This window comes from Melanerpes formicivorus, unplaced genomic scaffold, assembly GCF_026170545.1.
Source record: "Melanerpes formicivorus ecotype bairdi unplaced genomic scaffold, bMelFor1.0.p_v2 SCAF_14, whole genome shotgun sequence".
Taxonomy (NCBI): domain Eukaryota; kingdom Metazoa; phylum Chordata; class Aves; order Piciformes; family Picidae; genus Melanerpes; species Melanerpes formicivorus.
The window spans coordinates 5,280,732-5,385,420 of record NW_027142366.1 but is presented as its reverse complement, the minus strand read 5'-3'; the positions used below and the strand labels follow the sequence as shown (position 1 = coordinate 5,385,420).

Sequence of the window (104,689 nt, the reverse complement as noted above, 5' to 3'; positions counted from 1 at the left end):
TTGGCATTATCACTTAAATTTATCCTGGTTCCCATATGCCCCAGCTTTCACTTTCCCATTAGCAGAGAAAAATCTTAAACATATCACTAGGTCTACTCTAAACCCCAAAGAAAAACAACCAGAGTTTGTTAGCTTGAGGACCTGAGGCAGGGGGGGAAGGGTTGATTCCTTGTATCAGACAATGTGTGGCCTCATGAAGCTGAGAATCAAGTGATGCAGGTTTTATTCATAAGAGAGCATAACATCATAGAAAAATCACATCCTTTAACTATTGTGGGAAATCAGCTGATCAAATGAAGCTACTTCATCATTTTGCTGCAGGCTGTATGCAGAGCTGCTCACTCCCAACAATAGGAAGTGTGTTTCTTAGCCAAGAGCTCTCACACATTCTTGTGCCAACAGTTCATATTAAATTGAGGGATTCAAAACAAGAAGGAAAAACTGTCTCATCAGTAACATGCCTCATCAGCTCTCTTCCCAGAAGGCAGCCAGGCTGACTCCACAGATATGGAAAGACCCAAGCCAGGGAAAAGAAAGCCCCAACAATTTCACAGCTACTCACACAGAAATGCATCCACGTGATACCCTCCTCTCCTCACAATCTGGATAGCTTGACCTGCAAAGTAGCAGGGAAAAAATTATTGCAGAATTCAAGTCTGAGCATGAATTTCCACTGAAAGAAGACAAAAGTGAGATGTGAAGTTACAGAAAGAGGCACTTGGCTCAATCTCTCCATGACATGTGCCTCTGAGAAGCTCAGAAGTGGTAAATCCACTACCCTGAAATCTCAGAGGACCAAAACCAGCGAGCATCAAAGTCTGCCCTGTCACCCAGGTATCACACAATGTCACATCAAGGAAGGAGCAAGTCTCCCTCCCTTGCTCTCCCTCCTGCCCACCATCAAGATGGCCTGCTGGTTTTCCTGCCCCCTCAAGCAGTGAGGTGGGGCACAGGTTAGAGTTCAGTGTCAGAAAGTCATTTCCAGGTATACGGGTGAGCGACTGCCCACAAGCCACCTCCTACACACCAGGTGAGAAGGAAAACGTGAAGAGGCCATAAATAGCTGCTTGGTGAGTCACCAGAGTCCCAGGGAGCTAACAGCAGCTCTCCAGGGAATCGGGGATGATGTTTCTTTCAGAAGGTAACCTCCACTCCTGTTCTGAGGAAGCTGAAACCAGCAGTGGTGATCCCTGATCATGGCACTGCTGCGGCAGAACATTCCCTCCACTCATCCAGGAGCTGCAAACTTCCCTGCTCTTATCAGAAAGTGAAAGTAAAGGTGTGCTTTGCAAACCAGAACCTGCCTGGATCACAAGGCTGAGTGAGCTGACCCATAGCCAAGATGTCATCACCATGGGAGCAAGACCCACCCTGGAGCAGGTAGGAGCTGGCTTGGTTCATTTGAAATGCTGTGTCTTATCAGCAGAGCAGAGTTTAAAGCCTGGAAAACAAATAGTGTTTGTTAGTCATTAACAATGTTAACATGCTGAAGCAAAGGAACACTTGGCCTCTTCTAAGCTTGTTGTGGACATGAATATGTGAGGTCTCCTTTTCCTGGCAGCCGGGATAAACAAGGTCTTACTTTATAGGAACAGAAAGCCACTTGTTCACCACTTGGTTTATTGCTGACTTCCAAGATCCAGAGGGAACCTCACAGAATCACACAGAATCAACCAGGTTGAATGAGACCTCCAAGATCATCAAGTCCAACCCTATCTAATCAACTAAACCATGGCACCAAGTGCCTCATCCAGGCTTTTCTTAAACACCTCCAGGGATGGTGACCCCACCACCTCCCTGGGCAGCCCATTCCAATGGGCAATCTCTCTCTCTGTGAAGAGCTTCCTTCTAAGATCAAGCCTAAACTTCCCCCTGCACAGCTTGAGACTGTGTCCTCTTGTTCTGGTGCTGGTTGCCTGGTATAAGAGACCAGCCCCCACCTGGCTACAACCTCCTTTCAGGTAGTTGTAGATGGCAAGAAGGTCTCCCCTGAGCCTCCTCTTCTCCAGGCTAAACACTCCCAGCTCCCTCAACCACTCCTCACAGGGCTGTGCTCCAGACCCCTCCCCAGCTTTGTTGCCCTTCTCTGGACACTTTTGAGCAACCCAACATCTTTCTTGAATTGAGGGCCAGCCCTTACCTCAGGTTACTGCTAAGTTGACAGTAACAGAAGTCAGCCAGTATAACTCTAAAGGCCAGAACTTTCCATGTGTGCACTGAATTGATGTGAAAAACTACAACTTGCTTTGTTTTCACTTGACCAAGGCTGAAGCACCACATGCTCTGTTCAGGGGAGAATGGGGGCTGCCATTGGATGTCTATGATAAGACAAAATTCCAACTCTCTCTGTGTAGTCCTGGCCTAGCAGCATGACCACTGCATGACCCTCCACAAAGCCACAGGCACCTGCATGTCCCTCTGTTGCTTCCTGGGTGGCTGTAGGGGGTGCAGAAAGGGGGAACAGCCTTGTGCTGGGGCACTACAGGCTCTGCAAGTGGTAGATGTGGTGCAGGATGTCCTGCTCTCCCTGTGCTGAGTGCCCACAGAGGCCTTGCTCCTCTCCAGAGATGTTCCAAATAAACTCTGGAAAGCAAAACCATAAACATCACTTAAGATTTTAAATGTCATTGCTGGTTTCAAATAAAAAGAGAGAGAGGGAGGGAGAGAGAGAGAGAGAGGGAGAGAGGGAGGCAATTTTATTACTCTTATGGTATGTTTTCCATTATTTGCATAATTGGTTAATGCTAATAAGACAATTAGCAATTCTTACAGCTTAATGACCCAACAATGAGTGGCCTATTGGAGCTTAATGAATTTTTCAATTGTTGCTGGGGGGGCCTTGATGGGTTTTGCCCAGTGTCTTCTTGTGCTAGAGATGCTGTTCACACAAACAGGGTGACACCAAAGGCAAGACACAGGACAGGCAGATCTCTCATTCTAGGGGTCTCTTGAATTTAAAAGGAGGGGAGAATGCAGGCTCTGCATTCTGCTGCTTTAGGGCCAAAGCATCTAAACACACAGAGAGGCAATGCAGAGGTTTAAAAGTCAGTTCACCTTAGGCAACTGCTGCCCTTGCAGAAACCACAGCGCTGAGCTGGTGTGGGGCTGGCTTTAACACACCCAAAGCTACCAACAATCTTACTGTTAGTAGCTTTTAGTGATGAACTCCTCAAGTGTGAATCATACCATCCTGGACTGTGGCATGGCCAGAGGAATTTAACTGAGGGCAGCCAGGGCCAGGACTGGGTTTGTCACTGCTGAGGTCACAGGTGAAGCTGGCTGGAGGAAAGGGATAACAGAGCCCTGTGGGGCAGTCACAGGAACAGATTCCACCACCCACATTAACACAGAGATGATAGAGGGAGTTTTCCTCTCCCTTTTTTTCCCCCACAAGATTTCTTGCACGCTGCTCCTTGCAAAGCAAGGTCTCTCTCTTTCTCTACTTTTCCTCCTTCCTAATGGCTGACAAAACATCAGGGCCTTTAAGCATGAGGTTCCATGTGGTGGCTGCTACCTGCATATCTCTCCCTGCCTTTCCACTGTTGACGTAGTGGGTTGGGCAGATTTGTCTCTGAGCTCAGCGCTGGGATGTTTCCGGTTCCCCAACATTAGGCATGCCCCACAGGCAGCTGCCACTGAGTCAAGAGCATGCAGGCACCTCACTGGTTAGTCATGCCCTGCTCATTGCCAAACTCATGTGGTGCTCCAGGACACCCTTCATGGTTCCTGGGCACCCTTCATGGTTCCTAGGATGTACACTCCTGCCCAGAGCTGGGTCAAACAGCCACAGTCCTGCTCTGGGGCACTGGTGCAGATGTGGGGCCATGCTGACAGCCACATCAGGCCTGGCAGGAGCAAGGCATGGTCAGGTTGGAGACGCCCACCTGTGCCCAGCTAAGGCAGCAAAGACCCACCGTGCATGTTGGGCAAGGGCCTGTCTCCCTCTTGAAGCTGCCACATTGGGGGTCATAAAATCCTGATGTTTTGATCACAGGTCATAGAAACATTTGATCTTTACAGCAGAGATAAATCATGATGTCTGGTGTCTGCAGGGTATGGAGGTAGGCCCTGGTGTCCTCTATGGAGCAGCAGCTGAGCTTTGAGAGGACCCAATGCGAATGCCATCACAACATGGGTGAGGAGATGTCCTGACCCCTTCTTCCAAGTCTAGTCTCTCCACTGCAGCCTGCCTGCACCATGTCAACTTCTCCACCCCAGCATGCTGGGACCTGTTCCCAGCCTGGATTCAGTTATTCCTGCATTCCTGCCACATCCTTGCCAACCAGTGCAACCCCTCAGCTGCTCCAGAATTGCCCAGCTCCTGGGCTCCAGTCCTCTATCACCTCTGCCCAGTGCCAGCCCTGTAGGCACCAAAGCAGTGCCAGCTGAGGCACAAGGGTTGTCCAACCCCTGCCATGAGCTGAACTGAGTGCAGCCACAGGATGCTGAACAATCCTGTGGACAGTTTTCCCTTCCCCATTGTGCCTCACCTAGAGCTGGGAAGGGAGTCTGAGGAGACCAAAAGCCTTCCCATCAGCCAGTGTTGAGTATGTTGCCCAGCCTCCAGTGGAGCCACCAGCCCTGGCACCCTATGGCTTTCCTAGAGAGCTCTCAACTACAGAATATTGTGGTAGAGAAGTGTCTAAGCAGGAATTTTGGGGTATGTTGTCTGGAAGGCAGATGGGAGCAGTGATTTCCACTGGGCAAGCTCTAGGGACCCCATGAGGAACAACCACACAGACCTCCAATTTGCTCTTCTTCTAAGCAAGGCACCAGCTCTCCTTGTAGGCAGAGATGATGGCCCCAGCCCACAGGAGGAGCTCAGGAATCATGTGAAGAATAACAGTGTCAGCTCAGCAGGGATGGAAGGAGAGAAGGTGCTCAGCCAGGCAGAGATGAAAGTTGCAGAGCGCTGATGAAAAGGCAGCCAAGAGTCAGGGGCTAGAGTCAGGGCTTCAGCACCGCCGACGCTGCTCAGAGCTGTCACGGCTGCTGCAGGCAGAAGGGACCAGCTCCTGCCATCAGCTGTCTCTGCACAGCCAGTTGCCTTTTGACAGCCCCATTCTCAGCCCTGATCTGGTTTCAGTGACATGCCCCAAGCCAGGAGAAACTCCTCAGCTCCACTGGGTCCAAGCAGAGGGAGGTAGAGGAACAAATGCTTTGTGGGAACCTTCACTACAGCAAAAAAGAGAGCTCAGCACATCCAGGTGATGGGTTTTGTATTGGGAGATCTGTGGGAAGGCCTAGCTCTGCAGAGTAAACTTCCACCCACGGTCCCTCCCTTTTGAGTCTGCTTCCTGATCTCCCAAAAGATGATTTCTGTGGCTGCTGCTAAAGAGATGCTCCTTCCACCTTCTCAGACACATCTCTTTCCACACTGCTCTGCAAAGCCTGGTCATCCTGGTCTAAAGGACCAGTAAGTAGTTCTGCCAACATCTAAGCATTCCCAGCTCCTAGAAACCAGGCATCCTGGAGCTGGTCTGCTCACAGCAGGCATCCCCAAACAGACAGAATTCTGGGGCCAACCAAGCAATTTGGTTTTGCCTGTAAATGTTTCCAGTTGCAGCCCTGCAGCAGGATGTCTGGAAAGCCCCATCTCCAGGCAGGATCTTCACCAAGAGCATCACTACTTTGACTCACTGTCTTTGTGTGGTAACAGTCTTGAGACACTTTCCCTGCTCCTTGATTTAAAGCCCTGTGAAAAGCCCTTTTCCAGCCAGTCCCACAGGCTCCCAGCTGCTCTAGGCCCACAGCAGCACCATAAGAACTACCTCCATGTTCTGATAAACTGAGCAGTGCTTTAATGATGTCTGATAAGGGACTAAGGTAAGAGGAGTCAGTAATCTCACTGGGAACCCTTTAGACAGGCATTAATCCTGCTGTCACTGAGCCCCTCAGGAAAACCATTTCACTGACTTGATCTTCTTCAGCTGTTCCTCCACATAATTTATATGTAGCTAATTGCCACAGTGGTGACTCCAGATACAAAGCAGATGCTGCTGAGGAAAAGAGCATGTTGCATCCTTAAGTGATGGCTCTTTATTTACAGGAAAGGCTACTTACAGTTGATGGAAGGTTCAGATCTCTTTTCTCCATCTCTTTGCAGAGGCAGCCAGACATTCATTCATACTGTGGCCCATCAGTAAAAGTGCTCAGCTATGGCAAGAATGGGCAGTATTTCTCCACCTGGCCACCCATGAGGTCAAAACTGTCCCTGCCACCAGCAAGGACATGCAGACTTATTTACAGCCATCAGTGAAATTCCTCTAGGATCTTTGCTTTTAGAACACGTCAGAGATTCTCTACTAATAAGTAGAGTGCCAGAGGAATAAAGACAAACAAGGTGAAAGCAACCTGGTGACTAGAATTAAGCAAGAACAACAGTTCTTGCTCTGGAGTAGAGGGAAGAAAACCACCTCCTTTTCTGTCCTCAAACAACAGCTGGCAAATAAGCCATGACCCTTATCAGCAGGTTAGGACCAGAGAGCAGCCATCAGGAGAGTCACAGGGAGGAACTGATAGATCCCAAAGAGGAAACCACTTGTTTGTTCCAAGACTCCACTGTGACAGTGGCCAGCTGCTGGATGTTTGCAGATACAGCACGAAGTCTGCTTTATTTGTTGTTTAAAGAAAGGTTTTCTAAGGAACCTCTTAAAAGCTGTCCTGTCAGCAGCTGGCCCTGACCAAATTCATCCATGATACCCCAATGACCCTTCTAAACTGCCTCCATTTCCTGCACATCCTGTGAAAGGCTCTGGGAGCACTTGGCCACGGAGACAGATTTGTCTAAACCTAACAAGAGGCTGAAGAGCAGGGAGAGAGGGATGTCAAGCTGCAACCCAGGCAGCACAAAGCAGAGAAAGGCACAATAGAAACAAAGAGAATTTTAATTAAAAAAGGGGGGAAAAAACCCCAAACACCCACCCCCAGAAAACAAAAGTGGTCTCTCTCTCTCCCCCTGCACAGACCTGCATGTTCACTCCCACACAGAGTGCAGACTTCAAGTGCAAGGGCACTTCTGCTCTCCCAGCAGCTCTGTCTTCTTGGAGAGACAAAAAAACTAAACAACAAACTGACAGCCACTGCCCCAAGACCCCAGGAAGGAAGTGGTCCCTGTTTGGCACAATGGTCAGGAGATTTTTCTCCCACAACAATGGTGTCTTAGCCAGACAGATTGATCCTTGCCCCCTTCTGATCTTCAGCCAGCACAGCCTCCTTCTCCAGCACAGTCTGGCTGGCCACACCACCTCTTTGATCCTCCAGCACGTGGGTTGAAGTACACCATCTTCTTACAGGGCTTCACTGCAGCTGATGAGTTCAATTCCATTAATAAATATGAATCATGTTCATATCATGGCCTCCATGTGCAGAATCTTCAAGGCCTCTGAAATCTGCGAGCTGGTGTCGATCTGGCCGTACATCCCCACCAGGAAGGCCCTGTGCAGCAGCACTGCTGCGTGCTCTGTGAAAGGGAAGGGAAAGACAGCATGAGGACTGCCCCAAGAGCTCCAACATGCAGGCAGGAACAATCCACCAACAAACACTGGGCAGAACATCTGCAGCTGTGCAAAGAATTCTCTCCTTCCAAAACCTACTTCAAGAAAGCCTTCCCTGACTCTCTGACAAGTCTGCCCTGTGATCCTCACACCAAAGCTACTACTCAGATCCACCTGCATGTTTGATGGCTGGTCTAGGCAACACTGACCCGTGGGAACTTCCCAGGGAAGCACAAGAACCCAGCTTTGACCTTTGTGAGGCCAAGCATGCACCAAAGGTGGTAGAGATCAGCTCACCTTGGCAAAGGAGGGTGTATTCAGGCAGGTTCCTCAGTGCCGTCTGCACCACCTCAAAGTCGCGGCTGCCAAGGCAGTACATGAAGGTGGGAAGGAAGTCTGCAGCAATGCTGGGAGTAAAAAGATGATAGTGTCAGTACAGTCCAGATCACCATCAACAGGCATGCAAGATGGACAGCCTGTGCCCATCACTGACTCAGGACAGCCTAAGTTGCAGGGGTCCTGACCTGGGGTTGTTCTGAATGGAGCGCAAAGCCAGGCTGAAAGCCAGATTTCGGCAGGACTCCTCTGAAGAACTCATCAGCTTCTGTAGGTTGGTCTGAAGGAAGATGTACAAACTAGAATCACAGACCCATCCAGGGAGCACAAACTGTTCAGACCTGCATTACTGCCCTTCCAGCACCATTCAAGCCCAGCACACACCCAGCAGGCACTGGCTGAGCCCAGAAATCCCTCTTTGTAAGGATTATCCTGGTTTTGAATAGTTTAGAGCACCCTTCTGTAATCTTATTCCACGTGGGACAGCTGAGTCTGCCCTAGGCTCCAGTGTTTTCAACAGAGCTGTTCTGCTCTTTCTTTGGCCCAATACTGGGAAGAGGACAGAGGGCTAATTCTTCCTCTGCCATAAAGAGCAGTTAAAGTAAGTGACGGCAGAATCCGCACGCAGCACTGAGATGGTGACAAGGATTAACTGCCCCCTGCCAGAAGGCCTAACTGAAGATAGATTTGCTGACAGGCTGCAACAACCACACATAAAAAGCAAAGGGGAGTACTTGAGCTGGCTGGACAACACTGGTGAAAACAATCTCACCCTTACAGTGGCAGTTTGAGACACTCATACTCACAGCAAAAAAGGAGAGAATTTCTGGCCTCCTCCTGGACATCTCATCGATGTCTGTCAGCACCTCCAGGATGTCTGGTGGGAGACACATGTTGAAAGGAAAGGAGTGACTGAAGTTCACTGATCCAGCAAGGGATCTTCTTTTCTTTCCCTACAGATCTAATCTCCCAAGCAGTCTTTTCCCAGCTGCACACAGAGCTAGAGTAACAGAAGCAGTTCTTCAAAACAGGATGTGAACAGGTAGGTCATGTAACAGGAACAGCACATCCCAGCCTGCCCAGACACAGGTCACCAGCACTGTCCTTGTTATAATTTATGATTGTAATATTCCTGGCACATCAATTTTCATAAACTACAACAGTCCTGCCACAGGCAGGAGCTGGAGTGGAGTGGGGTGTGAGGTTTCAATTCCAGAACACTTTCTTCTGTACCTAAACCATCTTCACAGGAAGCCTCTTCTAAAAATAAGTGTCCAGGCAGGATTTTCCCCCTGTGTTGCTAGTGTGGAAGGAAAACTGTCACCCCAATACCAGAACTTGGGTGTGAACAGTGGGCTCCTGTGCTTTCAGGAGATCTCTGGAGAGGCAGCATGTTGCTCCCACAGGCAGGGTTAACAAGATTTTTCTTCCCCGAAGGCCGTTGGGGCATTTCTAACAACACCCTGCCTCTTGTCAGGTTGCTGTTTTGCCATCATTAAAAAAGGCATTGCTATCAGCACTCCAGGCCTGGCTCAGCATGAACTGCAGCTCTCCCTGAATTACTCATACTATCTCCCAGAGCACTTAGGCGACCCTTGAAGAGCCCCAAAGCAGAGGCATTTGCAGCCCCGCTGAGCTAAGCGATAAGAGCATCATAGGAAGCCTCTGTCACCGAATCACAGAAGGTTGTGGACAAGTTCATCCAAAACAAAGCCACATCCTCACTGCTGGAGACTTCCAAACACAAAACTGAAACAGGAAACTGGCCTGTAGCTAACAGATAAGTTGGCATATGTCTGCATTTGCCCTGTGTCTCTGTGCGGCTCTGCAGGTCCTCGCTTACCCTCAACCGTTTGGCCTCTGGAGAGCCTCCTCATGTACGGAGCCATTTCAGCAGGAGTGAGAGGAGTGAAGAGAGACACACTGACGAGGGGCAGAGAGCCAGCTGCTGCTTCATCTGGGGAGAGAGAGGGAAAGGTCACTTCTGGCAGTCTCTGTGGTTCTAACAGGGAGACAGGCCCAGCATTCTCTACCACAGTGGTGTATCCTGAGCTGACCAGCAATCTCGTACAATACTCTAACACAGTGCCTGGCTCTTCTCTTGTCTCTGGCCTCCACTGCACCCTCTGCTACCCCTCACTGACACAAAGAGAAGGAACCTTCCCAAGATGCTGCAATACCCAATGGATCCCAGCTAGAGGAGGGCAGATTTAGATTAGATGTTGGAAAGAAGTTCTTTGCCACAAGGGTGGTGAGGCACTGGAACAAGTTGCCCAAGGAGGTGGTGGAGTCCCCATCCCTGGAAGTTTTTAAGGCCAGGCCGGATGTGGCTCTGGGCAACCTGGTCTAGTAGAAAGTGTCCCTGCCCATGGCAGTGGGGCTGGGAGTAGATGATCCCTGAGGTCCCTTCCAGCCCTGACAATTCTATGATTCTATGATTCTCCCATGTAAACAGCAGAGAAGTGGATGTAACCTCAGGGACTCCTGAGAGTTCAATCCTTAAGTGTGGCTGAGGAAGGCAAAATCCACAACAATGAAACTCTCCCTTGTGAAGAGCTGTTCTTCTGCTCCAGTAGTGATACCAGTGACAGGAAACAGATTAACCCACCCCAGGTACTGAGGAGGGCACGAGAGCCATTCTCCACTTTAAATACACTTTCACTGGGCTGCTACAAGAAGCAAGCACAGCACACAGCCCATAAAAGCACCTGGGTTCCAAAACATACTGCAGCTTCACCAGCTGGAATAACCCTTCCCCACAGTCAGACTCACCATCCTTCTCCTCATCAGAGCCCCTGTCCAAGTTGCCACTCTTACTAGGGAGACTCAGCCCAGCCAGGAGGGACTTCAGCATTGCTAGATCACTGTTATCTGATGATAAATCACTGGGGGAAGAGATGGTGAGCTTAGCTTTCAGTAGCAATGAAGGCATGAGGACAAAACACAGCAAATGTATCTACACTAAAGCAAAGAATTCCTTGGAAGCAGAAACAAGACTTTTCCTTTCATTGTAACTGGAACTCAAACACATTTTCCCCCATTATCTGCAGGTGGGACCCAGCAGCCACTACAGAGGGAAAAGACCCTCCTGCTGGCCCTCTGGAAATGACTGCAGGGCACTAGAATGCCTCAACAGGACGGTTAGGCCGTTACATGAGTAGGTTTTCACCTATGAAAGAGAGCCTTGAGGGAGCTAGGGGTGGAAAAGTGCAGTATTAATAACTACTTTGTCACATCCTGTTGCTGTCTTCTGTCTGCTGAGCTCCTGGCAGCCTGACTGTGCAAGCTCTCTGTGAGCTAACCATGGGCTAACTGGAGAAAGGAAGCTTACTGGAGTGGATCTGAGTGCTTCTGCAAGAAGGAGACAGCTGCCTGGGCATTGCAGGTGATGTACTTGTGGATGAACTGGACAAACTTGCTGATGAAGGCAGCCAGGTGCCGCGAGGATTTCCTGTAGTTCTGAGCAAGGATGGAGAAGATGAGTTAACAACAAAGCGCAGTCATGCACTGCCCTGTCCTACACCCTTGGCACAAGGGAGCAGTTTCCTGATCTCCTGCCTTCTCTTTAAGCTCTCCAAGGTACTTGACACACTTTTTTTTGTTTCTAGGTATGAGAAAGCCTTCCCTTCCAATGGGCTGGCCCTGTTCTACAGGAGCTTCTCCACCTAGCGGCGGGCAGCCTGCACACGGAGAGGGAGGGGGCACTTTCCTACCAGCAGCAGACGGATGAAAGACAGGAGACAATCCCATAGTGCCGCCTGGTGCTCGTTCTGGAAGACCTGCGGCTGCAGAAGCTCCAAGATCCCCAGGACGTGGATGAAGAAGGTCAAGTGGTTCTGTTGCCTGAACTCCTGGAAATTGAGGTGAACGCGGCCGTGCAGCAGTGCAGCAATCATCGGCAGGTGCCTGAAACACCGAACAGAAGGAACCCCAGCTCTAGAAACAGCTGCCTAGAAACAGTCACATGTTGTTACACCTCAGTCCCTGGGAGGAAACATCCCTTATCCTCTCTTCTGGATTTGATCCCTGTTGCCCATATAGAATCAGCAAGCCCCATTTTTCACCCAGGTTCAGATCTCTGGTCTCCAAATCCCAGGTGACTGTTTCTGGAGAGACACAGAGCCAGAAGAGATGCTGCCTGACTGCAAGAGAGATCACCACAATTCTCTGACTTTATGACTTTGCTGCCCTTTCTCTTGGCTTTTTTACACAAACATGGGAAGTTTAGGCTCGAGGTGAGGGGGAAGTTCTTCACAGAGAGAGTTGTTAGCCATTGGAATGTGCTGCCCAGGGAGGTGGTGGAATACCCATCCAAGCGGGGATTTGATGTGGCACTTGGTGCCATGGTTTAGTAGTCATGAGGTGCTGGGTGACAGGTTGGACTTGATGATCTTTGAGGTCTTTTCCAACCTTATTGATTCTATGATTCTGTGGATTCTGCCATCATCATGACTGGTGCAAGTTTGTTCCCCTTCTAGGACAAGGGTGGATGCTTGTCAATGAACTCCAGCAACACAGCATGTGAAAGGAGGGAGGGATACCTAAGGAGCAGGATGGGATGAGCCACAGCTAGCTTCCTGCAGGCCATGTTGGCATCCCACACACGGCTTTCTGATGACTTGGAGTCACTGGTGTCTGCGAGGAGGTTAATGAATCTGTGAACCAGGGCATCGAGCTGGAAGAAAGGTAATGAGTAAACAGTTAAGAAGTTCAAAGCATAATGAAGCTTCTGTCACTTCAGCAGTGCTTCCCAGTTCCTTTCCAGCTATAGAGGGGGTTAACAAATTACTTTCAGGTAGAATCTGTGAGCAGATCCAGCAGCTGGCACAGGATCTGAAGTCCACAGTCCCTACAGACATCAAAGCAGGATCAGACACCTGCACGCTTGTGCTTTACAGAAGGCTTTGCAGCTTGTGCTATTTTACAGAAGGACACTGCAAAATAAACTACACCTGAACTCTGTTCCTGAGAGTGCAGGCAGTAAAAGGGCCACAGATGAACAAGGTGAAGAAACCAAAGCAACCCAGGTAGCTTTGGCCAATCCTCTCCTTTCAGCCTGAGTACCAAGGTAGCATCCACTCAGGGTAACATCTGGAAAAGGGCTTTTCTATGCCTTAAAATTTACCTTGCAAGTGCTGCTGTCTCTGGCTCCTTCACTGGTGAGAAGCATCTCAGGCAAAGGCACAAGGAGCTCGGGAAGCTGCAGGTATATCTGAAGCAGAAGGTCCTGAGAGCATTTGCCCACAGAGCTGAAGACAAAAGAGAGAGATCAGCCACTGGTTACTACCTCAGTTCAACCAGCAAACATCCCACAGCAGTTACAGCCTTCTTGCATATGGCAAACAGACCATGTAGAAGCCATCAGTAGCTTTGTTTAGTCTTTGCTTCTTTTGGACTACTCAAATCCTAAGTCTGCAGGGATCTATCCACAGTCTGTGGGGATCCACTGTTAGGCCATGTGGAGTTAGAAAACCACAGTTAGAGAGTGCCACAGGAGAATAAAGCTCTTACATCTCCAGTGAAGCGCTCCTGCACATGCTATTGTCATCCCCATCCCAACTGGAAGAGCAGTCAGAAGCATGACTGTTCAGACCAGCCAGCCTGTTCTCTATACACCTTGCCCTCCACAGGTCCCTGATAGAGTCTGTACTGGGAAGCAGCACAATGCAATGGCAGCTGAGGTTACTGTTTTCTAATAGCACCACAAGCAAGCTTAGAAATGGGTCAGTTTATTTCACTGCCACAACTATACCATCTTCCTGTTCTTCCCACTGTGCTAGCATGACTGTAGGAATCAATCTAAAGTTTCATTCAGCTCTGAGAGGAATCACAAGGGTCAGAAGCAGGAATCATTATGAGCAGTGATTCAAGGGATGAGCAGACAAGAAACCCCATGTTAGGAGTTAGTAATTAAAAATAACCATTGCCTTGAAGGATTAAAAAAACAACCAAACAAAAAAAAAAACCCATGGCAAGCATTTCATCTTGAAGCCCTAAAAGCAAAAGGGTCCTTAAAGTTCACTTTTCAAGTCACCCTCCCAGTCCAAGTACCACTTAAAATCACAGAATCAACCAGGTTGGAAAATACTTCAGAGATCATCAAGTCCAACCTATTACTGGCCTGCATCAGGAATAGTGTGGCCAGCAGGAGCAGGGAAGTCATTGTGCCCCTGTACTCTGCATTGGTTAGGCCGCACCTTGAGTCCTGTGTCCAGTTCTGGGCCCCTCAGTTTAAGAAGGACATCGAAACACTTGAACGTGTCCAGAGAAGGGCAACAAGGCTGGGGAGAGGCCTTGAGCACAGCCCTGTGAGGAGAGGCTGAGGGAGCTGGGATTGTTTAGCCTGGAGAAGAGGAGGCTCAGGGGAGACCTCATTGCTCTCTACAACTACCTGAAAGGTGGTTGCAGCCAGGAAGGGGTTGGTCTCTTCGCCCAGGCAAGCAGCACCAGAACAAGAGGACACAGTCTCAAGCTGCGCCAGGGGAGGTTTAGACTCAAGGTGAGGAGAAAGTTCTTCACAGAGAGAGTCATTCATCATTGGAATGGGCTGCCCAGGGAGGTGGTGGAGTCACCGTCCCTGGAGGTGTTCAAGAGGAGATTGGACATGGCACTTGGTGCCATGGTCTAGTCATGGGGTCTGTGTTGATAGGTTGGACTCGATGACCCTCGAGGTCTCTTCCACCTTTAGTTATACTGTGATACTGTTATTACCTAACACCTCATGCCAACTAAACCCTGGCTCACAATCACTTCCTACTCCCCTAAACCCCTGGGCAAATAGTGTGCACTTTTCACACAGGCTCTGCAACACAATACTCTTAATGAAGACATGGTGGCAAATGCCATGGCTACCTGGTCGCCCAGGCACAAGTAACTACCATTAGGGTAGACAGTGCTCCCTGTGTGCAGCCCCACCTGCTCCCCCACTGCTGGATGCAGCTGGTCAGATACTCTGTGACTTTTTTTATGCTTTCCAGGTCCCCATGAGAGCAACTGAGCAACAAAGGCAGCCGAGACTGGATGAGTGTGCAGGAGGCCTCGTCGGTGCTCTGGTATCTGGTTTCTGCTTCAGCCAGGATCAGCTCCACCATGCTGATCAATTCTGATGCTTTTAGGTGAAGCACAAATTCCTCACGGCGCTTCTGTAAGGCAAGAAAACATCCAGAACGAATCCACACCAAATCCCTACAGCCTTAGTTCCTTCCAGTCACACCACTCCCAGCTGGAATGGACATCTCCTAGAATTAGACTTAAGAACTGCCCCGAATAGAATAGAATAGAAAAGAACAAGAACAAGAACAAGAACAAGAACAAGAACAAGAACAAGAACAAGAACAAGAACAAGAACAAGAACAAGAACAAGAACAAGAACAAGAACAAGAACAAGAACAAGAACAAGAACAGAATAGAACAGAACAGAACAGAATAGAATAGAATAGAACAGAACAGAACAGGACAGGACAGGACACAGGACAGGACAGGACACAGGACCCGACAGGACAGAATAGAACAGGACAGGACAGGACCAGGTTGGAAGAGACCTTTGAGATCACTGAGTCCAACCTATCATCCAGCACTATCTAATCAACTAAACCATGGCACCAAGCACCCCCTCCAGTCCCATCCAGAGCTCTGGAAGCATGCATTACAGGCCCAAATCAAACCTCTCTACCTCTTCACTTCTGAACTCATTTACTCCCATCCCAGCCTGTGTAATGGGTCAGAAACTGTGGTTCAGTCACCAAATCAAACAAATTCTTCTGTGGAGAAGAGGTGCAACCCCTTTTCTTTGTAAGTTTTAGCTTGCTCACCACTGTAGCCTTGTGCTTGGATCTTTTAGCAGATACTGTGGCAACTGCTGCAGAGGAAATGCCAAGTGGGCAAACTTATGTGTGTCATATCAGCTTTTTGGACTGGTAATTGCCACTGTAATATGTAACATAGCAAAGCAGCTAAGTACCAGCTGAGGTACAGGCAGCAGACTTGGCATGCTGCATCTGCATCACTTCAGCCACCTCTTGGCTGTGGAAAAAAATAAAATCAGGCATTGTGAAAGCATTGCCTCTGACTCCACCCAGAGAGGAATCTTGGAAGAACTGAACCACTACCTGAGGAGTTCTTTGGTCCCTTCCCTGCCAGATCCGAGGAATGTGAATGCAGGCCCACAAGAAATCCAGGGATGCAGTTGGGTCAAACCTGCCAGAAGACAAAAGAAGACAGATTTGCAATTAGAGTCAACACAGCCCTCAGGCAGCACACAAACACATGGAAACGTCTCTAAACATCCTGAGCACTGTGAATAAAGAAACATCTGCCAATGTAAAAATAGGATCCATTAAGTCCCAAGAAGGGCTTTGGTTCTGTTCCCAGATCATGACTAAATATTTGTTGCAGCGAGCACAGCGCAGGGTAGGGAGCTGAACAAATGGCTTTCAGCAAGAGTGTGGCAGCTACACAGAGTCTTGCACTGCAAAACCAGAAGTTGGTCATCAGCACAAGCAACTGGTACCATCAGACCAGTGTCCTTACTGTCCCAGTGACAGGACCATGTCCAGACACGTGAAGGTCTGTCTGGGTTTATGCTGGGGCCTGTACACAACACCCAGTGTACAGAACATCCTACCCTGCTTGTTATTAAATCGTTAGTGAGCAAGAGACCAACAACAAAAAAGCAAGCAAACTGAAATACCACCAGCTTCAGAAGTACTGCTAGTTCAGTTATGTCCTCAATTACTACCATTAGGTGTTAGCATTTCCTGGTCCTTAGGTGGCACTTTGGTATATGGGACCAAAGCACAGAAACTGAGAGCTAGGGCTGCTTCTGGGAGCCACATGCAAGGGATTGGGTTAGGGAAAGACTGGTAATGGAGTTTAATACAACCAAATGATCCAGCAGAGCCTGCCCAGGTACAGAGACTGCTGTCAGTTCGCTATCCAAGCCATCTTGCAAAGCCCATGTTCACAAAGATTATCAACAAGGGCAATGCTGGCTGGATTATTCAGCCATTAGCACTTCCTGGTTAGAACACAGCCAAAGCTTTATGTGCTGCTTCCATCAAGCAGCAGGTAGTATTTGCATCAAGGTACACAAATCAGCATGACTGAAATCAGCAGCCTTCTCACAAAGCCTTATTTTGGCTGGCTTACATCTGGCAGAAGCACTGCGAAATGTGGCAGCTCTTGTTCTCAGCTTCTGCTTGTTCTCTCTCAGACACAGCGAGTCATCCAACCCAAAACTCCTTGCTGGGCCTGAAAAACCAAGACTCACCTTTGCTCCTGGTTTCTGCACAGCAGAAGCCTGATGCACTGGTGCAGCGTGGTCCAGCTGGACTGGTGAGTCAGAAGAGCCAAGAGATACGGGCGGAAGGAGGGCACCTGGGACCCTGCCTGCAAGGGCCAGACACGGAATAGATGTAATAAGCAGAGGAAGATGTAGGAGACACTGTGTACATTACACAAAGATGATGATCCAGGCAGGCAGACAGCACAGAAAACAACCCATGGATTCAGCATTTGAACTGCAATACTTTATAACAACATGGCATCAGCTGTGAAGTTCAGTTTTAGTCTCAGCTTTGGCATTACACTGCTGGGCAAACTCTATCTGGCCACAAAAATACCAATGAAAACACAGCTGGCTGGGAGGTTGTGGGACTTTGTTGTGTCTCTAATGCACAGCTAAGGAAATGTAAAGAGAAGATGAACTACTTGCACTGAGAAAGACCCAGAGGACCCTATTCTAATCAGCTCCTTTGGAACATGTGGCAAAACATAAAACTACCCCTGGCCCTCTTTCCAGGTGCAGGTCAGTTCCCCTGTGCTTTCAGCAGAGCAGTTCTCTGCCCAACAGTTCTTACTTTGTTCCAGGAGAACAGTAGCTTCTGCTGGAGATCAGGGCAGCTGCTGATCACCTCTGGGTCCAACATCTCCAGCCAGTCATTAAGAAGACCAGAGGAAGGCCCTAGCCAAGCTGCTTCGGTACTGAGGAGAAAACAAAGCCAGTGTCAATGGTGACATCATGAACCCAGATCTGCCAGTGAATTCCCATCACTGCCTAGGCTCACCTGCAACTGTCCAGCTCCTTCTTCACAGGTGTTTCTTCTTTGTCCTGGAGCAACAAGGAGCTCACCACAGCAATTGGTTTCATGGCAGGAAACCTGGCAGTGGTCTCAAAAGTAGCCGAGAAGAGGACAGTCAAGAGTTCCTCCAAGTACGGAGACTGAGTTTCAATCAGACCTTGAAGGACTAGCAGAGGGATAAAGGTGACACTTGTTAACTCCAGGAGGCAGTGAAAACCATGCAACATTGTGAGAGTGTCATGAAGGCAATCAGTCCAGAATTCCTGTGAGCCTGGCTCAGTAAGGAATAAGGAAGCCATTTCCTACCTGGGATAGCAGGCTTCTGCTTCCCATTTTGTTGGTGGAAGCCAACAGTTTGCTGAGAGACTTAATCCCAGCCCCAGATCCCAATTTATAAACCCACATCCCAGTGCAGGAGAAGGAGGTGACACAAGATAGGACCAAGTTTAGATCAGTTCATATTTTCCGATCCAGACAGAAAGCAGCTTCCTACAGCCTGCACAGCAGGCAGTCCCTTGCTGGGCTGGAAGTTCAGCCTGCTGCTGCAAGAGGGAAGGACAGCAGAAGGACAGCCATACCTTTGGTGATGATCTCTGGCTCCACATTACACTTCTCTCCTGATTTCAGGGTTGCAATGATGGCACGAACCGTGGAGCTGATCAAGTCAGGCTCACGACGGAAGGTCAGAGCTTCCGTGAGGTGCAAGAAGCCTCCTCGAACTGCAAAGAAATCACAGGGCCAAGTCAGTCCCCACAGACTTCTCTTCTGCAGGTGTCCCATGTGACTCCAGGCCACAACTACACAAACACACAAACACACTACTCTCCAGTGCCATTTTACTCCCATCAAAACTCAACAGCAACTCTGCATGGGACACATAGCTAAGAGAAAACTCTATAAGCACAGACCCACTTCCATGCCTCATCTCTTGGTTATAGATTCCTCTTCCCAATGGATGGCAGAGGATAAAGAACTCTACAAGCTATGATGTGACCTTGTTCCAGAGGCATTCTCCCATTGTCATCTTTCAGGACTACTGCTAGCATAGAATTTCTGGTCTGAGCAATTGGAATCTTCCCCTGAAAGATCTTCTCTGCTGGGCGAGATGCTACCAGGTGTCTACTGCAAATCCCCAGAGCCAAGCCACTTGTCTGCGTCCTCATGGAGTTGATGCAGCACAGCACAAAACCTCTCTTCACTACTCCTAAGCATTACATCTCCAAAAAGCAGCCCACCACACTTCCTGCTGTGGGTGCAGTTCTGTTTCTGTCCCTTTCTTGTCCCACTTTGTCCACAAGCTGCACAATGCCAGTACCGTCATTGATCCTGTGTCTCGAGGAGTACTGCACAGCAAAGGCCTTCAGCTGAGCACGCAGAGGACCATCTTCCACTGCAGGGTTCTCCAACCACTGCAGCATCTGCATGAGGACTTTGAAGAAGAGTGAGGAGAAGGCAGTGTCTTGTGGCACGCAGCGCTGGGGAGTGCAGCAAGAGACTTGTTCACACACACTTCAGGAACACAACAGAGCAGGACAGATGCAGATAGTGGCACATGCTGCCCATACCCACAGCCCACCTACTCTGTTAGGCCATGGCTCACTGAAGTGAAGGCAGTGGGGTCTAGTGTACAAATGCAAAGCAAAACTTAGTCATCCACAAAATACCTCCCAGTGTAACTAAGGGTAACATGATGAAAGGAACAAGGGATTTCACTGGAGAAATCTCAGCCTGCTCTGAAGATTTCCTTAAGGAATTACAACCCTCAGCTCCTGACTTTTCTGCAGATGCCTTGGCAGGCAAGCCATGTCCATGCTACACAACAGCACAGGCTAGGATCCCAAATCCAACAGAGACTCACAGACTCAAATCCACACTGCTGCAGTTACCCACCGATGTAAGGTTCACCACACCAAACCCCACACACAGTTCCCATATACCTGGATACCTATGTCCATGCTACCCGAGTCCCTCTGTGCTGTGCTCCTCAGGCTCCATCTCCAGCAGCACACAGGTGGAAGGTGTGCAGGTAGCAGATCAGATACACCAGAGGCTTCCTCCCTTACCCCTCTGTTCAGTGCTACAGCACTCACCTGGTACTGGTGGAGCTGGCGCATCAGCGGGCAGGAGATGAAGTGGTGGCGGTGCATGGCCATCACCAGGGCGCCGCTGTGTGGGGAGTTCAGCAGCGCCGCCAGGGCCTGCAGGAGCCGCGCGGTGATGCCGCCGGCCTGGCTGCTCCCCTGGCGCACACGAGCCAGCTCCTGCCCCAGGGCCTGCTGCAGCGCCAGGGCGAGCGGGCGCAGGTTGGAGTTCTGCCATCGTGGGTCTGGGTTCAGTGGGAAAAGCTGGTAGGAAATAAGTTCATGAGGGCAAATCAAACCTGATCTAGTGTGAGGGCCCATGGCAGGGGGGGTGGAATTGGATGATCCTTGAGGTCCCTTCCAACCCTAACAGTTCTATGATTCTGTGACTTGCTATACCATAAACACCCTGAGGCAGAGGACTGATTTACCTTGTGCAACCATACTGGGCTAACTGGAACTTCCCACTAAGGCTTTTTCAAGATTTGAATCATAGAATCATAGAATTGTTAGGGTTGGAAAGGACCTCAAGGATCATCCAGTTCCAACCCCCCTGCCATAGGCAGGGACACCTCACACTACATCAGCTTGCTCAGAGCTACATCCAGCCTGACCTTAAAATCCTCCAGGGATGAGGCTTCTACCACCTCCTTGGGCAACCTGTGCCAGTGTCTCACCACCCTCATGGTGTAGATTTCTTCCTAACATCCAATCTGAATCTACTCATTTCTAATTTTTTTTCCATTCCCCCTAGTCCTATCATTCCCTGACACCGTAAAAAGTCCCTCCCCAGCTTTCTTGTAGGGCCCCTTCAGATACTGGAAGGCCACAATAAGGTCTCCTTGGAGCCTTCTCTTCTCCAGACTGAATAGTCCTAACTCTCTGAGACTGGTAATGCCTGGTACAGGAACACACACAGCACCTATGCAACCCCACCATGACTATCAACACTGACTCTGTTGGGGAATCACTGTACTATCCAAACACAGGCATCCAACTTGGCCAATTAATTCTCTATGGGCTCCTTCTGGAGTCAATGGAGAGAGGGAGGCCCTGCAAGTAGACAAGCCAGAGTACAAATGCTGTTTGCACACAGTTTTGCTGCCAAGGCCCTGCAAAGCACTTCACAAAACCTCCCTCTACTGCTGAAAGGTAAGGGACTACACACAGAACAAACAAGGTGCAGAGACAGTAACATGCTAGAGTAGGTGCTGACAGCATTAGGCATGACCAAAAGCCACAGCATGTTCAACCTACAAGAAAAAATGCCCTTCCAGTATCAATCCCACCAGGCTGTAATGGCACAGCCTCACTGCATGCAGGACTTCTGCACTTGTTGCCTGCAAACCCTGCAGGAGGAAGGGGTCAGAAGAGGTAAATAAGAGAAATGGATTTTGTAAAGCTGCTACAGGGAAGCAGCTCTCAGCTAGAGGTTATACCAGTACCTGCAGCAAGATGCCTGCCAGATCATCTTCTGGGCCCAGAACTCGGACCTGGCTTAAGGCCCGGATCCGGTTCTGGCCTTGAGAGTTCTCAGGACTAGATTTTGACCTTGCAGTCTCAGCACTGTCTGCAAGAGGAATAAAAGAAAGAAAAAATATCATTATGGTAGCTAGGATCTGAAGCCCCAACACTGGATCACCTTCAGCTTTACAGCCTCTAACTACTGAGGAATTCAGTAGCTCTTCTCCCGAGGCCAAGAACAATTTTCCACATCACTCAGAACAACTTATTGTAATAAACTCCAAAAACACTGGAATTTCTCCCTTTGCTAGGAACCAAAAACTCAGGGACTGGTGTCTAACTGCAGCTTACTGATATTTTTGCAGCACAACCCATTTTGAAGGCAGCTCTTCCTTTCCCTCTTAAATAGCAACAGAGGAAGTAAGTTTGGAAGATCTGATACTCAAAGTTGAGGCTATGCCAGGCAATACCTCGTCGGGCTGGTAAGGAGGCAGTGAGCAGGGAGTGGAAAGTCTGGCCTCCTGTTGCTCCTCTCTCATGCTGAACTTCCACAAGGTGAGCCATGTAGTCTGAGAAGGGAAAAGATAAGAAGACATCACCATCTCACCCTCTTCAGTAAAGCAGGACAGAACTGGCTGCTGTCTGTACAGCTCCCACACCAAGAGAATTTGCTGCTCCTTTGGACTTGGTGAACACGATGCTTTCAAGCTTTGTTTTTACAAAGGAGCCTCAAAATTACATTTTACTCTACATTCAACCCACAACACCTTTATCCACTTCAGGAAATGCAGCCAAGGCCCATCCTGACAAGTTCCAGGGTGGTGCCTACGGCAGCAACAGGCTGCCAAAGCAGCCTGAGCACAGTGTGCTGATCTAGCTTGGATTTTTCCAAGGAGGTCACAGGAGGTACTCATGAGAACTGCTCAAGACAAAGTAAAATGCCTTGTCAGCCTCATCTGAAGCTCTTACTCTTGTCCATGATGTTCTGCTCCAGTGTCTGTGGGTCATGAGATACTGCCTGGTCCAGGTACTGCAAAAGTTTGCTCATACTGGAAACTGGGATTCCAAAGGACTGGACAAAGAGAAGCAGCTGCTGTGGTTCCAGGTCCTGCAGGGCTGAAATAGACAAACACTGAGTCTGAGGACCTCTGAGTTGCCCACAGAGGGTCATCTTTATTACCTGATCCTTGTGCTTTTGGCTGGACCAACAGTGACATGTCAATGACAGGGCCATAGAGAGCCCAAAGCCAGAGGTCTGTCAGCTGCCTGTATGTTTTCTTTCCTCTGCAAATCACTGCCTTCTTATTGCATCTCCCAGCTAATTCACTCACTGGATAATTTGATCTTCTGTTTAATTTGATCAAAACCTCAAGAACCCAATCACTCCTATTAAAAAATAACTTCCACCCTACCTGTTGATGGCTGCAGGCAGGAATTACTCAATAATTCAATCACTGGCTATAGAGAGCTGTCATTTAATTAGTAAGAATGGAATGAAAGCTCTGAATACTGAGAAGAAAGAGCACTGACAAGCTGTGCATGGATAGCTAATTACAGGTGTAACTTGGATCCTTCAGGCACTGCTTCCCACATTGCAAGCACAGCATACCCCATGGAAGCAGTGCTGTGCCTGTTGTCTGGTGACTGCACAGCTTAGTTCAGTCTGAACTGCTGTAACAAAGATGGGGCTCCAGGTGAGAGCCCCCATTAGCCTTTGAAACACACAGAAAGTGCAGTGTCCATACAGACTCACTCCCCTGTTTTTAAAGGAATAGATGCTGCATATAAAAGCCAGCAAGACTCAGCACTTGGATCAGAATGGAAGGAAATGCCTTCCATGCTGCAGTCAGGAGCCCTGTCAAAGGCAATGACCCCCTTTTCAGTCTCAGCTTTCACTTGTTTCTGCTCTTAGTGCTGTGGAGATTAACTTGTGGGGTCTGACAGTTAGTGAGGTCCTATCAGTTCTCAAACCCCTGGCAGACAAACTACACATCATGGCTGAGTGGGGAATAACCCTAGAACATACCATAACATTCCCTGCCTGGAACCAGCTCATACTCTCAACATCTGTTTTACAGCCCTAAGGGACGTGGCAGAGAAGCTACTGTATGATTAGATTACAACTGTCACAAAACCCAGGCATGCTGCTCTCTAAATCCAAGCTCAGCTGCAGCATCTGCAGTGATGGACAGCTCCACTCAAAGGCACTCAAGTGGGATGGCTGGACTTGGGCAGGGAAGCTCCTCTACTTCCTTTCAGGAGGGTCTGAAACAGGAACAAACATCCCCCGGGCTCACCTGCATCCACGAGACGCGGAACCTCCGAGCGGATCATCCGCAGCTTCAGCCAGTCAGGGAGCAGCAGAGCCTCCTCTGAGGTGTCAACCAGAAAAGCAGTAGGAAGAGGCTTTTTCTCCGGGAACCAGATATCCAGCAAGGTATAAAAATCACCATCCCCTGCTTAAGAGTGGACACAAAATTATCTCCAGTGCTCATAAGCACTTACAAGACCCTGCCCTTCTCTATACAAACCCTACACCAGGACACAGCCACAAACAGCTTGCGAACAAACACTGTCAAGTGGGAATATCAACTATCTATCTATCTCAGTGCCTGATTCTCACACTGCTGGAGGTCTCTGAGACCTTCTTGTTGAGCAGGCGAACACCACTATCATTTTAATATTTCCTCCTGTCTGCAGAAGGCAAAAAAATAAGCCTGCAAATACTTCACTCTCTGCAGCACTAAACTCATGGATGCTACAGCTACAGACAAGTACTGCAGGGGACAACCCTATGAGTAGAAAGATTAACGTCAGTCTAACCCCTTAGGAGGTGGAAGACAGAGGAAAGGCTCACTGTATTGTCCATGACCCCTTGAATAAATCTGAGCACACTTCACTAACCTTGGGGTGGCCCTAGTGTCAGGAGAATAACCATGGCATGAACCACGAGGATGTGCATGGTGGCTGTTTCCCCACTGGTCCAACGAAGGAACACCTGATCCTGGGACTCTGACTGGAAAAAGGCACAAAAAGATCCAAGATGAACAAAGGCAGGGAGAGAAAGGAGGATGTGTGAGAGACAGAAGAAAGGAGAAGATAAGAATGGACAAATTTAGTCAGACCCAACTTCCATCAAGACAAATACCTCCAACAGCATCTACAAAACACACCCAAGGAGTTAAAAAGAAGCTGTTTACATATGCACACATCTGCCTGGATGCCAACATCCAGCTGTTTTCAGATCAGGGAATTCTTGAACCAGACATGGTTTGTACACACTCAGTAGCCCATAAAGGGCCTCTTGTCCAGCTGTTTTGTTACTTGCTTAAGAGAGGCAGGGAGGCACTCACCCAGCTGTACACCTCCTCGCCCTCCTTACTCTGGCGCATGCGTTTGATGTAGCGAGAGAAGATGGAGAGAAGAGCAACAAGCACTGCATCTGATTCAGCAGAGTAGGAGAGCTTGGAGAAGAGGTGAGACATGATGGTGGAGCGCTCCACTATCAGCCGGGCCACATCCTGCAAGGGGAAGAGACTGGTGAGGTCTTTCCTGAATAACACAGCCAGGTCCTCCCGTTTCACTGCACCTCATTCCCCAGTTTCCAGGAGAAAAGTCTCCTGAGGTCTTTCCTGATTAAACACAGCCAGGTCCTCCTGTTTCACTGCATCTCATTCCCCAGTTTCCAGGAGAAAAGTCTCCTGAAGTCTTTCCTGAATAACACAGCCAGGTCCTCCTGTTTCACTGCATCTCATTCCCCAGTTTCCAGGAGAAAAGTCTCCTGAGGTCTTTCCTGAGTAACACAGCCAGGTCCTCCTGTTTCACTGCATCTCATTCCCCAGTTTCCTGGACAAAAGTCTCCTGAGGTCTTTCCTGATTAAACACAGCCAGGTCCTCCTGGTTCACTGCATCTCTCAAGCTGTGCCAGGGGAGGTTTAGGCTGGATATTAGGAAGAAGTTCTTCACAGAAAGAGTGATTTGCCATTGGCATGTGCTGCCCAGGGAGGTGGTGGAGTCACCATCCCTGAAGGTGTTTAAGAAGAGACTTGATGGGGTGCTTGGTGCCATGGTTTAGTTTATTAGATAGTGTTGGATGATAGGTTGGACTTGATGATCTCAAAGGTCTTTTCCAACCTGGTTAATTCTATTCTATTCTATTCTATTCTATTCTATTCTATTCTATTCTATTCTATTCTATTCTACTCTATTCCATTCCATTCCATCCCATCCCATCCCATCCTCCAGTTTCCATCATCAGCCTAGTTAACAGCACTCTGGAGATCAAGGTGTAGAGTCAAGAGAACTGCCACAACAGGACAACCACCACAGTGCTGTGCATGCATCTTGTGATACCTTTCAGCATCCCCACTCACAGCACAGCTGTGTTCTGATGCATCCCTTTACAAAGTGAGCTTTTACCTAGCAAAAATCTGCATTTCTCTGAAGAGAAACAAATCTGCTGACTTATCAATGAACCTTCTCCACATATCTAAACAGATCTATGGAGCTAGAAAGAGCACATGAGCATAAAAGCAATAAAAGAAGCACCCAGAGATGGAACCCTAAAAAGACAGAATGGGGGCATGAAACCTTCCAACACATGTGCAGAAACACAGAGTTATCAGATTCACATGCTTCCATAAAAACTCATCCTGCTGGTACAGCAGGTCCCATGTCACCACTGGCCTGAGACATGCTAGGTCTCCCCCCATGCCATCCCTCTGCCCTAGCAACCCAGCCTCTCACCAGAGCAAGGTCATTGTGCTGTCCCTGCTCCTCCACTGGAGCATGCTGGGACAGGTACACCAGGTAAGCACTGATGGTCTGGGGATCTGTCTCCATGTGGATGGCCTAGAATGAGAATTCCTCTCATCAGAAATCAGAATTTAATAAACAAGCACCATAATAATTCTTCTGCAAGCATTCCAGGCATTAGAATATGTTGCCCAGAGAGGTGGTGGAGTCGCTGTCCTTGGAGGTGTCCAAGAAACCTGTGGACATGGAACTTCAGGACATGGTTTAATGGCCATGGTGGTCTTAGGTGGACAGCTGGATTTGTGGCAAATCACCTCTCTTGGCAACCTGGTCCAGACTGGTTTTAGCACAAGCAGGACAAAGAATACGCTGTCCACTGATCCCCTCCAGCTACTCAGACTTACCTGTTGCAAAGCAAGAGCTGTTGTTGCTCTGACACTGTCAAACAGTGGCAGCTTTGGGAGATCTCTCAGCAGCCACTGATATCCTTGCAGCAGTTCAGAATCACCAGAGTCTTCTTCCATGGGGTGATCTTTCTCCTCTCCATCACGCAGTCCCCCTTCTGACAGCACTAAGGACAGGCCCTGCAGGAGTCACAGGAACACAGCTGGTGCCTTTGAAGCCACAGCTCATCTGCCAGCTTCATACCAGTGAATGCAATAAAACTAAGCTTCAAACATCATGGAATGATCCAAATGACCGACTGGACAGATGGGCAGAGTCCAATGGGATGGCATTCAACAAGTCCAAGTGCCAGGGGCTGCACTTTGGCTACGGCAATCCCATGCAGAGCTATAGGCTGGGGTCAGAGTGGCTGAGAGCTCCCAAACAGAGAGGGACCTGGGGGTGCTGATCGACAGCCACCTGAATATGAGTCAGCAGTGTGCCCAGGTGGCCAGGAGGGCCAATGGCATCCTGGCCTGCATTAGGAATAGTGTGGCCAGCAGGAGCAGGGAGGTCATTGCGCCCTGTACTCTGCTTTGGTTAGGCTGCACCTTGAGTCCTGTGTCCAGTTCTGGGCCCCTCAGTTTAAGAAGGACATCGAAACACTTGAACATGTCCAGAGAAGGGCAACAAGGCTGGGGAGAGGCCTTGAACACAAGCCCTATGAGGAGAGGCTGAGGGAGCTGGGATTGTTTAGCCTGGAGAAGAGGAGGCTCAGGGGTGACCTCATTGCCCTCTACAACTACCTGAAAGGTGGTTGTAGCCAGGAAGGGGTTGGCCTCTTCTCCCAGGCAAGCAGCACCGGAACAAGAGGACACAGTCTCAAGCTGTGCCAGGGGAGGTTTAGACTCGAGGTGAGGAGGAAATTCTTCACCGAGCGAGTCATTCATCATTGGAACGGGTTGCCCAGGGAGGTGGTTGAGTCATCGACCCTGGAGGTGTTGAAGAGGGGACTGGACGTGGCACTTGGTGCCATGGTCTAGTCATGGGGTCTGTGCTGATAGGTTGGACGCGATGATCCTCGAGGTCCTTTCCAACCTAAGTGATACTGTGATACTGTGATACTGTGAAATGCAGCACACAATGGAGTTCAGATCTCATGAAATGTGTTTGCTTGACAGCTGCCCTGCTTGAAGTTGCAGTCTTCCCTAAGCAAAATGTTTTTGAGCTCTCTGCAATTCTGCTTGCCTTGACTATGCTCTAGAGCACCAGGCACACTCATTTACATTCCCCCCAGACAGCAGCTGCTGCCAATTACTCTGTGCAGTACATGATCTGCTGAGTCTGCACCTGAACTTCACAGGAAAGAGCAAAACCCAGCTCTATCTTAAGAAAAATACTACTTGGCTGTTGAACAGAAAAAGGCTTCTGAGCAACAGGGAGTAGAAGTGCATTTGATAGCGTTTGGAGATGGAGACAAGTTACCAAAGAAGGGTGACACGAAACAATTTTACTGCACTGGCTCTGGGCTCCTAAGAATGGAGGACTCGCCTTCAGCTTCTGACAAATCCTAGTCATGATTGTCATTTTGCTCACCTTCATGGCCAGGACCCGTGAGGCCACCTGGGAGGAACTCAGGCGTCGTAGGAAATAGTCAAGCACCTCGCAGGTCGTCTGTTCGTCTGCTTTGGGACCCAGCAGCAAGTCTTGCAGCCGCCCGAGCAACTGTCGCTGTTTCTGTTGTCTCTGTGGAGTGAGAAGTTGGCCTTTCCAGTGAAATCAAGTCCAGGATGCACAGGAAGTAGGTAAGGGAAGTGATCCTCAAGAGATTCCTCACCTGGCGTTTCTTGGCACGCTGCTCCTTACTCTCGCCCTCCTCCTCTTCTTCACCTGACGTTGACTCATCGGCAGCGTCATGAAGCAGGAACTCACAAAGGCACTGCACAGGTAGGACATCCAAGGAGCCCTCACTGGACTGAACCAGATCTGCCAGCCAAGGCATTGACTGAGACGAGGCCTAGGAAACAGAATAGCAATACACCATCAGCAGAACAGATGTGCAGGACACTGCTCACACAACTCCTCAGCAGTAAACCACCTTCCACTGTATCTTTCTTAGCTTCCTTTTGCCTCTCGCTCTGCTGAAATTCCAGAGACAAGGGATCAGACCCCAACACAGCCAAGCCACCAGGAGAGCCCACCTGTCTTTGAATGATGTTGAGAAGAAAGTCGGGATGACGACTGCGACACAGGAGGTGGCCCAAGCGGAGCGACTGGTTCAGGCTTTTCACCTGCTCCAGGACATGTGGCGGAGGTCTGCGAGGGGGGCCCCTGCCAGAGAAACAAGAAGTCATCCACAGGCAGACAAACTTTTACTCTGCTGGTGACGAGCATCAGTCAGTTCAGTAGTGCATGAGGGCCACGTGCAGGTGGAAACAGGACAAGTACCATATGTGACACGTAGTCCACAAGCTCTTCTTGTCCACACCAACCCCTCTGTGAGCAGCAGGCTTTCGGACTTGCATTAACTGGGATTTCATGATGGCAACGGGCTGTAGAAAGCTACTTACTGAGGGTCCAGACTTGTCAGCTGGGACAGCAAAAGGCTGCTGCTCTCTGTGATTGTTTGTTTGGTAGATGCAGCAGCCAGATGACCCTCAAATGCCAGAATCTCCTGTTTTTCTCTCTGGGAGATTTGGAGCTCCCGGTTAATCATCTCTGTGCGGGTCTCCTCATCCGTCAAGGTGCACTGAGGATAGGAGTAATTACTGCAAAAATAAGTCAGTGATTCAAGATGGTTACCTTGGCCTATTCCAAACTCACAAACAACAGTCAGAAAGCAACAGTCAGAAAGCTCCCAGGACCTCAGCTCCATTACACGACACAGGAAAAAGGAGGCAGCTTCCCCACAGGGCCAAGGAGATTAAGACCTTTTCAGCAAGGCACATCACAGTCATCCCTCCCTTTTCCTCAGCTTGACTCCCTTGCTTGTAAAATTTCTCTTGGGGAAAACCAAACTGCCAGCCAGTTTATTTTACACTAGTCCCACTGCAAAGGAAGGAGCCAGCTGGCACAATCTTCATTCAGAAATGTGTGCCCTCAGTGGTCTATTTGACTTCTGTAGGGCTTTAAGCATACTCACTTGGTCATGACCATTTCCATGAGCATCTTTAGAGAGGGGTACTCCTCCCATGCAGCCAGACCTGCAGCAGGGAAGAAAACAGCCATCAGGAAAAAGTAAGGAGCTTTATATACATGTCAACACGTTCCAGGGTGAGGAGACACACCACAAACTCTCTTTGGAACAGCTCACCACATTTAAGAGAGCAGGCAACATGATACCAGTCACATGCTGGTCCAAACACCCACACTCTGCATTTTAACTGCAGTTGTCTCATTAACCCAGCACACACCTTGAACACAGGGAAGCAGGCTTCAGCAGAAAGCACCCTAAGTCAATTTCTGCAACAGAACTAGTGCCCTGAGAAATATCCACACTCACCAATGTTTTCAGGATTGAATGCAGCTACTACAAGCAGGAGAGGCCAGGCTTTCCAGTAGAGGGTAGAAATAGCTAGATTTGGAGGCTGGTACCTGCAAAAGCCATCAACAGATACAAGTGGTCAGATTTGGTTATTTAAGCTCACCTCAAGACTGCTTTTCTCTTTAATCATGCATTGTTTATATTGAGTCATACCAGTTAAGTGATGAAAAAAAAAAAGTCCATTGCATGATTCAGGTCTTAATTGCTACTGAGAAATTCTGACCTGAAAATGACATTGAAAAGTTCTCCTCTTATTACAAATTGTAATAGGGAAAACCACCTTAAAATCTGTGAGCTGGGATAGCTGTGACAAGGTGAAAATGAGCCAGATCACAAGAAGATTGTCTGTGTGATAAGCCTTACCCTGGGGGTAGCTGAATATTCTCTGGATGGTGGTAAGTGCACAGATTTAAAACTGCATCAATCAGCTGGATTCTTTCTACCCTCAGGACCTCAACATCTGGAGAAGGAGAAGAAAAGAGAAAACAAGTTATTGACCTCTCTGTCTGGCTGAAAGTCCTTTAAGAAAAGCATCACAGTGCAAGAAGGATTTTACTTCAAGCAACTGTGGTATTGTGGGCTTGTTCTCATGATATTACAGAACAAAACCCCACCACTTCTAAAGCAGCAACATTTGAAAGAGCTACAAGTCAATATGTAAGGATATTGAGCTTTTCAGCTCCAATTTGGTTTAAATTCTTAAGGGCAGTTTTTTTCCTCAAAGGCATCCAATATGAGACCTGTATCTTTTTCACAACTCAGACACACTTCACAGTATCACAGTATCACCAAGGTTGGAAGAGACCTCAAAGATCATCGAGTCCAACCTGTCAACACAGACCTCATGACTAAACCATGGCACCAAGTGCCACGTCCAATCCCCTCTTGAACACCTCCAGGGATGGTGACTCCACCACCTTCCTGGGCAGCACATTCCAACGACGAACGACTCGCTCGGTGAAGAACTTCCTCCTCACCTTGAGCCTAAACTTCCCCTGGCACAGCTTGAGACTGTGTCCTCTTGTTCTGGTGCTGGTTGCCTGGGAGAAGAGACCAACCCCTTCCTGGCTACAACCACCTTTCAGGTAGTTGTAGACAGCAATGAGGTCACCCCTGAGCCTCCTCTTCTCCAGGCTAAACAATCCCAGCTCCCTCAGCGTCTTCTCACAGGGCTGTGCTCGAGGCCTCTCCCCAGCCTCGTTGCCCTTCTCTGGACACCTTCAAGTGTCTCAATGTCCTTCTTAAATTGAGGGGCCCAGAACTGGACACAGCACTCAAGGTGTGACCTAACCAGTGCTGAGAATCAAACTCTGACAACCCCTTCAACACATACAGCTCAGCTGAACAGGCACGTTCTCCAAGGACGCAGGAATTCAGACAAACACTGAATGAATTGATAAAAGGGGTAAGAGTTAAGGCTGCTTTTCTCTCTGTTTGAATAATGGAGTTGGGAGGAGCACACAACACATGGGTTAATTACTTTCACTGCCAACACTTTCATTTTTGCATGTCTGTCAATTTTACAGTATGTAAAAAGGATTGAAATGAATTTTAAGAAGCTAGCTTGCAACTTTAGGAGGGTATTCACAGTTCAGCATCCTTGAAACAACCAATGAAGCCACAAACACTCCCTCACAGAAAATTGGAATGGAATGGAATGGAATGGAATGGAATGGAATGGAATGGAATGGAATAAACCAGGTTGGAAAAGACCTTTGATATCATCAAGTCCAACCTGTCATCCAGCACCATCTAATCAACTAAACCATGGCACCAAGCACCCCACCCAGTCTCTTCCTAAACACCTCCAGTGATGGTGACTTCACCACCTCCCTGGGCAGCACATTCCAATGGCCAATCAGGCTTCTCACAAATACCTGCAGGGATGTCAACCCCATCACCTTGTCAATAAATTATCTAATATCCAAGAGGAGTGGAACACCCTGAAGCCAGCCATGTTAAGCATCTAGCAATCATTAGAAGTCCATAATTCATATGTGCATATTATTTTAATCTCAATTTTTTCTCAATAACACTGGTTTCACAGCCTGCCCCTTTTCCAGCCCACCTGCTCCATTTTCCCCCTTTTTGCCCTCAAACCCAGGGCACCTGGGCTCTGTAGGAGTCTCCTCCCACCCCAGGTGTGGCCACTTGGCCCTCCCCACCCACTCCCCTATTTAATGCCTCCCAGGAAAGGCAGAAACCTTAAGCTGAGCCCATTTGGGCTGGAGGATCCTCCTCTCATCACTGGTGAGTGCCCCTGGTGCACACTGGGTGATGGTGGTGGTGACAACAAAGGCCGGGGGGCCTGGTGGCCCCCCGGTTGTTAGGAAAAGTATTGATGGTAAATGTGACATCACACAGTCACAGAATCACAGAATGGCTCTGGTTGGAAGGGACACCTCTCAACTAGATTTAGTTGCTCAAGGCCTCATCCAGTCTGGTCTGGAACAGGGAGAAACAGTGGGAGAAAAGAAGCAGCTTCTCTAGTAAGAAAGCAACAGCAATCAGTGTCTGGCTTTGAGCCCAATGCTTAGGCATCACAACTAAACATGCCTCAAGTGATGCAAAGGCTCTTTGGCACATGGTAGGAGCCACCTCAGCCCTGGGTAGCCATAAGAGGATAGGCAGAGGGAACCACTCGCTGGCTGGGGTTTTGTGTGCTCACCGTCTGCTTGCACAGCCGCAGCCCTCTTCACCAAGTGGTCAGCAAGCTCCATGGCATCCGCAGGGCCGAGGGGAAGGTCCCGCGACAAACCAATCACGAGGATCCGCATCAGCGTGTCTTCAAGGATGGGCACCTCGGAGCAGAGGCGGAGGAAGAAGCTGCAGGAGATGCGAGACATCGATCACACAGCTTTTTGAGAGTGACATGAGGGTGCCTGAAACCCTCCACAGACCCCAGAACTCATCTGAGCAGAGGATAAGTCCCAGCCTAGTTTACCACCCCTTCCCTGGTCTCCAGCTCCAGATGTAACTACTTGAAACAAAAGGTTAATGGAGTATTGCTAGGTTTCCATGTACCTCTACACCTCAGGCTGTTTGGGTTTGAGCTCCCCAGTGTTACCCCAGTAAACCATGCAGTGCAGGGCTGCCCTCTCACAATTACAACATCAACATGTAGAACAGCCTGGCACAGGGAACAGGACCGAAGTAAGAAGGGGAACAGATGAAGAATGAAACAATGCCCCTCAGTTTTAAGGCAAGGTAACCAATGAAGAAAAAATCTAAGCAGGGTTCCAAGCCTTTCCAACACAGAGCTATGTAAGGGTTTAGGCTGGATGTTAGGAAGAAGCTTCTTCATAGAAAGAGTGATTGGCCATTGGAATGGGCTGCCTGGAGAGGTGGTGGAGTCACCATCACTGGAGGTGTTTAGGAAGAGACTGGATGGGGTGCTCAGTGCCATGGTTTAGTTGATTAGACAGTGCTGGATGACAGGTTGGACTCAATGATGTCAAAGGTCTCTTCCAACCTGGTCCATCCCATCCTATCCTCTCATTCCCCTGCCTCAAGCTACAGCAGCTCCACCCCTGCAGCCAGCGATGGCTGGAGCTGGCACTCACTTGCGGTCACTCTCAGGGGGCCAGTTGTCCCATTTGTAGTAGGTTTCTGGCTGTTCTGTGAAGAGCACCTTGTGGAGGCTGTGGAAATGAAGAGGACAGTCAATACCACCTGTGTGAGGCTCAAGAAGGTATTCAACACAGACCATCAGGCTGACTCTCTTACCAGTGCACGTAGTCCTTTGGGGCCAGCTTGCTGATGGAAGGCACGACCGTATGAAGCCACCAGACAGCATCTCGCTGGATAGCAGCAATCTGGTTCTGGAATGAGCGCAGCACTTCCAGGTCTGAAAAACAGGCAGGTTACAAACTGCACTTGTATCAACAGCCCCATCAGAAGCCAAGCAGCAGAGGGGCTGTTTCTAGAGCAGATAGTAATGATGCTCTGAAGCATCAACAGGAAACTGGGGAGAGGTATACTGGACAGCCTTGAGCATCCCAGCACCGACAGCACACATCCCTCACTTTCTGAGGGATGCAGCAAGGACAAATAAGCATTGCAAGAAGACATCTGGGCAGTCACTTCAGTGCCACCCCAAAGGTCTGTCTTCTCAGCATTAGGTACTTGGCAATCCTCACAGCTACCCCTCCAGGCTTAAGGTCCCTCCATATGTAGTTGCCTACCCCAACCCCAGTCTCTCAACTGCTGCTTCCATGGACACAAGAAGCACCCAGGCATGCACATGCCCCACCTCCTAATTGTCACTCTCAGGATAAGAGCAAGAACCCCCCAGCCTCTGCTCAGAATGGAGGCATCTACCCTTTCCTAAAGCTAGCTGCCATGTTCCCACAACCTCAGGGAGAGAACTCTACCAAGCAGCCCATCTTCAGAGGTTGTTCTGCTTACTCTTTTTCTCTCCTTTGTCCCAAGCAATTCCAGCCTCCTTCACCTGAGCTGTAATACCAAGCATCATGGAGACAGCCAGCAGATCAGTTATGTGGATGACAAACCGCTCCTTAAAACAAAAGTGAGTTGGATCAGCAACACCCAAAGCTGCCTTCTGGAAAAGTGTTTGGTCATCCAAAATGACAGCAGCAGATGTTTGGAAATGGGATATGGAAGCACTACTATGAGGCAAGACACACAAATACTGGCTTGGATAACAGAGAGCAAAAGGAAGAACAGGCAAGAAAGCAGACAGAAGAGCCCAACACACCACTGGCACATCCAGCAGAAGAAGGGTCAAAGAAAGTGGTACCTTGAATTCCATTTCTGCATACTGGGACTCCTTCCGCTCCTGCATCAGACCCAGGCAGAAGGCCTGGAAGTTGATCTCATGCTTGGTCTGTTTGATGATCTCTCGCAGCAGAGCCCTAGAAGCCCGCAGGTAATCGTCCTTAGTAGTCAGAAGATCCTGGAACACCATTGCTAGGTACTGAGGCCAAAGAGGAAGAGAGAACTTTCAGTGCATTGCAATGTATCTGCATCCACAAAATGAGAAGACCCAAGGAAACAGCAGCTGGCCTCCAGACTCTCCAGAAGCTGTAAAAACCTAGCTCTGGTGAAAGAATATTCATTGCCACAAGGGTGGGAGTTGAAAAATGCCCATGCCCATTTATTCCTAACAAGTACAGTAGTAAAACTTGGCAACACTATGACACAGGTCACAGAGTGGCCCATGTAAAGATTTAATCTGAGCCTCAAGCCAATCAAATCTCTTGGGGGGGGGGGGGGGGTGCTGGGATCACTGTCACTCACACAAGATGCTACACCTACCTTTGGAGCTTGCTCTGAGCTATGCTGAAGCACAGTATAGAGGATCTGCATGTTGTTGGGATTTCTTGCATTTGATAGTTCGTTGAAAATCACAAACTTAATGGTGGTGCCCAGGTTATCCCTGTGTGCATTCAGCAGCTCTCTGCAAGGCAAGACCAAAGTTACTGAGCTGAAGTTCCACTGCAGCTAGACCCACTGTTGAGATTTCTCTTTGAAGTACTGAACACACAAAAGAGGCTGGAGTAGCACCTATGTCCAGCAATAGCCAAGGAATACTGAAAGGCTCCCAGGCCAATGAAATTCATTTAAATATTACACAGAACACCCCATGGTCCCAGCTGGTGTTTAAAACCACTGTGAAGAGATACTGAGCCCATCAAGGCCCTGGGCCCATCTTCCAGAGTTTCTCTTCCCATCACAGACCCAGTCATTCACTCACCTGACACACAGCATGTAGTGGTTGAGAAGGACTTTTGGCTTGAGGCGAATTTTTATCAGGTTGGAGATAACTTCCATGTCCTCTGAGCTGTGGGTGTTGCAGTTCATACAGACTGACATCAGCAAGTCCTGAGCTGGCTTGGTCAGCTGCAGAGGAAGAGCAGGAAGGCTACAGTCACTTGACACCATAGATCAGAAATGGAACTTGTGTATAGTATGCAGCCCTTCTGGATGGATTCCACATCAGGTTCAGAAGAGTTGTACCTCACCAGCTCCTATCCTTACCTTTGGGTTCTGCAGCCACATCTCCAGCCTCTGCACAGCCATCTGCCGCACCTCTTTGTAGCCACAGGTTGCTGTCAGCAGCCGAAGGAGGTTCCTGGAGACGTTGTCCATCGGCTGGCGCCGGTTGAGTTGATCCCGCAGCATGTCTAGGACATACTCCTCCACACTCTCTGCAAGGTCCTCATACCTGGGCCAAACACACTGCATTTTATTCACTTCCACACAAGCCAGTGTGGTCACACTTTGCTCTGCCCAGAGAGCAGCATCCTTTCTTCTCTGTGGTTACGAAGATGCAAAATGTACTCCTGGAACCACTTTCATCTGATGCTCAGCATCTTCCAGCAATGCCACAGGACAGCTAGTGCAGAGAGAGAGCTCCCTGTACACACAACTGCAGGAGCAGGTGGGTATAAACAGACCTGCCACACACAGGGGAAGAAGCACTGTACCTGGGCATGAGCTGGCCCTCCTGCTCTGGGCTCATTTTTTCCTCTGCAATCAGCAGCTCACTCTGGCTGTCTTCCTCCTCTGTCATGGAAGGGTGTGGGCTACTCCCTAAGAGAGACCAGCACACTTCATGAGACAACTCCTCTTTCTACAGATCACTCACTCATGCTCTTATATGCTCTCCTTCTCTCAAGGATCCCTTTCAGCAACACTGAGAGGCCACAAGTTGCTTCCTCAAGTTGTATCACACAGAGACCCCTTCTCCAAGCCTCTTTCACACCCTGCCCTCAAACATCCCCAAGAGGGAAAAGAGCCCCAAAGAGAGGAAAAGCAATGCCTGGAACTCAAAGGCTGGTTGACATGACTCCATCCAGTAACAAACTCTTCTCACCAGCCAGTTACAAAGCTCACCAGGCTCCACCCTCAGCTCCCTACCCCATGGTACCAGCATTTCCAAACATCATCTTACCAGCACTGAGGTCCCCTCCGCTACGTCCAACTTCTCCATGCAGGAGCATGCTCTTAGGAGGCATCTTGGTGTTAAAAGCTGTTTGGATGTTATCCACAAATGTCTTACAGTGAGGGCTGTCCACCCAGATGCGCTCCCCAAGGGAGTCCTCAATGTACACCTGCAGAAGAGAACACAAGTCATGCTCAAGCCCTTTTTTTTCCCCCTGTGTGTCTCTGGTTAATCAAAGAAGCTTCCCCAGTTTGTGTTTATATTCAATATACAGCTGCAAACTAGGAAAATACCATAACCATTGCATGGATGAAAAACAGAGCAGAGGACTGCAGGCAAGTCACAGAGGAGCAGAAAACCAAACCACTACATTCCAAACTCTACTGGACATCCACTCTCTCAAGAAGCAAAGGTGATGTAGCAAAGATTTTACAACTTTTATCACCAAAATATAGCAGTTGGTCTTTTAAAAGCTTAATCTTGTTAAGTGAGTGGGCTTTTTAATCCCCACAGACCAACTAGAAAGTAAATAGTCCCTGGGACACTTACACCTATACAGATTGTCAAAGGCATCTCAGTAAAGAGCAAAGATAAAGCAAACACAGGCAAAGGAGGCCACAGCATTTCAACAGCTAGGGCAGACTCTTCTTTAGAAAGAAAACAACAGGCTCTGGTTTTCTCCCTAGTCAGTACAACATGGGCCCAGTCTCCAATCTTTGCCTCCTGCAGCTGCATTCCCCTCACTGGGCAACAGGCCACTGGATATCCCCTTTGTCTGCAGCAGGAATAAACCCTTTGCTGTTGTCCTGCCCAAACACATGCACATTTCCCAACCCCAGGCAGTTTTATCCAGTCTGCCCACCACTGCCCCAGTCCAGCAGAAGCACCCTTGGTTCAACAACCTTGACAAAGATCTCTGGCCAGTTTTCATCCTCTTCATAAGCTGCCATCAGAAGGTTGCAGGCCAAGACAGACACAAGGCTATTCCCTTTGGCTTTGAAATTGATGGAGGCATCTCTTCGAAGCAGGCTGCACAGTGCCTGGAATATCATCCACAAAAGTTAGAATAATAATCAAGCCATCTAGCAAGAAAGCACACAGAAAAGCTTTAGAAAAAAGAAACACAAACTGCAGTAGCTTGCCACAGAGGTATGGTGCTCACCAGGACAAGCAGAGTATGCTCAAGTTAGCAGCAGCAATACACCAGTGCCAACACAGCGGAGCCCTCACCTCGATAACCCCTTCAGTGGCAAATATGTTAGGTTTGATTTTTGCCAGGTACATGAGGCTCAGGTACAGGGTGGTGTCAGGTTTGGCTCTGTTCATTTTCAGCTGCTTCACAGCCCCACACAGCACGCCCTCGATGCGGTCATCGTTGCCTTCGGCCTCCGCTGCCTCGATTTCATCCAGCAGCACCGTGGGCACAACTGCAACCATCGACACACAGGTATCAGTGTTTACCCCCACGTGAAATAACCTCACCTGAGATGCTGGCAGGGTCAGCCACAGGGAAAGTGAAGCATGGACCAGCTAACCTTTAACCCCTGTAAAGCTACCCAACTGCTATGAGAAGTTGGGTCTCACACCCGGCAACACCCCTTGGTTCTTTTTCAGTTGGTCTGTGCTTGAATGTAAAGGTATCAAACACCAAAAAGCAGAATGACACCTCAAAAAGCAAGCACTGCTCAGGTGCAGAGTTTGATAATGAAATAAATAAAATGCCACAACTCAGGATCAAAGATTTCCTCAGGCAGTCTTTCAGATGCTGCTGCTACTAAACTAACAGCCAGAGGGGAAACAACCCAATGCCAGCAAGAGAGAAAACAAGGCTTTAATTTCAGCCTTATGTCCATCAGAGAAAACTCTTAAGGACAGAACCTAAAGGTTAGGCTTCAAGAAAGGTGTGCCAGGGAGGTTTAGGCTGGATGTTAGGAAGAAGTTCTTCATAGAAAGAGAGATTGGCCATTGGGATGTGCTGCCCAGGGAGGTGGTGGAGTCACCATCACTGGAGGTGTTTAAGAAGAGACTGGATGGGGTGCTTGGTGCCATGGTTTAGTTGATTACATGGTGTTGGGTGATAAGTTAGACTCAATAATCTCAAAGGTCTTTCCCAACCTGGTCTGGTCTATTCCATTCCATTCCATTCCATTCTATTCTATAAAGGCTCCTGGGCTGAAGCTCTGGGGAGAAGTAAATAGAAGCTTGCATCCCCACCTGCCTGCCGTGGTCTATTCTCCCAGGCACCCAGTACCAGAACAAGAGGACACAGTCTCAGGCTGCGCCAGGGGAGGTTCAGGTTGGATGTTAGGAAGAAGTTCTATACAGAAAGAGTGATTGCCCATTGGAATGTGCTGCCCAGGGAGGTGGTGGAGTCGCCGTCATTGGAGGTGTTCAGGAGGAGACTTGCTGGGGTGCTTGGTGCCATGGGTTAGCTGTTTGGGTGGGTTGGATTGGTTGATGGGTTGGACACGATGATCTTGAAGGTCTCTTCCAACCTGGTTTGGTTTATTCTAATAAAGGTTTATTCTAATAAAGCTAAGTGAGGCCTCACCTTCGATGGGGATGACAGACGGCTCCTTGATAGAGGGCGAAATCGCTCGCTTCTCCGCCACGGCCGCCTCTGCCAGGCGTCCCAGGGCGCTGAGGGGAGGCGTGGAGGAGAGTTTGGGGCGCTTGGTCAGCCCCGCCGGGCCCGCTAAGGCGGCGGACGCGTCCCGTTTGCGCTCGGAGGGCAGCCCGGGGGGCGCCGGCTTCAGCAGGGTGACAGCGGTTTTGCCCTCGCCGCTCTGCCCCTTGGAGCCCAGTGCGATGAAGTCCCCCGGCGGTGGGTGCGCTGCAAGGGAAAAAGGGACTGAGGTGACACCCCCGATCCGTAGTGACCGCAGATCGCCGCGACCGGAGCGCTCCACCGGCCCGTGATTGCCCCGCCCCCGCCTCTCCCTCCCCGGGCGCGGCGGCCACAACCCGCCGGGACTCACCAGAGGGCTTGGGCACGGCGCTGGGCCGCCGCACGGCAGCAGCCTTCGGCCGGTTCATGGTGCCGGCGGGCGCAGAGCTCCGCGGGCGGCAGCCAGCCCCTGCCGACGCCCGGAAGCGGAAACTCAAACTGAGCCCCGCGGTGGACGCGAAGAGCGGCGCCTCTCATCCGCCCCGCGGCACAGCGCCGCCTCGTGGCGGGGAACGGTGGCGGATAGTGCCCCCCCCACCAAGCGGGCTGAACGGGGAACTGCAGCCCGCAGCGGGATGGGGGAGCTGGGTGGGACGCTGTGGTCAGGGCGAGGACTGGGAGAGTGGAGGGCCTCTGGGGGAAGGCTGGGGCCAGGCAGAGGCTCGGATTCATGCAGTGGGGCTGGAGATGTTGAGATTGGGAGGCTGTTTGGTGGCAATGGGAGGGCTGGGATCGAATCAAGAGGCTGGGATGCAGGGGAAAGGATTTAGGAGTGGAGATTAGGGGCTGAAACCAGGCATTAGGATAGGGGGCTGGAATTTGTGCGTGGCTGGAATTAGAAACTGAAATTGACTGGGGCTGGAAATGGAGGGACTTGGACCGGGACTGAAATTGAGCAGCTGATTGAGGGGCATGGAATTGGGAGGACCGAGATCAGGGACTGAAATTATGGAGTCTTGTAGTAATTAGTTGCCCCCCCCCTTCCCCATCATCCACTCCACGCCACCACCCCTGTCCCAATATCACACTCCCAGGCCAAGCTCTCCAAGTACCTTTATTGCAGCAGGAACCATGGGCACCTACACCTCGACCCACGCCACAGACCCAGCACCACCCCAAGGGCACCAAGCAGCCGAGACTCTGCCTCACACCCCATGTCCCCAGCCACACTGGAAGAGGGTCACATGGCAGCAGGTGACAGTCTTCACCACCTCCTCCACAGCAGAATCCTGTCCTTCAAGGCTGGAGCACTGAGCATCTCCCAGATGGGTGGCTTCAGCAAGGTGGAGGGTGACCCTCCCTGCTCACAGCCACTGCAGGGAGAAGCCCTGACTGAGGCTGATGCCAAGGTTGCTCACAGTGAGAACCTGAAGAAGGAGAGGAGACAGTTTGGGGTACAGCCATGGCAGAGGGGATGCAGAGCATTCTCTTCCCTACCCAGCTTGGCTGAGCTCCACTCACCCTGAACCCTAATGTGGCAGAAGAGCAATACTGGAATCCTCACCCACCTCCTAAGCCACTATGTGACAAGAGCTGGAGGAGAAGGATGTCCTCCAGAACAGGGTACTCCAAGATGGAGCCATACCTGGTGCAAGTAAGAGAATGGCTTCTCCTGACCATTCAGAAGCACCTTGCTGGGTGGCTCCTGCACTCCAAAGATTGTCAGTGTGTCTGTGGTGACCTCTGTGGCCTCAGCATTGGAATGGAGGACAGTGGAAGTGAAGATGTTCTGCAGAAGGGGACAGCATGAGCTCGAGGTGGTCAGGTGCCACGGGATCCCCTACTGCTGCCTTCCCTACCATGTCCCACCTGGGTGACATTGAATATCAGGTAGGAGTAGCTGCCTCGCTCAAAGGTGTCCAGGCTCTCGCCATCATCCCAGAAGAGGTCCCCCCAGGCAGTGCCACTCCGAGACAAGGCCACTATGAGGTGCAGAGGATTCCTTCGGGTTGCCTCAGTAGTGGTCCCTGGTTTCTGCAGTTCAAAGACATGGGTGCTGTAGGGTCTTGAACACCCAGGATGGGAGTCCAGGAGCTGAGGTGGTGGGGCACACACTGCAGGCAGCCCCTGGGGAGGTGACAGGTGGGTGCTCACCTGGGTAGGCAGGATAGCACCCTCACGGACGTGCAAGTTGAGGTGGTCCAGGGGGGCCGGCATCTTCAACATCTCTCCACTGCTGTTCACTGAGGAACCCTGGGCAGGAGGTGAGAGAGACACGGATGTGAAGTGGTGAGGGGCATGGCAAGGGGCTTATGGACAGGTCTGGGCAGCAGTGCCCTTCCCTTCTTCCATCAGGGCTTGCTGGGCTCAGTCATGGCTCTCCACCCACAGCACCGAGACAGCCAAACAGGGACCATCTGCCCCCCAGCCAAGCACCATGGTGCTCCTCACCGTGTAGAAGTCATACCACACGCCTCGGGGGACATAGCCTGTGACTGAGTCCACCCCAGGCTCCAGCACTGGTGTCACCAGCAGGCTCCGGCCCCACAAGAACTGTCTGTCCAGCCCCAAGGTGGCCACATCCCAGGGGAACCTGCGGTGGGATGGAGACGCCGCTCGGATCGGCCACGTCTCCATGGTCCAGCCTAAGGGCGTCCCCAGCTCCTGGCAGGGGTGTTCTTACTCAAAGAACAAGGGCCGGGCAACGGTGTCCCCTTGCACGTGGGCACGGTGGAAGAGGGTGTAGAGGAAGGGCAGGAGGAAGTAGCGAGTCAGCAGCACGTTCTTCATGGCTGTCCTTGCCGCAGGGCTGAATACTGTTGGGTCCTGGGCCTGGGGGAGATGTAAGGAGTCAGCAGCTGCCCTCTCCCCAACCCCACTAGGCCTCTCCATCGCCATTGACCTCCTGCATATTGCATCCCACATCCTCTAATCCTAGATCCCACATCCTCCATCCCACATCCCCCACCCTGCATCCTATAAACAGAATACAGAATTAACCAGGTTGGAAAAGAACTTTGAGATCAGGTCCAACCTATCACCCAACACCATCTAATCAACTAAACCATGGCACTAAGTGCTTCATCCAGTCTCTTTTTAAACACTTCCAATGATGGTGACTCCACCACCTCCCTGGGCAGCACATTCCAATGACCAATTACTCTTTCTGAGAAGAATTTCTTCCTAACATCCAGCCTAAACCTCCCCTGGCACAGCTTGAGACTGTGTCCTCTCATTCTGTCACAGGTTGCCTGGGAGAAGAGACCAACCTCCACCTGGCTACAGCCTCCCTTCAGGTAGTTGTAGACAGCAAGAAGGTCTCCCCTGAGCCTCCTCTTCTCCAGGCTGAACAACCCCAGCTCCCTCAGCCTCTCCTCATAGGGCTTCTGCTCCAAACCCCTCCCCAGCATTGTTGCCCTTCTCTGGACACCTTCCAGCATCTCAACATCTTTCTTAAGGGGCCCAGAACTGGACACAGTACTCAAGATGTGGCCTAACCAGTCTATCCCACGTCCCAGCCCTGGGATGCCTGCCAGCAGGCATGCTGCCCCCGACCTTCTCATTCTGGGTGTTGTGGTTGCGGGCGAAGGGGTAGAAGGCACCCAGCTGCATCCAGCGGGTGCACAGCTCCTCCGAGGTGCTGCCAGAGAAGCCGCAGATGTCCGCCCCGACCAACGGGATGCCAAAGAGGCTGAAGCTCAGCAGTCCTGAGAGCAGGGAAGGTCAGCAGGGCGCAAGGAGTTTCAGAGGTGTCTCCAAAACAAGCAGAAAGCTCAGTGGAGCTGGGGGTGCTGGCAGCAGGGAGGTGCTGGCAGCAGGGGGGTGCTGGCAGCAGGGGCCTGCACGCAGCCCGTGGCGCTCACCTGGGATGGAGTAATACATGTCCTTCCACTGGCTCCGGTTGTCACCCAGCCAGTGCCCAGAGTACCGGCCCTGGCTGGGGAAGGTGGAGCGGGAGATGATGAAGGGGCGCTTCCCCCGGATCTGAATCAAGGCACTGGAAAACAATGGGAGTGCTGAAGCAGGAGGTGAGAGCAGCCCCACAGGAGTTCACCTTATCCCATGATGACTGGGGAGAGTTCCAGCCCCATGGCAACCCTGAAGTGCCACAGGCTCAGCCCATGGGTACAGGGAAGGCTCAGCACTAGGATCATCCACACATCCCTCTCAGAGCAGCACCGGCTTCCTTCCTCTGATGGTTTATTCCCATCCTGAAGGCTGCAAGCATCCAGAGCATGTCCCCTTTGGACCAGGGATTCAAATCCCCATCCCTTCCCTACCTAGTCCTGTGCAGCAGGATTTTGTCCAATCCCATCCCCACGCCTGTGGGAAGCAGGATGCTGGAGTACCTGGCCGTGGCTTTGGCTTCCATCAGCCCATAGAGGTTGTGGAGGTTGTAGTGCACGGAGGCTTTCTGCTTGGCTGAGGCACACACTGTCTTTGCAGAGAGGGAATCACCCAGCACAGCTGCCAGGAGGGAGAGCACCCATTGGCACATGGTGGTGGGGGGACGCAGGGGGGACAGGCTCCCTCCACACCCATGCTGGCTGTGGGCCAGCCCTCCCACAGACATGAGCCAGCCATTGCTGCCAGCCCAGCATCAAAAGCTTATGCAGGTGGTTATCCTGCACCCCAACAAGCATGCAAGGCTTGGCCATGGACACCAGCCCATGCAAGTAGGGATGGAGACAGTCAACATGTGAAACAGAGACACAGTGTCTAGTAAGAACATTTTTCCCCTGTGACACTCTGCTGCCTGTGGTCTCAAAGCAGGTAGAACCAACTGACACAGGCTTGTATTTCATCTTGCTCCTTACCTGGCACATAGGGTGGGCTGTCAAGTTCTCCTGGGGGGCAGCCATCTTGAGACCCATCCATGAAGTTGGATGGCTCATTCATGTCCTAAGCAAGGAAAAATTGTGGAGCAATTTCAAAGAGAGGGTTTGGGAAATTAGTGGAGAGGCCTGGAAAAGCTTCATTTGAAGGACAGATGGTCCTGCAGGACACACACTGGGGGAATAAGGAGGGACTTACAATCCAGAGGCCATCAAAGGGCACATGGGCATAGAAGCGCTGCAGGTTCTCTAGCCACCACTGGTGTGTGTCTGGGTTGGAGAAGTCTGCAAAGGCAGTGAAGCCAGGCCAGACCTACAGAGACACCACAAAAACATGAGTTTAGTGAGTAGGTCACTTGCAAGGGGCTGCTACAAAGAACAGGGTGCAGAGAGTGAAACAGGCCATGAGCCAGAAGATAAACACAGGATGACTGCTTTGAGTCCTGGATGCTGTACACACAGCATCCCTTCTGCCTCCATGGTACCCAGGAGCATCAGGATGCTGAGGACTTCCCCACAGCCCAGTAAGTAGTGGCAGCTGATGGAGCAGCTGTTCAGCCTCTGCTTGCACAAACCTAGATACCACCTAGCCCAGGGCACATCAGGGAAGAGCCATGATTTCTCCATGCTTTGTTTCAGTCCAGGAATTTTAGCCAGTTCATTTTTTCCTGTTTTCAGGCTACAACAAAAGTCCTTCCATTAGAGATGGCAAGGGAGAGCCAGTGAGAACACACAGCCAGGGTGGACAAACTGTGAAGGAACCACCATGGAGCAGACCTGCAGGTGTGTGTCCATGGCAGACAGCCTCCCCTCAGCCAAGAAACAGGAAGGGAGGGAAATCAGATGACCAGCCTTGGGCAGCGCTGACACCTCCATTAAGCTCATATGACTTCCACAGGCTCCTCTGCTGGGTCAGGGGATGGCTCCTGGTGTCTGTGGAGTCACCAGGAGGTGACACCCCATGCCAAGGGCTGAGCCAGGCTCTGGCAATTATCCCGGGGAGATTCCTTGGCCACTTGGCTTCCCCTCCAGTGTGAGGGATGAAATCCCCACCTTGCTATTGCACAACTCCACAGGGCTGGGATTTCTCCCCAGAGCTTCTCACCTGCCCAATGAGTGGCTGCCCTTGGCTGGTGTTGAGGAACAAGCCCCGTCTCAAGGCTTCATCAAAAGGCCAGTAGGAGCCATGAGGGTTGGTGCTGCTGATGCCAGGATCCTGGTGATGGAGCAGAAGGTTAGGGCCATTCCTGGCAGACTGAGGTCCCTTTTCCATGCCAAGGCAGTGTGATTTGGAGAAGAGGACGACCCAGACGGGGTCAGCTGGAGCCCACACACAGCAACTGTTTCCCCCAAGGGGAACAGAAACTTGCTTCAACACTTCCAGGCATGCTTGTAAAATGCCACTTCTGCAAGTCTCCAGGACCCATTAGGGCATTTTGGGGAGGGGGGACAAATACAAGAAATCTGGCAGTTATGCAAGAAACACCAGGTCAGGGATGGGCTTGGCCTACAATGGGGAGTTCAACAGGAAGGGAACCTGATCTTCCCCTCCCCAAACCCTCCCCACTCCCCATCGCCCTCAGCAAGCAGAACCCACACCCTCTTTCCTTGTAGAGGGAAGAAGGGAGATCACAACTAGGTCATGAGATCCCAGCACTTGTGGGGATGAGAACACCCGAGATGAGCACCCACGAGTTAAACAGCCTGACCCACAGTTCCTCCATTCTTTCACCCAGTGGCTACAGGGCCACTCCTGCAGCAGACAGGAGAAGCAGCACAGCACGAGAATCTGGCTGTGTCTCCACAGTCCCTGCATTTGGGGGATTTCCAGTGGCAGTTTACAGCTGCCTGCCCAGCACTGGGGACCGGCCTTGGATAAAAAGTCCACAGGGCAGAAAACGATCAGATGGGACCATAAACATCCCTTATGCCTCTGTTTTACATCCCAGCTCTGCAGCAAAGACAGCACAGGGGGAGAAGAGAGGGAGTACCAAGATCATAACGTAGCGCTGCCCATGCTTGTGGAGGTCTTCCACCAGCGAGGGGAGAGAGGCAAACTTCTGGGGATCGAAGGTGAAGTCTCGGTACCCATCCATGTAATCGATGTCATTCCACTGTGCATCCTGCAGGAGAGTGGCTCAGTGAGGGGTGATGGAGATTGGACCCCCCCCCCCCCATATGTCTGAGAGGCTACCTGGGGGATCTGGTAGTTCCTCATGGCTCTCACAGTCTGCCAGGTCTCATTGCTGGATCCATAGCCCCAGCGGCAGAGGTGGAAGCCAAGTGCCCAGAGGGGTGGCATGGCTGGGAAACCTGCAGCAGGAGAGCAGGGGCACAGATGGAGTGTCCCAAGATGACAGCAGTGTCTCAAAAAGATTGGGAAGGGAAGTGGACAGGGTAAAGGAGGCAAATACTGACCCTCGATGTGCTGGGAGAGCTGGGGTTGGGATGGCTGGGAATCACTGACCCCTCCTGAGCTGGGAGGGCTGGGGACAGTGGGAAGCTTGGGTAGACAGGGATGGGGACACGGGGAAGATGCCTGCAGATGGCCCTGTACGGGGGCAGGCACTTACCTATCACTTGCTGGTACTGCTGGATGACCATGTTGGGATCAGGCCCCAGGAAGATGTAAAAATCCAGCACTCCCCCTATGGTCCTCCAGGTCAGGCCTGGAGCAGGCTGCAGGGCCACTTCTTTTGGGAGAGGAAGGAAGAGAAAAAGACAGTGACAACTGGGGAGCAACACCCAGACTGCAATCCCCACGGCAAGGACCTAACACCATCAACAGCCAACACGCAGCCTCTGGCAGGGGAACAGAGAAATCCCTGCCTTGTGCTCAGTGGATGCTAAATGGGTGTCTGGAGGCTTAAATCATCACAGCTTGGGGAGATGGCTGGTTTCCGTGGGGAGAGAGCTTGCTATCTTAAAAATGTGCTCTTTAAGCCCAAAGCTGCATCATTCTCCCAGCTTCCACTTAAAGATCAAGAGCATACAGAGCTTTCCATCACGTCCTCCTCCAAAATCCCCTCCTAAGTGAATCGGGACTTGTACAAGCAAGCGTGTGGTAGCAAGGGCTTCCCTGGGAAGGGCTTTTCACCCTCTCCCACGAGCTCCTCCTCAGGAATTTCGGTGCAATACAGCCGAGCGCAGCTGGAGCTGAGAGCCGCGGCGTGCACAGCCTCGCCGCAGCTGGCTGCAGGCTGGGAGGGACGGCTGGTCGCCGGTGCTGTCCTCGCTACGGCCGAAGCCCGCGGGAGCTGCTGCGCTCTCAGCTGGCACACACGGGTGGATCCCGGGGCCGCAGCCGGTGCGGCACAGCTGGGAAGAGCGCGGGCGGCAGCTGGCATCCCTGGCTGCACCCCAGCCGCGCTGTGCCACCGGGCCTGGGAGCAAAGCTGCTAGGGTGGAGGGGGAACGGGCATGGAGGCACACACAAGGCACTTGCTTTTCCACAGCAACTCGGCAGCTGGGTGTGTGGTTAAACTGCTCGGCAGTTGCTAAAGAGCCTCGCCATAGCCAGGAAACAGATGGCTACACTCAATAACAGAGCCATCAAACCACATCTTTCCCTTTTATGGCTTCTTCTCGCCCCAAGTTCCCGAACCACCCACTCCAGCAACTCGCATCTGTCCTTCTGGGTCCCTCCTCCAGGGACAAAATGGCCCGGGGTCCCCAGGACACCTACCCATTGCATTGCTATTGAGGAGAAAAACCCCGTGAGCATCTCCACCCTCCTCCATCAGCAGGTAGAAGGGATGAGCACCATAGAGGTTGAAGGATTCCTGCAAAGAGGAGGTGCCAGATGAGAGAGTAGCTCCCAGGCAAAGCAGGAGAGCCCTGCTCACCAGGGGTGAATAAATGCCCCCAAGCTGCACCTGCTGCCACCACCTAATCAGGCATCTGTCACCACTGTGAGGGACAAGGTGAGGGAAGAGGATCGTTTCAGAACTTTCACTGAAGGCCATGGGAGGCTGCTGCTTCTTTGCAGCTCGGGGGCTGTTACTGAGCTGGGCTGGGCAAGGGGGAAACCACCTGCCTCACCACAACCTGTTGCACGAGCAGCAGGGTGGAGCGGAAAACACCCGGGGCCCTCGGAGTGCCAAGAGCATTTTGCAATTGCTCTGAAATCCTCCCTGGCACATATCTGCCCGTCGGCCCTGACCATCCCTTGCCTCTCCCAGGGCTGCTGCCCACTCCCCTGCCATGTCTTCCCAGGGCTTGTCCAGTGCACTGGAGAGCAGTATCCCTGTCCTTGCCCACTATATCCCCAAGGGGACAGGGGAGATGGTACCGTGGGAGAGACATCACGGGCCCACAGCGTGAGGGTGGTCCAGTCCAGGCTGTGCAGGAGGGTGCTGCGGTGCTCCCCCAGCCCGTAGAGGAACTTGGATGGGAGCAGTGTGGATATCTGAAGAAACTGGTCAGCAAAAATCAAGGGGGCCACAGTGGTGTTGAGCCTGCCAGGATGACATCAAGGGAGATTCAAGATGATGGAATCCATTGAGATCCATTTGTCCATCAACAATTGACCCTTTCCCTCTGAAAGCATCCCAAAGTACCTGTGCAGCAGCATATGTCCCACCCTGCATTTAGCCCAAACACCTTGGCCCAGGCAGCATTTTCCAGCCTGGCTGGACATGGGGCAGAGCCCAAGCCTGACCCAGCCTGGCCCAGCGTGGTACAGCCTTGCGCTTGAAACCAGAGGTTTCTACTCAGGTTGTTATTAACCACTGATGTGACAGGCTAGTGGGGGTTTTCAGCCTGTTGTTGCTAATAAGCAATTCCCAAGTAAAGGACAGACCACAGGCACCAGCAAATGGGAAGGAGGAGGGAAGGATGGGATCCCATAACACCCTGGCACACACTGATGATCTGTTTGGGCTCTCCGACAGCTTAGTGTGGGAAAAGCCATGGAGGTGACTGAGAGCAGCACAGCAAAACCACCCACAGTCTGTTTCCACAAACAGCCTGGAGCTGTGGGTGTCCCTATGGCTTGGACAGCCAGGGGAACCCAAAAGCAGAGTGAAACAGGCAAACCAAACACTCTTCAGTGGCCCTTTCCCTGAACCACCAGGTCCCTTACTGGTGACATGCCAGCAACCAGCACAAGGTTTGGCTGCCGAAGGACCTGGTGGGGAATTAGGGAACTGGGAGGATTTTGGAGAAATGCTGATTCCACCCAGTCCTGGCACAGCCACAGCAAGTATCTGGCCAGCCCATGGGGCTGGGAAGCCACATGCTGCTGAATGCCCACATGAGCACTGCTGAAAAAGATGTAGACGAAGAGCTGTTATTGGCTGGAGATTTCCCAGCATGGTTTTCCCAAATGAAAAACACTCCAGGAAGCATGCTGGAGCCTGTCTAGGGTGAGATAAGCTCTGCCCCACTTGCTGTGGGATATGGAGGAGGTGGGTTCTTACAGCACTGCTCCTGTCGCCCTGCGCCGCAGCAGCACCCCAAAGGGGTCTCGGGAGAAGTCCAAGCTGTAGATAGGATTTTCTGCTCTCTTCATTGCCCGAGGAACCTCAAGGGGAACTTCGTATCGTGGATTGGCTGCATCTGTTATCTGTAAAAGAGACAAAATGCACTTTAAAGAACAACAAAGCAAGAGGCTAATGGGGTTGAGATGTTCTCTGGCCACCTACAGCCATGCCTAGAGCACAGTAGCTTTCAGAAGCAGTCTGACCAGGGGATGGTCACCTATGGGATGGAGGATGCAGGGGTGCAGGAACACAGTCACAAGCTCTGGAAGGTAGCCAGCAGGAAGCTCACCTTGATGTGCAGTCGTGTGTTCGTCTCAAACTCCACATCCAGCCTCAGCATCATGATGTCCTGAGGGTAATAGGCTTTTTCCCTCCGCACCAGCAACCCCACCATGCCCAGTGCTGTCTGATTGAGGCTCTCCAGTGTGTAGCTGGGGAAGTCAGGGGGGTAGAAGCACCAAGGCACGCCTCGCTTGCCTCCAGCCGGCGCGGAGGTCTCGATGAAGCAGCATCCCCGGCTTTCGCAGAGCTCCTGGGTCACCACCACACTTCGCTCTGGGTAACAGTCAAAGCGGTGGCTCTCAGGTACCAGAAGACATTTGGCAGGCGGTGTGGGTCCGGGCCAGCCCCTTGATACTTGCCGCAGAACCCAGACGGTGACAGCACTGAGCAGCATGGCAGCCACCAGTAGCCCACTGCCCACACACCACGGGGCCAGCTTCCCGCGGCTGGCAGGTGTCGAGGTGGATCCTTCTTCTTCCCCCTGGCATGCCACCGGCTGTGGCACCGCCGTGGTCAGCTTCTGGTACGACTTCATCGTTCAGGTGCTGGAACAAGGGAGAGATGGCAGCAGGCATGAAGGAGCTGGGATGGGAATGCTTGCCCAAGTCTCAAGGACAGCCTCCCCACTCTCAGTGCCCATGGTTCAGGCCAAGCCTGCCTGTCTTGGCTTTGCCAGGGTCAGATGGTTCTGACCCTGCTGGAGTGTGGGGAGATGCTGTCACACAACTCTCCACCAGCCCCACAGGACAAAGTGCCATCTGCCTGAACTCCACCTGCTCTCAGGGTGGCAGAGCACATCCTCAAGGAGTGAGTTTTTCCCAGGTTGGAATTTATGGGCTGCAGTGTTTCTGGAAGATGCAAGCCAAAGAGAGCTCCCTCTGCCCTCTGGAGCAGAGCTATGGTGCTGGGAGCTGCAGCTTCAAGATGCAGAGATCCTCTGCTCCGAGCATCCTCTGCCCAAAGCCCTGAGTCAGAGGTTTCAGCCCTGGGGAGGGCTGGGTGAGGGATGGCAGGGAATAAACATTCAGTCTTTGCCTCCCACTCATAAAATCCGATTTTAAGAACCTTTCAGGCAAACATCTGCCAGACCCCACACTCCAGCTGAGTGCAGAGAGCAATCTCAGCACCTTGAATAAGAAGCAGAACTTTCTTCTCTCCATTTCCTGCCCAGCCATAGGCACTCAGACCCGGCTTGCCTCCCCTCCGCCCCGCAATCTGTGAAAGCACAGCCAAACGGCTCTCCTCCGAGAAGCAGATTTTATTCCTCAGCAGCACCCCCCACTCAGCTCTGTCACCAAAACGGCTCCAGCTGCCACGGCCTGGCTCCAAAGCCACCCCAGAGCAGCATCGCCTGCCCAACGCAGCCCCTCAGCCGGCGGCAACCGACGGTCGCTTCCCCATGCGCGGATGGCTCCGGGCTGGCAGCACCCACCCACCGCGGCCCAGCATGCAAACCCCAGAGACCTCGGCATGCCACCAGCCCATACACCCATGCTCATGCCAGGCCACCCTGCAGTGGGGGCATTCGGGGACTGAGACAGCCAGTGTCTGCGGCAGGGGGTCCCCAGCCCCGGGACCCCCCAGTCCGGCCTGCCGAGGCCCCTCTTTGGCCGTGCCAGGCTCTTACATACACGTGTCCCCTCTTGACATTGTGGCTGCGGGCAGGAGGGCAGCAGGCAGAAGGCAGGCAGGAGGTAGGCAGGAGACAGGCAGGAGACAGGCAGGGCTTCCAGCTGCTGCAGCTCTGCCTTGCTCCACCGTAAAAACCCTACAAGGCGCCCGGCACCTACCGCTCCTCTCTAGTAGCAGCGCCTGCACACCCGGCGCTGCCCAGCCCCTCGCTTCTCTGCTTTTGTGCTCTGTGCTGTATTTTTTTTTTTTTAAACTGTGTCTGCACCCAGGGTTATGCGACAGCTCCGAGGTGGAGAATATGGAAATCGGGGATTTTTAAGATTTTTCCCTGCAGCCTGGATGCACACAGAGGCTCAAAGCCAGGAGTGTTAATGCCTCTGTCCCACTTTTGTGATGAGAGCACTTCACCCAAAGCAGAGTGAGAGATGTCTCTGCTGAGTCCCGCACCGTGGCTTCAGGAAATCCTGCTGCTGGATGTGTTTTGAGCATACAGTGGGTGGGCTAGACCCACACCCCCCCGCAGGAAAGGTCTTTTTCCACCCAGATTTTCACCAGAGGTCCTTTCTCCCATGCACTCTGGTTAATGAGCTCATACAACTGCGTGCTCCCTGCCCAGGCTTCCCCTCTCTCAGGGGACTGGAGAGCTGCTCCGTGTTTACTATCAGAGACCGCTGCAGTCTAAAGGTCACCAGCAAAGGACAACAGACCTTTGGAGCAGAATTGCTCCACAGCAAATGAAAACTAAAAGAGCTGTTGTGAACAGGACGATTCACCCAGAATTTCAGGTGATGCCCCACCCATGCTATATGTGGTCTGTCAAACCCATGTTGTTGCAAAGACAGGGGAAAACACCCCAGTTCTGCTAAGCCCCATGCCTGCAGTTGTCAGCACTGAGGGCAAGACCCTCCATTCAGGACACAGTCAGCCCTGTCTGGCCTTAGGGACGACTATCTCATGGATGTCTCAGGGAGAAATCTTGAATGATGCAGGACAGCTCCAGCCATTCCTGGTTATTACCATTCAGAGAGGGAATGGGAGCAGGTGGCCATGCAGATGAAATCGGTGGTCTCACTCCTCTGCTTGCTTGTATTGTCTCTCTAAGCCAAAAGAACTGCCTCAGGACATAAGGGCAAACCTCAGAGGCATCAGTGAGGACCACAGGGATAGCTGAAATCTGCCTTCCAGCCTTGGACACACTTCATCCCAGTATTCAGGGCATTTTTTTAACCAGAGCCTGCAAATCTGAGAGTGGCAAAGGGCAATGCTGTTGCAGTCAGACTGGACAGGAGCTTCATGCCATTGCCTGGTAGCTTTAACCAACCTCATCAGCTCAGTTCCAGTAAAACCCAGCGGTTTCTTTACTGCAGGGAGGTGTGTCTGCCCCAGACCCCACTTCAGCCAGGGCTCACTCTGGCTGCACAGAACCATGGGGCTGTGGCAGACATGGTGCTCCCCATGTTTTGCACATTGTTTAAAGGGAGCCATGAAAGACAGGATCTTACTCTAAACCTCAGCTGTAGCCCTTAGATCTGCTCCAATGTGGACGTGTGGCCTCAAAGCTGTAAAGCACATACTGCTGGGGACAAGCACAGGCTTTCTAATGTAGTTGTGAACATGGAAAACTAAAAGGGAGTGAGTCCTTTGATGGAAGCAGTTGGGTTTGGCCAACTGTCCTGTCTGTGTTACTACATCTGTTTGATGCACTTTTATCACAGTTGGATACTCGTGGGGTCTGAAATGCTGCTCACACCATTGGGGTCAGGGTGTTGTCTTAGCTCTCACAATGGCACAAGGAAAGAGCAAGGACTGGGTTCAGGGCAGGATTTGGTTCTGCTGCAGCACTGAAAGGGTTCTAGCCACTGCCAGAGGGTCAGCCCTGTGAGCATCTGCCTCACAAAGTCTGCAGACCAAAATAGCCCCTGAGCAGCCTGGAAAGCCATGTGGAGCAGAGCCAGCAGTGTGCCCAGATGGCCAAGAAGGCCAACAGCATCAGAAAAAAGTGTGGCCAGCAGGTGTAGGAAAGTGATTGTGCTGTACATGGCATGAGTGAGGTGGCACTTTGAATACTGGGTTCGTTTTTGAGCCACTCACTACAGGAAAGACATTGAGGGGCTGGAGTGCATCCAGCGAAGGGCAATGGAGCTGGTGAAGGTTCTAGAGAACAAATCTTATGAGGAGTAGCTGAAGCAACTGGGATTGGAGGAGGTTGAGGGGAGTCTTTATTGCTCTCTACAACTGCCCGAAAGGAGGTTGTAGTGGGATGGGTGTTGGTCTTTTCTCCCACGTAACAGGTGATAGGATGAGAAGAAATAGCCTCAGGTTGTGCCAGGGGAGATATAGATTGGTTAATAGGAATAATTTCTTTACTGAAAGAATGGTGATGCATTGGAACAGGCTGTCCAGGGAGGTGGTGGTGTCGCCGTCCCTGGAGGTGTTCAAAAACCCTGGGGACATGGCATTTCAGGACATGGTGGTGTTGTGTTGAAGTTTGGACTCAATGGTCCTAGAGGTCTTTCCAGCCCAAACGATTCCATGACTCTAAGGCACATTCCCCTGCCCCACTGCAACCCCCAGCCCCTACACGTGGGGGTGCAAAGCCCCACGGCCCAGCCGCGCCCCTTCCCTCTGGGGGACCTCTCAGGAACGGGCCGGAGAGCCCCGGGCGCTGGGATGGATAGCGCGGAGTCCAACGCTTGCACAGCACGAAAAGCAGTACCGAGCGAAGGTGGGTGAGTGGACGGTGGGGGAGCTCCCGGCTACGTGACGGCGGCCGCGAAGCCCCACCCCCGCTGCCCGCGCCCTTCCCCATGAATGAACGGCGCGGGCGTGGCCGCGGGGGGCGGTGTCGCGGCGGCGGCGGCGGGGCGGGCCCGGGCGGTGACGCGCGGCGTGACGCGCCATGCCGGAAGCGGCGGGGGCGCTGGTTGGTCGGCGGCGGCGGCGCGGCGGCGGGGGGGAGGAGGGGGCCGCCCCGCGCTTGTTGTTGTCCGCGGGACTCGCTGGCAGGGAGGGAGGGAAGGAAGGAGTCGCTCACCGACCCTCAACGCCAACGCCGCCGCCCCCACCCTCGCCCGCGTCGCCCCTCAACGCCAACGCCGCCGCCCCCGCCCCGGGCGCGCGCGCGCGCTCCCGTCGGCACGCAGGTGAGAAGACGGTGGGGCGAGGGCGAACGGGAGGGGGGGCTTAGAGCGAGCCGGGATCGTGGGGGAGAGGCTGTCCGCTCGCCGCTGTCGCCGATTGAGAAAGATGAAGGAGCTGGGGAGCGCGGCTCCGTTCGGTTCGGCTCGGTCCGGCCGGGTCCGGTCATGTCCGGGCGGGCGGGGCGGCTGAGGTAAAAGTGCTGAGTCACCACCGCGCCGGGCACGTGGTGCCGCCGCCCCTTGCACCGGGCCGGGCCGATCCGAGGGCGCGCACATGTGCCCCGGCGGGACGGTGGCGGCGAGGGGCGCGAGGGAAAAGTGGCGGCTGGGGAAGCGCTGCCTGCCCCTGCCCGGTGGGCCTGGCTACTCTGGGGAGCCGGGGCGGGGGCTCCGCAGGACCCGCAGTCACACCTTCCCCGCCACCTCAAACCCCACGGGACGGAGCGGCCGGCTCCTCCCACACCCTCTGGGGACGCGGGGCTCAGGGTGTCCCCGGGAGGGGCCGGCGGGTTCCCACCTGGGCGATGCTTTCCTCTCTCGTCGTTATTTTGTATTCCTTCCTCCCCTCCTCACCGAGGATGAGCGCGCTGCCTGCCGCTGTCTTTGAATGGCTCTTAAAATACATGCGAGGAAACCTGTTGTGACGCCGCGCGTTCCGCCGTCTAAAAATAGCTGCTTTTGTAGTACGGAGGGAGCTGGGGCTCAGCCGGTGCCCGGCAGCGTGGCAGCGGCGTGCGGCGGCGGCCGGGCGTGGTGGCGGCCTCGGTGAGCTGCTGTCCGCCCCGGTTATCGGGCGGGAGCAGCCGCCGCGGGGGAAATGCCAGCCGAGCAGAGTGCTCCCAGCTGGATGGGCTAGGCTGGGGGGAGGTAGGGGGTGTCAAGGCTGAGCAGGGGCTTATCTGCCCCCAGCACGGCTCCTTTTGGGGTTGAAAGAGGGAGAGGTGCGTGGTGTGTTTGGGCTGGCCCCGGAGCTGGCGGGAGGACTGTGCCTGTGGGGGGAAGGCCTGGAAACGGGGTGCTCTGTGGCCACCCGGTTACACGCCGGTGGGAGGAAAGGAGATGTGACACAGTGGGAAGTAAGGGGATGGTGACATTGTGGGAGCAGGTGCTGCCGCGTGATGCCTGGTGGGCACGGGGTGGTTTGGCGATTTAGTCAGAAACGGGGTGAGTGGGTGGGGGAACCTCATCTGAGCTCTGGGTGAACCTCATCTGAGCTCTGGGTGAAGACAGTGGCATGAACTGTGGATACATCCAGGTCAGGAGCGAGAGGAACTGAGATCTCTGAACTCTCATAATGTGTCAGGGTCTGTTTGAGAAAGACCTCCTTCCTCCTCTTCCTCAGGCTGAGAGCCTGCTCTCCTCCCTTGTGGGCTGCTCCACGGAGGATTTATTTTACAGGTTCTGCCGAAAGCAGGCCATGAGGTCTGAAATTAGGAACGAGCCCCCTTTGGGCAAAGTTGTTACAGAAAAGGGAAAGGCCTCCATTTTCACTTTCACCTGGCCACCCCCTCCTTCACCAGCATAGTCCTAAAGCTTCAGCTGGGACTGTGGGGGGGGGCCGGGAGCTGGTGAGAGGAAAGTGCTCTCCCGGAAAGCCGCACGCCTTTTTCTTGCACTTTCGGTCTCTATAAGCCCTGTCTGTCAAGAAGCACAGCCCCGTGCCCCAGCCTGTCGCGCCGTGATGCTCTCAGGGTTTTAGCAGCAACTGAATTTACCTTGGGACTTTTCTCACTGATGAGACGTTCCTCAGCTTTTCCTTCTCCTCCTTCCGTGTGCCTGCCGAGAAGCCTTCCTCGTACAGTCACTTCCTAGAGGTGATGGACGCAGCCGTTGCCCAATGGCAGCACGAAGGGCTGCGCGGCACCAGAGTTAACTCTGCTCCTACCCGGCGGAGGTGACGGACGGACGGTGATCCTCCAGCAGCAGCGGCCGCGGGGCGATTACTGCAAGACTGGGGCGTGTGGTGACTCTCACCGTCGGGACACTTTGCCCACTTCTGCAGGCTCTGAGCTTGTCGGGGCTTTGCACCTGAGCTGTGTTAGTGTTCCTGGCTGTTGCTACACCAGGCTCGTGCCCTGCTTTGCAAGTGTTTCGGAACCAGAGGCAGGAATCTGTTGGCATGTTTTTTTTTGCTTGCCTGTCAAGGACAGTGTGCTTTGTCATGCTTTATGTCATTTCTGCTCCGTCACCCATCTCAGCAATCTGTTGCAGCAAGGAGTTCTCTGTGCCTCCTGGAAGGGAAAAATACAGATCAGCTTGATACACTCTGATTTCCGTCAACATTGTAAGATGATTAATGGTGTGGAATGCGCTGCAGAACTTGGTACTGAAAATGTCTAGCTGTGTGAGATGTTTGGGAAGCAAAGAAAGGACAGCTGGGAGTGCTGGCCCCCGCGGCAGTCGGGGTTTGTGGGACAAGCTTGCTTGCTGATCTTTTCTGTAAACATCCAGCTGTGGAATACTTGAGTGGTGCTAGCACTTTCAATTATCAGGAAGTTTCAGGCTCAGCACCCTGTGGAGATGAACAGGCAGTTTCCACTTCTGTCTGAGCTATTGTTTCAGGCTATCTTCAAACTTGGGCAGAGTGTCCTCCAGGCTTGAAGTGAGCACAAGTGATGCAGTGCTCTGTGACCATTAACGTGACAACTGGGAAGGAAAAGGCAGTGGTGAGAGTGGCTACCCTGCTGCTAAGCTCCCAGGCAGAGTGGCAGGTAGCATAGCTAATGCCATTGCTTTGCAGTGTTGCAGGACTCTGAAGAGCGATGTTGTTATGTTCCATTATTAGCAGCTGGTGAAGATGTCTGACTTGATGGCTGGCATGTGGGGTCAGGAGCAGTATAGTTAGGAATCCCAGCTCTGCCCCATGATCTGGCTGGGCCTATGAGCAAGTTATTTGTTGCACAGTGGCACAACTTGGATATCTAGGGGAGCATCTCTGGGCTAGTGATGCTGAGGCGTAATTTTTATGTAGCTCTGTCACTTATGTTTTGTGAGCATGTGATGGAAAAAGCACTGTATGCCTGTCAGTGCTGGGGCTGGCTGCCACATACCTTTCCCCTTCAGCCACCTCCTCCATGAAGTTTCTGAGGTGACACACAAGCGAACCCTCCCAGTTCTCTATATCCTCTGCTCCCTAACCACAGGCTCTCTGCAGCATCTGACTAGGTTGTTTACCAAACCACTGAAGACTCTCTGATCTGTGTCCAGGCTTCCCCAGAGAGCGCCTCAGAGAGCCGTGTCCTGGCAGCTCTCAAATGTGCTCTGAAGGTTCCTGAATCTCCTCTTTGCTGCTGGATGCTGGTTCTGATCCATAAGGGAAATGGAAAGCTGGCCAGCTGGGTGAGGGCTGCATGGAGCTCCTCTAGAACAGTAAACAGTGACTCACCCCCTCCTTGTGTCTTCTCTCTCTTCATGTCAAATATATTGCCTCGCATATGCTTCTACTCTCTGATTCACACCATCAACCCGTCCTTCTCCGCTCTCATTACAAATGAGTGACAAGCGTCAGTCTGCCTTACAGGATGTGTGAAGATTGTCAGAGCAGGAGAATGGCTTTTTGAATGATGGGAAGGGGGATGGTGCTCTGCCTGCCATGCTGCAATGTGCTGGAAATCCGTGTCGTGCCTCTGAGCGGCAGAGGTAGGGCAGTGAAGATTTAAGTATCCATAGTTCCCTTCAGTTCAGATGTTATCCTTGGTAGGCACATCCGTTTGGCTACTGCTCTGGAGCTGGGAATAACTTGTGGATAAATGAGAAACTCAACTAAAACAGCTGCCTGGGAACTGAATCGCTGCTTTTGGGAATGAGGGGAGCATTCCCTGCGTAACTGTTGGGGCCGGATCGAGGTGCGATGGCTGAGATCCCCATCGCTGCTTGAACCTTGCGCTGTTTTTTCTGCCCTCTTGAAGTCGTCGCTGGGCCGGCTGGAGGTGAGGGTTGCATGTTTTCAGTTTGCTGTACGTGTCTGGGGATGGAAGCTAAACACCAGCGGGGTTGTCTGCCAGACACTCGTGTTCTGGCCAGGGTTGTCTTTCAGCATAGAAAGAGTTTTAAATTGGAGTTCATCCGCAGGTGTCGGCAGTGACTTTGTAGTAATTCCTTAATGCGTAACGTGTTTGAAAGCCCTGTAGCGTGGAAAGTCTGAAATCTCATTCTGGCATGTTTTCTTTCTTAATTGCATGCTTTGTGTGGAGAGCTCTGTCCGTCAGGCTTTCTGCTGCCTTCCTCCCTCAAAGCAAAGGAACTGGGGATCTCTAGACGGTCAAAACTGAGCCCATCAGGCTTGGGATGTCAGCTGGAGACCTTCAGGATTTTGGGGAGGACGCTGCAAGAGGCATAGATGCCGTCTGAGAGAGGGAGAGGGCGTTGGCAAAGCTGTCAATGGGTAACTTTATTGCAGAATTACAAGAGCTCTTTATGTAACCCACAGTCAAAACACTTGCTTTAAATACAAGCGTGGAGCTGCACTGGAAAAGCCTTTGCCCCTTACAGTTGGTGTGTTGCTACTCGCCGCTTTATTTATGTAGCATTCAAGGAGTGTGGTACTGCTTACAGAATGGAGATGTAATGCAGTCCTCGTTCCAAAAAGCTGAGCTCCTAATTTTAGATGTGATGCAGCAAACGCAATTAAGAAAAGAAGGGCAGGAATAGGGTAAAGACTAAAAGGGTTCTAATAATCAAATGGCTGGCAGGGTCCCAGAAGACCCCTGGACAGCGGGTTTAGGGGATATTGGTGGGGGTGACACGTGTGCAGGAGGGTTTATGACTTTGTCATGGGGTTTTGGCTGTGGGAGATGCCATGCTGATTTTTGTTGCTTGTTGTTGGTAGCAGAATAGTTCCAAAGAGTCCCGAATGGGAAGGCTGTTGTAGGTGGGTAGATGGAGCCTGAGGCCCCACGGGACTGTTAGTGAGGCTTGCTAGTGTTGTTGTGTCAGTTTCGAGTGGAGCCAGACCACACCTGTGGGTTCACCTAGTGCAGAGATAAGACTCACTCTGGCACTGGTGTCAAGAACGTGAGTCTGGAGTCTGGTTGAGTATCCTGCTTGCACTGCCAAATCCAGCCCTCAGGGTTGGGGCAAACCCTGATTTCCCACCTTTGTTTAAAGTAGGCCTGGTGTCATGATCCCTGAACCTCTTAGCTCATCTGTGTGCCAGTAGTGGCTCTGACACATTGCTCCTGGTGCAGTAGGACAGATCCCTGTCCATCTCTGAGGGATACCAGGGTGTTTAAGTTTGCAGGAGAAGGCGGGCATGCAGCTCAAGACCCTGTGTGGAGTGTGAGGGCACCTGTGCCATCCACTGAGGAGTGTGCAGGGCAAACAGATGTGGCTTTGGTGGCACGGAGCAACAAGTCACTGAGGGGGTTTTATCAGGTGGAGCTGGAGCGTTGCAGGGGCTGACAGGTGCCCACATGATGAGCCCACCGGAGACAACCTTGCCCCTCAGCTCTTGTTTTCCACGATACTTTACATTTCTTTCCATCTCCGCACAGCCAGGCGGCCCTGTTCAGTTTTTCCATCGGCTGATGTAGAGAGTGCTTTGAAGAGGCGCTGGGTGAGGATCAAAAGGCTTTTTTTGTGTAATCGGTGGGTGTGACGGGTCTGCCGTCGGCCTCCCCCTCCGTTTTGCCTTTCCTTTTCCGCTTTTAGCTGCGCGGAGTGCCGCCAGCGGGACACGGCAGCGTTGCCCCTTCCCTTGTAGGGATGGGGGCGGCGAGGGAGGGGGCACGCCGAGGGAAGGAAGAGTTTCTGATGCTGTGGGAATGCGAGCTCTCGAACTCTGTAAACAGCTGGTGACTCACTGCATAACTATGGCACCAACTGCCTGCGCGGCCCGCAGGGCTCTGCGTCTGCAGGGAGGGAGCTGCCGGCCTCTTCCTTGACGCACTGGCAGCTCCTTTGCTCTCCTCAACTCGCCGGGACCATTTGGCCAGGACGACGAGGAGCTTTTTCCTTCCTCCTCCATGCTAGTGCGTGCGTCTGTGCCTCTGGTCTGGAGGTAGGGGTGGGCGGCACAGAGGGGAAGCGAAGAACGGCGCACGGGCAGTGCTGGGGTCTGGAGAGGTGTCTGTGCTCTCCGCAGATCCTGCTCGCCTGCAGCCAGCCCTCTTGCAAAACACGCAGTGTGCCGGCAGCCAGAGGTCAGACACATCTCTGTTCCTCAGAGGTGGCTGCTGGAGGCTGGGAGTTGCCCCTCTGACCTTTGCCCAGCTCTCTCCAGCAGCCCCGGTGAGACAAGGACTGCTGGAGGTGTGCTTGGGGTGGGGAATCAGTGCTGGAGGAGAGGAGGGAAGGACTCGGTCATGCTCTAGAAAATGCAGCGCACACCAGTTGCTGTAAGTGGCCCATTCATCACAGAGCATCTTGGCTGGTGCGCTGTGTGGCTGTCCTTGTCCCTCCTCCAGACATGGAGAGCTGTGCTGTCTCAGGCTTATAAAATAGAGGAGGTGCCTAAATACACTCCCTAATATCTAGGATAGTATCTTGCAGCTTTGCACTTACGGGATTATTTTTTTCCTCCCCTGGCTCTTCATCTGGGCTTTTACGTAAGTCGTGTGATGATGAGGTGTCTTGACTGGGAAAAGTCAAGTGACAGCAGCGCAAGCTGAGCCAGCACCTTCACCTGCACAGATCCTGCTGGTCCCCACACTCCACCTTTGCACCCCTCCCAAATCCTGCTGCCCCCCGTTTACAGATATGAATGAGTTTGTTTACTCTCCGACGACCTCGTGATGTCTTTGCACAGACATGACCTGAAGTCATTATTGCTTTTGGGCTTCTCTGTTTCCATGGTGACTGTCTCCGGGTTGGCTACTTTCCCAAGGTCACCATGGCAACTATCAGAAGGGAATCATGCTTGGGATGCTTTGGCTGGATTTTTCATGAATGATTAGGATGTGTGACACGATGCAGACGTGGAAATGGGGAGGGTTTGGGCTGGGCTGTAGAGGTGGGGGGGAAGAGAGAGAGAAGACTCCCGCCAGACAGACTGTGTGCTCCGCGGTGCTGCTGGGTGTGCAGCCCTCGAAGCCGCCCTGCGTCGGGGGGGAACCGACAGCTCATGCCCTCCCTGCGGGGGGAGCGATAGACAGAGGCTGTGATGGTGGCGCGGCCGTGGTCGCCTCTCTCGCGGTAGGTACCTGATGGGCTGACAACGCTGCTGCTGCCGCACGGGGTGAGGGCTTTGGGTGGAGGTGCGGGCAGGTGGATTCTCTGCAAGGCGCTGTGGAAGGGCTGTAGTCACCAGATAAGGTGAGAGTGAAGGGCAGCCTCTGGCAGGGAATGGTCTCTGGTGGTGGACATGCCTGCATGTCACTAGAAATATCAGGCAGGTTGGCTCTGGCAGCCTGAGGCTGAGAGGATCAGGAAGCAACAGTGTTGGTGTGCTGGGAAAGGCAAACTCCTGCCTTGCTTTGTCATCGGGGGGCTTTTGTTTCTGTTGTTTGGGTTTTCTGGTTGCGTCTCCTTTGGGTGGGGACGTCACTGGAAGCAGGTTACAAACCAGGCAGTTTTTTTCTGGGCTGCTGATTCAATTTCAAGCCAGGTTAATAATAAACAAAATAAGAATGAAGGGAGTTGTTGTCTTGTGGCTTCTCAGCGCCTTTTATTAGTGGAGGTAACTCTTAATTCCATCCCTAATAGGCCATTCTGAGCGTCTGGGATTCCTCTGGAGGGAGGTGAGCAAGTGACTGGGCCTGGGAGGCCACAGTCTGTGCTCCCCTTGGGAGGGGGTGGCACGTTGCAAGGCGGTGTGTGGTGGTTGGTGTAACTGCTGTTTACAGGCAGGAGTTGATGTCCTTGTCCCCCTTCCTGATCTGTCTTCTCTCATCTTAGTGTAGTTAATTACAAAATACGAGGTCTCTGGCATTAGAAAGCAAGGCACTTGTCCACACACATTTCTTGCTTCTGTCTGAGTGGAGCGACCTGATCTCTGAATCCATCGCTGTGTTTAAAACAACTATGTGGTTCCCTTAATGGTGGTTGAGTTGTGGGATTGGATGGTGTGTTGGGTATCTTCTTTTGTCTCCAAGATCACTGTAACCTGAAAATCTTGTTCTGTTTTTCCAGTTGCAATTTCTGAGCAGTTTTGTCCAGAAGACTGTGCTCAGGTTATGACGACTAATCCCAAACCGAACAAGGCATTAAAGGTAGGGGAGAAGGCTGAGTGGGTAATGCTGGGTGGCAGGGGTAGGCTGTCAGGGAGCCATGCTCCATGGGACATCATGGGTCATATGTGACTGTTCTTTTTCATTCTGAGATGCTCTTACAAATGGGTACTGATACAATTTTCCACTATCTGCAGGAAAGACTAAGAATAGAAGAGTACCAGCAATAACAGAAAGAAGTCTAAAGTCTCTGGGATGGCACAGAGACTAGCATATCCCAGTTGCTATCCAAGAGACTTTTGACTACAGCAGGTATTGGCAGCATCCCAAAACTAGTGCTTCCAGGCCTGTCTCGGGACTGGGAGGCACTGGGAAAGGGTGTGTTTGGCTGCTGTCTCTCACATCCACAAGACAGTAAATGCCTCAGATGTGTTGGGTTCATGGCAGTCTGTGCACAGATTATGCATGCATTGTTGCTGTTTCTGTCCAGCATCTTAGCTCTTCATTCCAGGTGTCCTGCAGTCTGTGAAGAGTCAAAAGGATGATGTCTTAACGGTCCTTCCCAGCCTAAATGCTTCTGAAAATAACTGTAGCAGCAAACCTGCTAGAGAAAAAGGCACAAGGCTTTGGTGTCTTTCTCATGTAACTTCAGAGTCTGGTCTGTGTGCCAGGAAAACTGAATCAGGCTGTGGTCCTTGAAGCCAAGCAGGCTTGGTTTTATTCATGACTTGGATGAGCAGTCTTCAATGAGAAGCCACAAAATGCTGAATTTAACCTTGTGTACAAGTGGCTATCCTGCTTTTGAGATGCTGCGCCGGTGTCCCAGCAGTACGCTGGGAAAAGCTGTCATCTCGAGCAGTCAGTGTGAATTCCAGATTCTGACAAAGAAATGCAAAGGCTTTCAGTTTCATTTACCTTTATCTCCTTAAAAAAAGAAAATCTCACTGTTCAGTTCACAGGGAGCGTGTAAAGCTCACTGCTTTCTCTGACTTAGAAGGGTTACCCAAACCCAGATGACAGCAGTGCTCAGATCTCTGCCATGTTTTATTTAGATGCTTTAGTGGAACCTGTGCTATCTAGAGTGTTTCAGGGGTGTTTTTCAGGTAGGGGTGTCACATTGCTGAGGGGTGGCCTGTCTCTTCTCGCTGTCCGGAGCAACCTTTCACGCAGAGCTGCTGCTACCCCTGTGCTGTTGGTATTTGCAGGTAAAGGAGGAGTCAGGAGAGAATGCCCCGGTGCTGAGTGATGATGAACTCGTGTCAATGTCTGTGCGGGAGCTGAACCAGCACCTGAGGGGGCTCACCAAAGAGGAGGTCATCCGTCTGAAGCAGCGAAGGCGCACGCTGAAGAACCGAGGCTACGCTGCCAGCTGCCGCATCAAGCGCGTGACTCAGAAAGAGGAGCTGGAGAGGCAGCGGGTTGAGCTGCAGCAAGAGGTGGAGAAGCTGGCCAGAGAAAACAGCAGCATGAAGCTAGAGCTGGACGCCTTGCGCTCCAAGTACGAAGCACTCCAGACCTTCGCTCGTACTGTGGCGCGAGGGCCTATTACCCCAACCAAAGTTGCCACCACCAGTGTCATCACCATCGTGAAATCGGCCGAAATCTCATCCAGTTCTGTGCCGTTTTCAGCAGCGTCCTAGTGCCCTCAGTGGGGGGAACTAGCAGCCTTTCAGAGGGGAGTGGAAAAGGCTCTTACGCATTGTTCCGGAGTCCTTGGTCACGTCAAGAATTGGCATTCTCACAATTCTCTTCCAAAAGTGCAAAAAAATAGGAGAAAAAACAAAAAAGAGAAGAAAAACCAAACCCAAAACCTACAAAGGGAACTTAACTGGCTGCTTCTGTCTGGACTCTGTGGCTCCATCAACCTCTCGTGTCCGGGATTTGAGCTCTGTATGCAGTACAAATTGCAAGATCTGCTTCCTTCTTCACCCTGCTTCCCCAAGCTCCTCTCAGCCATGGGCAACTTTCCACCTGGGAGAAGATAACCTGAGGAGCCTCCGGAATCTTTGTGAACGATGCTCAAGAGCCAGGAAACAGATGGACCGTAGAAATCATCATGTGAGATGAATGTATGGAAAAAAAAAGTTTCCTTTAGTGGCATCCTACTCCCTGTAAGAAGGGTCTCCCCTACCTTCCCCGCTTCCGTCTGATGTTCTGAGGGCAGGGCTAGGTTAGATGTCATCCTGCTATGAATGGATGGGAGCGGGAGGACGATGGAGACTAATGCTTGGGTCTGACCACACTCATTAGGAATAACTTTTTTTGTTTTCAATCCATGCTGTTAAAATATGGGAAAAATATACATATTTTACATATTTTAATATGCCCCATTACCTGTGTGGCCTGTAAAAACTACATTGCAGCCTCCTTTATTCTAAGCCCAAGTTTCCTGATAGCTCCTTCCCTAAGTAAGGTGTGCCTGTGAATTGGGTATATTTATGCAGTTTATTTCTTCCAAATGATCTGCAGTCTTGAAATACCAGCTTGTTGGGTTGGTTGGTGTTTTTTTTTCTCCTGGATTCCCTGAAGCTTATTAAGGGAAGGAGGCTCGGTAAATGCTGTGAAGAGCTGTGTGTGATGGGGAGGAGAAGGGGAGGCGAGGAGGAAAAATGCTGCAAGTGCTACCAGGTGGAGGCAGAACTGGCTGTGAGAGGGTGGAACAGTTCTGCTGGCATCAGCACTATGAGAAAGGGTTTATGCAGAGTATCTTGGAAAGATGTTTTAAAGCACTGAGGTGTAACTAGAGGGCAATAGCATTCAGAGGGGAGGAGAGGAAGAGAACCTCCTCTTGAGGAAAGTGTTGGTAGGTTAGTGATGAGCATCCCAGCTGGAGAGCTGGGCTCACCAGTCTTTGGTGACCAGAGAAGGGCTATGGGGAGGTCTGAAAGAGTCTTTTTCGTCTCCATAGAATGACAGGTGCTAAAGTTGGGATCCAAAGAGTAGAGTGAACAGACAACCTGTGTGAATGTGACCCTGAAACTTGACACATTCTCTTGGGAATGGGTGAATTCTCCTGAGAGACACATGGAGGGCAGGATGGAAAATCTGAGCGTGTGTGTGTGTGTAGGGGACAGAAGAATTGGGGTTGAGAAGTCGTTCATAAGGCTCTGAGCAATGGTTTGGGAGAGGGATTTCTGGCTTGGCAATGGGCAGGAGGTGGGAAGCTGAAAGGAGAGATTCTGCTGTTGCGCAGCAGCGCTGAAAAGATTAATGTTTCCAGGTCACTGTAAAACAAAAACAAACAAAAAAAAAGAAGCTATGTTGGTGTTTGTGTGTTTTGTTGTTGGGGTTTTTTGGTTGATTTTTTTTGTTTGTTTGTTTGTTTCCTTTTTTTCTTTTGAAGTAGGAAAGAAAAGGGACTGTGAGTTTTGCAGGGCAGGTCAGAGACTTGTGGAATGGACGATGCCTGTTGTTACGCAGGTGAGAAGAGAATGAGATTGCTGAAATTTTAGGTGAGGAGAAGGTCTCAGAGGATTTAGGCTCCAGAACAGAAAATAAAGATCACAGGAGAAGCCATGAGTGTTTTGGGCTGAAAGAGAATAATCAAGTGCCACCGTCGTTGTGAAGGGGACAGTGAATTGGCATCTGACACCCAGAATAATCTGTAGTTTGAGGCTTTGTCTTGCCTTGAATGGCAGGAAGTCTGTAGGAATTTATTGAAGCCCTACTTGTCTTTGGAAGAAGTTGTTAGCTTGCTTTTTCTTTTTTTTTTTCCCTTTATTTTTCACCTTGTCATTGGAGTCTCTGGATTTCCCAGGAGGGTCCTTTGTGAAATAGGTTAATGAAAAGAGAATCCTCAGACTTGGTTCTCATTCAGTCCTCAACATTGACATCCGTGACCTTACTGAGCCAGAAAGGGTGTGAGTGAAATGCTTCCTGAGGCTTGTTACTCCTTCCAGATCCATGTGTTCTGGAAGGGAGCAGGGAGTTTCCTTTGAGTGGTTTTCCAGCACAAAGAGTTTGGATGACACTTAGCGTTACCTCATTTCTCCTCCACTCCCTCCCTATCTCCAAACAGGCAGATCGATGTCCTGTGTATCAGTACCAGTTATTGACTCCCACAGCAGAAGCTGAGGAAGAGAAAGATGTTACTGTCATTTCCTGGTCCTCTCATGTTCTCCAGCTCACAGACTTTGGAAACTTTCCCAGACCTTACAGGTGCCTCCGAAAACAGACAAAATGGAGACTCCTGGCACTGTTGGGGCTTGAAATTAAAACTTTAATGAAAAAGGCCAGTTGACTTGAAAATGCCCGAATGCTTCCAGTCTTTATAACAGCTCCAGAGCTCCATAACATTCCTGGCTAGATAGGAACACCCTCTGGCTGCCCTTACCCCCCCTGCCAGGGAAATCAGACCAGTTGTACTGAAGGGGGGGGACACGGAGGTCGAGCTTTGTTCTGGGGAGGGGGGGTCGGTCTTTTTGCTGTCGGAATGAGTTGACAAACATATCTTTACGTGGCACTTCCCTTGCAGCCAAGTAGTATTTTTTTTCTTTAAATTTTTTGGGTTGTTTTTTTGTTTGTTTTTTTTTTTTTTCTTTTTTTTCCAGTTCTTGGAAGGGTGCCAAAGGGCTTGTCCAAGTGATTGCTAGTTTAGTGCTGGTAGGCACTTCAATCTCTGGTCACTCGCTAAAGAACAAGAGGCCTGGGTGTTGTTAAAGCTGTTGATACCATAGCCATGGTAGGTAATCCATATTGGATATCCATAAGGACCACGTGGAAATATTTAAAGAGAGAGAAATATATATATAAATATATAATTATATACATTTTATCGTACAGATTTTTGGTAAAAAAAAAAAGGAAAAAAAAATGCTGATTTTGGGTTGGTTTGGGTTTGTTTTTTTTTCTGGTTTGGTTTGGGGTTTTGGTTTTGGTTTTTTTTTTTTTTCTCCAAGTTTGATACTGTAAATCTTTTATTGCAAGAAATTGCCAGTCCAGGGCTCCCTGGGTGGTGACCTGGAGGGGAATGAAATGTCCTGGCTAAACTTCCACAGAGGGATCAGAATTGCGAGGTAACGTGGAGGGAGGAATGACCTGGAAGCTGTTGACTGCATTGGAGACCCAGCTCCTCCACCCTCCAGCCTGGAGGGCTCTCCAGTTTGGGGGTTGTCACAGTGCATTCCTCTGGGGTTGGGTTTGTTTCTGGTTGGGTTTTTCTGTTGTTGTTGTTTTGTTTTGTTTTTTCTCTCCGTCCTGCACTTGCAAGCCTGACAGCGAGGCTGAGCGCGGCACGGGGAGCTGGCAGCTGCCCGCAGAGGCGCCTGGGCAGCTCCAGCAGCGCTGCCCCGCAGCCCAACCTCTTGCTTGTCTCTTTGCCGCTGTAGTTTGGATGCTGGGGCTCCCTTCTCTGCCCTTCTTAATTTGTCCCCCCTCCTGCCCTGCTGAGGAGTGGGGGACTCTGGATTTGAGTGCTGGGATCCTCTCCCCTGAGCCTGGCCTTTCTTTGGTTGCTCCCTATCTGCAGTGTGATGTGGGGATCTCAAGCTGGCCTCTCCCCTGAGCCTGGCCTTTCTTTGGTTGCTCCCTATCTGCAATGTGATGTGGGGATCTCAAGCTGGGCAGGAGAAGCCAAAAGCATTGGATGGTGTTGGGCAAGAACAAGAAGTGACACCTCTGTTCTTGCCGGACGTGTTTGCTGCGCTCTCTGTTGGGAGTGGGGAACCTTTCCCTCTGGGGCAGCTCCAGATGCCTTTGAAGCGAGTCGGTGTCTCTGCTCTTGCCCAACTGTACCATCTGCTGGAGGAGTAGACCACAAAGTGAAAGCTGGATGACACTGCAGCTCGGGGGATGACCAAGGGAGGGACAAAAGCTGGTGGATGAAAGCTGGGAGCGGAGGCAAGCTGCGGTGGGGCCGGGCACAATGCCGGGGGGAGCACAGAGTGGTCAGGCCCACTGGGACAGCTCAAGACCCGGGGAGGAGGAAAAGGTGGCATTTATTTTTTTGTTCTCTCTCTCTCTCTCTCAAAATCATTTAAATTTCATTGTCATGATTGTTTTTATTACCAAAAAAAAAAAAGAAAGAAAAGAAAAAGAAAAAAGAAAAAGAAAAAAAAAAAAGGAAAATAATTAAAAGAAAAAAAAAGAGGTTAAAAAAACCACAGAAACAAAAAACTTTTGTAAGTGGATTTGTTTTCCTTTGTCTGTACTTCAGTCTGCTGGGGTGTTTCTGTAGATGGTGGATATTTGCTTTCATTTTATTTTTTGTTTAAATGATAGAAGTCTTCTGTTTGAAGTTGTTTTGGGATTTATTTTTTGGTTGTTTTGGGGTTGGATTTTTTTGGGGGGGGGGGGTCGGTTTTGTTTTTGTTTTGTTTTGTTGTTTTGGTTGTTTGTTTTTTTTTTTTTATCACCAGCTCATTCTATCCTCTGTGGTTACTCAGTAATTTCATTTCAATATTTATTTTTGTGCTGCTTTTTTTATTATAAAATAAATTATTGATATACCAAGCGATGTGGATTCCTGTTTGTAAGGCGAGTAAGCCCCCTGTGTATGTGTCCATTACTTTCTCTTGACAAGCCACAACGTAATTTATTGCTGTAAATTTAGCTGCAGTGACTGGTTTTTTTGTACCTTTCCAATAAAGCATTTTCTGGTTTCAGACTTGCCCTGGTCTATGGTCAGCATTTTGGAGCTTGAATTGATCTTCAGAGGAGCGTTGCGCTCTGCTTTTCTCGCCTGCCCGTCCCCCCGGTGCGGCACAGGGCTGACTGTTGGCTGCGGCACTGCCGGTGAGCGATGTGTTTTTGGGAGGCAGGCTGGGCTGAGGAGAGTGTGATGCTGCTCTGGCTACTGCAGGCATCTGACCCAGCCTGGTGTCACCAGCTTCTTCATCTCCCGGCCTCGCCGTGGTGCTTCCGTGGTGTATTTGAACGTGTTGAAGGGATAGCTCTTGCCCAAGCTGCTTGTCTGGTAGGTCTCGTGCTCAGACCACATCTCTCTGTTCTCCCAACCCAGGCTGTGCCCTTGTGTTCACTTGGGGGTATTTGTGGTGGCACAGGCTGGGAGTGGTGGCTGAGCTGGCATCTGCCTGCAGCTGTGTTGCTGGGAGATGGCTGTGGAGGCCCTCCTTGGCTTGGAGACCCTGTGCTGTGAGACAGGTCCCAGTGTTGTCCTCCTTTGGGTTGTGAAATCCCCCTGCACTGCTTTCCTCTGTGACTGCTTGTGAATAAACTGCTTTAACTCCTCATATCACTTTTTCAGCTTTCTGGTTGTCCCTGTTTGGGCTCTAAAGAAGTGGTACCTTGAGCCAGTGAGATCCTAGGGACCATGTCAGCTTTAATCTCCAGTTCCAAGTGGTTGAATTTTCATTAGGGGACAGCTGAAGGAGGAAAATGCTTGGCCTGTGTGAGGTTGAGGTAATAAGTTGGAGGCAGACATGCATAGGCTGAAGTTAGAATTAGAGGTATGGCAAAGTGGAGAGAAGCAGAGCTGAAAAGACTTTGTGTGTCAGCAGGTAATGGATGGTCATTAGGTACCAGAGGTGGGGCTTGGCTGAGCAGGAATGTGGGTGATGCCTGAGGAGCAGTTGCAGTCACTGCTGGGCAACACAATCATCATCCACTAAAGCTCCTGTCTGGAGAGATGACCTGGCAGCAGCTGGGCCCAGGAACTTTCTTGTAGGTGCTAGCACCCAAATAGGGAAGCCTCTGTCTCCAGCTGGGCACTAGGCATGGCAAGCAGCCGTGTGCAAGAGCGATGGCAGCCTCCTTCCTTCCCCTCTGCGTTTAGCAAGCATGGTCAGCCCCAGCTCTTGTGGGTGTGATGGCAGGAGGTGTCCCTTGAGGATGCATCCCTGACATGAGCAGATTGTAAATCTGCCTGACCCAGGTCCAAAAAACCACCAGGAGAACCGATAGCTGCAGACCAGCCTTGTCCTTGGGGAGAGCCTGAGGACAAGCGACAACTGGAAAACAAATCTGCCGACCACTGGAGCCTGCTGCTGGCAGCGATAAAAGCCTGTTCCTCCCAAGCTGCCTGCTGGCGTGGCTCCAGGCACAGCCGGGCTCCTGTGTAGGTCACCCGTGTGCTCGCTGCCAGCTTTCCCTGTGTCCTTGTTGAAGAGGTGGAAGAGACATGTTAGAGGAGCACAGCACTGTGTCTGCTGGGGAACGTGTTCAGCCTGCAACACCGTTGGCATTTCTGTTCCCCGGGGATGCCTTTTGACAGCAGAACGATTTGAGGGCCGTGACAGCGCCCAGCCCGAGCTGTGAGCCCTTGCCTCTCTCCCTCCTCCAAGAAAAAGGACGACCAGGAGGCCAAGCTTTCTCCTGCTGGAGAGGGGAGTGTTGCCTGCTGTTGCACAGCACAGCAGCCAGCTGGTGTCCAGCCCAGCGTGGCTTCTTCGGGCTGGTATCACACTGCTGACTTGGATGAGTCACAGCTGATTTTATTTTTTTAACCCACCTTGTTTTACTTGCAAGAAAGACCTGTTTTACATATAATACAGTAATCAGGGCTTGACACTAATAGGCAAACGTTATTGTCTGCAGTGGGAATTGCACCTGCTGGTAAGAGCAATGAATGCAGCCCATTATGCACCGGAGTCAATCATTTGTGCAATGAAGTACAGCTACGTTTCTTGCTGTGTTCCTGTGCAAGTCTTTCCTTCAGCAGCCATGAGTGCACCGACAGATGTGCCATCATCACCTCTGCAGTCTGTCCTCGCCCTGGGAGCCACAGCAGCCTCTGTTCCTGCATCTGTGGCCAGCCCTCTCCCAGAGGAGCTGAGAAGACCAAGACGTTCAGCTGAGATGTCCCTGCTTAGATGCTGGCTGTGTTACAAAGCTGAGCAGCCTCATTCCTGAGCGTTGAGGCTGCACTTTGCAGCCCGAGGGTCCTGCTCCTAGGATGTGCAGGACCCTGGGTGTGTGCCTGGATGCACAGAACACATGGCTCTTGGCTGTGGACCTCATTGCAGGAAAAGTGGCAGCAGTCTCACTGGCTGACCAGGTATGAGCAGCAGTGCTTCAGAGCAGAGGTCCTGGCAAGATTGGCTTAGCTGAAGGCTGCTGTGTGGAGCTTCCAGCACGATAAGGTGTCTCCAATAATCATCATAAACAGAGGTTGTCCTTTTGAGGCTGGAGTCTGAACTTAGTTTGGCTAAAGCAGATCCAGCAACTCTGAAGTGCTGCATCCACAATTTAGGTGAGGGTTGGAAGAGGTGCGGTGCAAGGAGAGGAAGAGCAACACGCTCTTTGGAGTGAAAAAGATGAGCACAAATCCTGTGGGAATGCCAAAATGTGCAGGATGCTGCATGTGCAGGTATTTCTGCTGGGCCAGCATTGAGGGGCAGGGAGGACGTTGAGTTTAAGAGCATCAGCATTAGAGCAGGAACAGGCAGCTCGTGGGCTCTGCTTGCTGAGCTAAGTGAAAATGCTTGCTCACTCCCTGGTAGAAATTGCTGTTTATTAGAAAAAAAAATAATTCATAAATAAACTAATTTCATGTTGTGATTTACATCTTGCAGCTTAAGAGCAGAGAAAAGAAAAGCCTGGTAGAAGTTGTGTGTGAAACAGCTCTGAGCCTTACCCCTCTGTTTGCCACAAGATTGCAAATGTGAGGCTACAGACTTGCCTCTGTCCTTTCACTACCCACACTCAGCCTGGTCAGTGCCTGAGTAAGTTCCTGGGGATCATCTGATTAACAGGAATAGAAATTGGACTGAAAAATAAGGAGGAGGAGGAAAAAAAAACACCCAACCGAGGGGAAGTTTGACAGAAGGATTTGTGCTCTCCATTACTGTGTGATATGGGGAAAATCCTTCCATCCAGCATCTTTCCCCACCAGTGGTTCTTCCTAACGTGGCAGCATCCCCCAGTGTCTCCATCCTGCCACTGTCACCCAGCTGGGCTCAACTCCCACCTGCCTTCCTACAGGTTGAGCAAAGCCCAGGGGCAGCAAAGAATGAAGGGTTAGGAGGAACAGATAGTTTCCAGTAAGTGCATTCCTACCACCACCAGTCACAGTCTGGTTGCCTAATAAAGGCTCTGATAAAGAAGATGGAATCCCTTTTAACTTCTGATTTGTTCAGAGATAAGTCAGCTTAGACATAAACAAGTGCTTCTGCCACCGGCCGCTCTCAGGAACGCAGCTGCGAGACCCTGGGTTAGCCCCAGTGAGGTCCTGTCCCTGCTCCCTGGGGAGTTACTCAGACAGCTGCATCCCCATCTGGAGGGAGAAGAGGATGACTTACTCTTCCTCCCTGCTTAAGGTCTTCTGTACAACTCCATAGACTTTTCTGGGGGAAGGTGTAAAAATAAGGGACGACGTCTTTCAGCTCTTAGCAGGTTTTGAGGTGAAATGAAGTCACCTTCCTGGGCTGGTTTTCTCCACAGGGCCCTTTGAGATCATTTTCTACTCAAATCAGGAGAAACTAGAGCAGAACTGTGCTGAGAAAAGCATTTCTCTTAGGCCTCGACACTGCTTGGAGGTAAGAGGGTGAAGGCAGCTGATCTGTCCTGCAGCCTGGCATTCCCCAGCATAGGCATGAGGCTGCTACCAAGATGCCAGCAGTGGGGTGGCAAAGCCCAGGCTGCAGCACAGGGTTGCTTAGTCATAGGCAAAAAGACAGCCCAGTCCCTAACGCTGGTAGAGATGGAACAGCAAAAACTGGCACTATTTGACAGAACCTTTTCCTGGGTTATTGCATCTTCCCTTCGAGAGACTGGCTTATTGGGTAGAGTTTCTGGCTTCTCGGTACCCTGATTAGACCAGGTTGTCTCAGGCTCAAGACAGCTCCCACTTGCATGGGTTTAAACACCTCCAGTATCATTGTCCACTCTGACACCTCCTACAGATCCTCATCTGAGAAGATCAGCACTCTCTTCTCAATGTTTTTGCTCTTCCTGCTGCTCAGTCCCTCCACCCTGGAGGCCACGTGCCCATTCTCCCCCGGCGCCTTGTGCTCTGCCTCCTGCGTTGACTGCTGGGTGTACTGCTGGTACGCAGGTGAGAAGTTGTGGATCGCGTCCTGCACGATGTCCTGAGGGCTTATGGTCTCCTTCAGCCCGCTCGAGATGCTCTGCATTGGGGCAAGGTTTGCTGAAAAACAGGGAGAGCAGGAGAGTGATGGGGCATCAGACAGTTACTGAGCCCAAGCACCCCAGACCTGAATGACACTTTTCCTTAGGAATTCAAGAGCAGGAGCTCGTTGTGGGCCATGCCAGTTTGTGGTGGTGAGTTCTAAGGCAGCAGGCAAACCCTTGCTCCGTGTTTTGAAGAGGATGGATCCTCTCTCCAGCACAAATCCTCTAATTCTGACCATCCACACCAAGGTCTCTCTTCCTATCCATTCACTATGACTATCATGAGGGAAGAGGAAGAAGGAACTGGTGGAGCACAGGAGACAGAAATTGCTCTGATGGTTTTTAGCATCCCATGGGTAATTCTGGAGGGGAGAGGTCTCCTCTTACTCACTGATGAGGGAGGAAGAAAAGAAGAATTACCTCTTGAGTTTTCTTTTTTCTCTCTGTACACCTGGCAGGGGAATGCATAGCGCAGGGCAACGGAAGCAAAGAACATCTCAATGCAGATAATGAAGTTCTGGTAGCCAGCAGCCACTGTCCCAGCTCCCACCTCCTTCCCATCGATGATCTGAACTTCAGGGATCACCCCGCATTTCTCCAGGACTGCCAACAACATCCCTGTGCAGAGGAAGAGAGAGGGATCAGCTCTGGTCCTGCATCCATGTGTCAGGTGAAGCTATGGGAGGAGAAGCACTGGGCTTCTGTGGTGGAACCCACCTTGCCAGAAGGAAAGGAAGATGACTGCCTTAATGGTGATGAACTTGAGGACTGGCTTAAATGGGCGCAGCAGGTCCATGGTGGCAAAGTAGAAGAGGAAGAGGGCATAAAGTGCCAGGCTGACAGAGAAGTTGTAGATGATGGTGATGTAGAGGTAGCCACTGTGGACACTGTGGGAGGAGAGAGAGAGAGGTGCTGCCCTGGGCTGTGGGAAGTGAAGCAATTCCACCCAGAGGTGAAGAAGGATGAAATGGGGAGGGAAGAAGTGCCACTTGGGAGAGTACAGCCGGGGCAGGCAGGGGCTAGGCAGGGTGTTGCTCTCAGCTTTTGCTCTGTTGGTAGGATCTTTTGAATAGGACCCATCCTATTCCCTTTACCCTCCCCAGCTCAACCCAGCATCCTCACTTGAAGTCTCCATCGTGGTACTTCCCAAATGCCTGCAGGATGATGGTGATGATTGCCATGAGGGGTTTCACGATGCAGAACTGTAGTGTGGCCTGTACGGGGGAAAGACACAATGCACTCCAGGCAGCAGGGAAATGCCACTGCCCTCCCTGCAGTTCTTGCCACCCCCGAGCCCCTCCACGCAAGCTAACCCCTCCACACCTGGGACAGAGACACAGAGGAGAGAGCAGTTCTTCATCACAAGAGTGACCAGTGCTGCGGGGTGAAATACGAACCAGCTCAAGGTCTGCCTATGGGAGGGAGCAGGGCTCCCAAAAGGCAGCTTCTGGAAGGCAGTATAGTGACTCCAAGGAGGGGGGAATGGGTGGTTTTCAGATGGACTGGTGCCAGGATTCAGCCTGCAGCACAGCCCTGGAGAGTTAGAGAGCTGTGCAGGCTAACCTGGGACTGGACAGAGATGGCAATCTCAGCTCTGCAGTGGGAGGAGACCCTGACTCAGCAGTGAGTCAGAGGCAAGGACAGTGTGGAGCCCTGCTGCTGGCCAGGTGCCTGCAAGCTGGGTGAGCTGCCTCCCTCAGAGGAAAAAAAGCCCAAAATAGCATCTCCGGAGAGCAGCGAAGCAGAGCCCTCTCAGCAGGGCACTGGGGAAGAGACCTGCCACCTGCACAGCCCTTCTTGGAGGGAAGTGGAGCCGATGCGCCCCGTCAGGCACCCACCTGCTTGCAGAAGCGCAGGAACCCGATGGAGTAGGACATGCCCTGAAGGCAGCAGGTCCCGTAGAAACAGCTGGACCTGGAAGCAGAAGCCCAGGAGATGCCATTGGGGCTGCTGGAGGGGGAGAGTGAGTGGAGGGCCAAGGGATGCTGGGACTTACGCAATGGGCTTGCCTCGGATCTCTGTCATGATGGTGCTCTCTCCTCCAAGGTACTCGAAGCACAGGCTCAGGAAGCTGTAAATGACGAAGGCTGGCAAGGCAAGGGCAGGCATGATCAGCAGGGCTGATGCAGATACGTGAGGGGGTTGTTACGTTTTGGCTTCCTTCCTGCTGGGGTGTGTTCTCATCTACCCCAGCTCCACCTTATTTGGGACACTGGTGGGTAGGAGCCCAGCAAGAGGAGCAGCAGGTCAAATCCATCTGACTTTCAGGTGCCTGTACGTGGCAGCAGTCAGGTGTCCTAGTGGTGATTGTGAAGCTGACCTGCATGGGCATCCAGACAAGCCCAGGCAGGAGTGCAATAGCCAGGGACCATTTGCATAGAAGGACCTCAAAACTGTTAAAGGGCAGCACAAGTGGGGTGTTGGACAGCAAGAAGAATGTCCTGAACAGTTTTCTTGGACATCTCCATCACTTATTTTTCATATAGTCCAATCCTGAAGTAATAAGCATGCCCATATCCCTCTGCTCCCAGGGGGAGAGCAAGAAGGTGGAAGAGCAAACTCCATCTTGATGAGCTTCCCTTGTACCTCAAAACACCTCAGCTCCCCAATTCCTTGGGTATCTCTACCTTCTCCTTTAGAGAAGTTGCATTTCTACCCCACAGGCAGAAAGAAAACCTCGCATTCCCCAGAAGCATGAGGCTGAGGTCCCTGTGAGCCTGCAGGCTGGTGTTGGAAAGCCACCAGCACCTGTCTGCCTAAAGGACATCCCTTCCCTTCTGCTGATGAGAAGGAAGGGGAAACCCTCTGCAAAGAGGAAGGGAGGGAGGGAAGTGAAAGAGGTGGAGCTATGCCACTGTGCAATCCAGGATGCTTCAGAGAGATAGGTCAGTGAGATGAGAGGCCTGCTTTGCCATCAGCCTCCCTGCCGAGGAGAGGCTGCGCTCACCTTCATAGCAGTCACGCACCGAGTCGAAGTAGACGTAGTACTGGTGGCTGCCCAGGAGGAGGAGGCTGAGCCAGGAGTCGAAGGCATAGATGGGCACGATGAAGAGGATGCGGATGATGTAGCGCTGCTCCTTGGCGATGGTGTAATTCCTCAGGTGTGTGTAGATCTGCAAAGTGCCCAGCCATTAGCTGTGGCTACCACTGCTCGGGACAGGCAACAGGTACCCTCAAGGGACAACATTTGATAGGCTCCAACCCAGTCCATGGAGCTATACCTTCCATGAAAACAGGTGGAAGCTGGGTCCCTTCCCTGGGGCTGTGTGATGAGTGCCAGACCCTGTGCAGCCCCTTCCCAGTGCTCGGATGCACCAGCTTGGCAGATCTGTGCAGCACCCAAAAACATGCCCCCTGGCAGTATTTTTCACTGTGCATCTCAGTGGGCCAGACCCTAGGGTGCCAGATGAGAAACCCCTCTGGGTGTTGCCTCTGGGCAGTGCCAGTGCCCTGCAGCCTCTCCTGGCTCTGGCAGCCACCTGGGCACTGTGTGGGCAAAGTCCACCCTCCCAAGCTGTCAGTACCAGGCTCCTGACAGCAGAGATATCCCCTCCAGGCAGCAACAGAAGGAAATATTTATCCAGAAGTTCTGGGCAATCACTATTTTTGCCCTCACATCAACCTCTGTGCTGAGCTCCATCTCTACTCCAGCCCTTACCTGGTGGAAGGTGATGATGAGTGCTGACCACACAAAGATGCCAGAGATGACCTCTGCTGCCGTCGTGGTCAGGAAAAGCTGCTGGCTGTCCTGGGTGTCGTTGTGGGCAGCTGTGAGCAGGTCAAGGGCCGGGGAGGGGGAGGCTGAGGCCAGCCTGGCCACTGTGCTGGGCCCTGGTGTGCCAAACACCGTGGGAGAGGGCAAGGCACGCATGGCATTACTCATCTGCAGGGAGGGAGAGGCAAGGGGAGTGGTGCAGGAAGGCAGGACAGAGGTAAGCTAGTGAAGAGGAAGGTCCCAGAAGATCTCCCAGCCCACACAGTGCAGACAAACCTGTGAGGTTTATTTTGCTTCCCCAGGCTTTTCCAGGGTGTACCTCACCCAAATCAGCCAATTCAGCATGGATGGGGCTGCTTCTCCCAGCAGGAAAATGCTAATATCCTTTAAGAGCAGACCCTCTTTTCCCCAAGAAGGTATATGCAGTCCCTGGGTGCCCCAAAACACACAATTCTCCTTCCTGGCCTTGGAAGGGAAAGACTTGCCTGCATTCCTAACCCTGTGATTCCACACTTGTTTCTCAGGACCCTTTTTCCACAGGAAACAGAGACTTGAAGGTTCATGCTTCACCCATGATAATAAGAAGTCCCTTACCAACCAGCCATCAGGACACTGACCTCCTGCCTGGGAGTCCAGAAAGTGCTGGAATTCCTGTGGTCCTCCCCACATCTGGCTACTTTCATCGTGCATGGTGTGCTAGGGACAAATCCCAAGGCTGCCCAAGAAGCCAGAGGTTTGTCATCTCCCAGGCTCTTTGCCTAGCCTCAGCCATTTTGGGATCGTGGGGTCTCGGTGTGCCAGCAATGCCAACCCTAAGCCAGCAGCCAGCAATCCTTCCTGCACCTAAAGTGAGCCCAAGGCAACAGAGCTGCTGCCCTTGGGTGATGCTGAAGCTCTCCAGCATCTTCTCAGCAGGTCTGTCCTCCTCAAAGCTGGTTGACCCAAGGCACCAAATGTTCCCAGCACAGAGGGTGGCCAGGGTGTAAGGGCGCAGTGTACCCTGCAACTCCAGACAGCAAGGACCAGTCTAATAATATGCTCTTATTTATAGGTCAGCTTCATATCTCAAGGCCAACAGATGCACAAACTGCCATGTTTGGCCTCTCTTCCTGCTAATCTATGGAAAGCTGCTTTTTCCCCAAGTATAACAATAGTGGGTTTAAAAAAAGACAAACAAGAAGCTCGGAGCAGAGCTCTAACAATGTAGATGCTTCTCAATGCATTGTTAATAAACAAAGGTTTTAGCTGCTGGGTAACTATCGCCTGGGGGTAAAACTCTAAGCATGAGCTGATGGGAGGCAAGAAAATAATCTCCCACAGATAAGAATGGTAGAGAACGACCTCGGTGCAGTCAAACAGAAAACAAACCAAAGCGAGAGCTCACCCTACAGCTTCCTCTCCTGCCCTCTCCCCGAACTCCAACCTGACAGGAGAGGAAACTCAGCTGGTGTCAGATCAACAGTCCTAAAAATACCTTTCCCCCCGCCTCTGCCTGGCAGGAGCTGCCTGTAAGTGGAGATGCCCGGACATGCTGGCGAGGTCCCAGCAGCTCACCATGCTGTACCTGCGCCCGCCAGCGGGGAAGCGGAGCCGAAGGTGGCCGGAGGGACAGGGGGGGCCGATAGTGTTACGGAGGCAGCGGGGAGCCGGGTTCTGCCTCCCTGCCACCACCGCACGGCCAGCAGGAAGAAGGATCCCAGGGAGAGCCGGGGAGGGATCTGGTCTTTGGACAGACTGCAGTGATACTGGGCCCTGTCTTGTAAACATTAACAGGAGGAGGGAGGTAGCTCGCAGTGTAGGGTGGAGGTGAGAGCCCAGCTTTGCCCCATTCCCCATCACTCCTCACTCTTTCTGGGCACTTCCCTGCTGCCGCCTGGGGCTGTGCAGCTGGATTTGGGATGCTTTCCCTCTGCCAGAGCATCATGATAGGGAAGGACGTGATCCAGCTTGCTTCCTAGGACAAGGTGGAGACCTATGCTTATCCCTGCACCCTTTTATTCTGTTCTCAACCCAGCACTGTGCCACAGATGCTTGGCCCAAGACATCCCAACTCCTATCAGCTTTCCCAGGCATTGTGGAGCGAGCACAGCGGCACCAGCAGCCGGACCTGGCAGACTCCCCTACATTGTCACACTCTGAAGGCAGCAGAGCAAGTCATTAAAAACAAAGGCCTTGGTGCCACTTGGAGACCGGGCTTCCAGCTCCAGAGGTAATTAGATCCTGGCTGTGCAAGGTAGCTGGGCAATTCAATGCAGTTAAGAGGGACATTTGCTTCTGAAACAAAGTCACTGAGGAGACACAGAGAAAAATACCAGCAGCAAAACTCAGCTCTTCGTCAGGACTGTGCCAGTGCCACTTCCAGACACCCTGCAGGCACCTGCCATGCAGTGTCTACCTGTTGCACTCACTCCCTGGGATATAAGTGATGCTAAGTGAGCACCGAGCAGAAGATAAACTGAGCAGTGAGATCTGTGTTCAGGCAGGCCACCTGCACATGGGGCTTTTCATGTGGCCAGGGATTCCCCTCCATCTGCAGGCTGCCAGAGCACAGATTGCCAGCTCACATACCTCCTCATGTCCCAGAGCACCTGGGACAAATCCCAATGTTGGCAGCAGCCCCTGTGTGGCACTGGGGCAGTCAGAAAGGAAGGGTGAGTCCGTGCTGCCCCTCAACAGTGCCTCTACAGTGCTGGCTGTGCACCGAGGGAAGGGGGGAGAGATCCCTGACCCCCGTTCTTGGGCGGGGAGCATCCAGGCTCAGTTCCACCAGCACAGGGCACCTTTTGTCTTGATTGCTTTCAGATAAAGCCAGGGCACAGGGGTTATTTACCCAACCAGCCTCTCCATACCACTCCCAGGCCACCCAGGAGGAAGGACCTATAGCACATAGCTATAAATTAAGGCAGGGCAGCACCGAGCCCTCCTTAAAGCCTATCTGGAGGAGGGGTGACACACACAGAGAGCTCTTGCAGCAGTCTCTGCCCTCCCACAGGTGCTCAGGATCAATGGCTGGGACAACCTCTGCTCCATGACAGGGTGTCCATAGTCACTGCACCCTCCCAGGGCCCCACTCACCCTGCGAGGCTCCTCCAGGAGCGGGTCTGGCTGCCATGCACCTGCCTCCGTATCCCCTGTGCCCTCCTCCACCTACGCCCGCGGGAGACTCCTCCTCCAGTCACCCTCCCAGCCCTGCCCGCCTACTGGCAGTGGGCCCTGCCAGCACCCTGCTCACCCTCACCCTTGCTGCACCCCGGTCTCCGTGGGAGCTGGAGCAGCAGGTTGGGCTTCACCTCCCATGGCAAAGCTACCCAACTTACCTGGCCAGTCCACCGTGCTCAGCACCCACACCCAGAAAGCAAACACAGATGGAAAGCCACATCACAGCCTGACACTGCTGTCCCCAACCTGGCACACGTCCTGCGGCCATGAGTGAGGGCTCTGCCTGGGTGGCAAAGGCAGGTTTTCCTGCAGTGGGGAAGTAATCCTTACCTGGAGGACAGCAATGACTAAAAGGCAGGCAGCTAGTGTCACCTGCAGACTTCTGCCTGGTTTTTGGGACAGGCTTTCCCTCTGGTTTACTGCAGAGTGGAGCAAAGCTGAGGGGCCAGTAGCTTGTGGTCTAATTTATTGCCCATGGAAAGGCAGCAAGGTAAGTCTGTCCCAGCTCCAAGTATCAAATGGGAGACATCTCCATGTCCTTTCTTTACCCACCACCCTGTGAGGAGCTGGTGGGGGACACAATCAGGAAATGAAGGCGGTTAACTTGTGGTCAGCGAGGTAGTAACAGCCAGATCTCCAGGGCACAGCAGTGGTGTGCCACCATCTCACCATGATGGGAGAGCTGATTTACATTCCATTGGCTAATTATTTATGGATCCCACAAGCTGCTAGAGCTACAGACACCATAAGAGCATCAGGATCTAGCAAACATACTGGATTTGTGTTGGGTAAGAATCCCTACCAGCAAACCAGGGCCGACGCTAACAAATTCCACACGTCTCTCTCAGCCTTCCTAGACAAAAAAAAACCCAAAACCCAAACAGCCCCCAAAAAAAAAAAAAACCCTAAACCTCCCCAAATTACAAAAGTGTAAAAGAAGGAAAATTTGGAGTTCTGACAAATGCAAATCTTTGATTCTTGGAAGCATAGTTCGGAAAATTATTTTTAGGCGCAGTTTCTTGTCGAGGGCAGCTCCACGCCTGCGGTGTTTGGATGTGCTTTAAAAAGGTTTCATTTCTCCTAATTCCAAATCCTGTAAATAACTCTCATTTCAGAGAAAAAGAGCCCTCTCCAAAGGCATTTTCTGGTTTTCTACTTCCAGGGGATTTTTTTGGAGTTTTGGGGGGTTTTTTTTTAGCAACAGAAATGACCCAGCGGCTGGCGCCGCGTGGGGCAGGAACAGGCCTTGCGCTGATACCGCTGATCTCGATGGAGCTCCACACGGCACCGAGCCTTCCCTGCCTGCAATCCAAGACCTGGCCTCTGCTCATTCAACTGACAAAAGTGTGTAACAGCTCACTTAAAAATTTACTACTTGGTGTTACTTTTTACAGGGAAGAGGTAAACCCAAATGTGCTTTCCAAGCAAATGGCAAGAGTTTGGCTATTAACCTCGTATGACTTCATCTAACACCCTTTTTTTTCCACCAGACTCTGGAGAAATGCCCTTGTGTGAACCACCCCCCCAAAACCCTTCTGCCCCCACATCATTGCAACCAGCACCAGAACAAGAGGACACAGCCTCAAGCTGCACTGGGGTAAGGTTAGGCTGGAGGTAAGGAGAAAGTTCTTCCCAGAAAGAGTTATTGGCCATTGGAATGTGCTGCCCAGGGAGGTGGTGGAGTCACTCTCCCCGGAGGTGTTCCAAAAGGGGCTGGATGTGGCACTTGAAGCCATGGTTTAGTTAGCCATGAGGTGTTGGGTGATAGGTTGGACTTGATGATCTCTGAGGTATTTTCAATCCTTTTTGATTCTATGATCTCCTAAAAATGGGCGCTTCAGGAAAGGGCCAGCTCACTGCAGGTGCCCCAAGCTACCTCTGCTTCTCTGACATCCGTGGCTTCCACCCTGACATCAGCTTTCATGACATCTGCAGAGCACAATTCTTTGCCTCTCTTTAAAACTGGGAGTGAAAAGTGGAAAATGGATTCAGCCTACATCAGGAAAGGGACTGACATAAGGACAAAAGCAGTCACAGAGGACTCATTTCCTTAAAAACAGGCAAGAAAATCTTTCCTATTATGCAACTGCTGTTGATTTGCAACTGAAGCCTGTATTTCAATGGCAGTGATTTTCACAGAGCAAGAAAGAAAACAGGTAAAATTAGATTTGTCAATGTTTCTTTTATTCCTCCTGCACTGGGTGTTCCCCCTTTGCGGTACAGCGCAGTTACAGAGCTTGGCATCTGCTGCTCCTCAGGACACAAACGCAGGGCCAGGCCATTTCCCAAACATACATCCCACCCAATGTGGTAAAAATACTCCTCCTCTTGCATGTTGAGACAATTGTTCTCGTCTCATCCCTGACTATATGGACTGCAAACCTGCCATGGTAACAAAACCCACAAATGTTCTACACAGTAGAGAAAAATTCATGACATTCCTCAGCACATCCAAAACCAGCACAAAGGCATTCCATCATTTTCATTTCGGGTCCTTTTAAATAAGTGGTGATGAGTCATGGACTCAAGATCATTTCCTTGAATCCAGATGGCACAACTTCACCACACTTGGCAACTTCGGATCACTTCCCGTAGAGCCTGTATTCCTTCCATGGTCTTGTCTTTCAAAGCCATGGCGAGAAGAACAGGTTTGTTCCCAGCTTCCTGAGAGACAAACGCCACCAGGTTTCTGGCACACACATGAACCAAGGGCTGAAAAGCAAAGGCATACAGATGTGCATTCCTTCATGTAGGAGAGCCTTCCCACACAAGTCAGGAGAGGGAGAGTCCTGCAATGGCACGCAGCACATCAAGAAGCTGCCAAACAGGACTCGGACCGAGCAAGCAGTTTGCTGAGTGGTTCTACCATGACTGGGAACAGACAAGCAGCTCACTTCACCAGCATAGCCATGGAACAGGGAACTTTAGACAGCACTTTCATAACCAGCTTAAGTGGGAAGAATCAAAGAATCATAGAGTTGTTATAGTTGGAAGGGACCTCAAGGATCATCTAGTTCCAACCCCCCTGCCATGGGCAAGGACACCTCACACTAGATCAGGTTACTCAGAGCCACATCATGTCTGGCCTTAAAAACTTCCAGGGATGAGGCTTGTACCACCTCCCTGGGCAACCTGTTCCAGTGTCTCACTACCCTCATGGTGAAGAGCTTCTTCCTAACATCCAATCTGAATCTACCCATTGCTATTTTTGTTCCATTCCCCCATGTCCTATCATTACCTGACAATTAGTTGTATTATTACCTGACAAGAGTTTGGAGCCGTGAGAGACAAGCTCCCAAACCGCCCTGGAACAACCTAACTGGAGCTGTGACTGAACTGAGTTTTGCACCACTTTGGAAAACTTGGAAAGCCAGAACCTTTCCTTCTGCTAATCCTCTCACCCAAACTACTTCACTGAACATCAAATTACATGAAAAGACACGGAGCAAAATGTCTCTGTTTCCATCACAGCCAGATTTCTGAGAAAGGTTCCAAGCACAGATTTCTCTTAAAAAATGTGTTGTTGAAGAGGGTTATGTTCTACTGACAAGCTCTGGAGAACAACCTGTTATTTCTGCAATGCCTGGAGATCCCAAAGTGGTGTTATACAGACAGTCTTTGCACGCCATGTGTAAAAGACATGTTGGTTTTGATTTTAACAGAATAATGAAAAGCAGAAGTAAGCAGGGAGGCTGAAAGAGGGAAGAAAAAGGATATAATCTTCCTAATGAGGTTCCTTTAGCAAGAACACTCAGCTTCTCTAGGTTTTATTTACACCCACAGTTATGTATTTATCAGAAGAATGAGTTTGCTTGATTTAAGCTCCCCGTGCGGTTTGGAAGCACGAACCACCCAAACAGAGATGTTAATGATGAGGAGCAGGAAGGCAGCAAACCAGTGAAAGCCTTCCCTTAAGGTTTAGATGGATTAAGGTAACAGAATTATTTGAAAAGAGTATGCAGCAAAGTAAACAATAGCATTTGCCACTTCCAAACAAAACACAAAACCAGGTTGGGGGTAGAAGTGGTCAGAATTAGCAGGTATTGTGCCAGGGAAAGCAAAACCATTTCCCATCCACAGAAGGAAAGCTGCTGCTGAAGAATGAGAATTCCCCAAGGGGAAGCCAGGGCTAGAATCAGAGACTTGTGTTACTAGAGTTTTTCTAGTTAAGGTTAGCAAGTAATGTTTGATAGCTCCAACCCTGATGGAAAGTCTCATAAACTCGTGGCTCTGTAACTCTCTGTTTTAATGCCTGACTAGTTGATGCTTTGTGAAACATATTTCCTTCTGCTCTCTCTCCAGCTTTGTGAAATGGTCGATAAAAACTCATTTTGTTGAAGCAAAACAAATTAAACTTTATCAAGGGAAGGTGCTGGCAGGCACGCTTGGGAAAGGGCAACTAAAGTCCACTACGGGGCTGGCATAGATTGGTGGTGGGGGTGAGAAAAAGGCTTTGAACAGGAAAACAAACTGACTGGAACAGAAACCCCAAAAAAGGTTATCAAAGGCTGCAGGTTTAATCTTCCAACCCTTGAATCAACAGGGCCTTTATCAAGCCTTCCATAAACACGGTGAAGCAATCCATATCCTGTAGGACACAAAACAGCAGATCCCCAAACTGCTCGCAGTTAGTTAAAACTTTTATTATGTCAAAGAGCAGATGGGCACACATACCTTTCTGATGAACCCCTCTTTCCTCAGTAAAGCGAAATTAATCTCACCACAGCGCAAACACTGCCTAACTGCTGTGATTCATCAACTCCCTGGCAAGTTGTGCAGCCCCACCTACTACATTTCCCCCTCATCCTCGCTGCCTGTGCGCTGCACATCCGCTCTCACCTCATCCTTGCCCAGTAGCACCTTTGTGGTGAGGGAGGGCCTGCCCACGTTGTCAGCGATTGTGTTGGGGTCCACATAGACGATTGTTCCCATTTTGCCGTACTGTGTGACGACCACGAGGACCGAGTTGGAGAAGGCTGTGCACACCACCTCCGTGGGGACCCCGTGTACCACCTCCTCTCGCTGCTTGGACGTCACGATGGGACTCGCTTCCATCGCTGCAGAAAAGCAACAATAACAGTAAACCAACATTAGATTAGAAACGCAGACCACAGGCCGTAAAAAGCCCAAATCTATCCCTTTCCATTTGCAACACCCACGTTAAGTTGATTTCCGACCACAAAAGCGCCCTGAGGTGTGTGTACTCCACGCTCCTGACTGGAAGGAGGAATTTAACTGCCCCGCAGCAGAGCCTGCGCCCCGTGCACGGATTCCGTGCGACTCGTGGTTTAGGTGATGCCACCTCCGGAGCAGGCCGTGCCCTCCCTTCCCGCGCAGCCTCCCGCTCGCTGGCACCGAGCGGGCGAACCCCGAGCCCCGCTTTCCACCCCGGACCCCACAGACCTCCGAGCTCCCTGAGCCGGGCCCAGGCTGCGGAACAGCAACCGCCGAGCCCCCCGGTCCCCGCGCCGAGCCCCCCGGTCCCCGCGCCAGGCCCCGCCGCGCCGCCGCTCTCTGCCCGGGCCCGCCCCCGGCGGCGCGGGGAGATGGCGCAGGGCGGCCGCCGCCGGCTCTCCCTCCCTGCCTGCCTTCCACTGCGCTCCGCGCCGCCATTACCCGCCCGGGGAGCCGCCATCTGCAGCCCCGGCGCGCTCTCCTCCGGGACATTACCGTCCCTCGCCCACCCCGGTGCGGAGCCGTTGTGTGCCCCGGTGCGGAGCCGTTGTGTGCCCCGGTGCGGGGCCGTTGTGTGCCCCGGCCCGGCCGCCTGTGCCGGTTTCTGCCCGTGTCACACCGGCTGTCATCGGCAGGGGCGGCAGCCCCACCTGTGGCCGTGAAGGGATGGTGTGTGCCACCTCTCGGGCCTGGAAGGTGAACGGTGAACGTGGGGGCTGAAGAGAGGCTGATGTTTTCATGGAGTCACAGAATCGTTTTGGTTGGAAAAGGCGTTTAACGTAATTGAGGCCAACCGCAACGTGCCAGAGCACCACAAACCCACGTCCCTCAGCGCCACATCTACACGGCTTTGAAATGCCTCCAGGGATGGGGACGCCACCACTGCCCTGGGCAGCCTGTTCTAGGGCTTGACAACCCATGTGGGTTAGAATTTTTTCCTGATGTCCAACCTAAACCTCCCCTGGAACAACTTGAAGCCATTTCCTCTTGTCTTGCTGCTTGTCACTGAGGGGTGAGACCGACCCCCACCTTGCTGCGATCTCCTTTCAGGGATTTGTAGAGAGTGAAGTCTCCCCTTGGTCTCCTCAGTCAATAATCCCACTGCCTTCAGCCACTCCTTGTAAGAGTTGCTCTGCAGAACCTTCTCCAGCTTTGCTGCCCTTCTGCTGCAGCTCCTCAATGAGTGGCCTAATGAGTGGATGAGGCTCTGTCCAGCCTGATCTAGTGTGGGGTGTCCCTGCCCATGGCAGAGGGGTTGGAACTAGATGATCCATGTGGTCCCTTCCAACCCTGAATGAAACTATGAAACTATGAAACCTGAACCCAGCATTCAAGGTGCAGCCTCACCAGTACACAGGCACAGTAACTTCAATTCTCCCTCTGCCCCATTTCTGCACAGGACAGCACTGCTCCCATCTGCTGGCCTGTGTTGATCCCTCGGATGCTTTCCCCTCAAAATAAGGCTGGTTTTGGGACATGGGAGCAGCTTCCTTGTCACAGGCAGGCTGCGCAGCCTCCCTGCCGATGGGACAAGCTATGGTGTATTAGGCACCCAAATGCTCCATGCGTGGTCCAGCTGCTTCATGGGCAAAGCGTGGGGCTTGAGGGAGTGATGACAGCGGCTCAACAGTGCTGTAGTGAGAGACAAGGACATCTTAGTGCAGAAAGAAATGTTTACACTCCATGAGTAATATCCAAACAGTTTCTATTAGTTGCATACTCTTCATTCAGTGCTATTTTTCCTCCCTCTGAAATACTAGCACTCAGAAACAATAATTTTACATAGTAAGTTATACAAAGTTCTGAAAACTGGGATTTGTCAGAGGTTTGCACCCTTCCAGACTTCTGCAGTTGCCCCATCTAATATATTCTCCAAACTGTCACTTCTACGTGTTGGCTCTCCTTCACCATCATTCCTACCACGCACAAAATATCCCAGCTGTGGCTGCAGCAGTAGCTACCTGAAGTTGTGGGTTACCTGTTCAGGTAACATCTCGTAAGGCCATCATGAATATTTTTTTTTTGGTTGTTGCTGTTGTTTTGCATTGAAAAGTTTGAACGAAACTTGACTCCAGAAAGAGCGCCGAAACTTTGTGCTGAGAATCCTTTGAGGCACCGTTAGAGAGCAGCAGAGATCCACGGAAAACGCTTTCATTCAGCAGGTTGTTCCTGTGCTTCATTCAGAGGGGCATGATACCTCTTCAGCACTCCTTGCGATCTGACTAATAGTCTGTGAAAAAAAAAACCCCAGCACCCAACATTCCTCTTTCTTGCTTTGCCTGTTTGACGGAGATAGTAGCAGCTCTTGTCACTGAAGCCTCCTGACTCATGAAGAAGTTTATTCCTTCTCTGCTTTCAGGAAACAAAAAGGTTCAGCTTCTTCCTGGCATCCTTGCCAGCCTCCATTTTATTTTGGTGGTTTTTTTTTACATGGCAGAAGGACACAGAGAGTCCACTTTGGCTCAGATTTCCATGGAAACACTGTACTTCACTGTTTTGATTTAGTTTGGGATGAAAGAGTTACCTTTAACAGTTTCAATTGATTGGATAGCTCACTTCGGCATGGAGCTGAGCTGGGATGTAGGAAACTCGAGAAGCAGAGAGCCAGAGAGCAGGAGGTAACAGCACTGAATCTTCAGCACTGAAAGCAAACACATTAAAAACCCCAAAGAGCTAAGGAAAAGGCTCCTATTGCCTGTGTGACTGAGGCAGGAGATGGAGATTTGAGAATAGGCAGTGGCAGATAATGAGACCTTTCCTGAGAGGTCTGCCTGCCACCTGCTTCCTAGCCTATTCTGGCTCAGTAGCACAGGTATCCCTACTTACACTCAGTATTCTATAGCACTTTTCCTCCAAAGAACCCTAATCACATTGTAAACATTGTTACATTTAGCTTCATAAACTCTCTCTGTGACATAACAGATTATTAATATACCCCATTTTATGTACCGAGGGAAATAAAGCCTTGAGAGAGGCAGTAGTTCAGAGCCATCAAATCCTCTGCTGGAGATTCTGCAGGATTTCAGGATCCCTTCTTCCACTCCCGTGCACAAGCTGCTGAAGAAACATAAGTCGTGCATGTCACTGTCTCAGTTACCAGAGGAAAATCAATGGCTGTGCAGCCCCATGCTTTGCCAGGAAAAACTACCCATAATACTGCAGCTTTATACCTTTGTTAGTATTTATTTGAGTAGCTTCTTACTACTCTTCTTTTTAAACTGCTTAAGTGCTTGTGTCTATGTAGACTACCCACAGTACTGCAGCTTTACACCTTTGTTAGTATTGATTTGAGTAGTTTCTTACTACTCTTAAAACTAAGTGCTTGTGCCTATGTAGACTGGAAGGGGGCTGCTTTTAGAACCCTAATCTTTGCATTTATCTGAACTGATTTGATGTACTAAATGGGTAAGATCCACAGAGCATCAGAAATGTTTCCCAGTTCTCTCAGAAAAGTAGACACAGTGTTTCAGGACATCCGTTAATAATCCCTGCTCTTGGGAGTGCCTGGCTATCAAAGTGCTGGGTTGGTTTATTAGTTTACAGGTTATTACTTCTCTAGTTTAGATTTCTCTCTTGTATCTTTTATGATGCAGAATATAGACTGTGAGCTGGAACCTCAGGTGCAGCTGGGCTCTGGGCTGCGCAGCCAAGGAGAGAGGAAAGGAATTAGTTTGCTCCCTGATGCGGGAGCTGCTTGAGAATTATTCTGACCATTGTTATAAATCAGGTACTTGAAGCAGAGCTGCCTTTAAGTACATTCCCCTGGCCAGGCAATATCAGAGTGCTCCTCTTCTCCTTATTAATGTCACAGCAAGGTCAGGGGGGTGGGGGTGGGGTGGGGTTTTGTGAGTGCTCTCTCCATGGGGCTGCTGTGTCAGAGAAGGAGGGATGGCAGAAATCCACCTCCTAGTGCTTTCAAGCAGTTCCCACAGCACTGAGACAGTCTGGCAGAGGTGGTGTTCAGAAGATGCTACTGAATTGAAGCCCTTGGGCAAGTGGGTAAAGGAGCACATCTAGGGCAGTTCTCAAAGACTAACTTTAGCCCCAGAAGTCAGGTCTCCTTGGCTGGCTCTCTCTACAGCCAGTGCAGAGAGGCTTCATCACCCCTTGGTGCAAAATGAAAACACATCTTTGAACCTGGCTGTCCACAGCCAGAGGATAAACTGCTGAGCCTGAAGGTGGCTTTTTTACCTCTTGATGTCTAGATGTGAGTATGGACCTGCCAAACCAAACTGATTCTGCACATGGACAGAAATGGGACATCAGGTTTAGAGGGAAGCCTGAGGTTAAAGTGTGAGCCACTGAGCAGTTAGACATGTCCAGGATTAGGTGATAACTGAGCAGCATCCAGGGTTGAAGCTCTGAGGCTTTCATTTTATGTGCTCAGAGTTTGAAGGAAGGCAAGGGGATTCTGGCTTTTCTGTTTGTTGGTCCCTTTTCTGTGCTCCCTAGGATAAGGAGCAGTATTGTTTCTTACTAAGTCTAAGATGTCTACTTTGTTGTAAAGTTGTCTACACAGCTCTTATTGTATGGAACATCTCTTATTTCATTCAAGGCATGAGTAAGAGGAAAGCTAAGCCAATCAATCAGGCATTGCAGAACCACTCTATGCTGTTTAGTTGTTGATGAAACCTTTTCTTTTATTTTTTTCCCCTAATTCAGTTGGGAAAACATAGTCTTTTAAGGAAAAAAAAACCCACAACAAAATGATGGTCAAACCCAAATTGTTCCCTTTCTGTCTGAGCTGCACTCAGCTGCACATCTGAAATAGAAAGACTGGATGTCTTGGCGTGCCTGAGACAGGTCCATGCCTATTGTTTTGTTGCATTTGCAACTTAGTGAGGAAGCAACATGGGAATGTTCATTAATGTTTGTGTAAATAATAACTGCCCCCATAGAAACACTGGCATGTTTTCCCTGGGAAATCTCAACATGCAGGGTAGGATTTAAAGCCATGGCAGTAAGCACACTCTGGCTGGGCCTGGAAACATCTAGGTAGCAGTTTGACTGGAGCTCTTTGGAAGTGGTGTGTGGTGGTGGGTTTTCTCTAAAGTCAGATTTAGCAACCTATAAATACAGGAGTACTCCAGCACTTGTAGACTTTGTTGTGCTGTGCCATTTGTGTTTTCTGAGATGCTGTGCAGGCTGGGGAAGGAGGACTTCAGATCCGTGGTGCTGGAATGAGAAAGGTGCAACGTTGGTGCTGGGGGAGAATTTCAGCAGGGGGCAACTGCTGAGATTTCAAAGCCAAATCACAGCTACAGAAAAAAAAAGTGAGCCAAGTCACACCTACAGAAGGACATTGCTCAGAACAGTTCCTGGGGTGCTTGATCTCAAACAGCTGTAGTTTCATATGTCCAGTGCCTTTAAAGCCAGCAGCTCCTTCATTTCTTTGCAAAAACTATCCAGAAATTATTTCAACAACCACTGGAAGGGAAAATGCATCCTTGAAATGTGTGAAATCCATCTCCAGAATAGCTGCAGACCCCCGAAGATAGCTGAAGGAGCTCCAGCTACCTAAAGGAGTCAGGATTACATCATGCAGTCAACCTGGTGCTGTCTAATGATAATTTTATCCCCTGATATTTATCATGAGATAACAGCTGGCTGTACTGGATGCTATAGCCAGGAGGGATGGAGCAGACAGAGTCGTCATGAGGCAAGACTGAGTTTGAGTACTGTTTACATAATTTTCATTTGTCAAATAACAGCCCAACATAGATCACAACCATGACAGCGCCTGTGGATGGTATCATCCATCAAGAGATCCACCCTGTGAACAGCAGAAGCTTTGCATTACTGAAATAGCTAAAGAAATTATTTCCACGGATCAGTAAAGACAGCAGCAATTGCCATGAAGCTCACTACAGCTTATGCAAGAGCTTTTCAGTGGCTGGTGGTGGTCTGTCAGGTGAAAGACAGCATGCAAATGGAGTGGGCTGTAAAAAACAATGGTGGCATAGCTTCTAAGACCAAAACTCTCAGCACTCTGTCACTCGGAAGTGGGAAAGCACAGAAAATAACAACATGGCTCTTGCAGAAGCAGCGTGAGAATGGTCAGAGTGGTGGTACGGCACTAATAGTACAGTCAGTTGTATAAATCACTTAATTGTGGCAGCAAATTTAATAGTGTTGTTGTCTAGAACTCGCCCACAGTTAAAATGATGTATCTTGATGAGAAAAATGCCTTGTGCACTGCACAGTAATAAATTAGCTCCTCTTTCAAGTGGGAAAACAATTAAAAAACTCGGTTGAAAAGGGCATATTTTCTCTGTGGCCACTGATCCCTCAAACTCTGGAAATAATAAAGTGTTTCTAATAGTTGTTCATTATTACACAGCTGAAAGAGGAAAAATCCATTGTCTCATTATGTGCAAGACAGTGATGAAATTGCACTGGGACTATTTGAAAATGTGAGAGGCATCTAACCGAGCAGTTTCAACTTTGACAGTGCGTCATCATTTGCAGTTCATAATGCTGCTGTTAGCGTTGGGAGGTAGCAGGCAGGGCACAGAGTGGAAAATGAGAATAAATATTTGCTTTTCATTTATACACTGCATAAATAACAACAAAGAATGAAGTAGGCAGGTCATGATTCACTTTGGAGGGTTGTGTAACAAAACTTGCAGAGTTACAGGCGGCATCGGTTTGGCAAAATTTAAATGCAGGGAAACATTGAGGCATTTCCCAACAGAGTGGGCAACTCTGTGCCTTGCTAAGCAATCACAGAATCATAGAATCATAGAATCATACAATCAGCCAGATTGGAAAAGACCTCAGAGATCATCAAGTCCAACCTATTACCTAACACATGACATTAACACAAGACATTAACATATGACAACTAAACCATGGCTTCAAGTGCCACATCCAATCCTTTAGAGTAGAATAGAATAGAATAGAATGGAGTGGAGTGGAATGGAATGGAATGGAATGGAATGGAATGGAATGGAATGGAATAGAATAGAATAGAATAGAATAGAATAGAATAGAATAGAATAGAATAGAATAGAATAGAATAGAATAGAATAGAATAGAATGAATAAGACTAGACTAGACTAGACTAGAATAGAATAGAATATGCCAGGTTGGAAGAGACCTTGGAGATCATTGAGTCCAACCTATCATCCAACACTGTCTAATCAACTAATCCATGGCACCAAGCACCCCATCCAGTCTCTTCCTAAACACCTCCAGTGATGGTGACTCCACCACCTCCCTGGACAGCACATTCCAATGGCCAGTCTCTCTTTCTGTGAAGAACTTCTTCCTAGCATCCAGCCTAAACCTCCCCTGGCACAGCTTGAGACTGTGTCCTATAGAATGGAATGGAATGGAATGGAATGGAATGGAATGGAATGGAATGGAATGGAATGGAATGGAATAGAATAGAATAGAATAGAATAGAATAGAATAGAATAGAATAGAATAGAATAGAATAGAATTAACCAGGTTGGAAAAGACTTTTGAGATCCTCGAGTCCAACCTATCACCCAACACTATCTAATCAAGGAAACAATAAGAAAGGAAAAAATAACACAGTGATTTATGGGTGTTCCAAACTGCTCTTGAGTAGTAGATGAAGACTGGCCCCATCAGATTTTTAAGTTCTTCAAATATGTTGAAGATAGAGGCTGTGGAAATACTTGGTCGAGATAGAGGTTGTGGAAATGCTTGGTCAAGCTAGAGGCTGTGGAAGTGCTTGGTCAAGATAGAGGTTGTGGAAATGCTTGGTCAAGCTAGAGGCTGTGGAAGTGCTTGGTCAAGATAGAGGTTGTGGAAATGCTTGGTCAAGATAGAGGCTGTGGACATGCCTGGTGGGTGAGTGCTGCCTCTAACAGTACAATACATTTTTCACCATCCAGTCCAAACTAGAATCCTCTCTGGTGCTGAAGTTTCACACAGAAAACAGGAGTCATGCTGTAGATCACAATGAAGTCTCAAAGTCAGACCTGCAGAAAGACATACCCTGACAAGGCAAAAGAATGTAGACAGCTACCCTTCAGTGGGCTGTAGAGATTATCAGATTTCAGTCTTCATTTACCTGTACTACCCTGATTCACTTCTGTCCCTGAAGAAGTGTGAGAGTTTAAGGAACTGAAAGCCATGTAGAAAGACTTATCCAGGACAGAAGATTGGAAATACTTTGATGAGGAATATTGTGATTTGAATGATTTTGTGAGGCACGTGCATGTGCTGCAGGGATTTGTATTCAGGAGTGCTTCCAACCCTAGTGATCTCCATTTCAGAACACTTGCAGAGTTTACCACATCCCCTCCTCTCTCGGGAGAGTAACAGAGTACACATTTTCTTTTGGAAGCAGACTTAGCATTTCAGAACCCTGCAAAATACTGAGCCTGTTAAAGCTGAAGTTTAAAGTTAAAAATTAGCTGGCCACATAAATTATTTTATGAGTCAACAGAAGAAGAAAGAAGCATTGGAACTGTTAGCGCCATGCCGAGTAATGAACGGAAGTGTGGGTGATAATTGAATTGTGCATTTGATGGACAGCACAAATGTGTTCTTAGGAGAAAAATACAATTATGTAATGGAGGAAATGGCATTAAAATACTGTCCCTTATTTCACAGGCATTTATCTCACGCTGCTGTACGAGAAACATGACAACCAAGAAAAGCAGATGTGCTATCAACTTGTGAAGTTTCATCCTGGAAATGAGGTTGGAGTATTCCATATGGACATCCATAGGTGTTCAAGAGGGGATTGGACGTGGCACCTGGTGCCATGGTCTAGTCATGAGGTCTGTGGTGACAGGCTGGACTCGATGATCTTTGAGGTCTCTTCCCACCTTGGTGATGCTGTGATACCAATGTCATTTTCCTGCTCCCTTCATTCTCTGTAAGAAATGCTCTGCCTAAGTCCTTCTCTGGCCTGCACTTGCAATTATTCTTCTGTTTCTCTAGGCAACTCTAGGCTGAGCTCATGTTTTTGCTCTAACTTCATGTGAGCCTCCTTTCCTATCTCTTCCAAGACCATTTTGGAACCAGTTTGCCCTGAAACCCTGAGATCAGAGAACCCTGGGGGATTAGGTTTAAACTTGTTAAACTGAATTAACACTCCTGCCACATGATTCTGGCCTGTGCCAGTCCTTCTAATCTTGTTCAGAGTTTAGGATAATTTGTTTAGTAGTGCTGATCAGCTGGAGGTTAATTCAATTGGACTTTGGTTATTTATTCATGCCTGGATTTGCTAAGTGTCACAGCAGATACATGAGGTCTCTGTTACAGTTATGAGACGGCTTCATTAGTGTGACGGAGAGTCCATCTGGATGACTTCCTTTCCTCAATGCAATAACTGCCTGTCAGGGCTCTCCCCAGTGGAAGAAAAAAAATCTTTATATAACATTTCCATTTCATTTGTGTCATAAGTGTATTGATTACAACTTAAAATGCACTTCTCTTGCTCTGATTGCTGGGCTTGCCAATAATCTTTCTCAGTAGTATTGCAGCTTTACATTTCAAATGGATACCAGAGTTTAACAGAAAAGTACAAAAGTGTTTTGAAAGCCATGTGTTGTTAATGATGTATTTTCATGTGGGGTCCTGGTGCTGTTCACTTCAAAGTCCAATTTCCCCCATGGGGGAAATGTTGCCAGTGCTGGAGTCTTTTACACTGTTGTTATGGGTATAGGAGTTAACCATAGAGAAATCCTGCAAGTACCAGAGAGGTGCAGGGAGGTGGACACCGGAAAAAAGTAATATTTTGTTATTTCATCCCATAATGCCTGCACCCCCCCTGTATAAACTGACTGCAGAGTCAATTCTGCCCTTTTCATAGAATCAATAAGGTTGGAAAAGACCTCAAAGATCATCAAGTCCAACCTGTCACTCAAGACCTCATGACTAGCTAAACCATGGCTTCAAGTGCCACATCCAATCCCTTTTTGAACACCTCCAGGGATGGTGACTCCACCACCTCCCTGGGCAGCACATTCCAATGGCCAACAACTCTGTGAAGAACTTTCTCTTCACCTCAAGCCTAACTTCCCCCGGTGCAGCTTGAGACTGTGTCCTCTTGTTCTGGTGCTGGTTGCCTGGGAGAAGAGACCAACCCCCACCTGGCTACAACCTCCCTTCAGGTAGTTGTAGACAGCAATAAGGTGACCCTGAGCCTTCTCCAGGCTAAGAAACCTCAGCTCCCTCAGCCTCTTCTCATAGGGCTGTGCTTGAGGCCTCTCCCCAGCCTCGTTGCCCTTGTCTGGACATGTTCCAGCATCTCAGTGTCCTTCTTAAATTGAGGGGCCCAGAACTGGACACAGGACTCAAGGTGTGGTCTAACCAGTGCTGAGTACAGGGGCACAATGACTTCCCTGCTCCTGCTGGGTACACATTTCTGACACAGGCCAGGATGCCATTGGCCTTCTTGGCCACCTGGGCACACTGCTGGCTCATGTTCAGCCTACTGTCAACCAGTACCCCCCAGGTCCCTTTCTGCCTGGCTGCTCTCCAGCCACTCTGACCCCAGCCTGTAGCACTGCATGGGGTTGTTGTGACCTCCCTGTCTCTTCTCCCAGCTGCATGCAGATGATTAGCTCTAGTTGGTGGGGGAGGTTGTGCAGCCTGGCTTGGCCTTGGCAAAGCTGAACTTCTATCTGGGTCACTTTGGCCTAGCTATGGTGGTGGTGGTGGTGGGATTTGAGGCCTGAGGTTTTGAGGCTTGGTTTGGGGGAAGGTTTTGGGAAGGTGATGGCCTAGGGAAGTTTTGGAGAAGCCCAGACTGGAGAGCTGGGCTGAATATGAATTGTTTGGTAATTTTGTGTGGTTTTGTACTGCTGCATATAGTTGTGAATAGTGCTTCCATTTAAACTTCCATTTCTTTGCAGTCATGTGTGGAGCAGTTTCTTTTACTCCTTTGGGGAGGGGTAAAGAGCCTCTTTCTCACTCCCTAAACCCAAGACAGCTGTCCAGAATGAACTACCCAGAAATGGAAGATGAAAAGGAAGAAGAAAATGGTATCCTGCTGAAACCTCTGGAGGAATTTAGGTTGGCAGAGCGTCGTTACTAGAACTGGAATGTGGCCAGGGCACCAGGATTAATGTTAGCACAGAATGCCCCCTGATTGCAAGTGTTCGGATAACCTTGGGTGAAAGTCTTATCTGAAAAGAGGCTCTTCTAACAGAAAAGGGCTCCCTGATATTGGCTGGGACTTTGGTTCAGGTTTGACTCAGGGAGAATTTGTGCTGTTTGCTTCAGCAGTTTTTGAATGGGACAGCTCTTCAGTGGTAACAGATCTCCCCTTCACAGCCTGCAGCACGGCAGATAATTTCCCAGAGAGGATTCCATGCCATAGATTGATGTCTCTTTTTAGAGATGTTTCCTGATATATCATGCAAACATTACAAGTAGGAGCCTGGAGGGATGCTTGCTGGGGAAAGGTCCTAAAGATGAGAAAGCAGGGAAACTGTTCAGTGTCGAGAAGGCACTGGGCCAAGCTGAGCTTCTGCAGCCACATAAATGTGGAATTACAACTTACATCATGAAGTTACTCCTGAGCAAATTTGCCTCATTCTTGATTTATTCTCCTCTCTGGATGTTTCTCCTGTCAGTCCTCTAGTAGATGTTGTGGGCTGGAAGAACCAGGTGGTGCCCAGCGAAAGCTTTGATGATTAAGAGCGGCGTTAATAAAATTTTCTTCTCTCTCTCTCTCTCTCTTTCAGTTTTTCAATTAAATTGTAAATCTGTGCTGAGGAACAGCCAGGGAGTGAGAAGTGTTCCCACACTTCAGAAAACCCTGTCACAGTTACACACCGTGAAATATGGTTTCCAACAGAACAATGTTCCCAGAACCAGCTGGGACCCACATTACAACTCAGCATTCTTTGCAGAAGTTTATTGCCTGTTGACTTGGAAGCCAAGTTAGAGCTTTTGAGAGGAGGTTCTACTTCCCTGCACAACAATGCAGCATGGATCACACAGCATCAGCTCCCACAGGGAAGCTGGAGACAGCAGGACCAGGAGAAAAATGTGTCAGGACCCACCTTTGGCACCAGATGAGTGCCCTGCTGTCCTGTTCCTTGCACTGGTCCTGGGTCATGCATGCCTGTTTGAGTAAAAGGAAGGCATCCAGGGACCATGGTGAAGCAGCCTGCTATAAATTATGGAGGGGGCTGTATCTGCAAAAAGCCAGTGTGTGTTCCCAAGAGACAGAATCTCTGTCTGGAGGAAAAGGAGCAGTGTACAACTCCATCTCTGGGAGCTTTCCTGATACTACAGCTCTGTCTTTACAGCAAAGCAAGAGTTCCTTTGCAGGAAACAACCTTCCTTTCCATACAAAGGAAGCAACCCTTACAGGGCTGCATGACAGCTACCTGTGTGGTTAAGCTGTATGTGAGCATGGGACTTGCTTTGCTATTTATTCTTGAGGGTAAAACCCTTCACTGCTGTTACATGGGATGAATGTGAACTAGACTGGTTTGTGAGAGGAGCAATTTTCCATCCTACCTGAACTCTGCTGAGGTTTTCCCTCATTTTCCATGGGAAGACATTGATTGTCCTGCCCCTCAGCCCAGCTTTCCCATTCTTGTCCTGCAGCAGCAGCAGCTCAGACTTGTAGATGAGCCAAGATGTGATTCCTCCAAGAATTCACTTCATTTAATATTCCTTTTTCCTGCTTTCATTATTTTTTATTTATAGGTTAACCAACACCTGAGATGCTCAGTGCCTTCCCTAACTTTACTTTGACTAGATAAACTTTCACATTAGACATTTTCATTCCCTCCTCCTTCTGTCTGAGGGTTACTGTATAATTCCCTATTAAAAAAAAACCCCACACAACAACAACCAGTAAACCAAGAAGTAATCACAGATGCATTTTGCTGAGGGAAGATGGATGGCCTGACATAAAGAATTGAACATGCTATCCCACAGATATCCCTGCATCTGACAAAATAGGCCAAATTCCTTCTTTATGTAGCTCCACCAGGGATGAACAAGACCCAAGGGCTGTAAGGAAGGCCACGTGCTGACATTTGGTTTCATCGAGTCCCTGGAACATTGAATATGCTCTTGATATGCAAGAGTAGGCTGAAATCTGCAATCAGCTCCACGAGTGTAATTGAATCTGAGTCAGGAGAAGTGACACCTGCATGATGGAGAAGGGCATTCATTATGCTCTGTTCAGGTCTGTACCATCCTGCTTGTGTGGCCAGAGTTCAGTATGTACTATCTTGAGCTGAGGGTTTCACACACTCCTGCTCCAGCTACCATTTCCTATATATATTTCTGCTACGTGCTGGACATCTCAATGTGATGCTGATGAGTGCATAGGCACACACCAGCCTGCCTCACTGGCTGCTTCATGCATGGGCACCAGCTAGCAGATGCACGTTGGGCTTAGCAATGTGGGGCACAAAGTGAAGTGTAACCTTCCTGTCAGGCTCACTTCCCTTCCTGTGCCTGCACTTCTAACAAATCACTGCTACCTCGGGGACATCTCTGGCGGTGCAGGCCTGTCCCCTGTCGCTGCAGGCAAACATGATGCAGCTGTGAAGTCTGCAAGGGTCTGTGATGTTGTGTATCTCACATGCATGCTCCCCATGGCCAACAATAACAATGAGACCTTTGTACAAAAGACTGAAAGCCTCAAAGGCAGTGCAGGGAGAGAGCTGGAGATGCCAATGCACATTGCCACTGCCTTAAAAGGAACCATAAGAGGAGGGAATTCCTGGATGATCTCTTCGTGCTATCACCAGGAATGGTCCTTTTGGGAATGGTGCAATGAACAGCTTTTGAGAAAAAAAAAATGTTGTCAAGGCAGGTTTTTTTTTTGGTTGGAAATGTTATTTTGACACATCAGGCTGTATTGTTTTGATCACTCCCTTTTCAGAAGTAACTTTTAGGTTACAGTGTTCTGCTTTGATGATTTTTCAAACGAAGTTGCAGTCTTTTCACTTTGTGTCAATTTTTCATCCACATTTTTATCCTAGATGGGAGAAGAGCAAAAGAAAACATTTGATTGACCCAAACTACCTGGGGGACATGCTGGGTTTGTGAGAACTTGCAAAATGTTGCCTCCTTTTTTTTGCCTGTTTGGGAGGAGATTTTAGGAGCTCTCAACCTCTGGTGAAAGGAGAACACACTCTAACGAGGGCATCTTGTACAGAGGGCAGAATCAGGCTGCTGAACCAGGGCTGGTACTGAATCACTCTGTTGTACCTCTGAATGCAGAGGAGTCTCTTGTGCAGATGCAAAGTGGTTCCATCTTTTGATCTTGCTACCGTGTAAGCACTGTCCCTGGGAGAAGCTGAGTTCAGTGCTGTCAAGCAGACCTTAGGAGCCATGTGCTGAAGACTTTACACTCTCTGAAACACAACCCAAGGCTTCTTGGCAGGAATCACTGTCAGGGGGAGTACACCTTGGCATTTAGCCCTCAGGGAACCTGGCACTTCTCACAATTAGCCCTCAGGGAGAGCATTCAGGTGCCCTTGACAGGTGGCCTAAAGGAAGAAAGCAGCACATCTTGGTGGGGAGCCAAAAGTAAAAGCAGCGTTGGCAGGTAGCCTTTGTGCAAAGCAAGCACTTTATAGTTCTCCTTTAGTGGAGGGAAGCATGATGCTGTAACAGGTAGAAGGAGCAGACCCATTCCAGCCCCTTTGGACTTGGACTCAAGGTTGTAGTTCCATGTTCCCTCTGTATTTCAAGTGGCAAACACCCACTGTTTCCTGTCATGCTTTGAGGAATTCTTGCCAAAATGCCCTTTGTGTAATTCCATGTTCTACATGTGTATGTATAAATACACATGTATACAATCAGTTACTGGGAGCAGGAGGGCAAAAGTTTTGTGAAAGTCAGCTGGATCCTCCAGGGAGAGGGATGCAAAATATGTATCCAATAAAACTTTTCTGATGATACCCATAAATACAGAGCTGAAGTGCTGGCCCTGCTGTCCTCTCCAGAACCATTCCACCAGAAATGTGAAGCTCACTTCCTGAGTCATCCCCAAGGAGAGTAATAGATGTTATACACTTGAAATAGTTTAATTTCCAACTGGCCCAAGCACAGTTCATCCCTCTTTCATCAAGCACAAGGAAGATGGAGAATTTTAATATCTTCTGGTGAGATCTTGGGACCTCTGAGTCCCTAGCCTTATTCAACGTAGCCAGTCTGTCCTGCCAGTTACAGGCAAGAAACTGCAGGTGTGAGAGGAGTTGGGCTCCCACATTGCACTGCAAGGACAGGAGAGTGATGAAGCTTGTGCAGAAAGTTAGACCTTTCCAGTTGCTCTGAGCTCCTGAGCTGCAGGACCTTGAGATTTCCATTTTCAGCCACAGGAGACTGGTTTTAGACATAAGAGTTCATAGCAAGGTACTCTAATGGCTTTATTTCCAGAGGCAGAGGTGATGGATTCCCACTTGGAGAAACAGGTCTGTAGGCAGACGTGCCTGGTGAGGATCTAACACTTTCTGTGTCCTGGAAGACTTTAGCTGGCTACATCCATTCCTTGCTCAGTTCTAGCCAGTGTGTTTTGTGTGTAAACTGAAGTAGGTTGCTCACAGGCTCTCCTGTTCCCTTCAGAACAGTTGTCCCAAACCAGAGAGTGAATGGCTCCCAGGAAACTGCCCTTACCACCCACTGGTGCCTTGGGCATAAGTCTGCCTGGGAATGAATGAAGTGACTGATGGCTGCTATTACAGGAGGAGATCTTTGGAACAGATCTGGCCTCTTCTACACTGGAGTCCAAGGGCAAGGAAAAAAACTCTTTCAAACAGCTTACGCTGTGAGGTGGCTTTGCTTTGAACATAAACAGGAAATACATTTGCAGCCAGCACGGGCTCCACAAGCAAAAAGGAGAAGAGAAGGATGAAGTCAGATGGCTGAATTACTAACTCATCAGCAGCCAGTGGGGACTGCAGTAATACAAGCTGTATTATATTGTCAATTTGTATTGTACATTTGGAACAGCAACAACCGTCGTTTTGAAATTAAGAATCACCTGGAGGGGCCAAATAAACTAACAGTGTACCACATGTAGTTGAGAGAGAGAGAGAGAGAGAGAGAATTTGTGCTTGGCCATAATCAATACTCGTGTACGTCTCCTAATTGAGTCAGGCCTAGCCTTCCTCCGGGATGTGACAGTGACAACTGAACTCCTCTTCCCGTGTGATGGATTCGCTTGTGCTGCAGCTGTAAATAGAGAACGCACCAAAAATGGCTTTGGTTTGTCCTCAGTGCCTGGCTGCCAACCCTGCTCAGCCCAGAACATCAATCAGCCAGGCAGGATGTGGGCCCCGATGCTGTCTCGCTGGGGACAGTTGGAGAGCGCAGCCAAGGACAGGTCCTGAAGACCTTTCCTAGAGGAGGGCCTAATCTCCCCGGCGTTCAGCTGCCTGCAAACATGTAGAACAAGCATCAAATCACCAGTTCTGCTGGTTTTCTCTACAATTTGGTACTTGTCCTGTCACCTAAAATAGAATCATAGAATCATAGAATTGTTAGGGTTGGAAGGGACCTCAAGGATCATACAGTTCCAACCCCCCTGCCATGGGCAGGGACACCTCACATTAGATCAGGTTGCTCAGAGCTACATCCAGCCTGGCCTTAAAATCCTCCAGGGATGAGGCTTCTACCACTTTCCTGGTCAACCTGCTGCAGTGTCTCACCACCCACACCCCCTTCTTCCTAACATCCTATCTGAATCTACCCATTTCTATGTTTTTTTCCCATTCCCCCCAGTCCTATCATTCCCTGACACCCTAAAAAGTCCCTCCCCAGCTTTCTTGTAGGTTCCCTTAAGATACTGGAAGGCCACAATTAGGTCTTCTTGGAGCCTCCTCTTCTCCAGACTGAACAGCCCCAACTCCCTCAGTCTGTCCTCATAGGAGAGGAGCTCCAGCCCTCTGATCATCCTCATGGCCCTTCTCTGGACGTGCTCCAGCACATCCAGGTCTTTCCTGTAATAGTCTTTTAGAAATCCCTTGCTGCCAAAGGCACTGTGGGTTGGTTGATTAGCATGACCTGGAGCTTGGGGATTCACAGCTGAAGTGTGTATTGTTCCTTTCTGGTCTGAGGTCCTTGCTCATGTGCACAAATTTGCCATGGTTGTTGTATTCATGACTAGGAAAGAACTATATTGACTTGGGACTTCCATCTGGCATGTGTCCAGGGCAGACCTCAGGCACCCTCAGTTCACATCTCCATGTCTTGGCATTTCCTAACTTGCATTTCTTCCTCTGGCTCCCTGCTATGGCTGGAGGCACATCCAGATCAAAATGAAAGGCTTTCCTTTTCCTTCTTCAAATTGCTGCATGTGCTGCCGAGTCAAGCTCTGCACTTGGCTCCTGCTGGGGGATGAGTCAACCCCCTGGCCTATTCATATTTCACATCATGTGCACAGTAATTGGTACTTTACATCCTTGGGACTTCCTAAGGAAGCACCAATTTGGTCTCTTAACAATTTTACTACAAACACTTTTCTCCCCTTTCCCCCCCTCCTTCTCTTTCCTCTTTTTGTCATAGATGAGATTCATATTTATTTATTTTTTTCCTGGACATGAATCCATTGCCTGAGCTCTCTCAAATCTCTGCTCTGGGACACTGAAACCTTATCTCTGAGGCAGAGTGGGAAAGGCAAAGTGGTACAACGAGGAGAGCTGTGACTCATGTGGAAACCGAAATGATGGAGCAGATGCTGCTATTACGAAGACCCAGAGGTGTTCAAAGACCTGCTGGTGGAAAGGCACAAGCCTGGGCTTTTCAGCCTTGAAAGGGTTCTGCACATGGAAGCTCTGAGTGCTGGATGAGGGCTGTGGACTGCTGAACTCTCCACTTGCCTGCTGGGCCCCTCAGTTTAGGAAAGATGTTGAGTTGCTGGAAGGTGTCCCGAGAAGGGCAACAAAGTTGGTGAGGGGTTTGGAACACAGCCCTGTGAGGAGAGGCTGAGGGAACTGGGGCTGCTTAGCCTGGAGAAGAGGAGGCTCAGGGGAGACCTTATTGCTGTCTACAACTACCTGAAGGGAGGTTGTAGACATGTGGGCGCTGGTCTCTTCTCCCAGGCAGCCAGCACCAGAACAAGAGGACACAGTCTCAAAGAGGACACAGTCTCAAGCTGCACCAGGGGAGGTTTATACTGGATGTTAGGAAGAAATTCTTCATAGAGAGAGTGATTGGCCACTGGAATGGGCTACCCGGGGAGGTGGTGGAGTCACCATCACTGGAGGTGTTTAGGAGGAGACCTGATGGGGTGCTTGGTTGCATGGTTTAGTTGATTAGGTGGTGTTGGATGATAGGTTGGACACGATGATCTTGAAGGTCTCTTCCAACCTGGGTTATTCTATTCTATTCTATTCTATTCTAAGTCTCTTCCACGTCAGCAGCAGCACAGCAGAGTCGAGCTCAGCCGGAGGCAGCGCACAGCGGCGTTAAGGCTGATCAATGGAAGATCTGTTAAAACTTGGAATGGTGCTGCCTTCTTCCCTGCAACAAAAACTTTAATGATTTTTATTTTTTTCTTCCCTTTTGGTCCCCC

The 104,689-nt window shown here is 50.5% G+C and overlaps 5 protein-coding genes and 1 long non-coding RNA gene across 19 annotated transcripts; 2 read left to right on the top strand and 4 right to left on the bottom strand.

The window, feature by feature from the left end:
• Positions 1-6,869: 6,869 nt before the first annotated feature.
• On the bottom strand, positions 6,870-40,121 carry INTS1 (integrator complex subunit 1). 2 transcript variants are annotated; one of them, XM_068146690.1, is made up of 47 exons: positions 40,025-40,121; positions 39,598-39,879; positions 38,277-38,473; positions 37,949-38,086; positions 37,056-37,215; positions 36,589-36,694; positions 36,140-36,326; positions 35,856-36,001; positions 35,417-35,558; positions 34,899-35,075; positions 34,547-34,655; positions 33,866-33,986; positions 33,703-33,780; positions 32,808-32,965; positions 30,503-30,599; positions 30,098-30,189; positions 29,738-29,798; positions 29,166-29,363; positions 28,797-28,926; positions 28,433-28,612; positions 28,192-28,341; positions 26,616-26,795; positions 26,203-26,307; positions 24,810-24,977; positions 24,361-24,472; positions 23,754-23,915; positions 22,426-22,572; positions 21,927-22,025; positions 21,438-21,562; positions 20,002-20,256; positions 19,227-19,386; positions 18,490-18,630; positions 17,897-18,077; positions 17,690-17,813; positions 17,101-17,219; positions 15,941-16,028; positions 14,748-14,974; positions 12,958-13,081; positions 12,374-12,507; positions 11,546-11,738; positions 11,164-11,291; positions 10,605-10,717; positions 9,676-9,789; positions 8,639-8,709; positions 8,021-8,112; positions 7,794-7,903; positions 6,870-7,462 (listed from the first exon to the last, which is right to left on the bottom strand). In XM_068146690.1, the coding sequence occupies exons 1-47, from the start codon at positions 40,080-40,082 to the stop codon at positions 7,347-7,349; spliced, it is 6,555 nt and encodes a 2,184-aa protein (XP_068002791.1). In that variant the 5' UTR covers positions 40,083-40,121; the 3' UTR covers positions 6,870-7,346. The 2 variants fall into 2 exon arrangements, with proteins under 2 accessions (XP_068002791.1, XP_068002792.1); XM_068146691.1 differs by having other exon boundaries at positions 23,754-23,912.
• Positions 40,122-40,755: 634 nt separating this feature from the next.
• Positions 40,756-56,845, bottom strand: LOC137445177 (lysosomal alpha-glucosidase-like). Of its 6 annotated transcripts, XM_068146677.1 has the most exons (21): positions 56,742-56,827; positions 55,544-55,639; positions 50,262-50,799; positions 49,910-50,055; positions 48,781-48,946; positions 48,175-48,271; positions 47,063-47,182; positions 46,684-46,802; positions 46,481-46,612; positions 45,595-45,705; positions 44,689-44,802; positions 44,472-44,556; positions 44,004-44,121; positions 43,518-43,651; positions 43,210-43,361; positions 42,338-42,486; positions 42,106-42,247; positions 41,809-41,907; positions 41,524-41,688; positions 41,300-41,443; positions 40,756-41,081 (listed from the first exon to the last, which is right to left on the bottom strand). In XM_068146677.1, exons 3-21 carry the CDS (start codon positions 50,787-50,789, stop codon positions 41,019-41,021), a joined length of 2,784 nt encoding a protein of 927 aa, XP_068002778.1. In that variant the 5' UTR covers positions 50,790-50,799; positions 55,544-55,639; positions 56,742-56,827; the 3' UTR covers positions 40,756-41,018. The 6 variants fall into 6 exon arrangements, with proteins under 6 accessions (XP_068002778.1, XP_068002776.1, XP_068002780.1 ...); XM_068146675.1 differs by lacking the exon at positions 55,544-55,639 and having other exon boundaries at positions 56,742-56,845; XM_068146679.1 differs by lacking the exon at positions 56,742-56,827 and having other exon boundaries at positions 55,544-55,645.
• On the top strand, positions 54,946-70,324 carry MAFK (MAF bZIP transcription factor K). Of its 5 annotated transcripts, XR_010988351.1 has the most exons (4): positions 54,946-55,029; positions 63,094-63,173; positions 64,337-65,200; positions 69,735-70,324. XR_010988351.1 is itself a non-coding variant. In XM_068146682.1 (3 exons), the coding sequence occupies exons 2-3, from the start codon at positions 63,138-63,140 to the stop codon at positions 64,769-64,771; spliced, it is 471 nt and encodes a 156-aa protein (XP_068002783.1). In that variant the 5' UTR covers positions 54,946-55,029; positions 63,094-63,137; the 3' UTR covers positions 64,772-69,583. The 5 variants fall into 5 exon arrangements, 4 of the variants coding, with proteins under 4 accessions (XP_068002783.1, XP_068002785.1, XP_068002784.1 ...); XM_068146682.1 differs by lacking the exon at positions 69,735-70,324 and having other exon boundaries at positions 64,337-69,583; XM_068146684.1 differs by lacking the exons at positions 54,946-55,029; positions 69,735-70,324 and adding an exon at positions 61,004-61,024 and having other exon boundaries at positions 64,337-69,583.
• A 2,202-nt stretch (positions 70,325-72,526) lies between these two features.
• On the bottom strand, positions 72,527-81,038 carry TMEM184A (transmembrane protein 184A). The gene is made up of 9 exons (XM_068146681.1): positions 80,950-81,038; positions 77,818-78,042; positions 77,107-77,272; positions 76,156-76,246; positions 75,998-76,073; positions 75,282-75,373; positions 74,877-75,046; positions 74,580-74,777; positions 72,527-74,175 (listed from the first exon to the last, which is right to left on the bottom strand). Exons 2-9 carry the CDS (start codon positions 78,040-78,042, stop codon positions 73,925-73,927), a joined length of 1,269 nt encoding a protein of 422 aa, XP_068002782.1. The 5' UTR covers positions 80,950-81,038; the 3' UTR covers positions 72,527-73,924.
• Positions 78,182-80,035, top strand: LOC137445182 (uncharacterized). The gene is made up of 3 exons (XR_010988353.1): positions 78,182-78,290; positions 78,399-78,607; positions 79,889-80,035. It is a non-coding gene; the product is annotated as an uncharacterized lncRNA (long non-coding RNA).
• Positions 81,039-83,195: 2,157 nt separating the features above from the next.
• On the bottom strand, positions 83,196-86,830 carry PSMG3 (proteasome assembly chaperone 3). 4 transcript variants are annotated; one of them, XM_068146686.1, is made up of 3 exons: positions 86,650-86,830; positions 85,873-86,090; positions 83,196-83,745 (listed from the first exon to the last, which is right to left on the bottom strand). In XM_068146686.1, exons 1-3 carry the CDS (start codon positions 86,666-86,668, stop codon positions 83,593-83,595), a joined length of 390 nt encoding a protein of 129 aa, XP_068002787.1. In that variant the 5' UTR covers positions 86,669-86,830; the 3' UTR covers positions 83,196-83,592. The 4 variants fall into 4 exon arrangements, with proteins under 4 accessions (XP_068002787.1, XP_068002790.1, XP_068002788.1 ...); XM_068146689.1 differs by having other exon boundaries at positions 86,704-86,830; XM_068146687.1 differs by lacking the exon at positions 86,650-86,830 and adding an exon at positions 86,437-86,534.
• Between the last annotated feature and the right edge of the window lie 17,859 nt (positions 86,831-104,689).

Bases quoted from the DNA above. Each gene is read 5' to 3' on its own strand.
- INTS1 (XM_068146690.1), bottom strand. From the start codon at position 40,082: ATGAACCGGCCGAAGGCTGCTGCCGTGCGGCGGCCCAGCGCCGTGCCC. The intron at 38,087-38,276 runs GTGAGGGCTCCG...ATGATATTCCAG, and splicing joins CCACTGAAGGGGTTATCGAG to GCACTGTGCAGCCTGCTTCG. The intron at 10,718-11,163 runs GTAAGCTTCCTT...CTCTTCCCCCAG, and splicing joins AAGCACTCAGATCCACTCCA to TGATTTATCATCAGATAACA.
- LOC137445177 (XM_068146675.1), bottom strand. From the start codon at position 50,789: ATGAAGTCGTACCAGAAGCTGACCACGGCGGTGCCACAGCCGGTGGCA. The intron at 50,056-50,261 runs GTGAGCTTCCTG...TCTCTTTTACAG, and splicing joins ACACACGACTGCACATCAAG to ATAACAGATGCAGCCAATCC. The intron at 43,652-44,003 runs GTACTCCAGCAT...ATTGTTTTCCAG, and splicing joins GAAGCCAAAGCCACGGCCAG to TGCCTTGATTCAGATCCGGG.
- MAFK (XM_068146682.1), top strand. From the start codon at position 63,138: ATGACGACTAATCCCAAACCGAACAAGGCATTAAAG. The intron at 63,174-64,336 runs GTAGGGGAGAAG...TGGTATTTGCAG, and splicing joins AACCGAACAAGGCATTAAAG to GTAAAGGAGGAGTCAGGAGA.
- TMEM184A (XM_068146681.1), bottom strand. From the start codon at position 78,042: ATGAGTAATGCCATGCGTGCCTTGCCCTCTCCCACGGTGTTTGGCACA. The intron at 77,273-77,817 runs GTAAGGGCTGGA...GGCACTTTGCAG, and splicing joins TCATCATCACCTTCCACCAG to ATCTACACACACCTGAGGAA. The intron at 74,176-74,579 runs GTAATTCTTCTT...CCTGTTTTTCAG, and splicing joins GAAAAAAGAAAACTCAAGAG to CAAACCTTGCCCCAATGCAG.
- PSMG3 (XM_068146686.1), bottom strand. The intron at 83,746-85,872 runs GTGAGAGCGGAT...TTTGCTTTTCAG, and splicing joins TGCTACTGGGCAAGGATGAG to CCCTTGGTTCATGTGTGTGC.